Source organism: Aegilops tauschii, chromosome 4 (genome assembly GCF_002575655.3).
Source record: "Aegilops tauschii subsp. strangulata cultivar AL8/78 chromosome 4, Aet v6.0, whole genome shotgun sequence".
Taxonomy (NCBI): Eukaryota; Viridiplantae; Streptophyta; class Magnoliopsida; order Poales; family Poaceae; genus Aegilops; species Aegilops tauschii.
In genome coordinates this window covers 185,400,660-185,544,838 of record NC_053038.3, presented here as the reverse complement: position 1 = coordinate 185,544,838, position 144,179 = coordinate 185,400,660, and positions in this window count along the sequence as shown.

Genomic DNA, 144,179 nt, shown 5'->3' with positions numbered 1-144,179 from the left:
CTTTCGAAAGCCGTGCCCGCGGTTATGAGGCAGATGGGAATTTGTTAATGTCCGGTTGTGGATAACTTGTCACTTGACCCAATTAAAATACACCAAGTGCGTGTGTAGCCGTGATGGTCTCTTCTCGGCGGAGTCCAGGAAATGAACACGGTCTGTGTTATGTATGACGTAAGTAGGCGTTCAGGACCTCTTCTTGGTCATTGCTAGATGACGTCCGTTCCTTTGCTTCTCTTCTCGCTCTCATATGCGCAAGTTAGCCACCAAATATGTTTTTGCCGCTGCAGCTCCACCTCTTTGCACCATTCCCCCTTGTTGGAATAGGAGAAGGGAAGGGAGAAGGAGAAAGAAGGAAGGGGGCGCCCCCCTTCCCTAGTCCAATTCGGACTAGTCCATGGGGAGGGGTGCGGCCACCCTTTGGGGCCTTTCTCTCCTTTCCCGTATGTCCCATTAAGGTCCAATACGAATTCCCGTAACTCTTCGGTACTTCAAAAAATACCCGAATCACTCGGAACCTTTCCGAAGTCCGAATATAGTCGTCCAATATATCGATCTTTACGTCTCGGCCATTTCGAGACTCCTCATCATGTCCCCGATCTCATCCGGGACTCCGAACCCTTCGGTACATCAAAACACACAAACTCATAATATAACCGTCATTGTAACGTTAAGCATGCGGACCCTACGGGTTCGAGAACTATGTAGACATGACCGAGACACCTCTCCGGTCAATAACCAATAGCGGAACCTGGATGCTCATATTGGCTCCCACATATTCTACGAAGATCTTTATCGGCCAGACCGCATAACAACATACGTTGTTCCCTTTGTCATCGGTATGTTACTTGCCTGAGATTCGATCGTCGCTATCTCGATACCTAGTTCAATCTCGTTACCGGCAAGTCTCTTTACTCATTCCGTAATACATCATCCCGCAACTAACTCATTATTTACAATGCTTGCAAGGCTTATAGTGATGTGTATTACTAAGTGGGCCCAGAGATACCTCTCCGACAATCGGAGTGACAATTCCTAATCTTTAAATACGCTAACCCAACAAGTACCTTTGGAGACACCTGTAGAGCACCTTTATAATCACCCAGTTACGTTGTGACGTTTAGTAGCACACAAAGTGTTCCTCCGGTAAACGGGAGGTGCATAATCTCATAGTCATAGCAACATGTATATGTCATGAAGAAAGCAATAGCAACATACTAAACGATCGAGTGCTAAGCTAACGGAATGGGTCAAGTCAATCACATCATTCTCCTAATGATGTGATCCCGTTAATCAAATGACAACTCATGTCTATGGCTAGGAAACATAACCATCTTTGATCAACGAGCTAGTCAAGTAGAGGCATACTAGTAACACTCTGTTTGTCTATGTATTCACACATGTATCAAGTTTCCGGTTAATACAATTCTAGCATGAATAATAAACATTTATCATGATATAAGGAAATAAATAATAACTTTATTATTGCCTCTAGGACATTTCCTTCAGTCACCTCATCACCACTAGGCTGCCCGGCTACCCCTGCGCGTCGCCACTCGGTTGGTCACCTCATCACCACTCGGCCGCCCCGCACGTCGCCACTCGGTTGGTCACCTCATCACCGCTCGACGCACGTCGCCACTCAGTTGGTCACCTCATCACCACTGGGCCGCCCCGCGCGTCGCTACTTGGTTGGTTACCTCATCACCACTCGGCTACCCGTCTGCCCCCGCGCGTCGTCACTCGGTTGGTCACCTCATCACCTCTCGGCCGCCCCGCGCGTCGCCACTCGGTTGGTCACCTCATCACCACTCGGTGCGTGTCGCCACTCGGTTGGTCACCTCATCACCACTGGGCCGCCCCGTGCGTCGCTACAAGGTTGGTCACCTCATCACCACGTGGGTGCCCCCGCGCGTCGCCACTCGGTTGCTCACGTCATCACCACTAGGTCGCCCCGTGCGTCACCTCATCACCACTCGGCCGCCCTGCGCGTCGTCACTCGGTTCGTCACCTCATCACCACTTGACGCGTGTCACCACTTGGTTGGTCACCTCATCATCACTGGGCCACCCCGCGCGTCACTGCTCGGTTGGTCACCTCATCGCCACTCGGCTGCCCGATTACCCCCACGCATCGCCACTCGTTTGGTCACCTCATCACCACTCGGCCGCCCCGCGCGTCGCCACTCGGTTGGTCACCTCATCACCACTCAGTGCGCGTCGCCACTCGGTTGGTCACCTCATCACCACTGGGCTGCCCCGCGCGTCGCTACTCGGTTGGTCACCTCATCACCACTCGGCTGCCAGGCTGCCCCCCCGCGTCGACTCTCGGTTGGTCACCTCATCACCTCTCGGCCGCCCCGCGCGTCGCCACTCGGTTTGCCACCTCATCACCACTCGGCTGCCCCGCGCGTCGCTACTCAGTTGGTCACCTCATGAACACTCGGCTGCCCCGGTGCGTCGCTACTCGTTTGGCCACCTCATCACCACTCTGCTGCCCGGCTGCCCCCGCGCGTCGCCACTCGGTTGGTCACCTCATCACCTCTCGGGCGCCCGCGCGTCGCCACTCGGTTGGTCACCTCATCACCTCTCGGCCGCCCCGCGTGTCGAAATCGGTTGGTCACCTCATCACCACTCGGCTGCCCCTGTGCGTCGCTACTCGGTTGGTCACCTCATCACCACTCGGCGCGCGTCGCCACTCGGTTGGTCACCTCTTCAACACTCGGCCGCCCCGCGCGTCGCCACTCGGTTGCTCACCTCATCACCACTCAGTGCGCGTCGCCACTCGGTTGGTCACCTCATCACCACTGGGCCGCCCCGCGCGTCGCTACTCGGTTGGTCACCTCATCACCACTCGGCTGCCCGGCTGCCCCCGCGCGTCGACTCTCGGTTGGTCACCTCATCACCTCTCGGCCGCCCCGCGCGTCGCCACTCGGTTTGCCACCTCATCACCACTCGGCTGCCCCGCGCGTCGCTACTCGGTTGGCCACCTCATCACCACTCGGCTGCCCGTCTACCCCCGCGCGTCGCCACTCGGTTGGTCACCTCATCACCTCTCGGGCGCCCCGCGCGTCGCCACTTGGTTGGTCACCTCATCACCTCTCGGCCGCCCCGCGTGTCGCAAATCGGTTGGTCACCTCATCACCACTCGGCTGCCCCTGTGCGTCGCTACTCGGTTGGTCACCTCATCACCACTCGTCGCGCGTCGCCACTCGGTTGGTCACCTCATCACCACTCGGCCGCCCCACGCGTCGCTACTTGGTTGGTCACCTCATCACCACTCGGCTGCCCCCTCGCGTCGCTACTCGGTTGGTCACCTCATCACCACTCGGCTGCCCGTCTACCCCCGCGCGTCGCCACTCGGTTGGTCACCTCATCACCTCTCGGGCGCCCGCGCGTCGCCACTCGGTTGGTCACCTCATCACCTCTCGGCCGCCCCGCGTGTCGAAATCGGTTGGTCACCTCATCACCACTCGGCTGCCCCTGTGCGTCGCTACTCGGTTGGTCACCTCATCACCACTCGGCGCGCGTCGCCACTCGGTTGGTCACCTCTTCAACACGCGGCCGCCCCGCGCGTCGCCACTCGGTTGCTCACCTCATCACCACTCAGTGCGCGTCGCCACTCGGTTGGTCACCTCATCACCACTGGGCCGCCCCGCGCGTCGCTACTCGGTTGGTCACCTCATCACCACTCGGCTGCCCGGCTGCCCCCGTGCGTCGACTCTCGGTTGGTCACCTCATCACCTCTCGGCCGCCCCGCGCGTCGCCACTCGGTTTGCCACCTCATCACCACTCGGCTGCCCCGCGCGTCGCTACTCGGTTGGCCACCTCATCACCACTCGGCTGCCCGTCTACCCCCGCGCGTCGCCACTCGGTTGGTCACCTCATCACCTCTCGGGCGCCCCGCGCGTCGCCACTTGGTTGGTCACCTCATCACCTCTCGGCCGCCCCGCGTGTCGCAAATCGGTTGGTCACCTCATCACCATTCGGCTGCCCCTGTGCGTCGCTACTCGGTTGGTCACCTCATCACCACTCGTCGCGCGTCGCCACTCGGTTGGTCACCTCATCACCACTCGGCCGCCCCACGCGTCGCTACTTGGTTGGTCACCTCATCACCACTCGGCTGCCCCCTCGCGTCGCTACTCGGTTGGTCACCTCATCACCACTCGGCCGCCCCGCGCGTTGCTACTCGGTTGGTCACCTCATCACCACTTGGGTGCCCCCAGGCGTCGCATCTCGGTTGGTCACCTCATCACCAATCGGCCGCCCCCACGCGTCGCCACTCGGTTGGTCACCTCATCACCACTCGGCCTCCCCGCGCGTCGTTACTCGGTTGGTCACCTCATCACCAGTCGGCTGCCCCGGTGCGTCGCTACTCAGCTGGTCACCTCATCACCACTCGGCGCGCGTAACCACTCGGTTGGTCACCTCATCACCACTCGGCCGCCCCGCGCGTCGCTACTCGATTGGTCACCTCCACTCGGTTGGTCATCTCATAACCACTCGGTCACCCCGCGCATCACCACATCACCACTCGGCCGCCCCGCGCGTCGCCACTCGCTTGGTCAACTCATCACCACTCGGCCACCCCGCGCGTCGCCAGTCGGTTGGTCACCTCATCACCACTCGGCGCGCGTCGCCACTCGGTTGGTCACCTCATCAACACTAAGCCACCCCGCGCGTCGCCACTCGGTTGGTCACCTCATCGCCACTCGGCTTCCCGACTGCCCCCGCGTGTCTCCACTCGGTTGGTCACCTCATCACCACTGGGCCGCTCCGTGCGTCGCTACTCGGTTGGTCACCGCATCACCACTCGGCTTCCCGGCTGCCCCCGCGTGTCGCCAATCGTTTGGTCACCTCATCACCACTCGGCCGCCCCGCGCGTCGCCACTCGGTTGGTCACCTCATCACCACTCGGCCGCCCGGGGCGTCACCTCATCACCACTCGGCCGCCCCTCGCGTCGCCCTTTGGTTGGTCACCTCATCACCACTCGACACCCCGCGTGTCGCTACTCGGTTGGTCACCTCATCACCACTCGACCACCCCGGGCGCCGCCACTCGGTTGGTTACTTCATCACCACTTGGCCGCCCCTCGCGTCGCCATTCGGTTGGTCACCTCATCACCACTCGGCTGCCCCCGCGCGTCGCTACTCGGTTGGTCACCTCATCACGACTCGACGCGCGTCGCCACTCGGTTGGTCACCTCATCACCATTCCACCGCCCTGCGTGTCGCTGCTCGATTGGTCACCTCATCTCCACTCGGCAACCCCCGTTCGTCGCCACTCGGTTGGTCACCTCATCACCACTCGGTCGCCCTGCGCATCACCTCATCACCACTCGGCCGCCCCGCGCGTTGCCACTCGGTTGGTCACCTCATCACCACTCGGCCGCCCTGCACGTCACCTCATCACCACTCGGCCGCCCCGCACGTCGCCACTCTGTTGGTCACTTCATCACCACTCGGCTGCCCCGCGCGTAGCTACTCGGTGGGTCACCTCATCACCACTCGCGCGCGCGTCGCCACTCGGTTGGTCACCTCATCACCACTCGGCCGTTCCGCGCGTCGCTACTCGGTTGGTCACCTCATGTCCACTCGGCTGCCCGCGCACGTCGCCACTCAGTTGGTCACCTCATGACCACTCGGCTGCCCCCGCACGTCGCCACTCGGTTGGTCACCTCATCACCACTCGGCCGCCCCTCGCGTCGCCACTCGGTTGGTCACCTCATCACCACTCGGCCGTGTCACGACCGGATTTTTGGGATATAAATTCCCAGAAAAACGGCCTATGCGCTCATCAGCCCCAGGATTACTGTTAGCTAACGAGGTACCAACTTGATACAAGAACTCTAAGCAAGTACAAAAATATGTAGTACAAGACCATTTAGACTTAGGAGTACAACATTCGGTTTGCTAATGGTTGATGGCGGAAGCGGTCTGTGGTTCATCTGCGTCTATGGGACTCCATTTTCCACAAGAACAGCTGACCAGGATAACTCCTATCTTCGCGAGGTTGCAAAAGTCAATGCGCAGGTTCCGAGGTTGTCACCGCGATGCTTATCTCCAAGCAAGGAATCTGGCCAAGACAATAGCCAGGGACAAGCCAGTGAGTACGTTTGAATGTACTCGCAAACATTAAGAACACGGGTATAATATATCAAACAGGCTCCGGGTTAATTAGATGATCACACGTCTGTCACGAAATATACGAAAGACCAAGATGCACACATATGGTTGAAAATATACCAAAACAAAATACTGGGTGCCATACGAGTGTCTGAATGACTCCTCGAGCGGAAAATGCAGAATAGTAATACTGGTGCCAAACGAGTGTCTGAATGACTCCTCGAGCGGAAAAATGCAGAAAAAATAATGCTGGTGCCAAACGAGTGTCTGAATGACTCCTCGAGCAGAAAATGCGGAATAATAATACAGGTGCCAAACGAGTGTCTGAATGACTCCTCGAGCGGAAAATGCAGAAATATAATAATGCCGCAGTCGGGTGTCGGGGCGACACCACATAAAGGGCTTATAAAAGATAAATGAACAACAAGCATGCCGCAGTCGGGCGTCTGAGCGACGCCACAGAAAGGGCTTAAAAGAGAATAATTACAGTGAATATCCGGGAGGTAGAACCATCCCAAGGATACTCAATAAAATACATAATGGTTAGTCCAAAATAATAAGATCACAATCCATGCGTGCCATAATCATAAGCAATATTTAGTACAGTCGTTTCTCCATCCGAAAACCGATAATTTAGTCAAGCCGTATCTCCATCCGAATACCGTTACTACGACCTAGTTAAATCGTTCTCCATCCGAATACTGTTACTGAGTTCTAGTGAAATCGTTCTCCATCCGAATACCGTTACCGAGATTCAACTGAGACTGTGGTTTTTACTCAAGAACAAGACTATCCAACAGGATATATCCTCTACAGAGGGAGTACCATTTTCCACGAGTAACGGGATTACTCAGTCCCTTGGGACTAATTCCGTCTACGGTCTTTTGATTGAAACACGCCTGACCTGCACACACCAGCTTAACTCACCAGTGCCTGGAATCACCCACGACACCTGCCAAGCAAAACTCTAAGTGGGGAGGCTACAACCTCGACGTAGCATGGGATCACAAAATTTATACCGCGCGCAAACTGGGGAAGCTATCCCCTTCGGCTACAACCGAAACACCCATGCCCCCGGACCGGATGACTGGCTTTAATCCATGGCCATGGGACCCTCATCACGGCCTCTCTGTACGGTGTGTGCTTTGGAAAGGGGTTGACAACCTACTGAACCATACCCTGTCCCCTGCAGGGACAAGTGGTGGTACCAACAAAAAAGGAAGCTATTGATCAAGACTCGGTCTACAACCGACTCAGGTGGTCCAAGTATCCACCAACAATATTACCACTAGTGAAATAAATCACCACTCCTCGAGCCTCACCATGCTATGCCGGGCATACTCGTCTCGACGAGGCATTAGGGACAAGCTCGTGTCTACCCAAGACCACGAATTTCCCGGCTTCCTACCGGTGTGCAAGAGAAGCTCACGAGGATGACCCAAATCATTAGTGTATCCATTGCTGACCACAAAACAAGTCCAAAGTGCACTCATGCACGAGACCATACCGATACATAAAGCTATCGCATACTCCACGTCCAAAGGTGTTGTGATCGTATCAAAACACCACAACAAAAATATTATGCCAGAGTTCAGAAATGCTTGCCTTCAAGAGTATGCAAAGGATGCACTTATTGGAAGCTTTCCTTTACCTCCAAAAATCCTATTTTGCAAAATACACAAATAACAAATATTTCAAACACAGTACCAAAACCTGTCTCAAATATTTTTCAAATAAATCTTAAAATAAACTAGATGAAATTTGAGGGAGGTAGGAAAAAGAATCAACTCATTTGGAGTTTTATTTTAAAAGTTAGAGCCAGTCAAAGTTTGGTCAAATCTCTGTTTTTAAATAAAACCAGAAAAGAAAACGATTCAGAAGAAAATACGCTTTCGCAGTAGAGGAGACGCACTCGGGAGTTTGCGCCTTCACTTAAACAGAGGGAGCGGTCGCGCGGGTCACTGACAGTGGGTCCAGAGGGCCCACTGGTCAGGTTTGACCGTTTCTTCCCTCCTTCTCCTCTCTTCTGCCCGACGGGAGCGGGGCTCCGGCGATCGCCATCGACGAGCAGCAGCGCCTCACGGGCATCCAAGGGCGGGGATGGAACGGCTAGACCGAGGCGGTCCTTTGGGTGGTTGATGGGTCGTCGGAGGTGGAAGGAATCGCCGGCGGCGAGCTCCGCGGCGGAGAAAAGCTACGGTGGTGAAGTGCTTTTTGTGCTCCGATGGTCTCCGATCGAGCTTGGGTAGCTGGGCAGCTCCGCAAGAACTATGGGAAGCTACTGGTGGCGTTGGTTGGGCGAAAAGGTGGCCGGCTGCGACGAATCGCACCGGGGCTTGGCGGCGGCCGAGCTGGCCGGAGTTGAGGGAGGACGGTCCTCTCCGGTCAATCTACTGCTAGGGGAGCTCTACGGGGAGGGTCTGATGTCGCGTGAGTGCTCGGAGGGGCTCGGGGTTCCCTTTTATAACGTGACGAGGCTGGCTCCGCGGCGGCAGAAGATAAGATCGCCGGCGACCACTTTCCTGTAGTTGCAGGGTATCGTGGCGGCGACGAACGCGTTCCGACGAGCGGGAGGATAAGCACGGCCTGTGCTCCGGGGCAGCTGGCGTGCGGTGGCGGTTTGGGCGGCGCTGTCCGCGGCGGAATCTGCTGCCGACGCCGGCGTGCTGCCAAGGCGGCGCTGCAGAGTGCCAGGGGGAGCTTGGAGGGTACTGGAGAGAGGGCGAGTGCCTGGCGGGGTTCGGCAGGCGAGCAGGGGTCAGAGATGGGACGCGACGAGGGCGGCAGTGCGGTGTGTCGCCGTAGTGCGCGCGCGTGCAAAACGTGCGCTCTGGGCGCGCCCAGAGCACGCGCGGCACCTGCTTGACGAAATGCCAGCGCACTCTAGAGCTCGGGGGTGGAGCTGGCACTGCACAGGATGGAGGTAGGGGTAGCAAGGCACTCAGTGGACAAGGTGGATAGGTCAGGGGTTCAAGTCCACAATGCAAACCAGAGAGGTTGCCAAAAATGACTGTGCGCACCAGGTGTTCGACAGAATGTCAAGTGCACTTAGGCAACTCTGGGAGTGGCCAAAATCTCCAGATCAGTGTCTTATTAGGTGCAGGAGATGATGGTAAGATCACTTGGGCAAAACCAGAAACTTGTTAGTGCAAGTTTTGCAAAACTCCAGTTTTGGTTAGAAAGAAAAAAGGTTTAAAGCATGCACTTCAAGACCTCCAATGAGCCCAATCTCCTTGACTTAAGAGTTTGGTAGGGAGGGTTACAAGTAGGAAAAAGCTCAGGGTTACTAGAGCAAAGAAAAATAGGGTTGCAGTACAAATCATCAAATTGGACCAGAATGCAAAAGAGGCTGATCCACTCAAATTTTTTCAAAGAACATCACTGGGTTTTTGCTTGAAGATGAATTGTATGCATCCACTGACATCTCCAAACACTTGGAAGAATTTTTAAAGAAAAATTTAAATGGGTTGCAGTGCAAAAGTGCCTACTGGAACAGATTGGAAAAGTTGGTGTAGAGCTCAAAATCTCCAATGGCCAGAAGATATTTATGCATAAAAGTGATGTGGAAGCATCACATGACATCCCCAAATTTTGGTGGAAATTTTAAATGCATTTGTCAAAAGGTTGTAGTGCAAATAGGCTCCAAATGCAAAAGAAATCATTTTATAAGAACAAAGTTTTGAGAAAGCAAATCTTGCAACATTTGTATCCACTGATAAATAATTGTTTTATTATAGAGAGAAATCAAGTCCAACAATACCTTTGAAGGTTTTTCCCACAAGAGGTATAAATTAAAAATAATTGTTTTATTTCCTGGCAACATTTTAATAAATAAAACAAAGTCAAAATTTTGGGTGTTACAGGCCGCCCCGCGCGTCGCTACTCGGTTGTTCACCTCATCACCACTCGGCGCGGGTCGCCACTCGGTTGGTCACCTCATCACCACTCGGCCGCCCCGCGCGTCGCTACTCGGTTGCTCACCTCATCACCACTCGGCGGCCCACGCGCATCGCCAGTCGGTTCGTCACCTCATCACCACTCGGTCGCCCCGCGCGTCGCCACTCAGTTGGTCACATCATCACCACTCGGCCGCCCTGCGCGTCGTTACTCGGTTGGTCACCTCATCACCACTTGGGTGCCCCCACGCGTCGCCCCTCGGTTGGTCACGTGATCACCACTCGGCCGCCCCGCGCGTCGCCACACGGTTGGTCACCTCATCACCACTAGGCTGCCCGGCTACACCCGCGCGTCGCCACTCGGTTTGCCACCTCATCACCACTCGGCTGCCCCGCGCGTCGCTACTCGGTTGATCACCTCATCACCACTCGGCTGCCGCTGTGCGTCGCTACTGGGTTGGTTACCTCATCACCACTCGGCGCGCGTCGCCACTCGGTTGGTCTCCTCATCACCACTCGGCCGCCCCGCGCGTCGCTACTTGGTTGGTCACCTCATCACCACTCGGCCGCCCCGCGCGTCGCTACTCGGTTGGTCACCTCATCACCGCTTGGGTGCCCCCACGCGTCGCCACTCGGTTGGTCACCTCATCACCACTCGGCCGCCCTGTGCGTAACCTCATCCACTCGGCCGCCCCTCGCGTCGCCACTTGGTTGGTCACCTCATCACCACTCGGCCGCCCCGTGCGTCGCCACTTGGTTGGTCACCTCATCACCACTCGGCCGCCCCTCGCGCCGCCACTCGGTTGGTCACCTCATCACCACTTGGCCGCCCAGCGCGTCGCCACTCGGCTGGTCACCTCATCACCACTCGGTGCGCGTCGCCACTCGGTTGGTTACCTCATCACCACTGGGCCGCCCCGCGCGCCGCTACTCTGTTGGTCAAATCATCACCACTCGGCTGCCCGGCTGCACCCGCGCGTCGCCACTCGGTTGGTCACCTCATCACCAATCGGCCGCCCCGCACCCCGCTACTCGGTTGGTCACCTCATCACCACTTGGCTGCCCCGGTGCGTCGCTACTCGGCTGGTCACCTCATCACCACTCGGCGCGCGTCGCCACTCGGTTGGTCACGTCATCACCACTCGGCCGCTCGGCGCGTCGCTACTCGAATTGTCACCTCCACTCGGTTGGTCAACTCATCACCACTCGGTCACCCCGCGCATCACCACATCACCAGTCGGCCGCCCCGCGCGTCGCCACTCGGTTGGTCACCTCATCACCACTGGGCCGCCCCTCGCGTCGCCACTCGGTTGGTCACCTCATCACCACTCGGCTGCCCCGCGCATCGCCACTTGGTTGGTCACCTCATCACCACTCGGCCGCCCCGCGCGTCACCTCATCACCCCTCGGCCGCCCCGCGCATCGCCACTCGGTTGGTCACCTCATCACGACTCGGCGCGCATCGCCACTCGGTTGGTCACCTCATCACCACTCCGCCGTCCCCACGCGTCGTTACTCGATTGGTCACCTCATCTCCACTCGGCTGCCCCCGTGCATCGCCACTCGGTTGGTCACCTCCACTCGGTTGGTCACCTCATCACCACTCGGCCGCCCCTCGCGTCGCCATTCGGTTGGTCACCTCATCACCACTCGGCTGCCCCCGCGCGTCGCTACTCGGTTGGCCACCTCGTCACGACTCGGCGCGCGTCGCCACTCGGTTGGTCACCTCATCACCACTCGGCCGCCCCGCGCGTCGCTACTCGATTGGTCACCTCATCTCTACTCGGTCGCCCCGCGCGTCGCCACTCGGTTGGTCACATCATCACCACTCGGCCGCCCTGCGCGTCGTTACTCGGTTGGTCACCTCATCACCACTTGGGTGCCCCCACGCGTCGCCCCTCGGTTGGTCACGTGATCACCACTCGGCCGCCCCGCGCGTCGCCACACGGTTGGTCACCTCATCACCACTAGGCTGCCCGGCTACCCCCGCGCGTCGCCACTCGGTTTGCCACCTCATCACCACTCGGCTGCCCCGCGCGTCGCTACTCGGTTGATCACCTCATCACCACTTGGCTGCCGCTGTGCGTCGCTACTGGGTTGGTTACCTCATCACCACTCGGCGCGCGTCGCCACTCGGTTGGTCTCCTCATCACCACTCGGCCGCCCCGCGCGTCGCTACTTGGTTGGTCACCTCATCACCACTCGGCCGCCCCGCGCGTCGCTACTCGGTTGGTCACCTCATCACCACTTGGGTGCCCCCACGCGTCGCCACTCGGTTGGTCACCTCATCACCACTCGGCCGCCCCGTGCGTAACCTCATCACCACTCGGCCGCCCCTCGCGTCGCCACTTGGTTGGTCACCTCATCACCACTCGGCCGCCCCGTGCGTCGCCACTTGGTTGGTCACCTCATCACCACTCGGCCGCCCCTCGCGCCGCCACTCGGTTGGTCACCTCATCACCACTTGGCCGCCCAGCGCGTCGCCACTCGGTTGGTCACCTCATCACCACTCGGTGCGCGTCGCCACTCGGTTGGTTACCTCATCACCACTGGGCCGCCCCGCGCGCCGCTACTCTGTTGGTCAAATCATCACCACTCGGCTGCCCGGCTGCACCCGCGCGTCGCCACTCGGTTGGTCACCTCATCACCAATCGGCCGCCCCGCACCCCGCTACTCGGTTCGTCACCTCATCACCACTTGGCTGCCCCGGTGCGTCGCTACTCGGCTGGTCACCTCATCACCACTCGGCGCGCGTCGCCACTCGGTTGGTCACGTCATCACCACTCGGCCGCTCGGCGCGTCGCTACTCGAATTGTCACCTCCACTCGGTTGGTCAACTCATCACCACTCGGTCACCCCGCGCATCACCACATCACCAGTCGGCCGCCCCGCGCGTCGCCACTCGGTTGGTCACCTCATCACCACTGGGCCGCCCCTCGCGTCGCCACTCGGTTGGTCACCTCATCACCACTCGGCTGCCCCGCGCATCGCTACTCGGTTGGCCACCTCGTCACGACTCGGCGCGCGTCGCCACTCGGTTGGTCACCTCATCACCACTCGGCCGCCCCGCGCGTCGCTACTCGATTGGTCACCTCATCTCTACTCGGTCGCCCCGCGCGTCGCCACTCGGTTGGTCACATCATCACCACTCGGCCGCCCTGCGCGTCGTTACTCGGTTGGTCACCTCATCACCACTTGGGTGCCCCCACGCGTCGCCCCTCGGTTGGTCACGTGATCACCACTCGGCCGCCCCGCGCGTCGCCACACGGTTGGTCACCTCATCACCACTAGGCTGCCCGGCTACCCCCGCGCGTCGCCACTCGGTTTGCCACCTCATCACCACTCGGCTGCCCCGCGCGTCGCTACTCGGTTGATCACCTCATCACCACTTGGCTGCCGCTGTGCGTCGCTACTGGGTTGGTTACCTCATCACCACTCGGCGCGCGTCGCCACTCGGTTGGTCTCCTCATCACCACTCGGCCGCCCCGCGCGTCGCTACTTGGTTGGTCACCTCATCACCACTCGGCCGCCCCGCGCGTCGCTACTCGGTTGGTCACCTCATCACCACTTGGGTGCCCCCACGCGTCGCCACTCGGTTGGTCACCTCATCACCACTCGGCCGCCCCGTGCGTAACCTCATCACCACTCGGCCGCCCCTCGCGTCGCCACTTGGTTGGTCACCTCATCACCACTCGGCCGCCCCGTGCGTCGCCACTTGGTTGGTCACCTCATCACCACTCGGCCGCCCCTCGCGCCGCCACTCGGTTGGTCACCTCATCACCACTTGGCCGCCCAGCGCGTCGCCACTCGGTTGGTCACCTCATCACCACTCGGTGCGCGTCGCCACTCGGTTGGTTACCTCATCACCACTGGGCCGCCCCGCGCGCCGCTACTCTGTTGGTCAAATCATCACCACTCGGCTGCCCGGCTGCACCCGCGCGTCGCCACTCGGTTGGTCACCTCATCACCAATCGGCCGCCCCGCACCCCGCTACTCGGTTCGTCACCTCATCACCACTTGGCTGCCCCGGTGCGTCGCTACTCGGCTGGTCACCTCATCACCACTCGGCGCGCGTCGCCACTCGGTTGGTCACGTCATCACCACTCGGCCGCTCGGCGCGTCGCTACTCGAATTGTCACCTCCACTCGGTTGGTCAACTCATCACCACTCGGTCACCCCGCGCATCACCACATCACCAGTCGGCCGCCCCGCGCGTCGCCACTCGGTTGGTCACCTCATCACCACTGGGCCGCCCCTCGCGTCGCCACTCGGTTGGTCACCTCATCACCACTCGGCTGCCCCGCGCATCGCCACTTGGTTGGTCACCTCATCACCACTCGGCCGCCCCGCGCGTCACCTCATCACCCCTCGGCCGCCCCGCGCATCGCCACTCGGTTGGTCACCTCATCACGACTCGGCGCGCGTCGCCACTCGGTTGGTCACCTCATCACCACTCCGCCGTCCCCGCGCGTCGTTACTCGATTGGTCACCTCATCTCCACTCGGCTGCCCCCGTGCATCGCCACTCGGTTGGTCACCTCCACTCGGTTGGTCACCTCATCACCACTCGGCCGCCCCTCGCGTCGCCATTCGGTTGGTCACCTCATCACCACTCGGCTGCCCCCGCGCGTCGCTACTCGGTTGGCCACCTCGTCACGACTCGGCGCGCGTCGCCACTCGGTTGGTCACCACTCGGCCGCCCCGCGCGTCGCTACTCGATTGGTCACCTCATCTCCACTCGGTTGCCCCCGTGCGTCGCCACTCGGTTGGTCACCTCCACTCGGCCGCGTGTCACCTCATGACCACTCGGCCGCCCCGCACGTCGCCACTCTCTTGGTCACCTCATCACCACTCGGCTGCCCCGCGCTTTGCTACACGGTTGGTCACCTCATCACCACTCGCACGCGCGTCGCCACTTGGTTGGTCACCTCATCACCACTCGGCCGTCCCGCGCGTCGCTACTCGGTTGGTCACCTCATCACCACTCGGCTGCCCCCGCACGTCGCCACTCGATTGGTCACCTCATCACCACTCGGCTGCCCCGCACGTCACCTCATCACCACTCGGCCGCCCTCACGTCGCCACTCGGTTGGCCACCTCATCACCACTCGGCCGCCACGCGCGTCGCTACTCGGTTGGTCACCTCATCACCACTCGGCGCACGTCGCCACTCGGTTGGTCACCTCATCACCACTCGGCCGCCCCGCGCGTGGCTACTCGGTTGCTCACCTCATCACCACTCGACGGCCCCCGCGCATCGCCGCTCGGTTCGTCACCTCATCACCACTCGGTCGCCCCGCGCGCCGCCACTCGCGCGTCGCCACTCGGTTGGTCACATCATCACCACTCAGCCGCCCCGCGCGTCGTTACTCGGTTGGTCACCTCATCACCACTTGGGTGCCCCCGCGCGTCGCCCCTCGGTTGGTCACCTCATCACCACTCGGCCGCTCCGCGCGTCGCCACATGGTTGGTCACCTCATCACCACTCGGCGCGTGCCGCCATTCGGTTGGTCACCTCATCACCACTAGGCCGCCCCGCGCGTCGCTGCTCGGTTTGTCACCTCATCACCACTCGGCTGCCCGGCTACCCCCAAGCGTCGCCACTCGGTTTGCCAGCTCATCACCACTCGGCTGCCCCGCGCATCGCTACTCGGTTGATCACCTCATCACCACTCGGCTGCCCCTGTGCGTCGCTACTCGGTTGGTTACCTCATCACCACTCAGCACGCGTCGCGAGTTGGTTGGTCACCTCATCACCACTTGGCCGCCCCGCACGTCGCTACTTGGTTGGTCACCTCATCACCACTCGGTTGCCTCCACGCGTCGCTACTCGGTTGGTCACCTCATCACCACTCGGGCGCCCCGCGCGTCGCTACTCGGTTGGTCACCTCATCACCACTTGGGTGCCCCCACGCATCGCCACTCGGTTGGTCACCTCATCACCACTCGGCCGCCCCGCGCATCACCTCATCACCACTCGGCCGCACCGCGCGTCGCCACTGGGTTGGTCACCTCATCACCACTCGGCGCGCGTCGCCACTCGGTTGGTCACCTCATCACCACTGGGCCGCCCCGCGTGTCGCCACTCGGTTGGTCACCCCATCACCACTCGGCTTCCCGGCTGCCCCCGCGTGTCGCCACTCGGTTGGTCACCTCGTCACCACTGGGCCACCCCGCACGTCTCCACTCGGTTGGTCAACTCATCACCACTCGACTTCCCGGCTGCCCCCGCGTGTTGCCACACGGTTAGTCACCTCATCACCACTCGGCCGCCCCGCGCGTCACTACTCGGTTGGTCACTTCATCACCAGTTGGGTGCCCTCGCGCATCACCACTCGGTTGGTCACCTCATCACCCCTCGGCCGCCCCGCGGGTCACCTCATCAATACTCGGCTGCCCCGCGCTTCGCCACTCGGTTGGTCACGTCATCACCACTGGGCCGCCCCGCGCGTCGCTGCTCGGTTGGTCACCTCATCACCACTCGGCTGCCCGGCTACCCCTGCGCGCCGCCACTCGGTCGGTCACCTCCACACCACTCGGGCGCCCCGCGCGTCGCCACTCGGTTGGTCACCTCATAGACACTCGGCGTGTGTCGCCACTCAGTTGGTCACCTCATCACCACTGGGCCGCCTGGCGCGTCGCTACTTGGTTGCTCACCTCATCACCACTCGGCTGCCCGGCAGCCCCCGCGCGTCGCCACTCGGTTGGTCACCTCATCACCTCTCGACCGCCCCGGGCGTCGCCATTCGGTTGGTCACCTCATCACCACTCGGTACGTGTCGCCACTCGGTTGGTCACCTCATCACCACTGGTCCGCCCCGCGCGTCGCTACTCGGTTGGTCACCTCATCACCACTCGGCCGTCCCGCGCGTCACTACTCGGTTGGTCAGCTCATCACCACTCGGTTGCCCCCGCACGTCGCCACTCGGTTGGTCACCTCATCACCACTCGGCCGCCCCGCGCGTCACCTCATCACCACTTGGGTGCCCCCGCGTGTCGCCACTCGGTTGGTCACCTCATCACCACTCGGCCGCCCCGCGTGTCGTCACTCGGTTGGTCACCTCATTACCACTCGGCACGTGTCACCACTCGGTTGGTCACCTCATCACCACTGGGCCGCCCCGCACGTCGCTGCTCGGTTGGTCACCTCATTGCCACTCGGCTGCCCGGCTACCCCCGCCCGTCGCCACTCGGTTGGTCACCTCATCACCACTCAGCGCGCGTAGCCACTCGCTTGGTCAACTCAACACCACTGGGCCGCCCCGCGCGTCGCTACTTGGTTGGTCACCTCATCACCACTCAGCTGCCCCCGCGCGTCGCCACTCGGTCGGTCACCTCATCACCTCTCGGCCGCCCCGCGCATCACCACTCGGTTTGCCAACTCATCACCACTCGGCTGCCCCGCGCGTCGCTACTCGGTTGGTCACCTCATGACCACTCGGCTGCCCCTGTGCATCGCTACTCGGTTGGTCACCTCATCACCACTCGGCTGCCCGGCTGCCCCCGCGCGTGGCTACTCGGTTTGCCACCTCATCACCACTCGGCTACCCCGCGCGTCGCTAATCGGTTGATCACCTCATCACCACTCGGCTGCCGCTGTGCGTCGCTACTGGGTTGGTTACCTCATCACCACTCGGCGCGCGTCGCCAGTCGGTTGGTCACCTCATCACCACTCGGCCGCCCCGCGCGTCGCTACTTGGTGGGTCACCTCATCACCACTCGGCCGCCCTGCGCTTCGCTACTCGGTTGGTCACCTCATCACCACTTGGGTGCCCACACGCGTCGCCACTCGGTTGGTCACCTCATCACCACTCGGCCGCCCCGCGCGTAACCTCATCACCACTCGGCCGCCCCTCGCGTCGCCACTTGGTTGTTCACCTCATCACCACTCGGCCGCCCCGCGCGTCGCCACTTGGTTGGTCACCTCATCACCACTCGGGCGCCCCTCGCGCCGCCACTCGGTTGGTCACCTCATCACCACTTGGCCGCCCAGCGCCTCGCCACTCGGTTGGTCACCTCATCACCACTCGGTGCGCGTCGCCACTCGGTTGGTTACCTCATCACCACTGGGCCGCCCCGCGCGTCGCTACTCTGTTGGTCAAATCATCACCACTCGGCTGCCCGGCCGCCCCCGCGCGTCGCCCCTCGGTTGGTCACCTCATCACCAATCGGCCGCCCCGCACCCCGCTACTCGGTTGGTCACCTCATCACCACTCGGCTGCCCCGGTGCGTCGCTACTCGGCTGGTCACCTCATCGCCACTCGGCGCGCGTCGCCACTCTGTTGGTCACCTCATCACCACTCGGCCGCTCGGCGCGTCGCTACTCGAATTGTCACCTCCACTCGGTTGGTCAACTCATCACCACTCGGTCACCCCGCGCATCACCACATCACCACTCGGCCGCCCCGCGCGTCGCCACTCGGTTGGTCACCTCATCACCACTGGGCCACCCCTCGCGTCGCCACTTGGTTGGTCTCCTCATCACCACTCGGCTTCACGGCTGCCCCGCGTGTCGCCACTCGGTTGGTCACCTCATCACGACTCGGCTGCCCCGCGTGTCGCCACTTGGTTGGTCACCTCATCAGCACTCGGCCGCCCCGCGCATCGCCACTCGGTTGGTCACCTCATCACGACTCGGCGCGCGTCGCCACTCGGTTGGTCACCTCATCACCACTCCGCCTCCCCCGCGCGTCGCTACTCGATTTGTCACCTCATCTCCACTCGGCTGCCCCCGTGCGTCGCCACTCGGTTGGTCACCTCCACTCGGTTGGTCACCTCCACTCGGTTGGTCACCTCATCACCACTCGGCCGCCCCTCGCGTCGCCATTCGGTTGGTCACCTCATCACCTCTCGGCTGCCCCCGCGCGTCGCTACTCGGTTGGTCACCTCATCACGACTCGGCGCGCGTCGCCACTCGGTTGGTCACCTCATCACCACTCGGCCGCCCCACGCGTCGCTACTCGATTGGTCACCTCATCTCCACTCGGTTGCCCCCGTGCGCCGCCACTCGGTTGGTCACCTCATCACCACTCGCACGCGCGTCGCCACTTGGTTGGTCACCTCATCACCACTCGGCCGCCCCGCACGTCGCCACTCTCTTGGTCACCTCATCACCACTCGGCTGCCCCGCGCGTTGCTACACGGTTGGTCACCTCATCACCACTCGCACGCGCGTCGCCACTTGGTTGGTCACCTCATCACCACTCGGCCGTCCCGCGCGTCACTACTCGGTTGGTCACCTCATCACCACTCGGCTGCCCCCGCACGTCGCCACTCGATTGGTCACCTCATCACCACTCGGCTGCCCCGCGCGTCACCTCATCACCACTCGGCCGCCCTCACGTCGCCACTCGGTTGGTCACCTCATCACCACTCGGCCACCCCGCGCGTCGCTACTCGGTTGGTCACCTCGTCACCACTCGGCGCACGTCGCCACTCGGTTGGTCACCTCATCACCACTCGGCCGCCCCGCACGTCGCTACTCGGTTGCTCACCTCATCACCACTCGGCGGCCCCCGCGCATCGCCGCTCGGTTCGTCACCTCATCACCACACGGTCGCCCCGCGCGCCGCCACTCGCGCGTCGCCACTCGGTTGGTCACATCATCACCACTCGGCCGCCCCGCGCGTCGTTACTCGGTTGGTCACCTCATCACCACTTGGGTGCCCCCGCGCGTCGCCCCTCGGTTGGTCACCTCATCACCACTCGGCCGCCCCGCGCGTCGCCACATGGTTGGTCACCTCATCACCACTCGGTGCGTGCCGCCATTCGGTTGGTCACCTCATCACCACTCGGCGCGTGCCGCCATTCGGTTGGTCACCTCATCACCACTGGGCCGCCCCGCGCGTCGCTGCTCGGTTGGTCACCTCATCACCACTCGGCTGCCCGGCTACCCCCAAGCGTCGCCACTCGCTTTGCCACCTCATCACCACTCGGCTGCCCCGCGCGTCGCTACTCGGTTGATCACCTCATCACCACTCGGCTGCCCCTGTGCGTCGCTACTCGGTTGGTTACCTCATCACCACTCGGCACGCGTCGCCACTCGGTTGGTCACCTCATCACCACTCGGCTGCCCCGCACGTCGCTACTTGGTTGGTCACCTCATCACCACTCGGCTGCCTCCACGCGTCGCTACTCGGTTGGTCAGCTCATCACCACTCGGGCGCCCCGCGCGTCGCTACTCGGTTGGTCACCTCATCACCACTTGGGTGCCCCCACGCATCGCCACTCGGTTGGTCACCTCATCACCACTCGGCCGCCCCGCGCATCAACTCATCACCACTCGGCCGCCCCGCGCGTCGCCACTCGGTTGGTCACCTCATCACCACTCGGCGCGCGTCGCCACTCGGTTGGTCACCTCATCACCACTGGGCCGCCCCGCGTGTCGCCACTCGGTTGGTCACCCCATCACCACTCGGCTTCCCGGCTGCCCCCGCGTGTCGCCACTCGGTTGGTCACCTCGTCACCACTGGGCCACCCCGCACGTCTTCACTCGGTTGGTCAACTCATCACCACTCGGCTTCCCGGCTGCCCCCGCGTGTTGCCACACGGTTGGTCACCTCATCACCACTCGGCCGCCCCGCGCGTCACTGCTCGGTTGGTCACTTCATCACCAGTTGGGTGCCCTCGCGCATCACCACTCGGTTGGTCACCTCATCACCACTCGGCCGCCCCGCGCGTCACCTCATCAATACTCGGCTGCCCCGAGCGTCGCCACTCGGTTGGTCACGTAATCACCACTGGGCCGCCCCGCGCGTCGCTGCTCGGTTGGTCACCTCATCACCACTCGGCTGCCCGGCTACCACCGCGCGCCGCCACTCGGTTGGTCACCTCATCACCACTCGGCCGCAACTCGCGTCGCCACTCGGTTGGTCACCTCATAGACACTCGGCGTGTGTCGCCACTCAGTTGGTCACCTCATCACCACTGGGCCGCCCGGCGCGTCGCCACTCGGTTGGTCACCTCATCACCTCTCGGCCGCCCCGCGCGTCGCCACTGGGTTAGTCACCTCATCACCACTCGGTGCGTGTCGCCACTCGGTTGGTCACCTCATCACCACTGGTCCGCCCCGCGCGTCGCTACTCGGTTGGTCACCTCGTCACCACTCGGCGCACGTCGCCACTCGGTTGGTCACCTCATCACCACCCGGCCGCCCCGCGCGTCGCTACTCGGTTGCTCACCTCATCACCACTCGGCGGCCCCCGCGCATCGCCGCTCGGTTCGTCACCTCATCAGCACTCGGTCGCCCCGCGCGCCGCCACTCGCGCGTCGCCACTCGGTTGGTCACATCATCACCAGTCGGCCGCCCCGCGCGTCGTTACTCGGTTGGTCACCTCATCACCACTTGGGTGCCCCGCACGTCGCCCCTCGGTTGGTCACCTCATCACCACTCCGCCGCCCCGCGCGTCGCCACATGGTTGGTCACCTCATCACCACTCGGCGCGTGCCGCCATTCGGTTGGTCACCTCATCACCACTGGGCCGCCCCGCGCGTCGCTGCTCGGTTGGTCACCTCATCACCACTCGGCTGCCCGGCTACCCCTAAGCGTCGCCACTCGGTTTGCCACCTCATCACCACTCGGCTGCCCCGCGCGTCGCTACTCGGTTGATCACCTCATCACCACTCGGCTGCCCCTGTGCGTCGCTACTCGGTTGGTTACCTCATCACCACTCGGCACGCGTCGCCACTCGGTTGGTCACCTCATCACCACTTGGCCGCCCCGCACGTCGCTACTTGGTTGGTCACCTCATCACCACTCGGCTGCCTCCACGCGTCGCTACTCGGTTGGTCACCTCATCACCACTCGGGCGCCCCGCGCGTCGCTACTCGGTTGGTCACCTCATCACCACTTGGGTGCCCCCACGCATCGCCACTCGGTTGGTCACCTCATCACCACTCGGCTGCCCCGCGCATCACCTCATCACCACTCGGCCGCCCTGCGCGTCGCCACTCGGTTGGTCACCTCATCACCACTTGGCGCGCGTCGCCACTCGGTTGGTCACCTCATCACCACTGGGCCGCCCCGCGTGTCGCCACTCGGTTGGTCACCCCATCACCACTCGGCTTCCCGGCTGCCCCCGCGTGTCGCCACTCGGTTGGTCACCTCGTCACCACTGGGCCACCCCGCACGTCTCCACTCGGTTGGTCAACTCATCACCACTCGGCTTTCCGGCTGCCCCCGCGTGTTGCCACACGGTTGGTCACCTCATCACCACTCGGCCGCCCCGCGCGTCACTGCTCGGTTGGTCACTTCATCACCAGTTGGGTGCCCTCGCGCATCACCACTCGGTTGGAAACCTCATCACCACTCGGCCGCACCGCGCGTCACCTCATCAATACTCGGCTGCCCCGAGCGTCGCTACTCGGTTGGTCACCTCATCACCACTCGGCCGCCCCGCGCGTCGTTACTCGGTTGGTCACCTCATCACCACTTGGGTGCCCCCGCGCGTCGCCCCTCGGTTGGTCACCTCATCACCACTCGGCCGCCCCGCGCGTCGCCACATGGTTGGTCACCTCATCACCACTCGGCGCGTGCCGCCATTCGGTTGGTCACCTCATCACCACTGGGCCGCCCCGCGCGTCGCTGCTCGGTTGGTCACCTCATCACCACTCGGCTGCCCGGCTACCCCCAAGCGTCGCCACTCGCTTTGCCACCTCATCACCACTCAGCTGCCCCGCGCGACGCTACTCGGTTGATCACCTCATCACCACTCGGCTGCCCCTGTGCGTCGCTACTCGGTTGGTTACCTCATCACCACTCGGCACGCGTCGCCACTCGGTTGGTCACCTCATCACCACTCGGCTGCCCCGCACGTCGCTACTTGGTTGGTCACCTCATCACCACTCGGCTGCCTCCACGCGTCGCTACTCGGTTGGTCACCTCATCACCACTGGGCCGCCCGGCGCGTCGCCACTCGGTTGGTCACCTCATCACCTCTCGGCCGCCCCGCGCGTCGCCACTGGGTTAGTCACCTCATCACCACTCGGTGCGTGTCGCCACTCGGTTGGTCACCTCATCACCACTGGTCCGCCCCGCGCGTCGCTACTCGGTTGGTCACCTCGTCACCACTCGGCGCACGTCGCCACTCGGTTGGTCACCTCATCACCACCCGGCCGCCCCGCGCGTCGCTACTCGGTTGCTCACCTCATCACCACTCGGCGGCCCCCGCGCATCGCCGCTCGGTTCGTCACCTCATCAGCACTCGGTCGCCCCGCGCGCCGCCACTCGCGCGTCGCCACTCGGTTGGTCACATCATCACCAGTCGGCCGCCCCGCGCGTCGTTACTCGGTTGGTCACCTCATCACCACTTGGGTGCCCCGCACGTCGCCCCTCGGTTGGTCACCTCATCACCACTCCGCCGCCCCGCGCGTCGCCACATGGTTGGTCACCTCATCACCACTCGGCGCGTGCCGCCATTCGGTTGGTCACCTCATCACCACTGGGCCGCCCCGCGCGTCGCTGCTCGGTTGGTCACCTCATCACCACTCGGCTGCCCGGCTACCCCTAAGCGTCGCCACTCGGTTTGCCACCTCATCACCACTCGGCTGCCCCGCGCGTCGCTACTCGGTTGATCACCTCATCACCACTCGGCTGCCCCTGTGCGTCGCTACTCGGTTGGTTACCTCATCACCACTCGGCACGCGTCGCCACTCGGTTGGTCACCTCATCACCACTTGGCCGCCCCGCACGTCGCTACTTGGTTGGTCACCTCATCACCACTCGGCTGCCTCCACGCGTCGCTACTCGGTTGGTCACCTCATCACCACTCGGGCGCCCCGCGCGTCGCTACTCGGTTGGTCACCTCATCACCACTTGGGTGCCCCCACGCATCGCCACTCGGTTGGTCACCTCATCACCACTCGGCTGCCCCGCGCATCACCTCATCACCACTCGGCCGCCCTGCGCGTCGCCACTCGGTTGGTCACCTCATCACCACTTGGCGCGCGTCGCCACTCGGTTGGTCACCTCATCACCACTGGGCCGCCCCGCGTGTCGCCACTCGGTTGGTCACCCCATCACCACTCGGCTTCCCGGCTGCCCCCGCGTGTCGCCACTCGGTTGGTCACCTCGTCACCACTGGGCCACCCCGCACGTCTCCACTCGGTTGGTCAACTCATCACCACTCGGCTTTCCGGCTGCCCCCGCGTGTTGCCACACGGTTGGTCACCTCATCACCACTCGGCCGCCCCGCGCGTCACTGCTCGGTTGGTCACTTCATCACCAGTTGGGTGCCCTCGCGCATCACCACTCGGTTGGAAACCTCATCACCACTCGGCCGCACCACGCGTCACCTCATCAATACTCGGCTGCCCCGAGCGTCGCTACTCGGTTGGTCACCTCATCACCACTCGGCCGCCCCGCGCGTCGTTACTCGGTTGGTCACCTCATCACCACTTGGGTGCCCCCGCGCGTCGCCCCTCGGTTGGTCACCTCATCACCACTCGGCCGCCCCGCGCGTCGCCACATGGTTGGTCACCTCATCACCACTCGGCGCGTGCCGCCATTCGGTTGGTCACCTCATCACCACTGGGCCGCCCCGCGCGTCGCTGCTCGGTTGGTCACCTCATCACCACTCGGCTGCCCGGCTACCCCCAAGCGTCGCCACTCGCTTTGCCACCTCATCACCACTCAGCTGCCCCGCGCGACGCTACTCGGTTGATCACCTCATCACCACTCGGCTGCCCCTGTGCGTCGCTACTCGGTTGGTTACCTCATCACCACTCGGCACGCGTCGCCACTCGGTTGGTCACCTCATCACCACTCGGCTGCCCCGCACGTCGCTACTTGGTTGGTCACCTCATCACCACTCGGCTGCCTCCACGCGTCGCTACTCGGTTGGTCACCTCATCACCACTCGGGCGCCCCGCGCGTCGCTACTCGGTTGGTCACCTCATCACCACTTGGGTGCCCCCACGCATCGCCACTCGGTTGGTCACCTCATCACCACTCGGCCGCCCCGCGCATCAACTCATCACCACTCGGCCGCCCCGCGCGTCGCCACTCGGTTGGTCACCTCATGACCACTCGGCGCGCGTCGCCACTCGGTTGGTCACCTCATCACCACTGGGCCGCCCCGCGTGTCGCCACTCGGTTGGTCACCCCATCACCACTCGGCTTCCCGGCTGCCCCCGCGTGTCGCCACTCGGTTGGTCACCTCGTCACCACTGGGCCACCCCGCACGTCTCCACTCGGTTGGTCAACTCATCACCACTCGGCTTCCCGGCTGCCCCCGCGTGTTGCCACACGGTTGGTCACCTCATCACCACTCGGCCGCCCCGCGCGTCACTGCTCGGTTGGTCACTTCATCACCAGTTGGGTGCCCTCGCGCATCACCACTCGGTTGGTCACCTCATCACCACTCGGCCGCCCCGCGCGTCACCTCATCAATACTCGGCTGCCCCGAGCGTCGCCACTCGGTTGATCACGTCATCACCACTGGGCCGCCCCGCGCGTCGCTGCTCGGTTGGTCACCTCATCACCACTCGGCTGCCCGGCTACCACCGCGCGCCGCCACTCGGTTGGTCACCTCATCACCACTCGGCCGCAACTCGCGTCGCCACTCGGTTGGTCACCTCATAGACACTCGGCGTGTGTCGCCACTCAGTTGGTCACCTCATCACCACTGGGCCGCCCGGCGCGTCGCCACTCGGTTGGTCACCTCATCACCTCTCGGCCGCCCCGCGCGTCGCCACTCGGTTAGTCACCTCATCACCACTCGGTGCGTGTCGCCACTCGGTTGGTCACCTCATCACCACTGGTCCGCCCCGCGCGTCGCTACTCGGTTGGTCACCTCGTCACCACTCGGCGCACGTTGCCACTCGGTTGGTCACCTCATCACCACTCGGCCGCCCCGCCCGTCGCTACTCGGTTGCTCACCTCATCACCACTCGGCGGCCCCCGCGCATCGCCGCTCGGTTCGTCACCTCATCAGCACTCGGTCGCCCCGCTCGCCGCCACTCGCGCGTCGCCACTCGGTTGGTCACATCATCACCAGTCGGCCGCCCCGCGCGTCGTTACTCGGTTGGTCACCTCATCACCACTTGGGTGCCCCCGCGCGTCGCCCCTCGGTTGGTCACCTCATCACCACTCGGCCGCCCCGCGCGTCGCCACATGGTTGGTCACCTCATCACCACTCGGCGCGTGCCGCCATTCGGTTGGTCACCTCATCACCACTGGGCCGCCCCGCGCGTCGCTGCTCGGTTGGTCACCTCATCACCACTCGGCTGCCCGGCTACCCCTAAGCGTCGCCACTCGGTTTGCCACCTCATCACCACTCGGCTGCCCCGCGCGTCGCTACTCGGTTGATCACCTCATCACCACTCGGCTGCCCCTGTGCGTCGCTACTCGGTTGGTTACCTCATCACCACTCGGCGCGCGTCGCCACTCGGTTGGTCACCTCATCACCACTTGGCCGCCCCGCACGTCGCTACTTGGTTGGTCACCTCATCACCACTCGGCTGCCTCCACGCGTCGCTACTCGGTTGGTCACCTCATCACCACTCGGGCGCCCCGCGCGTCGCTACTCGGTTGGTCACCTCATCACCACTTGGGTGCCCCCACGCATCGCCACTCGGTTGGTCACCTCATCACCACTCGGCTGCCCCGCGCATCACCTCATCACCACTCGGCCGCCCCGCGCGTCGCCACTCGGTTGGTCACCTCATCACCACTCGGCGCGCGTCGCCACTCGGTTGGTCACCTCATCACCACTAGGCCGCCCCGCGTGTCGCCACTCGGTTGGTCACCCCATCACCACTTGGCTTCCCGGCTGCCCCCGCGTGTCGCCACTCGGTTGGTCACCTCGTCACCACTGGGCCACCCCGCACGTCTCCACTCGGTTGGTCAACTCATCACCACTCGGCTTCCCGGCTGCCCCCGCGTGTTGCCACACGGTTGGTCACCTCATCACCACTCGGCCGCCCCGCGCGTCACTGCTCGGTTGGTCACTTCATCACCAGTTGGGTGCCCTCGCGCATCACCACTCGGTTGGTCACCTCATCACCACTCGGACGCCCCGCGCGTCACCTCATCAATACTCGGCTGCCCCGAGCGTCGCCACTCGGTTGGTCACGTCATCACCACTGTGCCGCCCCGCGCGTCGCTCCTCGGTTGGTCACCTCATCACCACTCGGCTGCCCGGCTACCCCCGCGCGCCGCCACTCGGTTGGTCACCTCATCACCACTCGGCCGCCCCGCGCGTCGCCACTCGGTTGGTCACCTCATAGACACTCGGCGTGTGTCGCCACTCAGTTGGTCACCTCATCACCACTGGGCCGCCCGGCGCGTCGCCACTCGGTTGGTTACCTCATCACCTCTCGGCCGCCCCGCGCGTCGCCACTCGGTTAGTCACCTCATCACCACTCGGTGCGTGTTGCCACTCGGTTGGTCACCTCATCACCACTGGTCCGCCCCGCGCGTCGCTACTCGGTTGGTCACCTCGTCACCACTCGGCGCACGTCGCCACTCGGTTGGTCACCTCATCACCACTCGGCCGCCCCGCGCGTCGCTACTCGGTTACTCACCTCATCACCACTCGGCGGCCCCCGCGCATCGCCGCTCGATTCGTCACCTCATCAGCACTCGGTCGCCCCGCGCGCCGCCACTCGCGCGTCGCCACTCGGTTGGTCACATCATCACCACTCGGCCGCCCCGCGCGTCGTTACTCGGTTGGTCACCTCATCACCACTTGGGTGCCCCCGCGCGTCGCCCCTCGGTTGATCACCTCATCACCACTCAGCCGCCCCGCGCGTCGCCACATGGTTGGTCACCTCATCACCACTCGGCGCGTGCCGCCATTCGGTTGGTCAGCTCATCACCACTGGGCCGCCCCGCGCGTCGCTGCTCGGTTGGTCACCTCATCACCACTCGGCTGCCCGGCTACCCCTAAGCGTCGCCACATGGTTGGTCACCTCATCACCACTTGGCGCGTGCCGCCATTCGGTTGGTCACCTCATCACCACTGGGCCGCCCCGCGCATCGCTGCTCGGTTGGTCACCTCATTGCCACTCGGCTGCCCGGCTACCCCCGCCCGTCGCCAGTCGGTTGGTCACCTCATCACCACTCAGCGCGCGTAGCCACTCGGTTGGTCAACTCAACACCACTGGGCCGCCCCGCGCGTCGCTACTTGGTTGGTCACCTCATCACCACTCAGCTGCCCCCGCGCGTCGCCACTCGGTCGGTCACCTCATCACCTCTCGGCCGCCCCGCGCATCACCACTCGGTTTGCCACCTCATCACCACTCGGCTGCCCCGCGCGTCGCTACTCGGTTGGTCACCTCATGACCACTCGGCTGCCCCTGTGCATCGCTACTCGGTTGGTCACCTCATCACCACTCGGCTGCCCGGCTGCCCCCGCGCGTGGCTACTCGGTTTGCCACCTCATCACCACTCGGCTGCCCCGCGCGTCGCTACTCGGTTGATCACCTCATCACCACTCGGCTGCCGCTATGCGTCGCTACTGGGTTGGTTACCTCATCACCACTCGGCGCGCGTCGCCACTCGGTTGGTCACCTCATCACCACTCGACCGCCCCGCGCGTCGCTACTTGGTGGGTCACCTCATCACCACTCGGCCGCCCCGCGCTTCGCTACTCGGTTGGTCACCTCATCACCACTTGGGTGCCCCCACGCGTTGCCACTCGGTTGGTCACCTCATCACCACTGGGCCGCCCCGCGTGTCGCCACTCGGTTGGTCACCCCATCACCACTCGGCTTCCCGGCTGCCCCCGCGTGTCGCCACTCGGTTGGTCACCTCGTCACCACTGGGCCACCCCGCACGTCTCCACTCGGTTGGTCAACTCATCACCACTCGGCTTCCCGGCTGCCCCCGCGTGTTGCCACACGGCTGGTCACCTCATCACCACTGGGCCGCCCCGCGCGTCGCTGCTCGGTTGGTCACCTCATCACCACTCGGCTGCCCGGCTACCCCTAAGCGTCGCCACTCGGTTTGCCACCTCATCACCACTCGGCTGCCCCGCGCGTCGCTACTCGGTTGATCACCTCATCACCACTCGGCTGCCCCTGTGCGTCGCTACTCGGTTGGTTACCTCATCACCACTCGGCGCGCGTCGCCACTCGGTTGGTCACCTCATCACCACTTGGCCGCCCCGCACGTCGCTACTTGGTTGGTCACCTCATCACCACTCGGCTGCCTCCACGCGTCGCTACTCGGTTGGTCACCTCATCACCACTCGGGCGCCCCGCGCGTCGCTACTCGGTTGGTCACCTCATCACCACTTGGGTGCCCCCACGCATCGCCACTCGGTTGGTCACCTCATCACCACTCGGCTGCCCCGCGCATCACCTCATCACCACTCGGCCGCCCCGCGCGTCGCCACTCGGTTGGTCACCTCATCCCCACTCGGCGCGCGTCGCCACTCGGTTGGTCACCTCATCACCACTGGGCCGCCCCGCGTGTCGCCACTCGGTTGGTCACCCCATCACCACTCGGCTTCCCGGCTGCCCCCGCGTGTCGCCACTCGGTTGGTCACCTCGTCACCACTGGGCCACCCCGCACGTCTCCACTCGGTTGGTCAACTCATCACCACTCGGCTTCCCGGCTGCCCCCGCGTGTTGCCACACGGTTGGTCACCTCATCACCACTCGGCCGCCCCGCGCGTCACTGCTCGGTTGGTCACTTCATCACCAGTTGGGTGCCCTCGCGCATCACCACTCGGTTGGTCACCTCATCACCACTCGGACGCCCCGCGCGTCACCTCATCAATACTCGGCTGCCCCGAGCGTCGCCACTCGGTTGGTCACGTCATCACCACTGGGCCGCCCCGCGCGTCGCTCCTCGGTTGGTCACCTCATCACCACTCGGCTGCCCGGCTACCCCCGCGCGCCGCCACTCAGTTGGTCACCTCATCACCACTCGGCCGCCCCGCGCGTCGCCAATCGGTTGGTCACCTCATAGACACTCGGTGTGTGTCGCCACTCAGTTGGTCACCTCATCACCACTGGGCCGCCCGGCGCGTCGCCACTCGGTTGGTCACCTCATCACCTCTCGGCCGCCCCGCGCGTCGCCACTCGGTTAGTCACCTCATCACCACTCGGTGCGTGTCGCCACTCGGTTGGTCACCTCATCACCACTGGTCCGCCCCGCGCGTCGCTACTCGGTTGGTCACCTCGTCACCACTCGGCGCACGTCGCCACTCGGTTGGTCACCTCATCACCACTCGGCCGCCCCGCGCGTCGCTACTCGGTTACTCACCTCATCACCACTCGGCGGACCCCGCGCATCGCCGCTCGATTCGTCACCTCATCAGCACTCGGTCGCCCCGCGCGCCGCCACTCGCGCATCGCCACTCGGTTGGTCACATCATCACCACTCGGCCGCCCCGCGCGTCGTTACTCGGTTGGTCACCTCATCACCACTTGGGTGCCCCCGCGCGTCGCCCCTCGGTTGGTCACCTCATCACCACTCAGCCGCCCCGCGCGTCGCCACATGGTTGGTCACCTCATCACCACTCGGCGCGTGCCGCCATTCGGTTGGTCAGCTCATCACCACTGGGCCGCCCCGCGCGTCGCTGCTCGGTTGGTTACCTCATCACCACTCGGCTGCCCGGCTACCCCTAAGCGTCGCCACATGGTTGGTCACCTCATCACCACTTGGCGCGTGCCGCCATTCGGTTGGTCACCTCATCACCACTGGGCCGCCCCGCGCGTCGCTGCTCGGTTGGTCACCTCATTGCCACTCGGCTGCCCGGCTACCCCCGCCCGTCGCCAGTCGGTTGGTCACCTCATCACCACTCAGCGCGCGTAGCCACTCGGTTGGTCAACTCAACACCACTGGGCCGCCCCGCGCGTCGCTACTTGGTTGGTCACCTCATCACCACTCAGCTGCCCCCGCGCGTCGCCACTCGGTCGGTCACCTCATCACCTCTCGGCCGCCCCGCGCATCACCACTCGGTTTGCCACCTCATCACCACTCGGCTGCCCCGCGCGTCGCTACTCGGTTGGTCACCTCATGACCACTCGGCTGCCCCTGTGCATCGCTACTCGGTTGGTCACCTCATCACCACTCGGCTGCCCGGCTGCCCCCGCGCGTGGCTACTCGGTTTGCCACCTCATCACCACTCGGCTGCCCCGCGCGTCGCTACTCGGTTGATCACCTCATCACCACTCGGCTGCCGCTATGCGTCGCTACTGGGTTGGTTACCTCATCACCACTCGGCGCGCGTCGCCACTCGGTTGGTCACCTCATCACCACTCGACCGCCCCGCGCGTCGCTACTTGGTGGGTCACCTCATCCCCACTCGGCCGCCCCGCGCTTCGCTACTCGGTTGGTCACCTCATCACCACTTGGGTGCCCCCACGCGTTGCCACTCGGTTGGTCACCTCATCACCACTGGGCCGCCCCGCGTGTCGCCACTCGGTTGGTCACCCCATCACCACTCGGCTTCCCGGCTGCCCCCGCGTGTCGCCACTCGGTTGGTCACCTCGTCACCACTGGGCCACCCCGCACGTCTCCACTCGGTTGGTCAACTCATCACCACTCGGCTTCCCGGCTGCCCCCGCGTGTTGCCACACGGCTGGTCACCTCATCACCACTGGGCCGCCCCGCGCGTCGCTGCTCGGTTGGTCACCTCATCACCACTCGGCTGCCCGGCTACCCCTAAGCGTCGCCACTCGGTTTGCCACCTCATCACCACTCGGCTGCCCCGCGCGTCGCTACTCGGTTGATCACCTCATCACCACTCGGCTGCCCCTGTGCGTCGCTACTCGGTTGGTTACCTCATCACCACTCGGCGCGCGTCGCCACTCGGTTGGTCACCTCATCACCACTTGGCCGCCCCGCACGTCGCTACTTGGTTGGTCACCTCATCACCACTCGGCTGCCTCCACGCGTCGCTACTCGGTTGGTCACCTCATCACCACTCGGGCGCCCCGCGCGTCGCTACTCGGTTGGTCACCTCATCACCACTTGGGTGCCCCCACGCATCGCCACTCGGTTGGTCACCTCATCACCACTCGGCTGCCCCGCGCATCACCTCATCACCACTCGGCCGCCCCGCGCGTCGCCACTCGGTTGGTCACCTCATCCCCACTCGGCGCGCGTCGCCACTCGGTTGGTCACCTCATCACCACTGGGCCGCCCCGCGTGTCGCCACTCGGTTGGTCACCCCATCACCACTCGGCTTCCCGGCTGCCCCCGCGTGTCGCCACTCGGTTGGTCACCTCGTCACCACTGGGCCACCCCGCACGTCTCCACTCGGTTGGTCAACTCATCACCACTCGGCTTCCCGGCTGCCCCCGCGTGTTGCCACACGGTTGGTCACCTCATCACCACTCGGCCGCCCCGCGCGTCACTGCTCGGTTGGTCACTTCATCACCAGTTGGGTGCCCTCGCGCATCACCACTCGGTTGGTCACCTCATCACCACTCGGACGCCCCGCGCGTCACCTCATCAATACTCGGCTGCCCCGAGCGTCGCCACTCGGTTGGTCACGTCATCACCACTGGGCCGCCCCGCGCGTCGCTCCTCGGTTGGTCACCTCATCACCACTCGGCTGCCCGGCTACCCCCGCGCGCCGCCACTCAGTTGGTCACCTCATCACCACTCGGCCGCCCCGCGCGTCGCCAATCGGTTGGTCACCTCATAGACACTCGGTGTGTGTCGCCACTCAGTTGGTCACCTCATCACCACTGGGCCGCCCGGCGCGTCGCCACTCGGTTGGTCACCTCATCACCTCTCGGCCGCCCCGCGCGTCGCCACTCGGTTAGTCACCTCATCACCACTCGGTGCGTGTCGCCACTCGGTTGGTCACCTCATCACCACTGGTCCGCCCCGCGCGTCGCTACTCGGTTGGTCACCTCGTCACCACTCGGCGCACGTCGCCACTCGGTTGGTCACCTCATCACCACTCGGCCGCCCCGCGCGTCGCTACTCGGTTACTCACCTCATCACCACTCGGCGGCCCCCGCGCATAGCCGCTCGATTCGTCACCTCATCAGCACTCGGTCGCCCCGCGCGCCGCCACTCGCGCATCGCCACTCGGTTGGTCACATCATCACCACTCGGCCGCCCCGCGCGTCGTTACTCGGTTGGTCACCTCATCACCACTTGGGTGCCCCCGCGCGTCGCCCCTCGGTTGGTCACCTCATCACCACTCAGCCGCCCCGCGCGTCGCCACATGGTTGGTCACCTCATCACCACTCGGCGCGTGCCGCCATTCGGTTGGTCAGCTCATCACCACTGGGCCGCCCCGCGCGTCGCTGCTCGGTTGGTTACCTCATCACCACTCGGCTGCCCGGCTACCCCTAAGCGTCGCCACATGGTTGGTCACCTCATCACCACTTGGCGCGTGCCGCCATTCGGTTGGTCACCTCATCACCACTGGGCCGCCCCGCGCGTCGCTGCTCGGTTGGTCACCTCATTGCCACTCGGCTGCCCGGCTACCCCCGCCCGTCGCCAGTCGGTTGGTCACCTCATCACCACTCAGCGCGCGTAGCCACTCGGTTGGTCAACTCAACACCACTGGGCCGCCCCGCGCGTCGCTACTTGGTTGGTCACCTCATCACCACTCAGCTGCCCCCGCGCGTCGCCACTCGGTCGGTCACCTCATCACCTCTCGGCCGCCCCGCGCATCACCACTCGGTTTGCCACCTCATCACCACTCGGCTGCCCCGCGCGTCGCTACTCGGTTGGTCACCTCATGACCACTCGGCTGCCCCTGTGCATCGCTACTCGGTTGGTCACCTCATCACCACTCGGCTGCCCGGCTGCCCCCGCGCGTGGCTACTCGGTTTGCCACCTCATCACCACTCGGCTGCCCCGCGCGTCGCTACTCGGTTGATCACCTCATCACCACTCGGCTGCTGCTGTGCGTCGCTACTGGGTTGGTTACCTCATCACCACTCGGCGCGCGTCGCCACTCGGTTGGTCACCTCATCACCACTCGACCGCCCCGCGCGTCGCTACTTGGTGGGTCACCTCATCACCACTCGGCCGCCCCGCGCTTCGCTACTCGGTTGGTCACCTCATCACCACTTGGGTGCCCCCACGCGTTGCCACTCGGTTGGTCACCTCATCACCACTAGGCCGCCCCGCGCGTAACCTCATCACCACTCGGCCGCCCCTCGCGTCGCCACTTGGTTGGTCACCTCATCACCACTCGGCCGCCCCGCGCGTCGCCACTTGGTTGGTCACCTCATCACCACTCGGTCGCCCCTCGCGCCGCCACTCGGTTGGTCACCTCATCACCTCTTGGCCGCCCAGCGCCTCGCCACTCGGTTGGTCACCTCATCACCACTCGGCCGACCCGCGCGTCGCCACTCGGTTGGTCACCTCATCACCACTCGGCCGCCCCGCGCGTCGCCACTCGGTTGGTCACCTCATAGACACTCGGCGTGTGTCGCCACTCAGTTGGTCACCTCATCACCACTGGGCCGCCCGGCGCGTCGCCACTCGGTTGGTCACCTCATCACCTCTCGGCCGCCCCGCGCGTCGCCACTCGGTTAGTCACCTCATCACCACTCGGTGCGCGTCGCCACTCGGTTGGTCACCTCATCACCTCTCGGCCGCCCCGCGCGTCGCCACTCGGTTAGTCACCTCATCACCACTCGGTGCGTGTCGCCACTCGGTTGGTCACCTCATCACCACTCGGCCGCCCCGCGCGTCGCTACTCGGTTGCTCACCTCATCACCACTCGGCGGCCCCCGCGCATCGCCGCTCGATTCATCACCTCATCAGCACTCGGTCGCCCCGCGCCGCCACTCGCGCGTCGCCACTCGGTTGGTCACATCATCACCACTCGGCCGCCCCGCGCGTCGTTACTCGGTTGGTCACCTCATCACCACTCGGGTGCCCCCGCGCGTCGCCCCTCGGTTGGTCACCTCATCACCACTCGGCCGCCCCGCGCGTCGCCACATGGTTGGTCACCTCATCACCACTCGGCGCGTGCCGCCATTCGGTTGGTCACCTCATCATCACTGGGCCGCCCCGCGCGTCGCTGCTCGGTTGGTCACCTCATCACCACTCGGCTGCCCGGCTACCCCTAAGCGTCGCCACATGGTTGGTCTCCTCATCACCACTCGGCGCGTGTCGCCATTCGGTTGGTCACCTCATCACCACTAGGCCGCCCCGCGCGTCGCTGCTCGGTTGGTCACCTCATTGCCACTCGGCTGCCCGGCTACCCCCGCCCGTCGCCACTCGGTTGGTCACCTCATCACCACTCAGCGCGCGTAGCCACTCGGTTGGTCAACTCAACACCACTGGGCCGCCCCGCGCGTCGCTACTTGGTTGGTCACCTCATCACCACTCAGCTGCCCCCGCGCGTCGCCACTCGGTCGGTCACCTCATCACCTCTCGGCCGCCCCGCGCATCACCACTCGGTTTGCCACCTCATCACCACTCGGCTGCCCCGCGCGTCGCTACTCGGTTGGTCACCTCATGACCACTCGGCTGCCCCTGTGCATCGCTACTTGGTTGGTCACCTCATCACCACTCGGCTGCCCGGCTGCCCCCGCGCGTGGCTACTCGGTTTGCCACCTCATCACCACTCGGCTGCCCCGCGCGTCGCTACTCGGTTGATCACCTCATCACCACTCGGCTGCCGTTGTGCGTCGCTACTGGGTTGGTTACCTCATCACCACTCGGCGCGCGTCGCCACTCGGTTGGTCACCTCATCACCACTCGGCCGCCCAGCGCGTCGCTACTTGGTGGGTCACCTCATCACCACTCGGCCGCCCCGCGCTTCGCTACTCGGTTGGTCACCTCATCACCACTTGGGTGCCCCCACGCGTTGCCACTCGGTTGGTCACCTCATCACCACTCGGCCGCCCCGCGTGTAACCTCATCACCACTCGGCCGCCCCTCGCGTCGCCACTTGGTTGGTCACCTCATCACCACTCGGCCGCCCCGCGCGTCGCCACTTGGTTGGTCACCTCATCACCACTCGGCCGCCCCTCGCGCCGCCACTCGGTTGGTCACCTCATCACCTCTTGGCCGCCCAGCGCCTCGCCACTCGGTTGGTCACCTCATCACCACTCGGCCGCCCCGCGCGTCGCCACTCGGTTAGTCACCTCATAGACACTCGGCGTGTGTCGCCACTCAGTTGGTCACCTCATCACCACTGGGCCGCCCGGCGCGTCGCCACTCGGTTGGTCACCTCATCACCTCTCGGCCGCCCCGCGCGTCGCCACTCGGTTAGTCACCTCATCACCACTCGGTGCGTGTCGCCACTCGGTTACTCACCTCATCACCACTGGTCCGCCCCGCGCGTCGCTACTCGCTTGGTCACCTCGTCACCACTCGGCGCACGTCGCCACTCGGTTGGTCACCTCATCACCACTCGGCCGCCCCGCGCGTCGCTACTCGGTTGCTCAGCTCATCACCACTCGGCGGCCCCCGCGCATCGCCGCTCGATTCGTCACCTCATCAGCACTCGGTCGCGCCGCGCGCCGCCACTCGCGCGTCGCCACTTGGTTGGTCACATCATCACCACTCGGCCGCCCCGCGCGTCGTTACTCGGTTGGTCACCTCATCACCACTTGGGTGCCCCCGCGCGTCGCCCCTCGGTTGGTCACCTCATCACCACTCGGCCGCCCCGCGCGTCGCCACATGGTTGGTCACCTCATCACCACTCGGCGCGTGCCGCCATTCGGTTGGTCACCTCATCACCACTGGGCCGCCCTGCGCGTCGCTGCTCGATTGGTCACCTCATCACCACTCGGCTGCCCGGCTACCCCTAAGCGTCGCCACATGGTTGGTCACCTCATCACCACTCGGCGCGTGCCGCCATTCGGTTGGTCACCTCATCACCACTGGGCCGCCCCGCGCGTCGCTGCTCGGTTGGTCACCTCATTGCCACTCGGCTGCCCGGCTACCCCCGCCCGTCGCCACTCGGTTGGTCACCTCATCACCACTCAGCGCGCGTAGCCACTCGGTTGGTCAACTCAACACCACTGGGCCGCCCCGCGCGTCGCTACTTGGTTGGTCACCTCATCACCACTCAGCTGCCCCCGCGCGTCGCCACTCGGTCGGTCACCTCATCACCTCTCGGCCGCCCTGCGCATCACCACTCGGTTTGCCACCTCATCACCACTCGGCTGCCCCGCGCGTCGCTACTCGGTTGGTCACCTCATGACCACTCGGCTGCCCCTGTGCATCGCTACTCGGTTGGTCACCTCATCACCACTCGGCTGCCCGGCTGCCCCCGCGCGTGGCTACTCGGTTTGCCACCTCATCACCACTCGGCTGCCCCGCGCGTCGCTACTCGGTTGATCACCTCATCACCACTCGGCTGCCGCTGTGCGTCGCTACTGGGTTGGTTACCTCATCACCACTCGGCGCGCGTCGCCACTCGGTTGGTCACCTCATCACCACTCGGCCGCCCCGCGCGTCGCTACTTGGTGGGTCACCTCATCACCACTCGGCCGCCCCGCGCTTCGCTACTCGGTTGGTCACCTCATCACCACTTGGGTGCCCCCACGCGTTGCCACTCGGTTGGTCACCTCATCACCACTCGGCCACCCCGCGCGTAACCTCATCACCACTCGGCCGCCCCTCGCGTCGCCACTTGGTTGGTCACCTCATCACCACTCGGCCGCCCCGCGCGTCGCCACTTGGTTGGTCACCTCATCACCACTCGGCCGCCCCTCGCGCCGCCACTCGGTTGGTCACCTCATCACCACTCGGCCGCCCCGCGCGTCGCCACTCGGTTAGTCACCTCATAGACACTCGGCGTGTGTCGCCACTCAGTTGGTCACCTCATCACCACTGGGCCGCCCGGCGCGTCGCCACTCGGTTGGTCACCTCATCACCTCTCGGCCGCCCCGCGCGTCGCCACTCGGTTAGTCACCTCATCACCACTCGGTGCGTGTCGCCACTCGGTTACTCACCTCATCACCACTGGTCCGCCCCGCGCGTCGCTACTCGCTTGGTCACCTCGTCACCACTCGGCGCACGTCGCCACTCGGTTGGTCACCTCATCACCACTCGGCCGCCCCGCGCGTCGCTACTCGGTTGCTCAGCTCATCACCACTCGGCGGCCCCCGCGCATCGCCGCTCGATTCGTCACCTCATCAGCACTCGGTCGCCCCGCGCGCCGCCACTCGCGCGTCGCCACTTGGTTGGTCACATCATCACCACTCGGCCGCCCCGCGCGTCGTTACTCGGTTGGTCACCTCATCACCACTTGGGTGCCCCCGCGCGTCGCCCCTCGGTTGGTCACCTCATCACCACTCGGCCGCCCCGCGCGTCGCCACATGGTTGGTCACCTCATCACCACTCGGCGCGTGCCGCCATTCGGTTGGTCACCTCATCACCACTGGGCCGCCCCGCGCGTCGCTGCTCGATTGGTCACCTCATCACCACTCGGCTGCCCGGCTACCCCTAAGCGTCGCCACATGGTTGGTCACCTCATCACCACTCGGCGCGTGCCGCCATTCGGTTGGTCACCTCATCACCACTGGGCCGCCCCGCGCGTCGCTGCTCGGTTGGTCACCTCATTGCCACTCGGCTGCCCGGCTACCCCCGCCCGTCGCCACTCGGTTGGTCACCTCATCACCACTCAGCGCGCGTAGCCACTCGGTTGGTCAACTCAACACCACTGGGCCGCCCCGCGCGTCGCTACTTGGTTGGTCACCTCATCACCACTCAGCTGCCCCCGCGCGTCGCCACTCGGTCGGTCACCTCATCACCTCTCGGCCGCCCTGCGCATCACCACTCGGTTTGCCACCTCATCACCACTCGGCTGCCCCGCGCGTCGCTACTCGGTTGGTCACCTCATGACCACTCGGCTGCCCCTGTGCATCGCTACTCGGTTGGTCACCTCATCACCACTCGGCTGCCCGGCTGCCCCCGCGCGTGGCTACTCGGTTTGCCACCTCATCACCACTCGGCTGCCCCGCGCGTCGCTACTCGGTTGATCACCTCATCACCACTCGGCTGCCGCTGTGCGTCGCTACTGGGTTGGTTACCTCATCACCACTCGGCGCGCGTCGCCACTCGGTTGGTCACCTCATCACCACTCGGCCGCCCCGCGCGTCGCTACTTGGTGGGTCACCTCATCACCACTCGGCCGCCCCGCGCTTCGCTACTCGGTTGGTCACCTCATCACCACTTGGGTGCCCCTACGCGTTGCCACTCGGTTGGTCACCTCATCACCACTCGGCCACCCCGCGCGTAACCTCATCACCACTCGGCCGCCCCTCGCGTCGCCACTTGGTTGGTCACCTCATCACCACTCGGCCGCCCCGCGCGTCGCCACTTGGTTGGTCACCTCATCACCACTCGGCCGCCCCTCGCGCCGCCACTCGGTTGGTCACCTCATCACCACTCGGCCGCCCCGCGCGTCGCCACTCGGTTAGTCACCTCATAGACACTCGGCGTGTGTCGCCACTCAGTTGGTCACCTCATCACCACTGGGCCGCCCGGCGCGTCGCCACTCGGTTGGTCACCTCATCACCTCTCGGCCGCCCCGCGCGTCGCCACTCGGTTAGTCACCTCATCACCACTCGGTGCGTGTCGCCACTCGGTTACTCACCTCATCACCACTGGTCCGCCCCGCGCGTCGCTACTCGCTTGGTCACCTCGTCACCACTCGGCGCACGTCGCCACTCGGTTGGTCACCTCATCACCACTCGGCCGCCCCGCGCGTCGTTACTCGGTTGGTCACCTCATCACCACTTGGGTGCCCCCGCGCGTCGCCCCTCGGTTGGTCACCTCATCACCACTCGGCCGCCCCGCGCGTCGCCACATGGTTGGTCACCTCATCACCACTCGGCGCGTGCCGCCATTCGGTTGGTCACCTCATCACCACTGGGCCGCCCCGCGCGTCGCTGCTCGATTGGTCACCTCATCACCACTCGGCTGCCCGGCTACCCCTAAGCGTCGCCACATGGTTGGTCACCTCATCACCACTCGGCGCGTGCCGCCATTCGGTTGGTCACCTCATCACCACTGGGCCGCCCCGCGCGTCGCTGCTCGGTTGATCACCTCATTGCCACTCGGCTGCCCGGCTACCCCCGCCCGTCGCCACTCGGTTGGTCACCTCATCACCACTCAGCGCGCGTAGCCACTCGGTTGGTCAACTCAACACCACTGGGCCGCCCCGCGCGTCGCTACTTGGTTGGTCACCTCATCACCACTCAGCTGCCCCCGCGCGTCGCCACTCGGTCGGTCACCTCATCACCTCTCGGCCGCCCTGCGCATCACCACTCGGTTTGCCACCTCATCACCACTCGGCTGCCCCGCGCGTCGCTACTCGGTTGGTCACCTCATGACCACTCGGCTGCCCCTGTGCATCGCTACTCGGTTGGTCACCTCATCACCACTCGGCTGCCCGGCTGCCCCCGCGCGTGGCTACTCGGTTTGCCACCTCATCACCACTCGGCTGCCCCGCGCGTCGCTACTCGGTTGATCACCTCATCACCACTCGGCTGCCGCTGTGCGTCGCTACTGGGTTGGTTACCTCATCACCACTCGGCGCGCGTCGCCACTCGGTTGGTCACCTCATCACCACTCGGCCGCCCCGCGCGTCGCTACTTGGTGGGTCACCTCATCACCACTCGGCCGCCCCGCGCTTCGCTACTCGGTTGGTCACCTCATCACCACTTGGGTGCCCCCATGCGTTGCCACTCGGTTGGTCACCTCATCACCACTCGGCCACCCCGCGCGTAACCTCATCACCACTCGGCCGCCCCTCGCGTCGCCACTTGGTTGGTCACCTCATCACCACTCGGCCGCCCCGCGCGTCGCCACTTGGTTGGTCACCTCATCACCACTCGGCCGCCCCTCGCGCCGCCACTCGGTTGGTCACCTCATCACCACTCGGCCGCCCCGCGCGTCGCCACTCGGTTAGTCACCTCATAGACACTCGGCGTGTGTCGCCACTCAGTTGGTCACCTCATCACCACTGGGCCGCCCGGCGCGTCGCCACTCGGTTGGTCACCTCATCACCTCTCGGCCGCCCCGCGCGTCGCCACTCGGTTAGTCACCTCATCACCACTCGGTGCGTGTCGCCACTCGGTTACTCACCTCATCACCACTGGTCCGCCCCGCGCGTCGCTACTCGCTTGGTCACCTCGTCACCACTCGGCGCACGTCGCCACTCGGTTGGTCACCTCATCACCACTCGGCCGCCCCGCGCGTCGCTACTCGGTTGCTCAGCTCATCACCACTCGGCGGCCCCCGCGCATCGCCGCTCGATTCGTCACCTCATCAGCACTCGGTCGCCCCGCGCGCCGCCACTCGCGCGTCGCCACTTGGTTGGTCACATCATCACCACTCGGCCGCCCCGCGCGTCGTTACTCGGTTGGTCACCTCATCACCACTTGGGTGCCCCCGCGCGTCGCCCCTCGGTTGGTCACCTCATCACCACTCGGCCGCCCCGCGCGTCGCCACATGGTTGGTCACCTCATCACCACTCGGCGCATGCCGCCATTCGGTTGGTCACCTCATCACCACTGGGCCGCCCCGCGCGTCGCTGCTCGATTGGTCACCTCATCACCACTCGGCTGCCCGGCTACCCCTAAGCGTCGCCACATGGTTGGTCACCTCATCACCACTCGGCGCGTGCCGCCATTCGGTTGGTCACCTCATCACCACTGGGCCGCCCCGCGCGTCGCTGCTCGGTTGGTCACCTCATTGCCACTCGGCTGCCCGGCTACCCCCGCCCGTCGCCACTCGGTTGGTCACCTCATCACCACTCAGCGCGCGTAGCCACTCGCTTGGTCAACTCAACACCACTGGGCCGCCCCGCGCGTCGCTACTTGGTTGGTCACCTCATCACCACTCAGCTGCCCCCGCGCGTCGCCACTCGGTCGGTCACCTCATCACCTCTCGGCCGCCCCGCGCATCACCACTCGGTTTGCCACCTCATCACCACTCGGCTGCCCCGCGCGTCGCTACTCGGTTGGTCACCTCATGACCACTCGGCTGCCCCTGTGCATCGCTACTCGGTTGGTCACCTCATCACCACTCGGCTGCCCGGCTGCCCCCGCGCGTGGCTACTCGGTTTGCCACCTCATCACCACTCGGCTGCCCCGCGCGTCGCTACTCGGTTGATCACCTCATCACCACTCGGCTGCCGCTGTGCGTCGCTACTGGGTTGGTTACCTCATCACCACTCGGCGCGCGTCGCCACTCGGTTGGTCACCTCATCACCACTCGGCCGCCCCGCGCGTCGCTACTTGGTGGGTCACCTCATCACCACTCGGCCGCCCTGCGCTTCGCTACTCGGTTGGTCACCTCATCACCACTTGGGTGCCCCCACGCGTTGCCACTCGGTTGGTCACCTCATCACCACTCGGCCACCCCGCGCGTAACCTCATCACCACTCGGCCGCCCCTCGCGTCGCCACTTGGTTGGTCACCTCATCACCACTCGGCCGCCCCGCGCGTCGCCACTTGGTTGGTCACCTCATCACCACTCGGCCGCCCCTCGCGCCGCCACTCGGTTGGTCACCTCATCACCTCTTGGCCGCCCAGCGCCTCGCCACTCGGTTGGTCACCTCATCACCACTCGGCTTCACGGCTGCCCCCGCGTGTCGCCACTCGGTTGGTCACCTCATCACGACTCAGTTGCCCCGCGTGTCGCCACTTGGTTGGTCACCTCATCAGCACTCGGCCGCCCCGCGCATCGCCACTCGGTTGGTCACCTCATCACGACTCGGCGCGCGTCGCCACTCGGTTGGTCACCTCATCACCACTCCGCCGCCCCCGCGCGTCGCTACTCGATTGGTCACCTCATCTCCACTCGGCTGCCCCCGTGCGTCGCCACTCGGTTGGTCACCTCCACTCGGTTGGTCACCTCATCACCACTCGGCCGCCCCTCGCGTCGCCATTCGGTTGGTCACCTCATCACCACTCGGCTGCCCCCGCGCGTCGCTACTCGGTTGGTCACCTCATCACGACTCGGCGCGCGTCGCCACTCGGTTGGTCACCTCATCACCACTCGGCACGTGCCGCCATTCGGTTGGTCACCTCATCACCACTGGGCCGCCCCGCGCGTCGCTGCTCGGTTGGTCACCTCATTGCCACTCGGCTGCCCGGCTACCCCCGCCCGTCGCCACTCGGTTGGTCACCTCATCACCACTCAGTGCGCGTAGCCACTCGGTTGGTCAACTCAACACCACTGGGCCGCCCCGCGCGTCGCTACTTGGTTGGTCACCTCATCACCACTCAGCTGCCCCCGCGCGTCGCCACTCGGTCGGTCACCTCATCACCTCTCGGCCGCCCCGCGCATCACCACTCGGTTTGCCACCTCATCACCACTCGGCTGCCCCGCGCGTCGCTACTCGGTTGGTCACCTCATGACCACTCGGCTGCCCCTGTGCATCGCTACTCGGTTGGTCACCTCATCACCACTCGGCTGCCCGGCTGCCCCCGCGCGTGGCTACTCGGTTTGCCACCTCATCACCACTCGGCTGCCCCGCGCGTCGCTACTCGGTTGATCACCTCATCACCACTCGGCTGCCGCTGTGCGTCGCTACTGGGTTGGTTACCTCATCACCACTCGGCGCGCGTCGCCACTCGGTTGGTCACCTCATCACCACTCGGCCGCCCCGCGCGTCGCTACTTGGTGGGTCACCTCATCACCACTCGGCCGCCCCGCGCTTCGCTACTCGGTTGGTCACCTCATCACCACTTGGGTGCCCCCACGCGTTGCCACTCGGTTGGTCACCTCATCACCACTCGGCCACCCCGCGCGTAACCTCATCACCACTCGGCCGCCCCTCGCGTCGCCACTTGGTTGGTCACCTCATCACCACTCGGCCGCCCCGCGCGTCGCCACTTGGTTGGTCACCTCATCACCACTCGGCCGCCCCTCGCGCCGCCACTCGGTTGGTCACCTCATCACCACTCGGCCGCCCCGCGCGTCGCCACTCGGTTAGTCACCTCATAGACACTCGGCGTGTGTCGCCACTCAGTTGGTCACCTCATCACCACTGGGCCGCCCGGCGCGTCGCCACTCGGTTGGTCACCTCATCACCTCTCGGCCGCCCCGCGCGTCGCCACTCGGTTAGTCACCTCATCACCACTCGGTGCGTGTCGCCACTCAGTTACTCACCTCATCACCACTGGTCCGCCCCGCGCGTCGCTACTCGCTTGGTCACCTCGTCACCACTCGGCGCACGTCGCCACTCGGTTGGTCACCTCATCACCACTCGGCCGCCCCGCGCGTCGCTACTCGGTTGCTCAGCTCATCACCACTCGGCGGCCCCCGCGCATCGCCGCTCGATTCGTCACCTCATCAGCACTCGGTCGCCCCGCGCGCCGCCACTCGCGCGTCGCCACTTGGTTGGTCACATCATCACCACTCGGCCGCCCCGCGCGTCGTTACTCGGTTGGTCACCTCATCACCACTCCGCCGCCCCCTCGCGTCGCCCCTCGGTTGGTCACCTCATCACCACTCGGCCGCCCCGCGCGTCGCCACATGGTTGGTCACCTCATCACCACTCGGCGCGTGCCGCCATTCGGTTGGTCACCTCATCACCACTGGGCCGCCCCGCGCGTCGCTGCTCGATTGGTCACCTCATCACCACTCGGCTGCCCGGCTACCCCTAAGCGTCGCCACATGGTTGGTCACCTCATCACCACTCGGCGCGTGCCGCCATTCGGTTGGTCACCTCATCACCACTGGGCCGCCCCGCGCGTCGCTGCTCGGTTGGTCACCTCATTGCCACTCGGCTGCCCGGCTACCCCCGCCCGTCGCCACTCGGTTGGTCACCTCATCACCACTCAGCGCGCGTAGCCACTCGGTTGGTCAACTCAACACCACTGGGCCGCCCCGCGCGTCGCTACTTGGTTGGTCACCTCATCACCACTCAGCTGCCCCCGCGCGTCGCCACTCGGTCGGTCACCTCATCACCTCTCGGCCGCCCCGCGCATCACCACTCGGTTTGCCACCTCATCACCACTCGGCTGCCCCGCGCGTCGCTACTCGGTTGGTCACCTCATGACCACTCGGCTGCCCCTGTGCATCGCTACTCGGTTGGTCACCTCATCACCACTCGGCTGCCCGGCTGCCCCCGCGCGTGGCTACTCGGTTTGCCACCTCATCACCACTCGGCTGCCCCGCGCGTCGCTACTCGGTTGATCACCTCATCACCACTCGGCTGCCGCTGTGCGTCGCTACTGGGTTGGTTACCTCATCACCACTCGGCGCGCGTCGCCACTCGGTTGGTCACCTCATCACCACTCGGCCGCCCCGCGCGTCGCTACTTGGTGGGTCACCTCATCACCACTCGGCCGCCCTGCGCTTCGCTACTCGGTTGGTCACCTCATCACCACTTGGGTGCCCCCACGCGTTGCCACTCGGTTGGTCACCTCATCACCACTCGGCCACCCCGCGCGTAACCTCATCACCACTCGGCCGCCCCTCGCGTCGCCACTTGGTTGGTCACCTCATCACCACTCGGCCGCCCCGCGCGTCGCCACTTGGTTGGTCACCTCATCACCACTCGGCCGCCCCTCGCGCCGCCACTCGGTTGGTCACCTCATCACCTCTTGGCCGCCCAGCGCCTCGCCACTCGGTTGGTCACCTCATCACCACTCGGTGCGCGTCGCCACTCGGTTGGTTACCTTATCACCACTGGGCCGCCCCGCGCGTCGCTACTCTGTTGGTCAAATCATCACCACTCGGCTGCCCGGCTGCCCCCGCGCGTCGCCCCTCGGTTGGTCACCTCATCACCAATCGGCCGCCCCGCACCCCGCTACTCGGTTGGTCACCTCATCACCACTCGGCTGCCCCGGTGCGTCGCTACTCGGCTGGTCACCTCATTGCCACTCGGCGCGCGTCGCCACTCTGTTGGTCACCTCATCACCACTCGGCCGCTCGGCGCGTCGCTACTCGAATTGTCACCTCCAGTCGGTTGGTCAACTCATCACCACTCGGTCACCCCGCGCATCACCACATCACCACTCGGCCGCCCCGCGCGTCGCCACTCGGTTGGTCACCTCATCACCACTGGGCCGCCCCTCGCGTCGCCACTCGGTTGGTCACCTCATCACCACTCGGCTTCACGGCTGCCCCCGCGTGTCGCCACTCGGTTGGTCACCTCATCACGACTCAGTTGCCCCGCGTGTCGCCACTTGGTTGGTCACCTCATCAGCACTCGGCCGCCCCGCGCATCGCCACTCGGTTGGTCACCTCATCACGACTCGGCGCGCGTCGCCACTCGGTTGGTCACCTCATCACCACTCCGCCGCCCCCGCGCGTCGCTACTCGATTGGTCACCTCATCTCCACTCGGCTGCCCCCGTGCGTCGCCACTCGGTTGGTCACCTCCACTCGGTTGGTCACCTCATCACCACTCGGCCGCCCCTCGCGTCGCCATTCGGTTGGTCACCTCATCACCACTCGGCTGCCCCCGCGCGTCGCTACTCGGTTGGTCACCTCATCACGACTCGGCGCGCGTCGCCACTCGGTTGGTCACCTCATCACCACTCGGCACGTGCCGCCATTCGGTTGGTCACCTCATCACCACTGGGCCGCCCCGCGCGTCGCTGCTCGGTTGGTCACCTCATTGCCACTCGGCTGCCCGGCTACCCCCGCCCGTCGCCACTCGGTTGGTCACCTCATCACCACTCAGTGCGCGTAGCCACTCGGTTGGTCAACTCAACACCACTGGGCCGCCCCGCGCGTCGCTACTTGGTTGGTCACCTCATCACCACTCAGCTGCCCCCGCGCGTCGCCACTCGGTCGGTCACCTCATCACCTCTCGGCCGCCCCGCGCATCACCACTCGGTTTGCCACCTCATCACCACTCGGCTGCCCCGCGCGTCGCTACTCGGTTGGTCACCTCATGACCACTCGGCTGCCCCTGTGCATCGCTACTCGGTTGGTCACCTCATCACCACTCGGCTGCCCGGCTGCCCCCGCGCGTGGCTACTCGGTTTGCCACCTCATCACCACTCGGCTGCCCCGCGCGTCGCTACTCGGTTGATCACCTAATCACCACTCGGCTGCCGCGGTGCGTCGCTACTGGGTTGGTTACCTCATCACCACTCGGCGCGCGTCGCCACTCGGTTGGTCACCTCATCACCACTCGGCCGCCCCGCGCGTCGCTACTTGGTGGGTCACCTCATCACCACTCGGCCGCCCCGCGCTTCGCTACTCGGTTGGTCACCTCATCACCACTCGGGTGCCCCCACGCGTTGCCACTCGGTTGGTCACCTCATCACCACTCGGCCACCCCGCGCGTAACCTCATCACCACTCGGCCGCCCCTCGCGTCGCCACTTGGTTGGTCACCTCATCACCACTCGGCCGCCCCGCGCGTCGCCACTTGGTTGGTCACCTCATCACCACTCGGCCGCCCCTCGCGCCGCCACTCGGTTGGTCACCTCGTCACCTCTTGGCCGCCCAGCGCCTCGCCACTCGGTTGGTCACCTCATCACCACTCGGTGCGCGTCGCCACTCGGTTGGTTACCTCATCACCACTGGGCCGCCCCGCGCGTCGCTACTCTGTTGGTCAAATCATCACCACTCGGCTGCACGGCTGCCCCCGCGCGTCGCCCCTCGGTTGGTCACCTCATCACCAATCGGCCGCCCCGCACCCCGCTACTCGGTTGGTCACCTCATCACCACTCGGCTGCCCCGGTGCGTCGCTACTCGGCTGGTCACCTCATTGCCACTCGGCGCGCGTCGCCACTCTGTTGGTCACCTCATCACCACTCGGCCGCTCGGCGCGTCGCTACTCGAATTGTCACCTCCAGTCGGTTGGTCAACTCATCACCACTCGGTCACCCCGCGCATCACCACATCACCACTCGGCCGCCCCGCGCGTCGCCACTCGGTTGGTCACCTCATCACCACTGGGCCGCCCCTCGCGTCGCCACTCGGTTGGTCACCTCATCACCACTCGGCTTCACGGCTGCCCCCGCGTGTCGCCACTCGGTTGGTCACCTCATCACGACTCGGTTGCCCCGCGTGTCGCCACTTGGTTGGTCACCTCATCAGCACTCGGCCGCCCCGCGCATCGCCACTCGGTTGGTCACCTCATCACGACTCGGCGCGCGTCGCCACTCGGTTGGTCACCTCATCACCACTCCGCCGCCCCCGCGCGTCGCTACTCGATTGGTCACCTCATCTCCACTCGGCTGCCCCCGTGCGTCGCCACTCGGTTGGTCACCTCCACTCGGTTGGTCACCTCATCACCACTCGGCCGCCCCTCGCGTCGCCATTCGGTTGGTCACCTCATCACCACTCGGCTGCCCCCGCGCGTCGCTACTCGGTTGGTCACCTCATCACGACTCGGCGCGCGTCGCCACTCGGTTGGTCACCTCATCACCACTCGGCCGCCCCACGCGTCGCTACTCGATTGGTCACCTCATCTCCACTCGGTTGCCCCCGTGCGCCGCCACTCGGTTGGTCACCTCCACTCGGTTGGTCACCTCATCACCACTCGGTCGCCTTGCGCATCACCTCATCACCACTCGGCCGCCCCGCGTGTCACCTCATGACCACTCGGCCGCCCCGCACGTCGCCACTCTCTTGGTCACCTCATCACCACTCGGCTGCCCCGCGCGTTGCTACACGGTTGGTCACCTCATCACCACTCGCACGCGCGTCGCCACTTGGTTGGTCACCTCATCACCACTCGGCCGTCCCGCGCGTCGCTACTCGGTTGGTCACCTCATCACCACTCGGCTGCCCCCGCACGTCGCCACTCGATTGGTCACCTCATCACCACTCGGCTGCCCCGCGCGTCACCTCATCACCACTCGGCCGCCCTCACGTCCCCACTCGGTTGGTCACCTCATCACCAATCGGCCGCCCCGCGCGTCGCTACTCGGTTGGTCACCTCGTCACCACTCGGCGCACGTCGCCACTCGGTTGGTCACCTCATCACCACTCGGCCGCCCCGCGCGTCGCTACTCGGTTGCTCACCTCATCACCACTCGGCGGCCCCCGCGCATCGCCGCTCGGTTCGTCACCTCATCACCACTCGGTAGCCCCGCGCGCCGCCACTCGCGCGTCGCCATTCGGTTGGTCACATCATCACCACTCGGCCGCCCCGCGCGTCGTTACTCGGTTGGTCACCTCATCACCACTTGGGTGCCCCCGCGCGTCGCCCCTCGGTTGGTCACCTCATCACCACTCGGCCGCCCCGCGCGTCGCCACATGGTTGGTCACCTCATCACCACTCGGCGCGTGCCGCCATTCGGTTGGTCACCTCATCACCACTGGGCCGCCCCGCGCTTCGCGGCTCGGTTGGTCACCTCATCACCACTCGGCTGCCCGGCTACCCCCAAGCGTCGCCACTCGGTGTGCCACCTCATCACCACTCGGCTGCCCCGTGCGTCGCTACTAGGTTGATCACCTCATCACCACTCGGCTGCCCCTGTGCGTCGCTACTCGGTTGGTTACCTCATCACCACTCGGCACGCGTCGCCACTCGGTTGGTCACCTCATCACCACTTGGCCGCCCCGCACGTCGCTACTTGGTTGGTCACCTCATCACCACTCGGCTGCCTCCACGCGTCGCTACTCGGTTGGTCACCTCATCACCACTCGGGCGCCCCGCGCGTCGCTACTCGGTTGGTCACCTCATCACCACTTGGGTGCCCCCACGCATCGCCACTCGGTTGGTCACCTCATCACAACTCGGCCGCCCCGCGCATCAACTCATCACCACTCGTCCGCCCCGCGCGTCGCCACTCGGTTGGTCACCTCATCACCACTCGGCGCGCGTCGCCACTCGGTTGGTCACCTCATCACCACTGGGCCGCCCCGCGTGTCGCCACTCGGTTGGTCACCCCATCACCACTCGGCTTCCCGGCTGCCCCCGTGTGTCGCCACTCGGTTGGTCACCTCGTCACCACTGGGCCACCCCGCACGTCTCCACTCGGTTGGTCAACTCATCACCACTCGGCTTCCCGGCTGCCCCGCGTGTTGCCACACGGTTGGTCACCTCATCACCACTCGGCCGCCCCGCGCGTCACTGCTCGGTTGGTCACTTCATCACCAGTTGGGTGCCCTCGCGCATCACCACTCGGTTGGTCACCTCATCACCACTCGGCCGCCCCGCGCGTCACCTCATCAATACTCCGCTGCCCCGAGCGTCGCCACTCGGTTGGTCACGTCATCACCACTGGGCCGCCCCGCGCGTCGCTGCTCGGTTGGTCACCTCATCACCACTCGGCTGCCCGGCTACCCCCGCGCGCCGCCACTCGGTTGGTCACCTCATCACCACTCGGCCGCCCCGCGCGTGGCCACTCGGTTGGTCACCTCATAGACACTCGGCGTGTGTCGCCACTCAGTTGGTCACCTCATCACCACTGGGCCGCCCGGCGCGTCGCCACTCGGTTGGTCACCTCATCACCTCTCGGCCGCCCCGCGCGTCGCCACTCGGTTAGTCACCTCATCACCACTCGGTGCGTGTCGCCACTCGGTTGGTCACCTCATCACCACTGGTCCGCCCCGCGCGTCGCGACTCGGTTGGTCACCTCGTCACCACTCGGCGCACATCGCCACTCGGTTGGTCACCTCATCACCACTCGGCCGCCCCGCGCGTCGCTACTCGGTTGCTCACCTCATCACCACTCGGCTGCCCCCGCGCATCGCCGCTCGGTTCGTCACCTCATCAGCACTCGGTCGCCCCGCGCGCCGCCACTCGCGCGTCGCCACTCGGTTGGTCACATCGTCACCAGTCGGCCGCCCCGCGCGTCGTTACTCGGTTGGTCACCTCATCACCATTTGGGTGCCCCCGCGCGTCGCCCCTCGGTTGGTCACCTCATCACCACTCAGCCGCCCCGCGCGTCGCCACATGGTTGGTCACCTCATCACCACTCGGCGCGTGCCGCCATTCGGTTGGTCACCTCATCACCACTGGGCCGCCCCGCGCGTCGCTGCTCGGTTGGTCACCTCATCACCACTCGGCTGCCCGGCTACCCCTAAGCGTCGCCACTCGGTTTGCCACCTCATCACCACTCGGCTGCCCCGCGCGTCGCTACTCGGTTGATCACCTCATCACCACTCGGCTGCCCCTGTGCGTCGCTACTCGGTTGGTTACCTCATCACCACTCGGCACGCGTCGCCACTCGGTTGGTCACCTCATCACCACTTGGCCGCCCCGCACGTCGCAACTTCGTTGGTCACCTCATCACCACTCGGCTGCCTCCACGCGTCGCTACTCGGTTGGTCACCTCATCACCACTCGGGCGCCCCGCGCGTCGCTACTCGGTTGGTCACCTCATCACCACTTGGGTGCCCCCACGCATCGCCACTCGGTTGGTCACCTCATCACCACTCGGCCGCCCCGCGCATCACCTCATCACCACTCGGCCGCCCCGCGCGTCGCCACTCGGTTGGTCACCTCATCACCACTCGGCGCGCGTCGCCACTCGGTTGGTCACCTCATCACCACTGGGCCGCCCCGCGTGTCGCCACTCGGTTGGTCACCCCATCACCACTCGGCTTCCCGGCTGCCCCCGCGTGTCGCCACTCGGTTTGTCACCTCGTCACCACTGGGCCACCCCGCACGTCTCCACTCGGTTGGTCAACTCATCACCACTCGGCTTCCCGGCTGCCCCCGCGTGTTGCCACACGGTTGGTCACCTCATCACCACTCGGCCGCACCGCGCGTCACTGCTCTGTTGGTCACTTCATCACCAGTTGGGTGCCCTCGCGCATCACCACTCGGTTGGTCACCTCATCACCACTCGGCCGCCCCGCGCGTCACCTCATCAATACTCGGCTGCGCCGAGCGTCGCCACTCGGTTGGTCACGCCATCACCACTCGGCTGCCCGGCTACCCCCGCGCGCCGCCACTCGGTTGGTCACCTCATCACCACTCGCCCGCCCCGCGCGTCGCCACTCGGTTGGTCACCTCATAGACACTCGGCGTGTGTCGCCACTCAGTTGGTCACCTCATCACCAGTGGGCCGCCCGGCGCGTCGCCACTCGGTTGGTCACCTCATCACCTCTCGGCCGCCCCGCGCGTCGCCACTCAGTTAGTCACCTCATCACCACCCGGTGCGTGTCGCCACTCGGTTGGTCACCTCATCACCACTGGTGCGCCCCGCGCGTCGCTACTCGGTTGGTCACCTCGTCACCACTCGGCGCACGTCGCCACTCGGTTGGTCACCTCATCACCACTCGGCCGCCCCGCGCGTCGCTACTCGGTTGCTCACCTCATCACCACTGGGGTGCCCCCACGCATCGCCACTCGGTTGGTCACCTCATCACCACTCGGCCGCCCCGCGCATCACCTCATCACCACTCGGCCGCCCCGCGCGTCGCCACTCGGTTGGTCACCTCATCACCACTCGGCGCGCGTCGCCACTCGGTTGGTCACCTCATCACCACTGGGCCGCCCCGCGTGTCGCCACTCGGTTGGTCACCCCATCACCACTCGGCTTCCCGGCTGCCCCCGTGTGTCGCCACTCGGTTGGTCACCTCGTCACCACTGGGCCACCCCGCACGTCTCCACTCGGTTGGTCAACTCATCACCACTCGGCTTCCCGGCTGCCCCGCGTGTTGCCACACGGTTGGTCACCTCATCACCACTCGGCCGCCCCGCGCGTCACTGCTCGGTTGGTCACTTCATCACCAGTTGGGTGCCCTCGCGCATCACCACTCGGTTGGTCACCTCATCACCACTCGGCCGCCCCGCGCGTCACCTCATCAATACTCCGCTGCCCCGAGCGTCGCCACTCGGTTGGTCACGTCATCACCACTGGGCCGCCCCGCGCGTCGCTGCTCGGTTGGTCACCTCATCACCACTCGGCTGCCCGGCTACCCCCGCGCGCCGCCACTCGGTTGGTCACCTCATCACCACTCGGCCGCCCCGCGCGTGGCCACTCGGTTGGTCACCTCATAGACACTCGGCGTGTGTCGCCACTCAGTTGGTCACCTCATCACCACTGGGCCGCCCGGCGCGTCGCCACTTGGTTGGTCACCTCATCACCTCTCGGCCGCCCCGCGCGTCGCCACTCGGTTAGTCACCTCATCACCACTCGGTGCGTGTCGCCACTCGGTTGGTCACCTCATCACCACTGGTCCGCCCCGCGCGTCGCGACTCGGTTGGTCACCTCGTCACCACTCGGCGCACATCGCCACTCGGTTGGTCACCTCATCACCACTCGGCCGCCCCGCGCGTCGCTACTCGGTTGCTCACCTCATCACCACTCGGCTGCCCCCGCGCATCGCCGCTCGGTTCGTCACCTCATCAGCACTCGGTCGCCCCGCGCGCCGCCACTCGCGCGTCGCCACTCGGTTGGTCACATCGTCACCAGTCGGCCGCCCCGCGCGTCGTTACTCGGTTGGTCACCTCATCACCATTTGGGTGCCCCCGCGCGTCGCCCCTCGGTTGGTCACCTCATCACCACTCAGCCGCCCCGCGCGTCGCCACATGGTTGGTCACCTCATCACCACTCGGCGCGTGCCGCCATTCGGTTGGTCACCTCATCACCACTGGGCCGCCCCGCGCGTCGCTGCTCGGTTGGTCACCTCATCACCACTCGGCTGCCCGGCTACCCCTAAGCGTCGCCACTCGGTTTGCCACCTCATCACCACTCGGCTGCCCCGCGCGTCGCTACTCGGTTGATCACCTCATCACCACTCGGCTGCCCCTGTGCGTCGCTACTCGGTTGGTTACCTCATCACCACTCGGCACGCGTCGCCACTCGGTTGGTCACCTCATCACCACTTGGCCGCCCCGCACGTCGCAACTTCGTTGGTCACCTCATCACCACTCGGGCGCCCCGCGCGTCGCTACTCGGTTGGTCACCTCATCACCACTTGGGTGCCCCCACGCATCGCCACTCGGTTGGTCACATCATCACCACTCGGCCGCCCCGCGCATCACCTCATCACCACTCGGCCGCCCCGCGCGTCGCCACTCGGTTGGTCACCTCATCACCACTCGGCGCGCGTCGCCACTCGGTTGGTCACCTCATCACCACTGGGCCGCCCCGCGTGTCGCCACTCGGTTGGTCACCCCATCACCACTCGGCTTCCCGGCTGCCCCCGCGTGTCGCCACTCGGTTGGTCACCTCGTCACCACTGGGCCACCCCGCACGTCTCCACTCGGTTGGTCAACTCATCACCACTCGGCTTCCCGGCTGCCCCCGCGTGTTGCCACACGGTTGGTCACCTCATCACCACTCGGCCGCACCGCGCGTCACTGCTCGGTTGGTCACTTCATCACCAGTTGGGTGCCCTCGCGCATCACCACTCGGTTGGTCACCTCATCACCACTCGGCCGCCCCGCGCGTCACCTCATCAATACTCGGCTGCGCCGAGCGTCGCCACTCGGTTGGTCACGTCATCACCACTCGGCTGCCCGGCTACCCCCGCGCGCCGCCACTCGGTTGGTCACCTCATCACCACTCGCCCGCCCCGCGCGTCGCCACTCGGTTGGTCACCTCATAGACACTCGGCGTGTGTCGCCACTCAGTTGGTCACCTCATCACCAGTGGGCCGCCCGGCGCGTCGCCACTCGGTTGGTCACCTCATCACCTCTCGGCCGCCCCGCGCGTCGCCACTCGGTTAGTCACCTCATCACCACCCGGTGCGTGTCGCCACTCGGTTGGTCACCTCATCACCACTGGTGCGCCCCGCGCGTCGCTACTCGGTTGGTCACCTCGTCACCACTCGGCGCACGTCGCCACTCGGTTGGTCACCTCATCACCACTCGGCCGCCCCGCGCGTCGCTACTCGGTTGCTCACCTCATCACCACTCGGCGGCCCCCGCGCATCGCCCCTCGGTTCGTCACCTCATCAGCACTCGGTCGCCCCGCGCGCCACCACTCGCGCGTCGCCACTCGGTTGGTCACATCATCACCAGTCGGCCGCCCCGCGCGTCGTTACTCGGTTGGTCACCTCATCACCACTTGGGTGCCCCCGCGCGTCGCCCCTCGGTTGGTCACCTCATCACCACTCGGCCGCCCCGCGCGTCGCCACATGGTTGGTCACCTCATCACCACTCGGCGCGTGCCGCCATTCGGTTGGTCACCTCATCACCACTGGGCCGCCCCGCGCGTCGCTGCTCGGTTGGTCACCTCATCACCACTCGGCTGCCCGGCTACCCCTAAGTGTCGCCACTCGGTTTGCCACCTCATCACCACTCGTCTGCCCCGCGCGTCGCTACTCGGTTGATCACCTCATCACCACTCGGCTGCCCCTGTGCGTCGCTACTCGGTTGTTTACCTCATCACCACTCGGCACGCGTCGCCACTCGGTTGGTCACCTCATCACCACTTGGCCGCCCCGCACATCGCTACTTGGTTGGTCACCTCATCACCACTCGCCCGCCCCGCGCGTCGCCACTCGGTTGGTCACCTCATAGACACTCGGCGTGTGTCGCCACTCAGTTGGTCACCTCATCACCAGTGGGCCGCCCGGCGCGTCGCCACTCGGTTGGTCACCTCATCACCTCTCGGCCGCCCCGCGCGTCGCCACTCGGTTAGTCACCTCATCACCACCCGGTGCGTGTCGCCACTCGGTTGGTCACCTCATCACCACTGGTGCGCCCCGCGCGTCGCTACTCGGTTGGTCACCTCGTCACCACTCGGCGCACGTCGCCACTCGGTTGGTCACCTCATCACCACTCGGCCGCCCCGCGCGTCGCTACTCGGTTGCTCACCTCATCACCACTGGGGTGCCCCCACGCATCGCCACTCGGTTGGTCACCTCATCACCACTCGGCCACCCCGCGCATCACCTCATCACCACTCGGCCGCCCCGCGCGTCGCCACTCGGTTGGTCACCTCATCACCACTCGGCGCGCGTCGCCACTCGGTTGGTCACCTCATCACCACTGGGCCGCCCCGCGTGTCGCCACTCGGTTGGTCACCCCATCACCACTCGGCTTCCCGGCTGCCCCCGTGTGTCGCCACTCGGTTGGTCACCTCGTCACCACTGGGCCACCCCGCACGTCTCCACTCGGTTGGTCAACTCATCACCACTCGGCTTCCCGGCTGCCCCGCGTGTTGCCACACGGTTGGTCACCTCATCACCACTCGGCCGCCCCGCGCGTCACTGCTCGGTTGGTCACTTCATCACCAGTTGGGTGCCCTCGCGCATCACCACTCGGTTGGTCACCTCATCACCACTCGGCCGCCCCGCGCGTCACCTCATCAATACTCCGCTGCCCCGAGCGTCGCCACTCGGTTGGTCACGTCATCACCACTGGGCCGCCCCGCGCGTCGCTGCTCGGTTGGTCACCTCATCACCACTCGGCTGCCCGGCTACCCCCGCGCGCCGCCACTCGCGCGTCGCCACTCGGTTGGTCACATCGTCACCAGTCGGCCGCCCCGCGCGTCGTTACTCGGTTGGTCACCTCATCACCATTTGGGTGCCCCCGCGCGTCGCCCCTCGGTTGGTCACCTCATCACCACTCAGCCGCCCCGCGCGTCGCCACATGGTTGGTCACCTCATCACCACTCGGCGCGTGCCGCCATTCGGTTGGTCACCTCATCACCACTGGGCCGCCCCGCGCGTCGCTGCTCGGTTGGTCACCTCATCACCACTCGGCTGCCCGGCTACCCCTAAGCGTCGCCACTCGGTTTGCCACCTCATCACCACTCGGCTGCCCCGCGCGTCGCTACTCGGTTGATCACCTCATCACCACTCGGCTGCCCCTGTGCGTCGCTACTCGGTTGGTTACCTCATCACCACTCGGCACGCGTCGCCACTCGGTTGGTCACCTCATCACCACTTGGCCGCCCCGCACGTCGCAACTTCGTTGGTCACCTCATCACCACTCGGCTGCCTCCACGCGTCGCTACTCGGTTGGTCACCTCATCACCACTCGGGCGCCCCGCGCGTCGCTACTCGGTTGGTCACCTCATCACCACTTGGGTGCCCCCACGCATCGCCACTCGGTTGGTCACCTCATCACCACTCGGCCGCCCCGCGCATCACCTCATCACCACTCGGCCGCCCCGCGCGTCGCCACTCGGTTGGTCACCTCATCACCACTCGGCGCGCGTCGCCACTCGGTTGGTCACCTCATCACCACTGGGCCGCCCCGCGTGTCGCCACTCGGTTGGTCACCCCATCACCACTCGGCTTCCCGGCTGCCCCCGCGTGTCGCCACTCGGTTTGTCACCTCGTCACCACTGGGCCACCCCGCACGTCTCCACTCGGTTGGTCAACTCATCACCACTCGGCTTCCCGGCTGCCCCCGCGTGTTGCCACACGGTTGGTCACCTCATCACCACTCGGCCGCACCGCGCGTCACTGCTCTGTTGGTCACTTCATCACCAGTTGGGTGCCCTCGCGCATCACCACTCGGTTGGTCACCTCATCACCACTCGGCCGCCCCGCGCGTCACCTCATCAATACTCGGCTGCGCCGAGCGTCGCCACTCGGTTGGTCACGTCATCACCACTCGGCTGCCCGGCTACCCCCGCGCGCCGCCACTCGGTTGGTCACCTCATCACCACTCGCCCGCCCCGCGCGTCGCCACTCGGTTGGTCACCTCATAGACACTCGGCGTGTGTCGCCACTCAGTTGGTCACCTCATCACCAGTGGGCCGCCCGGCGCGTCGCCACTCGGTTGGTCACCTCATCACCTCTCGGCCGCCCCGCGCGTCGCCACTCAGTTAGTCACCTCATCACCACCCGGTGCGTGTCGCCACTCGGTTGGTCACCTCATCACCACTGGTGCGCCCCGCGCGTCGCTACTCGGTTGGTCACCTCGTCACCACTCGGCGCACGTCGCCACTCGGTTGGTCACCTCATCACCACTCGGCCGCCCCGCGCGTCGCTACTCGGTTGCTCACCTCATCACCACTGGGGTGCCCCCACGCATCGCCACTCGGTTGGTCACCTCATCACCACTCGGCCGCCCCGCGCATCACCTCATCACCACTCGGCCGCCCCGCGCGTCGCCACTCGGTTGGTCACCTCATCACCACTCGGCGCGCGTCGCCACTCGGTTGGTCACCTCATCACCACTGGGCCGCCCCGCGTGTCGCCACTCGGTTGGTCACCCCATCACCACTCGGCTTCCCGGCTGCCCCCGTGTGTCGCCACTCGGTTGGTCACCTCGTCACCACTGGGCCACCCCGCACGTCTCCACTCGGTTGGTCAACTCATCACCACTCGGCTTCCCGGCTGCCCCGCGTGTTGCCACACGGTTGGTCACCTCATCACCACTCGGCCGCCCCGCGCGTCACTGCTCGGTTGGTCACTTCATCACCAGTTGGGTGCCCTCGCGCATCACCACTCGGTTGGTCACCTCATCACCACTCGGCCGCCCCGCGCGTCACCTCATCAATACTCCGCTGCCCCGAGCGTCGCCACTCGGTTGGTCACGTCATCACCACTGGGCCGCCCCGCGCGTCGCTGCTCGGTTGGTCACCTCATCACCACTCGGCTGCCCGGCTACCCCCGCGCGCCGCCACTCGGTTGGTCACCTCATCACCACTCGGCCGCCCCGCGCGTGGCCACTCGGTTGGTCACCTCATAGACACTCGGCGTGTGTCGCCACTCAGTTGGTCACCTCATCACCACTGGGCCGCCCGGCGCGTCGCCACTTGGTTGGTCACCTCATCACCTCTCGGCCGCCCCGCGCGTCGCCACTCGGTTAGTCACCTCATCACCAATCGGTGCGTGTCGCCACTCGGTTGGTCACCTCATCACCACTGGTCCGCCCCGCGCGTCGCGACTCGGTTGGTCACCTCGTCACCACTCGGCGCACATCGCCACTCGGTTGGTCACCTCATCACCACTCGGCCGCCCCGCGCGTCGCTACTCGGTTGCTCACCTCATCACCACTCGGCTGCCCCCGCGCATCGCCGCTCGGTTCGTCACCTCATCAGCACTCGGTCGCCCCGCGCGCCGCCACTCGCGCGTCGCCACTCGGTTGGTCACATCGTCACCAGTCGGCCGCCCCGCGCGTCGTTACTCGGTTGGTCACCTCATCACCATTTGGGTGCCCCCGCGCGTCGCCCCTCGGTTGGTCACCTCATCACCACTCAGCCGCCCCGCGCGTCGCCACATGGTTGGTCACCTCATCACCACTCGGCGCGTGCCGCCATTCGGTTGGTCACCTCATCACCACTGGGCCGCCCCGCGCGTCGCTGCTCGGTTGGTCACCTCATCACCACTCGGCTGCCCGGCTACCCCTAAGCGTCGCCACTCGGTTTGCCACCTCATCACCACTCGGCTGCCCCGCGCGTCGCTACTCGGTTGATCACCTCATCACCACTCGGCTGCCCCTGTGCGTCGCTACTCGGTTGGTTACCTCATCACCACTCGGCACGCGTCGCCACTCGGTTGGTCACCTCATCACCACTTGGCCGCCCCGCACGTCGCAACTTCGTTGGTCACCTCATCACCACTCGGCTGCCTCCACGCGTCGCTACTCGGTTGGTCACCTCATCACCACTCGGGCGCCCCGCGCGTCGCTACTCGGTTGGTCACCTCATCACCACTTGGGTGCCCCCACGCATCGCCACTCGGTTGGTCACATCATCACCACTCGGCCGCCCCGCGCATCACCTCATCACCACTCGGCCGCCCCGCGCGTCGCCACTCGGTTGGTCACCTCATCACCACTCGGCGCGCGTCGCCACTCGGTTGGTCACCTCATCACCACTGGGCCGCCCCGCGTGTCGCCACTCGGTTGGTCACCCCATCACCACTCGGCTTCCCGGCTGCCCCCGCGTGTCGCCACTCGGTTGGTCACCTCGTCACCACTGGGCCACCCCGCACGTCTCCACTCGGTTGGTCAACTCATCACCACTCGGCTTCCCGGCTGCCCCCGCGTGTTGCCACACGGTTGGTCACCTCATCACCACTCGGCCGCACCGCGCGTCACTGCTCGGTTGGTCACTTCATCACCAGTTGGGTGCCCTCGCGCATCACCACTCGGTTGGTCACCTCATCACCACTCGGCCGCCCCGCGCGTCACCTCATCAATACTCGGCTGCGCCGAGCGTCGCCACTCGGTTGGTCACGTCATCACCACTCGGCTGCCCGGCTACCCCCGCGCGCCGCCACTCGGTTGGTCACCTCATCACCACTCGCCCGCCCCGCGCGTCGCCACTCGGTTGGTCACCTCATAGACACTCGGCGTGTGTCGCCACTCAGTTGGTCACCTCATCACCAGTGGGCCGCCCGGCGCGTCGCCACTCGGTTGGTCACCTCATCACCTCTCGGCCGCCCCGCGCGTCGCCACTCGGTTAGTCACCTCATCACCACCCGGTGCGTGTCGCCACTCGGTTGGTCACCTCATCACCACTGGTGCGCCCCGCGCGTCGCTACTCGGTTGGTCACCTCGTCACCACTCGGCGCACGTCGCCACTCGGTTGGTCACCTCATCACCACTCGGCCGCCCCGCGCGTCGCTACTCGGTTGCTCACCTCATCACCACTCGGCGGCCCCCGCGCATCGCCCCTCGGTTCGTCACCTCATCAGCACTCGGTCGCCCCGCGCGCCACCACTCGCGCGTCGCCACTCGGTTGGTCACATCATCACCAGTCGGCCGCCCCGCGCGTCGTTACTCGGTTGGTCACCTCATCACCACTTGGGTGCCCCCGCGCGTCGCCCCTCGGTTGGTCACCTCATCACCACTCGGCCGCCCCGCGCGTCGCCACATGGTTGGTCACCTCATCACCACTCGGCGCGTGCCGCCATTCGGTTGGTCACCTCATCACCACTGGGCCGCCCCGCGCGTCGCTGCTCGGTTGGTCACCTCATCACCACTCGGCTGCCCGGCTACCCCTAAGTGTCGCCACTCGGTTTGCCACCTCATCACCACTCGTCTGCCCCGCGCGTCGCTACTCGGTTGATCACCTCATCACCACTCGGCTGCCCCTGTGCGTCGCTACTCGGTTGTTTACCTCATCACCACTCGGCACGCGTCGCCACTCGGTTGGTCACCTCATCACCACTTGGCCGCCCCGCACATCGCTACTTGGTTGGTCACCTCATCACCACTCGCCCGCCCCGCGCGTCGCCACTCGGTTGGTCACCTCATAGACACTCGGCGTGTGTCGCCACTCAGTTGGTCACCTCATCACCAGTGGGCCGCCCGGCGCGTCGCCACTCGGTTGGTCACCTCATCACCTCTCGGCCGCCCCGCGCGTCGCCACTCGGTTAGTCACCTCATCACCACCCGGTGCGTGTCGCCACTCGGTTGGTCACCTCATCACCACTGGTGCGCCCCGCGCGTCGCTACTCGGTTGGTCACCTCGTCACCACTCGGCGCACGTCGCCACTCGGTTGGTCACCTCATCACCACTCGGCCGCCCCGCGCGTCGCTACTCGGTTGCTCACCTCATCACCACTGGGGTGCCCCCACGCATCGCCACTCGGTTGGTCACCTCATCACCACTCGGCCGCCCCGCGCATCACCTCATCACCACTCGGCCGCCCCGCGCGTCGCCACTCGGTTGGTCACCTCATCACCACTCGGCGCGCGTCGCCACTCGGTTGGTCACCTCATCACCACTGGGCCGCCCCGCGTGTCGCCACTCGGTTGGTCACCCCATCACCACTCGGCTTCCCGGCTGCCCCCGTGTGTCGCCACTCGGTTGGTCACCTCGTCACCACTGGGCCACCCCGCACGTCTCCACTCGGTTGGTCAACTCATCACCACTCGGCTTCCCGGCTGCCCCGCGTGTTGCCACACGGTTGGTCACCTCATCACCACTCGGCCGCCCCGCGCGTCACTGCTCGGTTGGTCACTTCATCACCAGTTGGGTGCCCTCGCGCATCACCACTCGGTTGGTCACCTCATCACCACTCGGCCGCCCCGCGCGTCACCTCATCAATACTCCGCTGCCCCGAGCGTCGCCACTCGGTTGGTCACGTCATCACCACTGGGCCGCCCCGCGCGTCGCTGCTCGGTTGGTCACCTCATCACCACTCGGCTGCCCGGCTACCCCCGCGCGCCGCCACTCGGTTGGTCACCTCATCACCACTCGGCCGCCCCGCGCGTGGCCACTCGGTTGGTCACCTCATAGACACTCGGCGTGTGTCGCCACTCAGTTGGTCACCTCATCACCACTGGGCCGCCCGGCGCGTCGCCACTTGGTTGGTCACCTCATCACCTCTCGGCCGCCCCGCGCGTCGCCACTCGGTTAGTCACCTCATCACCACTCGGTGCGTGTCGCCACTCGGTTGGTCACCTCATCACCACTGGTCCGTCCCGCGCGTCGCGACTCGGTTGGTCACCTCGTCACCACTCGGCGCACATCGCCACTCGGTTGGTCACCTCATCACCACTCGGCCGCCCCGCGCGTCGCTACTCGGTTGCTCACCTCATCACCACTCGGCTGCCCCCGCGCATCGCCGCTCGGTTCGTCACCTCATCAGCACTCGGTCGCCCCGCGCGCCGCCACTCGCGCGTCGCCACTCGGTTGGTCACATCGTCACCAGTCGGCCGCCCCGCGCGTCGTTACTCGGTTGGTCACCTCATCACCATTTGGGTGCCCCCGCGCGTCGCCCCTCGGTTGGTCACCTCATCACCACTCAGCCGCCCCGCGCGTCGCCACATGGTTGGTCACCTCATCACCACTCGGCGCGTGCCGCCATTCGGTTGGTCACCTCATCACCACTGGGCCGCCCCGCGCGTCGCTGCTCGGTTGGTCACCTCATCACCACTCGGCTGCCCGGCTACCCCTAAGCGTCGCCACTCGGTTTGCCACCTCATCACCACTCGGCTGCCCCGCGCGTCGCTACTCGGTTGATCACCTCATCACCACTCGGCTGCCCCTGTGCGTCGCTACTCGGTTGGTTACCTCATCACCACTCGGCACGCGTCGCCACTCGGTTGGTCACCTCATCACCACTTGGCCGCCCCGCACGTCGCAACTTCGTTGGTCACCTCATCACCACTCGGCTGCCTCCACGCGTCGCTACTCGGTTGGTCACCTCATCACCACTCGGGCGCCCCGCGCGTCGCTACTCGGTTGGTCACCTCATCACCACTTGGGTGCCCCCACGCATCGCCACTCGGTTGGTCACATCATCACCACTCGGCCGCCCGGCGCATCACCTCATCACCACTCGGCCGCCCCGCGCGTCGCCACTCGGTTGGTCACCTCATCACCACTCGGCGCGCGTCGCCACTCGGTTGGTCACCTCATCACCACTGGGCCGCCCCGCGTGTCGCCACTCGGTTGGTCACCCCATCACCACTCGGCTTCCCGGCTGCCCCCGCGTGTCGCCACTCGGTTGGTCACCTCGTCACCACTGGGCCACCCCGCACGTCTCCACTCGGTTGGTCAACTCATCACCACTCGGCTTCCCGGCTGCCCCCGCGTGTTGCCACACGGTTGGTCACCTCATCACCACTCGGCCGCACCGCGCGTCACTGCTCGGTTGGTCACTTCATCACCAGTTGGGTGCCCTCGCGCATCACCACTCGGTTGGTCACCTCATCACCACTCGGCCGCCCCGCGCGTCACCTCATCAATACTCGGCTGCGCCGAGCGTCGCCACTCGGTTGGTCACGTCATCACCACTCGGCTGCCCGGCTACCCCCGCGCGCCGCCACTCGGTTGGTCACCTCATCACCACTCGCCCGCCCCGCGCGTCGCCACTCGGTTGGTCACCTCATAGACACTCGGCGTGTGTCGCCACTCAGTTGGTCACCTCATCACCAGTGGGCCGCCCGGCGCGTCGCCACTCGGTTGGTCACCTCATCACCTCTCGGCCGCCCCGCGCGTCGCCACTCGGTTAGTCACCTCATCACCACCCGGTGCGTGTCGCCACTCGGTTGGTCACCTCATCACCACTGGTGCGCCCCGCGCGTCGCTACTCGGTTGGTCACCTCGTCACCACTCGGCGCACGTCGCCACTCGGTTGGTCACCTCATCACCACTCGGCCGCCCCGCGCGTCGCTACTCGGTTGCTCACCTCATCACCACTCGGCGGCCCCCGCGCATCGCCCCTCGGTTCGTCACCTCATCAGCACTCGGTCGCCCCGCGCGCCACCACTCGCGCGTCGCCACTCGGTTGGTCACATCATCACCAGTCGGCCGCCCCGCGCGTCGTTACTCGGTTGGTCACCTCATCACCACTTGGGTGCCCCCGCGCGTCGCCCCTCGGTTGGTCACCTCATCACCACTCGGCCGCCCCGCGCGTCGCCACATGGTTGGTCACCTCATCACCACTCGGCGCGTGCCGCCATTCGGTTGGTCACCTCATCACCACTGGGGCGCCCCGCGCGTCGCTGCTCGGTTGGTCACCTCATCACCACTCGGCTGCCCGGCTACCCCTAAGTGTCGCCACTCGGTTTGCCACCTCATCACCACTCGTCTGCCCCGCGCGTCGCTACTCGGTTGATCACCTCATCACCACTCGGCTGCCCCTGTGCGTCGCTACTCGGTTGTTTACCTCATCACCACTCGGCACGCGTCGCCACTCGGTTGGTCACCTCATCACCACTTGGCCGCCCCGCACATCGCTACTTGGTTGGTCACCTCATCACCACTCGGCTGCCTCCACGCGTCGCTACTCGGTTGGTCACCTCATCACCACTCGGGCACCCCGCGCGTCGCTACTCGGTTGGTCACCTCATCACCACTTGGGTGCCCCCACGCATCGCCACTCGGTTGGTCACCTCATCACCACTCGGCCGCCCCGCGCATCACCTCATCACCACTCGGCCGCCCCGCGCGTCGCCACTCGGTTGGTCACCTCATCACCACTCGGCGCGCGTCGCCACTCGGTTGGTCACCTCATCACCACTGGGCCGCCCCGCGTGTCGCCACTCGGTTGGTCACCCCATCACCACTCGGCTTCCCGGCTGCCCCCGCGTGTCGCCACTCGATTGGTCACCTCGTCACTATTGGGCCACCCCACACGTCTCCACTCGGTTGGTCAACTCATCACCACTCGGCTTCCCGGCTGCCCCCGCGTGTTCCCACACGGTTGGTCACCTCATCACCACTCGGCAGCACCGCGCATCACTGCTCGGTTGGTCACTTCATCACCAGTTGGGTGCCCTCGCGCATCACCACTCGGTTGGTCACCTCATCACCACTCGGCCGCCCCGCGCGTCACCTCATCAATACTCGGCTGCCCCGAGCGTCGCCACTCGGTTGGTCACGTCATCACCACTGGGCCGCCCCGCGCGTCGCTGCTCGGTTGGTCACCTCATCACCACTCGGCTGCCCGGCTACCCCCGTGCGCCGCCACTCGGTTGGTCACCTCATCACCACTCGGCCGCCCCGCGCGTCGCCACTCGGTTGGTCACCTCATAGACACTCGGCGTGTGTCGCCACTCAGTTGGTCACCTCATCACCACTGGGCCGCCCGGCGTGTCGCCACTCGGTTGGTCACCTCATCACCTCTCGGCCGCCCCGCGCGTCGCCACTCGGTTAGTCACCTCATCACCACTCGGTGCGTGTCGCCACTCGGTTGGTCACCTCATCACCACTGGTCCGCCCCGCGCGTCGCTACTCGCTTGGTCACCTCGTCACCACTCGGCGCACGTCGCCACTCGGTTGGTCACCTCATCACCACTCGGCCGCCCCGCGCGTCGTTACTCGGTTGGTCACCTCATCACCACTTGGGTGCCCCCGCGCGTCGCCCCTCGGTTGGTCACCTCATCACCACTCGGCCGCCCCGCGCGTCGCCACATGGTTGGTCACCTCATCACCACTCGGCGCGTGCCGCCATTCGGTTGGTCACCTCATCACCACTGGGCCGCCCCGCGCGTCGCTGCTCGGTTGGTCACCTCATCACCACTCGGCTGCCCGGCTACCCCTAAGCGTCGCCACTCGGTTTGCCACCTCATCACCACTCGGCTGCCCCGCGCGTCGCTACTCGGTTGATCACCTCATCACCACTCGGCTGCCCCTGTGCCTCGCTACTCGGTTGGTTACCTCATCACCACTCGGCACGCGTCGCCACTCGGTTGGTCACCTCATCACCACTTGGCCGCCCCGCACGTCGCTACTTGGTTGGTCACCTCATCACCACTCGGCTGCCTCCACGCGTCGCTACTCGGTTGGTCACCTCATCACCACTCGGGCGCCCGGCGCGTCGCTACTCGGTTGGTCACCTCATCACCACTTGGGTGCCCCCACGCATCGCCACTCGGTTGGTCACCTCATCACCACTCGGCCGCCCCGCGCATCACCTCATCACCACTCGGCCGCCCCGCGCGTCGCCACTCGGTTGGTCACCTCATCACCACTCGGCGCGCGTCGCCACTCGGTTGGTCACCTCATCACCACTGGGCCGCCCCGCGTGTCGCCACTCGGTTGGTCACCCCATCACCACTCGGCTTCCCGGCTGCCCCCGCGTGTCGCCACTCGGTTGGTCACCTCGTCACCACTGGGCCACCCCGCACGTCTCCACTCGGTTGGTCAACTCATCACCACTCGGCTTCCCGGCTGCCCCCGCGTGTTGCCACACGGTTGGTCACCTCATCACCACTCGGCCGCACAGCGCGTCACTGCTCGGTTGGTCACTTCATCACCAGTTGGGTGCCCTCGCGCATCACCACTCGGTTGGTCACCTCATCACCACTCGGCCGCCCCGCGCGTCACCTCATCAATACTCGGCTGCGCCGAGCGTCGCCACTCGGTTGGTCACGTCATCACCACTCGGCTGCCCGGCTACCCCCGCGCGCGGCCACTCGGTTGGTCACCTCATCACCACTCGGCCGCCCCGCGCGTCGCCACTCGGTTGGTCACCTCATAGACACTCGGCGTGTGTCGCCACTCAGTTGGTCACCTCATCACCAGTGGGCCGCCCGGCGCGTCGCCACTCGGTTGGTCAACTCATCACCTCTCGGCCGCCCCGCGCGTCGCCACTCGGTTAGTCACCTCATCACCACCCGGTGCGTGTCGCCACTCGGTTGGTCACCTCATCACCACTGGTGCGCCCCGCGCGTCGCTACTCGGTTGGTCACCTCGTCACCATTCGGCGCACGTCGCCACTCGGTTGGTCACCTCATCACCACTCGGCCGCCCCGCGCGTCGCTACTCGGTTGCTCACCTCATCACCACTCGGCGGCCCCCGCGCATCGCCCCTCGGTTCGTCACCTCATCAGCACTCGGTCGCCCCGCGCGCCGCCACTCGCGCGTCGCCACTCGGTTGGTCACATCATCACCAGTCAGCCGCCCCGCGCGTCGTTACTCGGTTGGTCACCTCATCACCACTTGGGTGCCCCCGCGCGTCGCCCCTCGGTTGGTCACCTCATCACCACTCGGCCGCCCCGCGCGTCGCCACATGGTTGGTCACCTCATCACCACTCGGCGCGTGCCGCCATTCGGTTGGTCACCTCATCACCACTGGGCCGCCCCGCGCGTCGCTGCTCGGTTGGTCACCTCATCACCACTCGGCCGCCCCGCGCGTCGCCACTCGGTTGGTCACCTCATCACCACTCGGCGCGCGTCGCCACTCGGTTGGTCACCTCATCACCACTGGGCCGCCCCGCGTGTCGCCACTCGGTTGGTCACCCCATCACCACTCGGCTTCCCGGCTGCCCCCGCGTGTCGCCACTCGATTGGTCACCTCGTCACCATTGGGCCACCCCGCACGTCTCCACTCGGTTGGTCAACTCATCACCACTCGGCTTCCCGGCTGCCCCCGCGTGTTCCCACACGGTTGGTCACCTCATCACCACTCGGCAGCACCGCGCATCACTGCTCGGTTGGTCACTTCATCACCAGTTGGGTGCCCTCGCGCATCACCACTCGGTTGGTCACCTCATCACCACTCGGCCGCCCCGCGCGTCACCTCATCAATACTCGGCTGCCCCGAGCGTCGCCACTCGGTTGGTCACGTCATCACCACTGGGCCGCCCCGCGCGTCGCTGCTCGGTTGGTCACCTCATCACCACTCGGCTGCCCGGCTACCCCCGTGCGCCGCCACTCGGTTGGTCACCTCATCACCACTCGGCCGCCCCGCGCGTCGCCACTCGGTTGGTCACCTCATAGACACTCGGCGTGTGTCGCCACTCAGTTGGTCACCTCATCACCACTGGGCCGCCCGGCGTGTCGCCACTCGGTTGGTCACCTCATCACCTCTCGGCCGCCCCGCGCGTCGCCACTCGGTTAGTCACCTCATCACCACTCGGTGCGTGTCGCCACTCGGTTGGTCACCTCATCACCACTGGTCCGCCCCGCGCGTCGCTACTCGCTTGGTCACCTCGTCACCACTCGGCGCACGTCGCCACTCGGTTGGTCACCTCATCACCACTCGGCCGCCCCGCGCGTCGTTACTCGGTTGGTCACCTCATCACCACTTGGGTGCCCCCGCGCGTCGCCCCTCGGTTGGTCACCTCATCACCACTCGGCCGCCCCGCGCGTCGCCACATGGTTGGTCACCTCATCACCACTCGGCGCGTGCCGCCATTCGGTTGGTCACCTCATCACCACTGGGCCGCCCCGCGTGTCGCTGCTCGGTTGGTCACCTCATCACCACTCGGCTGCCCGGCTACCCCTAAGCGTCGCCACTCGGTTTGCCACCTCATCACCACTCGGCTGCCCCGCGCGTCGCTACTCGGTTGATCACCTCATCACCACTCGGCTGCCCCTGTGCCTCGCTACTCGGTTGGTTACCTCATCACCACTCGGCACGCGTCGCCACTCGGTTGGTCACCTCATCACCACTTGGCCGCCCCGCACGTCGCTACTTGGTTGGTCACCTCATCACCACTCGGCTGCCTCCACGCGTCGCTACTCGGTTGGTCACCTCATCACCACTCGGGCGCCCGGCGCGTCGCTACTCGGTTGGTCACCTCATCACCACTTGGGTGCCCCCACTCATCGCCACTCGGTTGGTCACCTCATCACCACTCGGCCGCCCCGCGCATCACCTCATCACCACTCGGCCGCCCCGCGCGTCGCCACTCGGTTGGTCACCTCATCACCACTCGGCGCGCGTCGCCACTCGGTTGGTCACCTCATCACCACTGGGCCGCCCCGCGTGTCGCCACTCGGTTGGTCACCCCATCACCACTCGGCTTCCCGGCTGCCCCCGCGTGTCGCCACTCGGTTGGTCACCTCGTCACCACTGGGCCACCCCGCACGTCTCCACTCGGTTGGTCAACTCATCACCACTCGGCTTCCCGGCTGCCCCCGCGTGTTGCCACACGGTTGGTCACCTCATCACCACTCGGCCGCACAGCGCGTCACTGCTCGGTTGGTCACTTCATCACCAGTTGGGTGCCCTCGCGCATCACCACTCGGTTGGTCACCTCATCACCACTCGGCCGCCCCGCGCGTCACCTCATCAATACTCGGCTGCGCCGAGCGTCGCCACTCGGTTGGTCACGTCATCACCACTCGGCTGCCCGGCTACCCCCGCGCGCGGCCACTCGGTTGGTCACCTCATCACCACTCGGCCGCCCCGCGCGTCGCCACTCGGTTGGTCACCTCATAGACACTCGGCGTGTGTCGCCACTCAGTTGGTCACCTCATCACCAGTGGGCCGCCCGGCGCGTCGCCACTCGGTTGGTCAACTCATCACCTCTCGGCCGCCCCGCGCGTCGCCACTCGGTTAGTCACCTCATCACCACCCGGTGCGTGTCGCCACTCGGTTGGTCACCTCATCACCACTGGTGCGCCCCGCGCGTCGCTACTCGGTTGGTCACCTCGTCACCATTCGGCGCACGTCGCCACTCGGTTGGTCACCTCATCACCACTCGGCCGCCCCGCGCGTTGCTACTCGGTTGCTCACCTCATCACCACTCGGCGGCCCCCGCGCATCGCCCCTCGGTTCGTCACCTCATCAGCACTCGGTCGCCCCGCGCGCCGCCACTCGCGCGTCGCCACTCGGTTGGTCACATCATCACCAGTCAGCCGCCCCGCGCGTCGTTACTCGGTTGGTCACCTCATCACCACTTGGGTGCCCCCGCGCGTCGCCCCTCGGTTGGTCACCTCATCACCACTCGGCCGCCCCGCGCGTCGCCACATGGTTGGTCACCTCATCACCACTCGGCGCGTGCCGCCATTCGGTTGGTCACCTCATCACCACTGGGCCGCCCCGCGCGTCGCTGCTCGGTTGGTCACCTCATCACCACTCGGCTGCCCGGCTACCCCTAAGCGTCGCCACTCGGTTTGCCACCTCATCACCACTCGGCTGCCCCGCGCGTCGCTACTCGGTTGATCACCTCATCACCACTCGGCTGCCCCTGTGCGTCGCTACTCGGTTGGTTACCTCATCACCACTCGGCACGCGTCGCCACTCGGTTGGTCACCTCATCACCACTTGGCCGCCCCGCACGTCGCTACTTGGTTGGTCACCTCATCACCACTCGGCTGCCTCCACGCGTCGCTACTCGGTTGGTCACCTCATCACCACTCGGGCGCCCCGCGCGTCGCTACTCGGTTGGTCACCTCATCACCACTTGGGTGCCCCCACGCATCGCCACTCGGTTGGTCACCTCATCACCACTCGGCCGCCCCGCGCATCACCTCATCACCACTCGGCCGCCCCGCGCGTCGCCACTCGGTTGGTCACCTCATCACCACTCGGCGCGCGTCGCCACTCGGTTGGTCACCTCATCACCACTGGGCCGCCCCGCGTGTCGCCACTCGGTTGGTCACCCCATCACCACTCGGCTTCCCGGCTGCCCCCGCGTGTCGCCACTCGGTTGGTCACCTCGTCACCATTGGGCCACCCCGCACGTCTCCACTCGGTTGGTCAACTCATCACCACTCGGCTTCCCGGCTGCCCCCGCGTGTTCCCACACGGTTGGTCACCTCATCACCACTCGGCAGCACCGCGCGTCACTGCTCGGTTGGTCACTTCATCACCAGTTGGGTGCCCTCGCGCATCACCACTCGGTTGGTCACCTGATCACCACTCGGCCGCCCCGCGCGTCACCTCATCAATACTCGGCTGCCCCGAGCGTCGCCACTCGGTTGGTCACGTCATCACCACTGGGCCGCCCCGCGCGTCGCTGCTCGGTTGGTCACCTCATCACCACTCGGCTGCCCGGCTACCCCCGTGCGCCGCCACTCGGTTGGTCACCTCATCACCACTCGGCCGCCCCGCGCGTCGCCACTCGGTTGGTCACCTCATAGACACTCGGCGTGTGTCGCCACTCAGTTGGTCACCTCATCACCACTGGGCCGCCCGGCGTGTCGCCACTCGGTTGGTCACCTCATCACCTCTCGGCCGCTCCGCGCGTCGCCACTCGGTTAGTCACCTCATCACCACTCGGTGTGTGTCGCCACTCGGTTGGTCACCTCATCACCACTGGTCCGCCCCGCGCGTCGCTACTCGCTTGGTCACCTCGTCAGCACTCGGCGCACGTCGCCACTCGGTTGGTCACCTCATCCCCACTCGGCCGCCCCGCGCGTCGTTACTCGGTTGGTCACCTCATCACCACTTGGGTGCCCCCGCGCGTCGCCCCTCGGTTGGTCACCTCATCACCACTCGGCCGCCCCGCGCGTCGCCACATGGTTGGTCACCTCATCACCACTCGGCGCGTGCCGCCATTCGGTTGGTCACCTCATCACCACTGGGCCGCCCCGCGCGTCGCTGCTCGGTTGGTCACCTCATCACCACTCGGCTGCCCGGCTACCCCTAAGCGTCGCCACTCGGTTTGCCACCTCATCACCACTCGGCTGCCCCGCGCGTCGCTACTCGGTTGATCACCTCATCACCACTCGGCTGCCCCTGTGCCTCGCTACTCGGTTGGTTACCTCATCACCACTCGGCACGCGTCGCCACTCGGTTGGTCACCTCATCACCACTTGGCCGCCCCGCACGTCGCTACTTGGTTGGTCACCTCATCACCACTCGGCTGCCTCCACGCGTCGCTACTCGGTTGGTCACCTCATCACCACTCGGGCGCCCGGCGCGTCGCTACTCGGTTGGTCACCTCATCACCACTTGGGTGCCCCCACGCATCGCCACTCGGTTGGTCACCTCATCACCACTCGGCCGCCCCGCGCATCACCTCATCACCACTCGGCCGCCCCGCGCGTCGCCATTCGGTTGGTCACCTCATCACCACTCGGCGCGCGTCGCCACTCGGTTGGTCACCTCATCACCACTGGGCCGCCCCGCGTGTCGCCACTCGGTTGGTCACCCCATCACCACTCGGCTTCCCGGCTGCCCCCGCGTGTCGCCACTCGGTTGGTCACCTCGTCACCATTGGGCCACCCCGCACGTCTCCACTCGGTTGGTCAACTCATCACCACTCGGCTTCCCGGCTGCCCCCGCGTGTTGCCACACGGTTGGTCACCTCATCACCACTCGGCCGCACCGCGCGTCACTGCTCGGTTGGTCACTTCATCACCAGTTGGGTGCCCTCGCGCATCACCACTCGGTTGGTCACCTCATCACCACTCGGCCGCCCCGCGCGTCACCTCATCAATACTCGGCTGCCCCGAGCGTCGCCACTCGGTTGGTCACGTCATCACCACTGGGCCGCCCCGCGCGTCGCTGCTCGGTTGGTCACCTCATCACCACTCGGCTGCCCGGCTACCCCCGCGTGCCGCCACTCGGATGGTCACCTCATCACCACTCGGCCGCCCCGCGCGTCGCCACTCGGTTGGTCACCTCATAGACACTCGGCGTGTGTCGCCACTCTGTTGGTCACCTCATCACCTCTCGGCCGCCCCGCGCGTCGCCACTCGGTTAGTCACCTCATCACCACTCGGTGCGTCTCGCCACTCGGTTGGTCACCTCATCACCACTGGTCCGCCCCGCGCGTCGCTACTCGCTTGGTCACCTCGTCACCACTCGGCGCCCGTCGCCACTCGGTTGGTCACCTCATCACCACTCGGCCGCCCCGCGCGTCGCTACTCGGTTGCTCACCTCATCACCACTCGGCGGCCCCCGCGCATCGCCGCTCGGTTCGTCACCTCATCAGCACTCGGTCGCCCCGCGCGCCGCCACTCGCGCGTCGCCACTCGGTTGGTCACATCATCACCACTCGGCCGCCCCGCGCGTCGTTACTCGGTTGGTCACCTCATCACCACTTGGGTGCCCCCGCGCGTCGCCCCTCGGTTGGTCACCTCATCACCTCTCGACCGCCCCGCGCGTCGCCACTCGGTTAGTCACCTCATCACCACTCGGTGCGTGTCGCCACTCGGTTGGTCACCTCATCACCACTGGTCCGCCCCGCGCGTCGCTACTCGCTTGGTCACCTCGTCACCACTCGGCGCCCGTCGCCACTCGGTTGGTCACCTCATCACCACTCGGCCGCCCCGCGCGTCGCTACTCGGTTGCTCACCTCATCACCACTCGGCGGCCCCCGCGCATCGCCGCTCGGTTCGTCACCTCATCAGCACTCGGTCGCCCCGCGCGCCGCCACTCGCGCGTCGCCACTCGGTTGGTCACATCATCACCACTCGGCCGCCCCGCGCGTCGTTACTCGGTTGGTCACCTCATCACCACTTGGGTGCCCCCGCGCGTCGCCCCTCGGTTGGTCACCTCATCACCACTCGGCCGCCCCGCGCGTCGCCACATGGTTGGTCACCTCATCACCACTCGGCGCGTGCCGCCATTCGGTTGGTCACCTCATCACCACTGGGCCGCCCCGCGCGTCGCTGCTCGGTTGGTCACCTCATCACCACTCGGCTGCCCGGCTACCCCTAAGCGTCGCCACTCGGTTTGCCACCTCATCACCACTCGGCTGCCCCGCGCGTCGCTCCTCGGTTGATCACCTCATCACCACTCGGCTGCCACTGTGCGTCGCTACTCGGTTGGTTACCTCATCACCACTCGGCACGCGTCGCCACTCGGTTGGTCACCTCATCACCACTTGGCCGCCCCGCACGTCGCTACTCGGTTGGTCACCTCATCACCACTCGGCTGCCTCCACGCGTCGCTACTCGGTTGGTCACCTCATCACCACTCAGGCACCCCGCGCGTCGCTACTCGGTTGGTCACCTCATCACCACTTGGGTGCCCCCACGCATCGCCACTCGGTTGGTCACCTCATCACCACTCGGCCGCCCCGCGCATCACTTCATCACCACTCGGCCGCCCCGCACGTCGCCACTCGGTTGGTCACCTCATCACCACTCGGCGCGCGTCGGCACTCGGTTGGTCACCTCATCACCACTGGGCCGCCCCGCGTGTCGCCACTCGGTTTGTCACCCCATCACCACTCGGCTTCCCGGCTGCCCCCGCGTGTCGCCACTCGGTTGGTCACCTCGTCACCACTGGGCCACCCCGCACGTCTCCACTCGGTTGGTCAACTCATCACCACTCGGCTTCCCGGCTGCCCCCGCGTGTTGCCACACGGTTGGTCACCTCATCACCACTCGGCCGCCCCGCGCGTCACTGCTCGGTTGGTCACTTCATCACCAGTTGGGTGCCCTCGCGCATCACCACTCGGTTGGTCACCTCATCACCACTCGGCCGCCCCGCGCGTCACCTCATCAATACTCGGCTGCCCCGCGCGTCGCCACTCGGTTGGTCACGTCATCACCACTGGGCCGCCCCGCGCGTCGCTGCTCGGTTGGTCACCTCATCACCACTCGGCTGCCCGGCTACCCCCGCGCGCCGCCACTCGGTTGGTCACCTCATCACCACTCGGCCGCCCCGCGCGTCGCCACTCGGTTGGTCACCTCATAGACACTCGGCATGTGTCGCCACTCAGTTGGTCACCTCATCACCACTGGGCCGCCCGGCGCGTCGCCACTCGGTTGGTCACCTCATCACCTCTCGGCCGCCCCGCGCGTCGCCACTCGGTTAGTCACCTCATCACCACTCGGTGCGTGTCGCCACTCGGTTGGTCACCTCATCACCACTGGTCCGCCCCGCGCGTCGCTACTCGGTTGGTCACCTCATCACCACTCGGCCGTCCCGCGCGTCACTACTCGGTTGGTCACCTCATCAACACTCGGTTGCCCCCACACGTCGCCACTCGGTTGGTCACCTCATCACCACTCGGCCGCCCCGCGCGTCACCTCATCACCACTTGGGTACCCCCGCGCGTCGCCACTCAGTTGGTCACCTCATCACCACTTGGCCGCCCCGCGCGTCACCTCATCACCACTCGGCCGCCCCGCGTGTCGTCACTCGGTTGGTCACCTCATTACCACTCGGCACGTGTCACCACTCGGTTGGTCACCTCATCACCACTGGGCCGCCCCGCGCGTCGCTGCTCGGTTGGTTACCTCATTGCCACTCGGCTGCCCGGCTACCCCCGCCCGTCGCCACTCGGTTGGTCACCTCATCACCACTCAGCGCGCGTAGCCACTCGGTTGGTCAACTCATCACCACTGGGCCGCCTAGCGCGTCGCTACTTGGTTGGTCACCTCATCACCACTCGGCTGCCCCCGCGCGTCGCCACTCGGTTGGTCACCTCATAACCTCTCGGCCGCCCCGCGCATCACCACTCGGTTTGCCACCTCATCACCACTCGGCTGCCCCGCGCGTCGCTACTCGGTTGGTCACCTCATGACCACTCGGCTGCCCCTGTGCATCGCTACTCGGTTGGTCACCTCATCACCACTCGGCTGCCCGGCTGCCCCCGCGCGTGGCTACTCGGTTGGTCACCTCGTCACCTCTCGGCCGCCCCGTGCGTCGCCACTCGGTTTGCCACCTCATCACCACTCGGCTGCCTCGCGCGTCGCTACTTGGTTGATCACCTCATCACCACTCGGCCGCCCCGCGCATCACTACTCGGTTGGTCACCTCATCCCCACTCGGCGCGTCTTGCCACTCGGTTGGTCATCTCATCACCACTCGGCGGCCCCCGCGCGTCGCTACTAGGTTGGTCACCTCATCACCACTCGGCCGTCCCGCGCGTCACTACTCGGTTGGTCACCTCATCACCACTTGGCTGCCCCCGCACGTCGCCACTCGGTTGGTCACCTCATCACCACTCGGCCGCCCCGCGCGTCACCTCATCACCACTCGGCCGCCCCTCGCGTCGCCACTCGGTTGGTCACCTCATCACTACTCGGCCGCCCCGCGCGTCGCTACTGGGTTGGTCACCACATCACCACTCGGCGCACGTCGCCACTCGGTTGGTCACCTCATCACCACTTGGGTGCCCCCACGCATCGCCACTCGGTTGGTCACCTCATCACCACTCGACTCGCGTCGCCACTTGTAACACCCCGCATGTAACTTGCCATATTTGTAACTCCGACTCTTGCCATTTCCGGCTATGTGTTTTGTTTTTTCCTCCGTTGTCGGGTTTTTGTCTTTCGTTTTGTATTTTGTCATGTCATGCATTTTCATATCATGTCATCATGTGCATTGCATTCGCATACGTGTTCGTCTCATGCATCCGAGCATTTTCCCCGTTGTCCGTTTTCCAATCCGGCGCTCCTATCTCCTCCGGTGCACCCCTCTTGTTTTCTTTCGTGTGCGTGTGTCAAACTTTCTCGGAATGGACCGAGGCTTGTCAAGTGGTCTTAATATACCACCCGGAGTCTACTGGTCAAGTTTCGTTCCATTCGGAGGTCGTTTGGTACTCCAACGGTTAACCGGGCCTCCGCAATGTCCATTTGAGTATCCAGCAAAACCCCCTCCAAAACCAGCCCAAAGCCCACCAAACTCTCTTCCATGTTCTAGGTCGTTCGATCACGATCGTGTGGGCGAAAACCGCACCTCATTTGGAGTCTCCTAGCCCCCTCTACCAATAAATGAGTGGGCATCCCGAAAAACGAAATCTCAGACGAAACCCTAACCCTCTCCCTCCGCGCCGCCGGACGCGTCCGTACCCGCCGGACACGTCCGCCGCCGCGCCCCGTCCAGTCCGGAGCCGCCATGTGTCATCGCCGGCTTTCCACCGCCGCCGGCCCGCGGGCCCGCGCGCGCGCCGCCGCGCCGGCCTTCCTCGCCGCCGCCGCTCGCCTCGGGTGCGCCGCCGCCTCGGGTGCTCCCCTCGCCGGCCGTGCTCCCCGCGCCGCCCGGCGCCGGTCGGCCCCGCCGCCGCGCGCTCCCTCCGGCGCCGCCCCGCCGGCGACCGGCGCCTGCCCTCCTCCGGCTCGCCGCCTCCTCCCTCCGCCAAAGGCCCCGCCGGCCTCTCTCCTCCTCCCGCCGGTGAGCCTCCCGCCAGAGTCCCGAGCCCGTCGAGGAGCTCCCCGATCTGGATCTCGCTCGGCGCGTTGACTTCTCCCGAAACCCTAGTTTTTTTCCGCTAAGTCCTCATTTATTCTCAGCAAGTGCCTATGTTCCCGATGCCGTAACTTCTTGCATGTAGCTCCGATTCACGCGTATAATATGTCTAATTGTTCGCCTCATGATGCTCTTCATTTTGTTCAATTTCATCATGTTCATTAGAGGTCATCCTGATGCCCAAATCTTCGTTGGAAGAAGGCTAGTTGCTGTTAATCTCTGGTTCTTATCAGAACTTGGAGATTTGTCATTTTTGTATCATTTAATCTGTGCATCGTTTGAGCATGAGCTCTACATGTGTTTTTAAGTATGCCATGCCATCTTTCCAGTGATATAGTCCATGTATTTTTGTGGTCTTTGTGGTGACTAGCACAAGCATGCAAAGTAGGCCCCGTAATATTTCTGATTTCAGGGACTTAGTGATTTCTCTAAGTCCTTGTCTGCTGTAATTTTGTTGCCATGTTAACTTGATGCTAGAGAGAGATCCATGCATATTTTGGAGATGTTCAGTAAGGATGTTTTGTAGCTATAGTTGTAATTGATCCATGCCTGCAATTGTTTGCAATTTTAGAGTACCATAGCATGACTCAATCTTGCTCTACTTTTGCTATAAAATATTTCCGGCAGATTCTTAACATGACATACATTTTTGCCAAGCTTATTGTAGTTGATCCATACATGCTATGCAATTGTTCTTGCCATGGATAGCTTCATAAACATGCCATCTTGCTGTAGGTATGCTTGATTTTTCATGAATTGCTCTGTAGTGAGTGCATCAAGCTCATAAAGAAACTTGCTATGTTTACATGCTTGCCATCATTTCTTCTGTTCCTTTTTGGCTTATGGTCAGTAAGGGACTTTTGTCATGTGCATTTAGTAGAACACTACCATGCCTTGTTTTGCTATGTTAAGTTCCTGTAGCATGTTGATTTCATGCTCTGAACATTGCTACCTGATGCTGATTTCTGCCATGTCCAGTTTTTCACTAAGTCTGTGAACCTGTAATCTTTTGCACTTTTGCCATGCTTGTTTGAGCTTGATATGTTATGAACTAGCAGTATCTCAGTGTTCATCTTTTGTCAAGCATCTCCTGTAGCTTACTGCAATGTGCTTTGTTGCTATGTTGGGGTGCTGTAGCATTGTTGCTTGTTGCATTTTAAGTGCTATCTTGCTATTTATCGCAGATTATTGCCATTCTTGTTTTGCTTGCCATTTGCAAACCGTGCATCCGATTCCGGTGATCTTTATATCGATTTCGACCGAAATCATCTCATCTTTCCAGTGGCATGCTTGGTTTGTCAAGTTACTGCCATGTTCATCATTTTCCTTCCGGAGCACGCATATGCATCGCATATCATAACTTGCATATCATACATGTCTTGCATCATGTTGCTTGCGCATTTCTCGTTGTTGATTGTGGTTCCGTTTATTTGTGTTCTTGTCTTGGGTAGAGCCGGGAGACGAGTTCGTGAACGAGGAACCTGTCGAGTACACTTACGAGGATCAAGCTTTCGACAACTCTGAGAATCTTGCAGGCAAGATGACCACCCCTCGAAATCACTTCTATCTTTGCTATGCTAGTTGTTCGCTCTATTGCCATGCTCCGCTACCTATCACTTTCTATATCATGTCTCCTATTTTAGCCATGTCAGCCCCTAACCATCCTTTCCTAGCAAACCGTTGTTTGGCTATGTTACCGCTTTTGCTCAGCCCCTCTTATAGCGTTGCTAGTTGCAGGTGAAGTTGATGTTTGTTCCATGTCGGAACATGGATATGTTGGGATATCACAATATCTCTTATTTAATTAATGCATCTATATATTTTTGGTAAAGGGTGGAAGGCTCGGCCTTATGCCTGGTGTTTTGTTCCACTCTTGCCGCCCTAGTTACTGTTATACCGGGATTATGTTCCTTGAGTTTGCGTTCCTTACACGGTCGGGTGATTTATGGGACCCCCTTGACAGTTCGCCTTGAATAAAACTCCTCCAGCATGGCCCAACTTTGGTTTTACTATTTGCCGCCTAAGCCTTTTCCCCCGGGTTTTCGGGAGCCCGAGGGTCATCTTATTTTAACCCCCCCCCCCCGGGCCAGTGCTCCTTCGAGTATTGGTCCGAACCGAGCAGCCTGCGGGGCCACCTCGGAGAAACTCGAGGTCTGGTTTTACTCGTAGCTTGACTTATCCGGTGTGCCCTGAGAACGAGATATGTGCAGCTCCGATCGGGATTTGTCGGCACATACGGGCGGCTTTGCTGGTCTTGTTTTACCATTGTCGAGATGTCTTGTAAACCGGGATTCCGAGACTGATCGGGTCTTTCCGGGAGAAGGTTAATCCTTCGTTGACCGTGAGAGCTTATGATGGGCTAAGTTGGGACACCCCTGCAGGGTAATATCTTTCGAAAGCCGTGCCCGCGGTTATGAGGCAGATGGGAATTTGTTAATGTCCGGTTTTAGATAACTTGTCACTTGACCCAATTAAAATACACCAAGTGCGTGTGTAGCCTTGATGGTCTCTTCTCGGCGGAATCCGGGAAGTGAACACGGTCTGTGTTATGTTTGACGTAAGTAAGTGTTCAGGACCTCTTCTTGGTCATTGCTAGATGACGTTCGTTCCTTTGCTTCTCTTCTCGCTCTCATTTGCGCAAGTTAGCCACCATATATGTTTTGCCGCTGTAGCTCCACCTCTTTGCACCTCTTGTCCTACAAGCTTAAATAGTCTTGATCTCGCGGATGTGAGATTGCTGAGTCCCCGTGACTCACAGATACTTCCAACACCAGTTGCAGGTGCCGACGATGCCAGTGCAGACGATGGCGTCGATCTCAAGTGGGAGTTCGACGAGGAACGTGGTCGTTACTATGTGTCTTTTCCTGATGATCAGTAGTGGAGCCCAGTTGGGACGATCGGGGATCTAGCATTTGGGGTTGTCTTATTTTCATCTGGATTTTGACCGTAGTCGGTCTATATGTTTGTATTTTGGATGATGTATGATGATATTTATGTATTGTGTGAAGTGGCGATTGTAAGCCAACTCTTTATCCCATTCTTGTTCATTACATGGGATTGTGTGAAGATGACCCTTCTTGCGACAAAACCACTATGCGGTTATGCCTCTAAGTCGTGCCTCGACACGTGGGAGATATAGCCGCATCGTGGGCGTTACAAGTTGGTAATCAGAGCCATCCCCGACTTAGGAGCCCCCCTGCTTGATCGAATCGCTGGCGTTGTTGAGTCTAGAACAAAAATGTTTTGAGTCTTAGGATTATATATATCGGAGAGTAGGATTCTTTTTACTCCTCAGTCCCTTCGTCGCTCTGGTGAGGTCTCCTGACGTAGAAGTTTTGACTACTCTCTCCTCAAATTTCACTAAAAAAAATTTTAGGATCACGCGGGTATCTTGGAATCGTTCCGATCGATTCGTGACGAGAACATTGTTCTTGGTGCCTCCTGTCATTTAGGGGTTGTGGCAGTGTCCCGGGGAGTTGAGCTCCGAGGTGTTGTCGTCACAATTTTATCGTTGCAGTTCTGGAATACCTGAGTTTCGCCGACATCGAGATCTCTTTTATGCAGTTGTTGGTGAGATCACCTCGACGCCACCCAGTACTGGGGCGGGAGTTCGGGAGTATTGCCATAACTTGTATAACGGATGTTTTTCGAAGGTTGAGGTAAACGATTTCCGAAAGTTTATAAGTGGGAATTCAAGTAGCCTTAGGATTTCTTTCCGACAGACGCATGATATGAGATTGGGGTTCGACGTCTAGTGGTCCGCCTGTATACGGTTGATTTTACAGTGGTCTCGTTGTGTCTTAAAGAGTCCATGGCTTTGCCGACTCGGGGACGCTTCGTATGTCATGTGCACAGCCTTGTACATGATGGTGCTGTACGATTGAGCCCGTGTGGGCCCCACCACGAAAACTTCGGACGAAATTTCTATCATATGTTTGTTCCGGCTTATTCTGCAAGCCAATACTTGGTTTTATTTTGTATTGTGGTATTCGAGTTTCTTCGAATTCATATGTTCATTCCATATCTTTTTAAAGTGGCTTCTCAACTTATGGAAGTGTGATGATTTACTACGGAATTCATTCGTTCATCTTCGTTCGAATGTTTATTGTGAAGACTATATGTTGCATTTCTGTCCATTGATTCTACTTATCTTTTGTCTATCGAGATGCTAACGGATGTCACCCTCTTCAGGATGGCTCCGCCAACGCGTCAGAATCCGGATCGAAATGAAGGGAGTCAAGCGATCCCTCCGCCACCACCTCCACCTCCGGAGGCATGGCAATCAATCATGGCAGCCACCAACGCCAATGCTCAGATGATTCTGCAACTCTTGCAAGAACGTACTCAAGGGCAAGGCAATCAAGGCAATCAAGGTCAAGGCAACAATCAGTTTCACTTTGCCACTCTCAACCAGTTTCTCGCAAATCAGCCCAAGTCTTTCAGCTACTGTGCCGAGGCCACGGATGCCGATGATTGGCTCGTGGACATCAACAAGCATTTTGAATGTAGCAATGTCAGGCCTGAGGACTTTGTCAAGTTCGCTTCTTTCCAGCTCAAGGACCAAGCTGCTGATTGGTTTCAGCAATACAAAGATTCCAGAGGAGGTCGTGTGATCACTTGGACTGACTTCTGTCGGGACTTCAAAGCGCACCACATTCCACAAAGTGTTGTTGAGAGCAAGCGTGAGGAGTTCCGCAATCTCAAGCAAGGAAACATGTCTGTGTATCAATACAACATTCAGTTTCAGAAACTTGCTCGCTTCGCTAAACAAGACGTTCCTGATGAGAAGAGCATGATCTATCACTTCCGAGGTGGCCTTAAAGAGGATCTGCAGTTAGCTCTCGTTCTTGTCGAGCCTACTCAGTTTGATCAATTCTACAATATGGCACTGAAGCAAGAGGCTGCTCAGTTCAAGTGTGAGGCTTCTAAGAAGAGAGTCAGAGACGCAGTTCAGTCTTCTTCTTCCTCACTTGTGTCAGCTAAGCAACAGAAGTTCTGGTTGCCTCCTCCTCCGTTTTGTCAGCCTTACCAGCAGAAGAACAAAGGTGGCCATAGTTCTTCCAACTCTTCCAACTCTGGCTATCAGAACAAGTCTCAGAATCAAGCTCCCAAGTCCAATGCTCCTTATCACCGTCCTCTCTCAGAGGTGACTTGCAACAAATGTCAGCAGAAAGGTCACTATGCTAACAAGTGCTTCAACCAGAGGCGTCTTCCTCCTCCTCCTCCTGTCAGATCTTCCAGCAATGCAGTGGTCAAGCATAATCCAAAGTCTGCTAAGGTGAACATGATGAATGCAGCTCAAGCGGAGGAATCTACTGATGTGATAATGGGTAATCTCTCTGTTAATGATATTCCTGCAAAAGTTCTTTTTGATACTGGTGCATCGCTTTGTTTCATGTCAAGACCATTCTTCGCCAAGCATGAATTCACTTGTTCTCATCTGAGTAAACCCATGGATGTCGTTTCTCCGGGTAAACGTTTGAGTTCTAGCATGATGGCTCCCGATGTTTCCATCAAGATGGGCGACTATAGATTTCAGTCTTCTCTAATTGTCCTTGGTGACTCGGATATTGATCTTATTCTCGGGATGGACTGGCTTTCTAAGCACAAGGCTCAACTTGATTGTGCTGCCAGAGAAATTCAATTGACACACTCGTCTGAGGATGTGATTATTTTTGCCGCTCGTGATGAAACCATTCGGTTTTTCTCTCTCAATGAGAAGGGCGAATTGGATGCCATCTCTCAAATTCCAGTCGTTTGCGAGTATCAAGATGTCTTTCCAGAAGAGCTTCCGGGTATGCCCCCGCACCGGCCAGTTGAGTTCGTTATCGAACTAGAGCCTGGTACTGTACCCGTTTGCAAGCGTCCATACAAGCTTGGACCTAACGAGCTGAAGGAATTGAAGAAGCAGCTCGATGAACAAGAACGTCTGGGTTTGATCAGACCGAGTTCTTCTCCATGGGGTTGTGGTGTTCTTTTTGTCAAGAAGAAGGATGGCACGGACCGACTTTGTGTCGACTACCGTCCATTGAACAAGAGGACAATCAAGAACAAGTATCCACTTCCCAACATCAATGAGCTATTCGAGCAACTCAAGGGCGCTAAAGTATTCTCGAAGCTTGACCTTCGTATGGGTTATCATCAGATTCGCATTCGTGAAGAAGATATTCCCAAGACAGCATTCAGAACAAGCTTTGGTTCTTATGAATATACTGTCGTGTCTTTCGGCCTTGTCAATGCTCCACCGGTGTTCTCTCGGATGATGAATTTCATCTTCAACCCCTATACCAATGAATTCGTTCTGGTGTATCTCGACGATATCTTGGTCTTCTCCAAGAATAAGCAGGATCATGCCAAACATTTGCGATTGGTGCTCGACAAGCTCAGAGAGTATCAATTCTATGCGAAGTTCTCCAAATGTGAGTTTTGGCTCGATGAAGTTCTTTTCCTTGGTCACATCATCTCCGCCAAAGGCATCGCTGTTAACCCCGAGAAGGTGTCCGCAGTTCTGGATTGGGAACCTCCTCAAAATGTCAAGCAGCTCCGCAGTTTCCTGGGTCTTGCAAGTTATTGCCGAAGATTCGTTGAGAATTTTTCCAAGATTGCAAAGCCTCTTTCCAACCTCCTACAGAAGCATGTGAAATATGTCTGGTCTCCTGAGTGTGAAGTTGCTTTCAACACTCTCAAACAGAAACTAGTCACAGCTCCTGTCTTGATTCCTCCTGATGAATCCAAGCCGTATGAAGTTTTCTGTGATGCTTCTCTCCAAGGTCTCGGTGCTGTGTTAATGCAAGAGAAGAAAGTTGTGGCCTATACCTCTCGGCAGTTGAAGCCCAACGAAAAGAACTACCCCACTCACGATCTTGAGTTGGCGGCAGTTGTCCATGCATTGGTGACATGGAGACATCTCTTGTTGGGAAGACAAGTGGACATTTTCACTGATCACAAGAGTCTCAAGTATATCTTCACTCAGCCCAACCTCAATCTCAGGCAGACTCGATGGGTCGAAATGATTCAAGAGTACAATCCGAGTATTGAATATACTCCAGGCAAGGCAAATGTCATTGCAGATGCTTTAAGCAGGAAAGCGTATTGCAACAGCTTAATTCTCAAGCCGTTCCAACCGGAGCTTTGTGAAGCTTTCCGCAAGCTGAATGTCCAAGTTGTTCCTCAAGGCGTTCTTGCCAACCTCATAGTATCTCGTACTTTGGAAGAACAAATTCGTGAGGCACAACTCCTTGATGCCATGGTGAAGAAGGTGAAACATGGTATCGACAAGGGTCTTTCCAAATACAAGTGCTATCGCATTGATGACAGAGACACTTTGCTCTTCGAGGACCGGATTGTGGTTCCGAAAGGTGATCTAAGGAAAGTCATAATGAACGAGGCGCACAATTCTCTCCTTTCCATTCATCCTGGAAGTACGAAGATGTACCATGACCTCAAGCAGTCGTATTGGTGGACTCGAATGAAGCGAGAAATTGCTCAATTCGTGAATGAATGTGATGTCTGCCGAAGAGTGAAAGCAGAACACCAACGACCAGCTGGTCTCCTCCAACCTCTTGCTATTCCGGAATGGAAGTTTGATCATATCGAAATGGACTTCGTGACTGGATTTCCCAAGTCCAAGCGCGGAAATGACGCTATCTTCGTTGTCATCGACAAGCTCTCTAAAGTGGCTCATTTCCTTCCAATCAAAGAATCCATAACAGCAGCTCAGCTGGCAGAGCTCTACACCTCCAGAATTGTCTCCTTGCACGGCATTCCACAATTGATTTCTTCTGATCGTGGAAGTATCTTCACCTCTAAGTTCTGGGACTCCTTCCAGAAGGCCATGGGCACTAACATTCGCTTCAGCACAGCTTTCCATCCTCAAACTAGTGGCCAAGTCGCGCGAGTCAATCAAATTCTTGAAGATATGCTCAGGGCTTGTGTCATTTCCTTTGGCATGAAATGGGAAGATTGTCTTCCTTATGCTGAATTCTCCTACAACAACAGCTTCCAAGCGAGTTCGGGCAAGGCCCCATTCGAGATTCTATATGGCAGAAAGTGCCGTACTCCTCTCAATTGGTCAGAGACTGGTGAACGCCAACTTCTCGGCAATGACTTAATCACTGAAGCTGAAGAAATGTGTAAAGTCATCCGTGATAATCTCAAAGCCGCGCAATCGCGTCAGAAGAGTTACTATGATAGTAAGCATCGTGATTTGGCTTTCGAGATCGGAGACCATGTCTACCTCCGCGTCTCTCCAATGAAAGGCACTCGTTGTTTCAGTATCAAAGGGAAGCTTGCCCCTAGATACGTGGGTCCTTTCAAGATCATTGGCAAAAGAGGCGACCTCGCCTATCAACTTGAACTTCCTTCCAACTTTGCGAACGTGCACGATGTGTTCCACGTGTCACAGCTCCGCAAGTGCTTCAAGACGCCTGAGCGCACTATCAACTTCGAAGAGATTGACCTTCAAGAAGATTTGTCTTATCATGAGCACCCCGTTGCTATTCTTGAAGAAACTGAGCGCAAGACTCGCAACAAGTCTATCAAATTCCTGAAAGTGAAGTGGTCGCACCATTCCGACCGGGAAGCCACCTGGGAACGCGAGGACCATCTCCGTTCCGAATATCCGGAGTTCTTTCAGTCCTAGATCTCGGGACGAGATCCTCTCGTAGTGGTGGAGTGTTGTAACACCCCGCATGTAACTTGCCATATTTGTAACTCCGACTCTTGCCATTTCCGGCTATGTGTTTTGTTTTTTCCTCCGTTGTCGGGTTTTTGTCTTTCGTTTTGTATTTTGTCATGTCATGCATTTTCATATCATGTCATCATGTGCATTGCATTCGCATACGTGTTCGTCTCATGCATCCGAGCATTTTCCCCGTTGTCCGTTTTCCAATCCGGCGCTCCTATCTCCTCCGGTGCACCCCTCTTGTTTTCTTTCATGTGCGTGTGTCAAACTTTCTCGGAATGGACCGAGGCTTGTCAAGTGGTCTTAATATACCACCCGGAGTCTACCGGTCAAGTTTCGTTCCATTCGGAGGTCGTTTGGTACTCCAACGGTTAACCGGGCCTCCGCAATGTCCATTTGAGTATCCAGCAAAACCCCCTCCAAAACCAGCCCAAAGCCCACCAAACTCTCTTCCATGCTCTAGGTCGTTCGATCACGATCGTGTGGGCGAAAACCGCACCTCATTTGGAGTCTCCTAGCCCCCTCTACCTATAAATGAGTGGGCATCCCGAAAAACGAAATCTCAGACGAAACCCTAACCCTCTCCCTCCGCGGCGCCGGACGCGTCCGTACCCGCCGGACACGTCCGCCGCCGCGCCCCGTCCAGTCCGGAGCCGCCACGTGTCATCGCCGGCTTTCCACCGCCGCGGCCCGCCAGGCCCGCCGCCGGCCCGCGAGCCCGCGCGCGCGCCTCCGCGCCGGCCTTCCTCGCCGCCGCCGCTCGCCTCGGGTGCGCCGCCGCCTCGGGTGCTCCCCTCGCCGGCCGTGCTCCCCGCGCCGCCCGGCGCCGGTCGGCCCCGCCGCAGCGCTCCCTCCGGCGCCGCCCCGCCGGCGACCGGCGCCTGCCATCCTTCGGCTCGCCGCCTCCTCCCTCCGCCAAAGGCCCCGCCGGCCTCTCTCCTCCTCCCGCCGGTGAGCCTCCCGCCGGAGTCCCGAGCCCGTCGAGGAGCTCCCCGATCTGGATCTCGCTCGGCGCGTTGACTTCTCCCGAAACCCTAGTTTTTTTCCGCCAAGTCCTCATTTATTCTCAGCAAGTGCCTATGTTCCCGATGCCGTAACTTCTTGCATGTAGCTCCGATTCACGCGTATAATATGTCTAATTGTTCGCCTCATGATGCTCTTCATTTTGTTCAATTGCATCATGTTCATTAGAGGTCATCCTGATGCCCAAATCTTCGTTGGAAGAAGGCTAGTTGCTGTTAATCTCTGGTTCTTATCAGAACTTGGAGATTTGTCATTTTTGTATCATTTAATCTGTGCATGTTTTGAGCATGAGCTCTACATGTGTTTTGAAGTATGCCATTCCATCTTTCCAGTGATATAGTCCATGTATTTTTTTGGTCTTTGTGGTGACTAGCACAAGCATGCAAAGTAGGCCCCGTAATATTTCTGATTTCAGGGACAGTGATTTCTCTAAGTCCTTGTCTGCTGTAATTTTGTTGCCATGTTAACTTGATGCTAGAGAGAGATCCATGCATATTTTGGAGATGTTCAGTAAGGATGTTTTGTAGATATAGTTGTAATTGATCCATTCCTGCAATTGTTTGCAATTTTAGAGTACCGTAGCATGACTCAATCTTACTCTACTTTTGCTATAAAATATTTCCGGAAGATTCTTAACATGACATGCATTTTTGCCAAGCTTATTGTAGTTGATCCATACATGCTATGCAATTGTTCTTGCCATGGATAGCTTCATAAACATGCCATCTTGCTGTAGGTATGCTTGGTTTGTCATGAATTGCTCTGTAGTGAGTGCATCAAGCTCATAAAGAGGCCTACATATTAATATTTATGCCATGCTCTGTTTTTCTGCCAAGTCTGAAACCTGATAACGAAACTTGCTATGTTTACATGCTTGCCATCATTTCTTCTGGTCCTTTTTGGCTTATAGTCAGTAAGGGACTTTTGTCATGTGCATTTAGTAGAACACTACCATGCCTTGTTTTGCTATGTTAAGTTCCTGTAGCATGTTGATTTCGTGCTCTGAACATTGCTACCTGATGCTGATTTCTGCCATGTCCAGTTTTTCACTAAGTCTGTGAACCTGTAATCTTTTGCACTTTTGCCATGCTTGTTTGAGCTTGATATGTTATGAACTAGCAGTAGCTCAGTGTTCATCTTTTGTCAAGCATCTCCTGTAGATTACTGCAATGTGCTTTGTTGCTATGTTGGGGTGCTGTAGCATTGTTGCTTGTTGCATTTTAAGTGCTATCTTGCTGTTTATCGCAGATTATTGCCATTCTTGTTTTGCTTGCCATTTGCAAACCGTGCATCCGATTCCGGTGATCTTTATATCGATTTCGACCGAAATCATCTCATCTTTCCAGTGGCATGCTTGGTTTGTCAAGTTACTGCCATGTTCATCATTTTCCTTCCGGAGCACGCATATGCATCGCATATCATAACTTGCATATCATACATGTCTTGCATCATGTTGCTTGCGCATTTCTCGTTGTTGATTGTGGTTCCGTTTATTTGTGTTCTTGTCTTGGGTAGAGCCGGGAGACGAGTTCGTGAACGAGGAACCTGTCGAGTACACTTACGAGGATCAAGCTTTCGACAACTCTGAGAATCTTGCAGGCAAGATGACCACCCCTCGAAATCACTTCTATCTTTGCTATGCTAGTTGTTCGCTCTATTGCCATGCTCCGCTACCTATCACTTTCTATATCATGTCTCCTATTTTAGCCATGTCAGCCCCTAACCATCCTTTCCTAGCAAACCGTTGTTTGGCTATGTTACCGCTTTTGCTCAGCCCCTCTTATAGCGTTGCTAGTTGCAGGTGAAGTTGATGTTTGTTCCATGTCGGAACATGGATATGTTGGGATATCACAATATCTCTTATTTAATTAATGCATCTATATATTTTTGGTAAAGGGTGGAAGGCTCGGCCTTATGCCTGGTGTTTTGTTCCACTCTTGCCGCCCTAGTTACTGTTATACCGGGATTATGTTCCTTGAGTTTGCGTTCCTTACACGGTCGGGTGATTTATGGGACCCCCTTGACAGTTCGCCTTGAATAAAACTCCTCCAGCATGGCCCAACATTGGTTTTACTATTTGCCGCCTAAGCCTTTTTCCCCGGGTTTTCGCGAGCCCGAGGGTCATCTTATTTTAACCCCCCCCCCCCGGCCAGTGCTCCTTCGAGTATTGGTCCGAACCGAGCAGCCTGCGGGGCCACCTCGGGGAAACTCGAGGTCTGGTTTTACTCGTAGCTTGACTTATCCGGTGTGCCCTGAGAACGAGATATGTGCAGCTCCGATCGGGATTTGTCGGCACATACGGGCGGCTTTGCTGGTCTTGTTTTACCATTGTCGAGATGTCTTGTAAACCGGGATTCCGAGACTAATCGGGTCTTTCCGGGAGAAGGTTAATCCTTCGTTGACCGTGAGAGCTTATGATGGGCTAAGTTGGGACACCCCTGCAGGGTAATATCTTTCGAAAGCCGTGCCCGCGGTTATGAGGCAGATGGGAATTTGTTAATGTCCGGTTTTAGATAACTTGTCACTTGACCCAATTAAAATACACCAAGTGCGTGTGTAGCCGTGATGGTCTCTTCTCGGCGGAATCCGGGAAGTGAACACGGTCTGTGTTATGTTTGACGTAAGTAAGTGTTCAGGACCTCTTCTTGGTCATTGCTAGATGACGTCCGTTCCTTTGCTTCTCTTCTCGCTCTCATTTGCGCAAGTTAGCCACCATATATGTTTTGCCGCTGTAGCTCCACCTCTTTGCACCTCTTGTCCTACAAGCTTAAATAGTCTTGATCTCGCGGGTGTGAGATTGCTGAGTCCCCGTGACTCACAGATACTTCCAACACCAGTTGCAGGTGCCGACGATGCCAGTGCAGACGATGGCGTCGATCTCAAGTGGGAGTTCGACGAGGAACGTGGTCGTTACTATGTGTCTTTTCCTGATGATCAGTAGTGGAGCCCAGTTGGGACGATCGGGGATCTAGCATTTGGGGTTGTCTTATTTTCATCTGGATTTTGACCGTAGTCGGTCTATATGTTTGTATTTTGGATGATGTATGATGATATTTATGTATTGTGTGAAGTGGCGATTGTAAGCCAACTCTTTATCCCATTCTTGTTCATTACATGGGATTGTGTGAAGATGACCCTTCTTGCGACAAAACCACTATGCGGTTATGCCTCTAAGTCGTGCCTCGACACGTGGGAGATATAGCCGCATCGTGGGCGTTACACCACTGTCACGACCGGTTTTTCAATAAAATAATTATTGAGAAACCAATCCCTGTTACGGACCAGCGAGGAAGAATTCCTTCTCACTGATAGACAATACATTGGTCACAGAAGAAAAAAATACCAGGAGTACTAAATATAATACAAAGTTGAGCAGAGACTGCCCAACAATTTATTACATGCACGCCGATAAAACAATACGGCGGATAGAGTGGCAGACTACTAACTCACGATAATGACGATGGTGGAGATATCACCGCGAGGCGAGTGATATGTCTCCAGAAGACTACAGCTCTTCGAGCGTCGGAGTGAGACTCGGGAAGACTTATTGCGGGTGGCGGAAGCGTATGCAATACAAGTGACCAAAATCCGGGATCGCGCAGGACTGACTGGGACTCCTCTAGGCATCGGACGTGCTATCAAACTCTTCATCCAAGAGATCGCCTTCGTCAACATCTGGCCAAATCAACAAGCCAGGTGAGTACTATGAAAGTACTCGCAAGACAGTTCGGACATAAGGTATAACAAATGCAAACATGAAACACATGAATAAGTTAACCAGTGCGATCAGACATAGAGATGATAAATACTAGGTGCCAAGCGAGGGTCTGAATGACGCCTCGAGCGGAAACTGCCGAATAGTAATACGGGTGCCAAACGAGTGTCTGAAAGACTCCTCAAGAGGAAAATGCGGAATAATAATACAGGTGCCAAACGAGTGTCTGAATGACTCCTCGAGCGGAAAATGCGGAATAATAATGCAGGTGCCAAACGAGTGTCTGAAAGACTCCTCGAGCGGAAAATGCGGAATAATAATACAGGTGCCAAACGAGTGTCTGAAAGACTCCTCGAGCGGAAAATGCGGAATGATAATGCCACAGTCGGGCGTCGGGGCGACACCACATAAAGGGCTTATAACAAAAAGTAAAGGCAGTGCATGCCGTAGTCGGACGTCTGAGCGACATCACATAAAGGGCTTATATCGAAAGTGAGAAACGAGTACACGCCACAGTCGGACGTCTGCGCGACGTCACCTAAAGGGCTTATATCACATTTCATTATTACAACAGCTCGGAGACATAAATTATCACAAGCATGAGACACAAAATAAAGCTTGTCCATCCACTGGAATAACAATAAAACCTGAGATTTTACCACTTGAGCTTGTTCACCGGGGACAAGTTTTTCACATGGATAGATATGGATATAATGTATACACTACTGATCATGGATACGATGATTTGGAAAGAATTGACTCTGCGGAGTTTGTACTTAACCACAGCCAACGGATTTCAGTAGTCACGGGGACTAGTTCCGTCTACGGTGTTCTGGAAGGAACACGTCTAACCAGTACACACCCAATTCAACCATCCGAAGCCAGGGATCACCCTCGGCAACATTCAAGAAAAACCTTGAGTCGGGGAGGCTACAACCTCACGTAGCATGGGATCAAATTTCTATACGCGCGCTATAAGGGGGTGCCCCCCTCTCGGTCCCAACAGGAAACACCCATGCCCCCTGACCGAATGACTGGCTTTAATCCTGGGCCAAGGTACCATCATCCCGGCCTCTCTGTTTGGTGTGTACACGGAAAGAGGTTACCAACTTACTAAACCGTATCCTGGAAATGAGACATGTGGTAGCACGGAAAGGGGAAGGGACGATAACACGCTCCAACCATGTTAACGTCGGAAAAGTCGGATGACACAAGGCTGGCATGCTACAACAGTACCACCTTGCTGCCCTTCATGTCACCACATGATTAGGCCACCTCTCATGAGAGGTCATCGCAACTTTGGAACATGCGGGAAAAGTTCGATAACGTGGCTCCAACCATGTTAACGTCGAAGAAAGTCGGATGATGCAAGGCTGGCATGCTACAACAGTACCACCTTGCTGCCCTTCATGTCACTACATGATTAGGCCACCTCTCATCAGAGGTCATCGCAACTTTGGAACAACCGGGTCGTTGCCTTACGAGCAACGAGATATTTACCGACACTCATATGCCACACACAAACTTTCACATGAACATGCAAAACTTCTGCCATATCAAATGTCCAAACATGCTTGCCTGGTTCGGAGAAGTCGGAATCTAGCTCGGCGAAGTTCGTGGCTCCGTCACCTCTCCCGGAACCTACGGCAATCACGAAACGGGTACTAACGTGAAAACCAACACATGCACAGAAACTTTGCCAAATATTTCCCAAATAAATCCCATAAAAAACTAGACAAAATTTTAAGAATGTCAGAAAAAGAATCACCCAAAAATACCTTTTTATTAAAAAGTTATAAAGGTTTCTGTCCAGGGACCTTTCTGTAATGAAACAGAAAAGTTCCAGGGTTTTAACTGAGAAAACAGAAAACGGTTCGTTTGGAAATGCGCAAGCGCAAGAGAGAAGACGTATTTTGCCCGAAGGCGTCAACAGAAAACGGTTTGGGGAAATAGAAGAGAGGCTGACACGCGGGGCCCGCATCTCAGGTTTGAAAAGGCTCGCCGGTGCCCGAAGACGGGGGTGGACGCCGGCGTCGAACCACGGCGAGTTAGGAGAAACGAAGGGTACCAATAGCTTTGGTGTCTTCTTCCGCGTCGGTGGGTGGTGGACTCGTCCAACGGGGAGCACCACGTCGACGGCGACACTATCTCCGGCGGACGGCGGCTCGGGTGAGGATGGGGAACTCCGGTGGAGGGCTGCAAGCTTCAAATTGAAGTGCGGGTCAGAACGAGAGATGCATGGTGAAGTTACTGGCAAGAGAATGGAGGCTGCGGAGCACACACGGGGGCGAATCGGGCTGGATCCCGTGGCGGGTCGCGGCGGCCGGAGTCGAGGAAGGAGACCTCCTCGGGGCTCTTCAAGTGGCTAGGCGTGCTCTAGAGGAAGTGCAGGGCTGGTGGGTGCTCGAGTTGAAGCTCGGGACCTCTATTTATAGGCAGATCGACGGGGTGGCCGTGAACGGAGAATCTCCGGCGAGCGATTACGGGGGAGTAGTGAGTTGGCAGAGGGTTTGAGCGGTCGGGCAGCATCGGTGGATGTTACTGGACTCGTTTTGCAGCTAAACGGAGCTGGCCCTAGCGTAATGGCGTCTGCCCACGGTGAGGTGACCGCACGGGCTCAACGGCGGCAGAGAGCGCGCTCCGCGCCCTGCGGTTCACGACGAGAGCGGCAGCGCATTCGGGGGAGTGGACGGCCACGCGGCGGGCTCCGGTGGTTTGGGCGGCGCTGGGTGGAGTCATCGGCGCCGTGTCTCCCGCTGGCGTCCGCAAAGCCGCCGCCGGCGTCGGTCACGGGGCGGCGCACCTCCTGCTGCCCATCGCCGACGCCCGCAAGGTGCCAGGCGCTCGTGCGGTGCAGGAACAAGTGGGCGAGGACGAGGAGCAAGGCGACGCGGCGGTACTGGCGAGATCGATGCCCGTTTTTGAAGAAAACGACAGCAAGCACTGAACTGAAACTCTGAAGTTACTGAAACTTGACAGTGACCATGCATTGCAGGTGTTCGACAGTAGGTTTTGGTAAAGAGGTAAATTTTGCTGGAGCTGTAACTTGGTGAGATGACCACTCAAAGCACCCAGGGGCTGCATGAATTTATTTGGAATTTTTGGAGAAGGTTTTGAATGAATTTCACCAAATTTGCCAAATCTGGTCCAAACTTGCAGCTGATGTAGTTTGAAAATTTTGAACTGGAGACCAGTGGATCTTCATGGTTCTAGGTTGAGGGTTCAAAGGACTAGGAGGGGAAAGAAGTTTGGTGGTAAGAGTCCAAACAGAAAATGGAGTTCCTTTGTAAATCTCCAAGAGGTAGAATAGAAGGCAGAAAATATTTGAATAGAATTTGAATGGAAAATAAATACATGGGGAGGTTCAACTTGCTGGATTTGATGTAAATCATGATCCAGAGGTGAGGCAGTGTTTAGGAGAGAGGATTTGCACTTATGCCATGGCAAGAAGGAATAGTTGAAAGTGGCAAAGTACCTTCCAAAAGCCATAGTGCAAATTCAGAAAAAGGTTTTCAAAAGTTCTTTTCCCAAATGAAAAAAAAACATTTTGTCTTGAGTCCAAACGAAGAGCAAGAACTCCCAAGGTCAAAGGCAGATCTTGGGTGAATCCAAATAAAATTTTTGCCATAAAGAAAATATATGAGAGGGAGAGTTCTCTTGAAGAAAAATTTTTAAATCACTCCCCTCAAGTCAAATAAAATCTTTTCAGAAAAATCCAAATAAAAACTTGGGTGCCACAGCCACTCAGTTGGTCAACTCATCAGCACTGGGCCGCCCCGCGCGTTGCTACTTGGTTGGTCAATTCATCACCACTCGGCTGCCCGGCTGCACCCGCGCATCGCCACTCGGTTGGTCACCTCATCACCTCTCGGCCGCCCCGCGCGTCGCTACTCGGTTGGTCACCTCATCACCACTCGGCTGCCCCTGTGCATCGCTACTCGGTTGGTCACCTCATCACCATTCGGCGCGCGTCACCACTTGGTTGGTCACCTCATCACCACTCGGCCGCCCCGCTCGTCGCTACTTAGTTGGTCACCTCATAACCACTCGGCTTCCCCCGCGCGTCGCTACTCGGTTGGTCACCTCATCACCACTCGGCCTTCCCGTGCGTCACTACTCGGTTGGTCACCTCATCACCACTTTGGTGCCCCACGCGTCGGCACTCGGTTGGTCACCTCATCACCAATCAGCCGCCCCGCGCGTCGCTACTCGGTTGGTCACCTCATCACCACTCGGCCGCCCCGCGCGTCGCTACTCAGTTGGTCACCTCCTGACCACTCGGCTGCCCCGGTGCGTCGCTACTCGGCTGGTCACCTCACCACCACTCGGGGCGCGTCGCTAATTGGTTGGTCACCTCATCACCACTCGGCCACACCGCGCGTCGCTACTCGGTTGGTCACCTCATGACCACTCGGCTGCGCCTGTGCATCGCTACTCGGTTCGTCACCTCATCACCACTCGGCTGCCCGGCTGCCCCCGCGCGTGGCTACTCGGTTGGTCACCTCATCACCGCTCGGCCGCCCAGTGCGTCGCCACTCGGTTTGCCACCTCATCACCACTCGGATGCCCCGCGCGTCGCTACTTGGTTGATCACCTCATAACCACTCGGCCGCCCCGCGCGTCGCTACTCGGTTGGTCACCTCATCCCCACTCGGCGCGTGTTGCCACTTGGTTGGTCATCTCATCACCACTCGGCGGCCCCCGGGTGTCGCTACTCGGTTGGTCACCTCATCACCACTCGGCCGTCTCACGCGTCGCTACCCGGTTGGTCACCTCATCACCACTCGGCTGCCGCCGCACGTCGCCACTCGGTTGGTCACCTCATCACCACTCGGCCGCCCCGCGCGTCACCTCATCACCACTCGGCCGCCCCTCGCGTCGCCACTCGGTTGGCCACCTCATCACCACTCGGCTGCCCCGCGCGTCGCTACTCGGTTGATCACCTCATCACCACTCGGCTGCCGCTGTGCGTCGCTACTGGGTTGGTTACCTCATCACCACTCAGCGCGCGTCGCCACTCGGTTGGTCACCTCATCACCACTCGGCCGCCCCGCGCGTCGCTACTTGGTTGGTCAGCTCATCACCACTCGGCCGCCCCGCGCGTCGCTACTCGGTTGGTCACCTCATCACCACTTGGGTGCCCCCACGCGTCGCCACTCGGTTGGTCACCTCATCACCACTCGGCCGCCCCGCGCGTAACCTCATCACCACTCGGCCGCCCCTCACGTCGCCACTTGGTTGGTCACCTCATCACCACTCGGCCGCCCCGTGCGTCGCCACTTGGTTGGTCACCTCATCACCACTCGGCGGCCCCTCGCGCCGCCACTCGGTTGGTCACCTAATCACCACTTGGCCGCCCAGCGCATCGCCACTCGGTTGGTCACCTCATCACCACTCGGTGCGCGTCGCCACTCGGTTGGTTACCTCATCACCACTGGGCCGCCCCGCGCGTCGCTACTCTGTTGGTCAAATCATCACCACTCGGCTGCCCGGCTGCCCCCGCGCGTCGCCCCTCGGTTGGTCACCTCATCACCAATCGGCCGCCCCGCACCCCGCTACTCGGTTGGTCACCTCATCACCACTCGGCTGCCCCGGTGCGTTGCTACTCGGCTGGTCACCTCATCGCCACTCGGCGCGCGTCGCCACTCTGTTGGTCACCTCATCACCACTCGGCCGCTCGGCGCGTCGCTACTCGAATTGTCACGTCCACTCGGTTGGTCAACTCATCACCACTCGGTCACCCCGCATATCACCACATCACCACTCGGCCGCCCCGCGCGTCGCCACTCGGTTGGTCACCTCATCACCACTGGGCCGCCCCTCGCGTCGCCACTCGGTTGGTCACCTCATCACCACTCGGCTTCACGGCTGCCCCCGCGTGTCGCCACTCGGTTGGTCACCTCATCACGACTCGGCTGCCCCGCGCGTCGCCACTTGGTTGGTCACCTCATCAGCACTCGGCCGCCCCGCGCGTCACCTCATGACCCCTCGGCCGCCCCGCGCATCGCCACTCGGTTGGTCACCTCATCACGACTCGGCGCGCGTCGCCACTCGGTTGGTCACCTCATCACCACTCCGCCGCCCGCGCGCGTCGCTACTCGATTGGTCACCTCATCTCCACTCGGCTGCCCCCGTGCGTCGCCACTCAGTTGGTCACCTCCACTCGGTTGGTCACCTCCACTCGCTTGGTCACCTCATCACCACTCGGCCGCCCCTCGCGTCGCCATTCGGTTGGTCACCTCATCACCACTCGGCTGCCCCCGCGCGTCGCTACTCGGTTGGTCACCTCATCACGACTCGGCGCGCGTCGCCTCTCGGTTGGTCACCTCATCACCACTCGGCTGCCCCTGTGCATCGCTACTCGGTTGGTCACCTCATCACCATTCGGCGCGCGTCACCACTTGGTTGGTCACCTCATCACCACTCGGCCGCCCCGCTCGTCGCTACTTAGTTGGTCACCTCATAACCACTCGGCTTCCCCCGCGCGTCGCTACTCGGTTGGTCACCTCATCACCACTCGGCCTTCCCGTGCGTCACTACTCGGTTGGTCACCTCATCACCACTTTGGTGCCCCACGCGTCGGCACTCGGTTGGTCACCTCATCACCAATCAGCCGCCCCGCGCGTCGCTACTCGGTTGGTCACCTCATCACCACTCGGCCGCCCCGCGCGTCGCTACTCAGTTGGTCACCTCCTGACCACTCGGCTGCCCCGGTGCGTCGCTACTCGGCTGGTCACCTCACCACCACTCGGGGCGCGTCGCTAGTTGGTTGGTCACCTCATCACCACTCGGCCGCACCGCGCGTCGCTACTCGGTTGGTCACCTCATGACCACTCGGCTGCGCCTGTGCATCGCTACTCGGTTCGTCACCTCATCACCACTCGGCTGCCCGGCTGCCCCCGCGCGTGGCTACTCGGTTGGTCACCTCATCACCGCTCGGCCGCCCAGTGCGTCGCCACTCGGTTTGCCACCTCATCACCACTCGGATGCCCCGCGCGTCGCTACTTGGTTGATCACCTCATAACCACTCGGCCGCCCCGCGCGTCGCTACTCGGTTGGTCACCTCATCCCCACTCGGCGCGTGTTGCCACTTGGTTGGTCATCTCATCACCACTCGGCGGCCCCCGGGTGTCGCTACTCGGTTGGTCACCTCATCACCACTCGGCCGTCTCACGCGTCGCTACCCGGTTGGTCACCTCATCACCACTCGGCTGCCGCCGCACGTCGCCACTCGGTTGGTCACCTCATCACCACTCGGCCGCCCCGCGCGTCACCTCATCACCACTCGGCCGCCCCTCGCGTCGCCACTCGGTTGGCCACCTCATCACCACTCGGCTGCCCCGCGCGTCGCTACTCGGTTGATCACCTCATCACCACTCGGCTACCGCTGTGCGTCGCTACTGGGTTGGTTACCTCATCACCACTCAGCGCGCGTCGCCACTCGGTTGGTCACCTCATCACCACTCGGCCGCCCCGCGCGTCGCTACTTGGTTGGTCAGCTCATCACCACTCGGCCGCCCCGCGCGTCGCTACTCGGTTGGTCTCCTCATCACCACTTGGGTGCCCCCACGCGTCGCCACTCGGTTGGACACCTCATCACCACTCGGCCGCCCCGCGCGTAACCTCATCACCACTCGGCCGCCCCTCACGTCGCCACTTGGTTGGTCACCTCATCACCACTCGGCCGCCCCGTGCATCGCCACTTGGTTGGTCACCTCATCACCACTCGGCGGCCCCTCGCGCCGCCACTCGGTTGGTCACCTAATCACCACTTGGCCGCCCAGCGCATCACCACTCGGTTGGTCACCTCATCACCACTCGGTGCGCGTCGCCACTCGGTTGGTTACCTCATCACCACTGGGACGCCCCGCGCGTCGCTACTCTGTTGGTCAAATCATCACCACTCGGCTGCCCGGCTGCCCCCGCGCGTCGCCCCACGGTTGGTCACCTCATCACCAATCGGCCGCCCCGCACCCCGCTACTCGGTTGGTCACCTCATCACCACTCGGCTGCCCCGGTGCGTTGCTACTCGGCTGGTCACCTCATCGCCACTCGGCGCGCGTCGCCACTCTGTTGGTCACCTCATCACCACTCGGCCGCTCGGCGCGTCGCTACTCGAATTGTCACGTCCACTCGGTTGGTCAACTCATCACCACTCGGTCACCCTGCACATCACCACATCACCACTCGGCCGCCCCGCGCGTCGCCACTCGGTTGGTCACCTCATCACCACTGGGCCGCCCCTCGCGTCGCCACTCGGTTGGTCATCTCATCACCACTCGGCTTCACGGCTGCCCCCGCGTGTCGCCACTCGGTTGGTCACCTCATCACGACTCGGCTGCCCCGCGCGTCGCCACTTGGTTGGTCACCTCATCAGCACTCGGCCGCCCCGCGCGTCACCTCATCACCCCTCGGCCGCCCCGCGCATCGCCACTCGGTTGGTCACCTCATCACGACTCGGCGCGCGTCGCCACTCGGTTGGTCACCTCATCACCACTCCGCCGCCCGCGCGCGTCGCTGCTCGATTGGTCACCTCATCTCCACTCGGCTGCCCCCGTGCGTCGCCACTCAGTTGGTCACCTCCACTCGGTTGGTCACCTCCACTCGGTTGGTCACCTCATCACCACTCGGCCGCCCCTCGCGTCGCCATTCGGTTGGTCACCTCATCACCACTCGGCTGCCCCCGCGCGTCGCTACTCGGTTGGTCACCTCATCACGACTCGGCGCGCGTCGCCACTCGGTTGGTCACCTCATCACCACTCGGCTGCCCCTGTGCATCGCTACTCGGTTGGTCACCTCATCACCATTCGGCGCGCGTCACCACTTGGTTGGTCACCTCATCACCACTCGGCCGCCCCGCTCGTCGCTACTTAGTTGGTCACCTCATAACCACTCGGCTTCCCCCGCGCGTCGCTACTCGGTTGGTCACCTCATCACCACTCGGCCTTCCCGTGCGTCACTACTCGGTTGGTCACCTCATCACCACTTTGGTGCCCCACGCGTCGGCACTCGGTTGGTCACCTCATCACCAATCAGCCGCCCCGCGCGTCGCTACTATGTTGGTCACCTCATCACCACTCGGCCGCCCCGCGCGTCGCTACTCAGTTGGTCACCTCCTGACCACTCGGCTGCCCCGGTGCGTCGCTACTCGGCTGGTCACCTCACCACCACTCGGGGCGCGTCGCTAGTTGGTTGGTCACCTCATCACCACTCGGCCGCACCGCGCGTCGCTACTCGGTTGGTCACCTCATGACCACTCGGCTGCGCCTGTGCATCGCTACTCGGTTCGTCACCTCATCACCACTCGGCTGCCCGGCTGCCCCCGCGCGTGGCTACTCGGTTGGTCACCTCATCACCGCTCGGCCACCCCGTGCGTCGCCACTCGGTTTGCCACCTCATCACCACTCGGATGCCCCGCGCGTCGCTACTTGGTTGATCACCTCATAACCACTCGGCCGCCCCGCGCGTCGCTACTCGGTTGGTCACCTCATCCCCACTCGGCGCGTGTTGCCACTTGGTTGGTCATCTCATCACCACTCGGCGGCCCCCGGGTGTCGCTACTCGGTTGGTCACCTCATCACCACTCGGCCGTCTCACGCGTCGCTACCCGGTTGGTCACCTCATCACCACTCGGCTGCCGCCGCACGTCGCCACTCGGTTGGTCACCTCATCACCACTCGGCCGCCCCGCGCGTCACCTCATCACCACTCGGCCGCCCCTCGCGTCGCCACTCGGTTGGCCACCTCATCACCACTCGGCTGCCCCGCGCGTCGCTACTCGGTTGATCACCTCATCACCACTCGGCTGCCGCTGTGCGTCGCTACTGGGTTGGTTACCTCATCACCACTCAGCGCGCGTCGCCACTCGGTTGGTCACCTCATCACCACTCGGCCGCCCCGCGCGTCGCTACTTGGTTGGTCAGCTCATCACCACTCGGCCGCCCCGCGCGTCGCTACTCGGTTGGTCACCTCATCACCACTTGGGTGCCCCCACGCGTCGCCACTCGGTTGGTCAACTCATCACCACTCGGTCACCCCGCATATCACCACATCACCACTCGGCCGCCCCGCGCGTCGCCACTCGGTTGGTCACCTCATCACCACTGGGCCGCCCCTCGCGTCGCCACTCGGTTGGTCACCTCATCACCACTCGGCTTCACGGCTGCCCCCGCGTGTCGCCACTCGGTTGGTCACCTCATCACGACTCGGCTACCCCGCGCGTCGCCACTTGGTTGGTCACCTCATCAGCACTCGGCCGCCCCGCGCGTCACCTCATGACCCCTCGGCCGCCCCGCGCATCGCCACTCGGTTGGTCACCTCATCACGACTCGGCGCGCGTCGCCACTCGGTTGGTCACCTCATCACCACTCCGCCGCCCGCGCGCGTCGCTACTCGATTGGTCACCTCATCTCCACTCGGCTGCCCCCGTGCGTCGCCACTCAGTTGGTCACCTCCACTCGCTTGGTCACCTCATCACCACTCGGCCGCCCCTCGCGTCGCCATTCGGTTGGTCACCTCATCACCACTCGGCTGCCCCCGCGCGTCGCTACTTGGTTGGTCACCTCATCACGACTCGGCGCGCGTCGCCTCTCGGTTGGTCACCTCATCACCACTCGGCTGCCCCTGTGCATCGCTACTCGGTTGGTCACCTCATCACCATTCGGCGCGCGTCACCACTTGGTTGGTCACCTCATCACCACTCGGCCGCCCCGCTCGTCGCTACTTAGTTGGTCACCTCATAACCACTCGGCTTCCCCCGCGCGTCGCTACTCGGTTGGTCACCTCATCACCACTCGGCCTTCCCGTGCGTCACTACTCGGTTGGTCACCTCATCACCACTTTGGTGCCCCACGCGTCGGCACTCGGTTGGTCACCTCATCACCAATCAGCCGCCCCGCGCGTCGCTACTCGGTTGGTCACCTCATCACCACTCGGCCGCCCCGCGCGTCGCTACTCAGTTGGTCACCTCCTGACCACTCGGCTGCCCCGGTGCGTCGCTACTCGGCTGGTCACCTCACCACCACTCGGGGCGCGTCGCTAGTTGGTTGGTCACCTCATCACCACTCGGCCGCACCGCGCGTCGCTACTCGGTTGGTCACCTCATGACCACTCGGCTGCGCCTGTGCATCGCTACTCGGTTCGTCACCTCATCACCACTCGGCTGCCCCCGCGCGTGGCTACTCGGTTGGTCACCTCATCACCGCTCGGCCGCCCAGTGCGTCGCCACTCGGTTTGCCACCTCATCACCACTCGGATGCCCCGCGCGTCGCTACTTGGTTGATCACCTCATAACCACTCGGCCGCCCCGCGCGTCGCTACTCGGTTGGTCACCTCATCCCCACTCGGCGCGTGTTGCCACTTGGTTGGTCATCTCATCACCACTCGGCGGCCCCCGGGTGTCGCTACTCGGTTGGTCACCTCATCACCACTCGGCCGTCTCACGCGTCGCTACCCGGTTGGTCACCTCATCACCACTCGGCTGCCGCCGCACGTCGCCACTCGGTTGGTCACCTCATCACCACTCGGCCGCCCCGCGCGTCACCTCATCACGACTCGGCCGCCCCTCGCGTCGCCACTCGGTTGGCCACCTCATCACCACTCGGCTGCCCCGCGCGTCGCTACTCGGTTGATCACCTCATCACCACTCGGCTGCCGCTGTGCGTCGCTACTGGGTTGGTTACCTCATCACCACTCAGCGCGCGTCGCCACTCGGTTGGTCACCTCATCACCACTCGGCCGCCCCGCGCGTCGCTACTTGGTTGGTCAGCTCATCACCACTCGGCCGCCCCGCGCGTCGCTACTCGGTTGGTCTCCTCATCACCACTTGGGTGCCCCCACGCGTCGCCACTCGGTTGGTCACCTCATCACCACTCGGCCGCCCCGCGCGTAACCTCATCACCACTCGGCCGCCCCTCACGTCGCCACTTGGTTGGTCACCTCATCACCACTCGGCCGCCCCGTGCGTCGCCACTTGGTTGGTCACCTCATCACCACTCGGCGGCCCCTCGCGCCGCCACTCGGTTGGTCACCTAATCACCACTTGGCCGCCCAGCGCATCGCCACTCGGTTGGTCACCTCATCACCACTCGGTGCGCGTCGCCACTCGGTTGGTTACCTCATCACCACTGGGACGCCCCGCGCGTCGCTACTCTGTTGGTCAAATCATCACCACTCGGCTGCCCGGCTGCCCCCGCGCGTCGCCCCACGGTTGGTCACCTCATCACCAATCGGCCGCCCCGCACCCCGCTACTCGGTTGGTCACCTCATCACCACTCGGCTGCCCCGGTGCGTTGCTACTCGGCTGGTCACCTCATCGCCACTCGGCGCGCGTCGCCACTCTGTTGGTCACCTCATCACCACTCGGCCGCTCGGCGCGTCGCTACTCGAATTGTCACGTCCACTCGGTTGGTCTACTCATCACTACTCGGTCACCCTGCACATCACCACATCACCACTCGGCCGCCCCGCGCGTCGCCACTCGGTTGGTCACCTCATCACCACTGGGCCGCCCCTCGCGTCGCCACTCGGTTGGTCACCTCATCACCACTCGGCTTCACGGCTGCCCCCGCGTGTCGCCACTCGGTTGGTCACCTCATCACCACTCGGCTTCACGGCTGCCCCCGCGTGTCGCCACTCGGTTGGTCACCTCATCACGACTCGGCTGCCCCGCGCGTCGCCACTTGGTTGGTCACCTCATCAGCACTCGGCCGCCCCGCGCGTCACCTCATCACCCCTCGGCCGCCCCGCGCATCGCCACTCGGTTGGTCACCTCATCACGACTCGGCGCGCGTCGCCACTCGGTTGGTCACCTCATCACCACTCCGCCGCCTGCGCGCGTCGCTACTCGATTGGTCACCTCATCTCCACTCGGCTGCCCCCGTGCGTCGCCACTCAGTTGGTCACCTCCACTCGGTTGGTCACCTCCACTCGGTTGGTCACCTCATCACCACTCGGCCGCCCCTCGCGTCGCCATTCGGTTGGTCACCTCATCACCACTCGGCTGCCCCCGCGCGTCGCTACTCGGTTGGTCACCTCATCACGACTCGGCGCGCGTCGCCACTCGGTTGGTCACCTCATCACCACTCGGCTGCCCCTGTGCATCGCTACTCGGTTGGTCACCTCATCACCATTCGGCGCGCGTCACCACTTGGTTGGTCACCTCATCACCACTCGGCCGCCCCGCTCGTCGCTACTTAGTTGGTCACCTCATAACCACTCGGCTTCCCCCGCGCGTCGCTACTCGGTTGGTCACCTCATCACCACTCGGCCTTCCCGTGCGTCACTACTCGGTTGGTCACCTCATCACCACTTTGGTGCCCCACGCGTCGGCACTCGGTTGGTCACCTCATCACCAATCAGCCGCCCCGCGCGTCGCTACTATGTTGGTCACCTCATCACCACTCGGCCGCCCCGCGCGTCGCTACTCAGTTGGTCACCTCCTGACCACTCGGCTGCCCCGGTGCGTCGCTACTCGGCTGGTCACCTCACCACCACTCGGGGCGCGTCGCTAGTTGGTTGGTCACCTCATCACCACTCGGCCGCACCGCGCGTCGCTACTCGGTTGGTCACCTCATGACCACTCGGCTGCGCCTGTGCATCGCTACTCGGTTCGTCACCTCATCACCACTCGGCTGCCCGGCTGCCCCCGCGCGTGGCTACTCGGTTGGTCACCTCATCACCGCTCGGCCACCCCGTGCGTCGCCACTCGGTTTGCCACCTCATCACCACTCGGATGCCCCGCGCGTCGCTACTTGGTTGATCACCTCATAACCACTCGGCCGCCCCGCGCGTCGCTACTCGGTTGGTCACCTCATCCCCACTCAGCGCGTGTTGCCACTTGGTTGGTCATCTCATCACCACTCGGCGGCCCCCGGGTGTCGCTACTCGGTTGGTCACCTCATCACCACTCGGCCGTCTCACGCGTCGCTACCCGGTTGGTCACCTCATCACCACTCGGCTGCCGCCGCACGTCGCCACTCGGTTGGTCACCTCGTCACCACTCGGCCGCCCCGCGCGTCACCTCATCACCACTCGGCCGCCCCTCGCGTCGCCACTCGGTTGGCCACCTCATCACCACTCGGCTGCCCCGCGCGTCGCTACTCGGTTGATCACCTCATCACCACTCGGCTGCCGCTGTGCGTCGCTACTGGGTTGGTTACCTCATCACCACTCAGCGCGCATCGCCACTCGGTTGGTCACCTCATCACCACTCGGCCGCCCCGCGCGTCGCTACTTGGTTGGTCAGCTCATCACCACTCGGCCGCCCCGCGCGTCGCTACTCGGTTGGTCACCTCATCACCACTTGGGTGCCCCCACGCGTCGCCACTCGGTTGGTCACCTCATCACCACTCGGCCGCCCCGCGCGTAACCTCATCACCACTCGGCCGCCCCTCACGTCGCCACTTGGTTGGTCACCTCATCACCACTCGGCCGCCCCGTGCGTCGCCACTTGGTTGGTCACCTCATCACCACTCGGCGGCCCCTCGCGCCGCCACTCGGTTGGTCACCTAATCACCACTTGGCCGCCCAGCGCATCGCCACTCGGTTGGTCACCTCATCACCACTCGGTGCGCGTCGCCACTCGGTTGGTTACCTCATCACCACTGGGCCGCCCCGCGCGTCGCTACTCTGTTGGTCAAATCATCACCACTCGGCTGCCCGGCTGCCCCCGCGCGTCGCCCCTCGGTTGGTCACCTCATCACCAATCGGCCGCCCCGCACCCCGCTACTCGGTTGGTCACCTCATCACCACTCGGCTGCCCCGGTGCGTTGCTACTCGGCTGGTCACCTCATCGCCACTCGGCGCGCGTCGCCACTCTGTTGGTCACCTCATCACCACTCGGCCGCTCGGCGCGTCGCTACTCGAATTGTCACGTCCACTCGGTTGGTCAACTCATCACCACTCGGTCACCCCGCACATCACCACATCACCACTCGGCCGCCCCGCGCGTCGCCACTCGGTTGGTCACCTCATCACCACTGGGCCGCCCCTCGCGTCGCCACTCGGTTGGTCACCTCATCACCACTCGGCTTCACGGCTGCCCCCGCGTGTCGCAACTCGGTTGGTCACCTCATCACGACTCGGCTGCCCCGCGCGTCGCCACTTGGTTGGTCACCTCATCAGCACTCGGCCGCCCCGCGCGTCACCTCATCACCCCTCGGCCGCCCCGCGCATCGCCACTCGATTGGTCACCTCATCACGACTCGGCGCGCGTCGCCACTCGGTTGGTCACCTCATCACCACTTGGGTGCCCCCACGCATCGCCACTCGGTTGGTCACCTCATCACCACTCGACTCGCGTCGCCACTCAGTTGGTCAACTCATCAGCACTGGGCCGCCCCGCGCGTTGCTACTTTGTTGGTCAATTCATCACCACTCGGCTGCCTGGCTGCACCCGCACATCGCCACTCGGTTGGTCACCTCATCACCTCTCGGCCGCCCCGCGCGTCGCTACTCGGTTGGTCACCTCATCACCACTCGGCTGCCCCTGTGCATCGCTACTCGGTTGGTCACCTCATCACCATTCGGCGCGCGTCACCACTTGGTTGGTCACCTCATCACCACTCGGCCGCCCCGCTCTTCGCTACTTAGTTGGTCACCTCATAACCACTCGGCTTCCCCCGCGCGTCGCTACTCGGTTGGTCACCTCATCACCACTCGGCCTTCCCGTGCGTCGCTACTCGGTTGGTCACCTCATCACCACTTCGGTGCCCCACGCGTCGGCACTCGGTTGGTCACCTCATCACCAATCAGCCGCCCCGCGCGTCGCTACTCGGTTGGTCACCTCATCACCACTCGGCCGCCCCGCGCGTCGCTACTTGGTTGGTCAATTCATCACCACTCGGCTGCCCGGATGCACCCGCGCATCGCCACTCGGTTGGTCACCTCATCACCTCTCGGCCGCCCCGCGCGTCGCTACTCGGTTGGTCACCTCATCACCACTCGGCTGCCCCTGTGCATCGCTACTCGGTTGGTCACCTCATCACCACTCGGCGCGCGTCGCCACTCGGTTGGTCACCTCATCACCACTCGGCTGCCCCTGTGCATCGCTACTCGGTTGGTCACCTCATCACCACTCGGCGCGCGTCGCCACTCGGTTGGTCACCTCATCACCACTCGGCTGCCCCGCTCGTCGCTACTTAGTTGGTCACCTCATCACCACTCGGCTGCCCCCGCGCGTCGCTACTCGGTTGGTCACCTCATCACCACTCGGCCTTCCCGTGCGTCGCTACTCGGTTGGTCACCTCATCACCACTTGGGTGCCCCACGCGTCGGCACTCGGTTGGTCACCTCATCACCAATCAGCCGCCCGCGCATCGCCACTCGGTTGGTCACCTCATCACCACTCGGCCGCCCCGCGCGTCGCTACTCAGTTGATTACCTCCTGACCACTCGGCTGCCCCGGTGCGTCGCTACTCGGCTGGTCACCTCATCACCACACGGCGAGCGTCGCCAGTCGGTTGGTCACCTCATCACCACTCGGCCGCCCCGCGCGTCGCTACTCGATTGGTCACCTCCACTTGGTTAGTCACCTCATCACCACTCGGCCGCCCCTCGCGTCGCCACTCGGTTGTTCACCTCATCACCACTCGGCTGCCCCCGCGCGTCGCGACTCAAATGGTCACCTCATCACGACTCGACGTGCGTCGCCACTCGGTTGGTCACCTCATCACCACTCCGCCACCCCGCGCGTCGCTACTCGATTGGTCACCTCATCTCCACTCGGCTGCCCCCGTGCGTCGCCACTCGGTTGTCACCTCCACTCGGTTGGTCACCTCATCACCACTGGGCCGCCCCGCGCGTCGCTACTCGGTTTGTCACCTCATCACCACTCGCCTGCCCGGCTGCCCCCGCGAGTCGCCACTCAGTTGGTCACCTCATCACCTCTCGGCCGCCCCGCGTGTCGCCACTCGGTTGGTCACCCCATCACCGCTCGGCTTCCCGGCTGCCCCCGCATGTCGCCACTCAGTTGGTCACCTCGTCACCACTGGGCCACCCCGCACGTCTCCACTCGGTTGGTCAACTCTTCACCACTCGGCTTCTCGGCTGCCCCCGCGTGTTGCCACACGGTTGGTCACCTCACCACCACTCGGCCGCCCCGCGCGTCACTGCTCGGTTGGTCACTTCATCACCAGTTGGGTGCCCTCGCGCATCACCACTCGGTTGGTCACCTCATCACCACTCGGCCGCCCCGCGCGTCAACTCATCAATACTCGGCTGTCCCGCGCGTCGCCACTCGGTTGGTCACGTCATCACCACTGGGCCGCCCCGCGCGTCGCTGCTCGGTTGGTCACCTCATCACCACTCGGCTGCCCGGCTACCCCCACGCGCCGCCACTCGGTTGGTCACCTCATCACCACTCGGCCGCCCCGCGCGTCGCCACTCGGTTGGTCACCTCATAGACACTCGGCGTGTGTCGCCACTCAGTTGGTCACCTCATCACCACTGGGCCGCCCGGCGCGTCGCTACTTGGTTGCTCACCTCATCACCGCTCGGCTGCCCGGCAGCCCCCGCGCGTCGCCACTCGGTTGGTCACCTCATCACCTCTCGGCCGCCCCGCGCGTCGCCACTCGGTTAGTCACCTCATCACCACTCGGTGCGTGTCGCCACTCGGTTGGTCACCTCATCACCACTGGTCCGCCCCGCGCGTCGCTACTCGGTTGGTCACCTCATCACCACTCGGCCGACCCGCGCGTCACTACTCGGTTGGTCACCTCATCACCACTCGGTTGCCCCCACACGTCGCCACTCGGTTGGTCACCTCATCACCACTCGGCCGCCCTGCGCGTCACCTCATCACCACTTGGGTGCCCCCGCGCGTCGCCACTCGGTTGGTCACCTCATCACCACTTGGCCGCCCCGCGCGTCACCTCATCACCACTCGGCAGCCCCGCGTGTCGTCACTCAGTTGGTCACCTCATTACCACTCGGCACGTGTCACCACTCGGTTGGTCACCTCATCACCACTGGGCCGCCCCCCGCGTCGCTGCTCGGTTGGTCACCTCATTGCCACTCGGCTGCCCGGCTACCCCCGCCCGTCGCCACTCGGTTGGTCACCTCATCACCACTCAGCGCGCGTAGCCACTCGGTTGGTCAACTCATCACCACTGGGCCGCCCCGCGCGTCGCTACTTGGTTGGTCACCTCATCACCACTCGGCTGCCCCCGCGCGTCGCCACTCGGTTGGTCACCTCATCACCTCTCGGCCGCCCCGCGCATCACCACTCGGTTTGCCACCTCATCACCGCTCGGCTGCCCCGCGCGTCGCTACTCGGTTGGTCACCTCATGACCACTCGGCTGCCCCTGTGCATCGCTACTCGGTTGGTCACCTCATCACCACTCGGCTGCCCGGCTGCCCCCGCGCGTGGCTACTCGGTTGGTCACCTCGTCACCTCTCGGCCGCCCCGTGCGTCGCCACTCGGTTTGCCACCTCATAACCACTCGGCTGCCTCGCGCGTCGCTACTTGGTTGATCACCTAATCACCACTCAGCCGCCCCGCGCATCGCTACTCGGTTGGTCACCTCATCCCCACTCGGCGCGTGTGGCCACTCGGTTGGTCATCTCATCACCACTCGGCGGCCCCCGCGCGTCGCTACTCGGTTGGTCACCTCATCACCACTCGGCCGTCCCGCGCGTCACTACTCGGTTGGTCACCTCATCACCACTTGGCGGCCCCCGCACGTCGCCACTTGGTTGGTCACCTCATCACCACTCGGCCGCCCCGCGCGTCACCTCATCACCACTCGGCCGCCCCTCGCGTCGCCACTCGGTTGGTCACCTCATCACCACTCGGCCGCCCCGCGCGTCGCTACTGGGTTGGTCACCACATCACCACTCGGTGCACGTCGCCACTCGGTTGGTCACCTCATCACCACTTGGGTGCCCCCACGCATCGCCACTCGGTTGGTCACCTCATCACCACTCGACTCGCGTCGCCACTCAGTTGGTCAACTCATCAGCATTGGGCCGCCCCGCGCGTTGCTACTTGGTTGGTCAATTCATCACCACTCGGCTGGCTGGCTGCACCCGCAAATCGCCACTCGGTTGGTCACCTCATCACCTCTCGGCCGCCCCGCGCGTCGCTACTCGGTTGGTCACCTCATCACCACTCGGCTGCCCCTGTGCATCGCTACTCGGTTGGTCACCTCATCACCATTCGGCGCGCGTCACCACTTGGTTGGTCACCTCATCACCACTCGGCCGCCCCGCTCGTCGCTACTTAGTTGGTCACCTCATAACCACTCGGCTTCCCCCGCGCGTCGCTACTCGGTTGGTCACCTCATCACCACTCGGCCTTCCCGTGCGTCGCTACTCGGTTGGTCACCTCATCACCACTTCGGTGCCCCACGCGTCGGCACTCGGTTGGTCACCTCATCACCAATCAGCCGCCCCGCGCGTCGCTACTCGGTTGGTCACCTCATCACCACTCGGCCGCCCCGCGCGTCGCTACTTGGTTGGTCAATTCATCACCACTCGGCTGCCCGGCTGCACCCGCGCATCGCCACTCGGTTGGTCACCTCATCACCTCTCGGCCGCCCTGCGCGTCGCTACTCGGTTGGTCACCTCATCACCACTCGGCTGCCCCTGTGCATCGCTACTCGGTTGGTCACCTCATCACCACTCGGCGCGCGTCGCCACTCGGTTGGTCACCTCATCACCACTCGGCTGCCCCGCTCGTCGCTACTTAGTTGGTCACCTCATCACCACTCGGCTGCCCCCGCGCGTCGCTACTCGGTTGGTCACCTCATCACCACTCGGCCTTCCCGTGCGTCGCTACTCGGTTGGTCACCTCATCACCACTTGGGTGCCCCACGCGTCGGCACTCGGTTGGTCACCTCATCCCCACTCGGCGCGTGTGGCCACTCGGTTGGTCATCTCATCACCACTCGGCGGCCCCCGCGCGTCGCTACTCGGTTGGTCACCTCATCACCACTCGGCCGTCCCGCGCGTCACTACTCGGTTGGTCACCTCATCACCACTTGGCGGCCCCCGCACGTCGCCACTTGGTTGGTCACCTCATCACCACTCGGCCGCCCCGCGCGTCACCTCATCACCACTCGGCCGCCCCTCGCGTCGCCACTCGGTTGGTCACCTCATCACCACTCGGCCGCCCCGCGCGTCGCTACTTGGTTGGTCACCACATCACCACTCGGTGCACGTCGCCACTCGGTTGGTCACCTCATCACCACTTGGGTGCCCCCACGCATCGCCACTCGGTTGGTCACCTCATCACCACTCGACTCGCGTCGCCACTCAGTTGGTCAACTCATCAGCATTGGGCCGCCCCGCGCGTTGCTACTTGGTTGGTCAATTCATCACCACTCGGCTGGCTGGCTGCACCCGCAAATCGCCACTCGGTTGGTCACCTCATCACCTCTCGGCCGCCCCGCGCGTCGCTACTCGGTTGGTCACCTCATCACCACTCGGCTGCCCCTGTGCATCGCTACTCGGTTGGTCACCTCATCACCATTCGGCGTGCGTCACCACTTGGTTGGTCACCTCATCACCACTCGGCCGCCCCGCTCGTCGCTACTTAGTTGGTCACCTCATAACCACTCGGCTTCCCCCGCGCGTCGCTACTCGGTTGGTCACCTCATCACCACTCGGCCTTCCCGTGCGTCGCTACTCGGTTGGTCACCTCATCACCACTTCGGTGCCCCACGCGTCGGCACTCGGTTGGTCACCTCATCACCAATCAGCCGCCCCGCGCGTCGCTACTCGGTTGGTCACCTCATCACCACTCGGCCGCCCCGCGCGTCGCTACTTGGTTGGTCAATTCATCACCACTCGGCTGCCCGGCTGCACCCGCGCATCGCCACTCGGTTGGTCACCTCATCACCTCTCGGCCGCCCCGCGCGTCGCTACTCGGTTGGTCACCTCATCACCACTCGGCTGCCCCTGTGCATCGCTACTCGGTTGGTCACCTCATCACCACTCGGCGCGCGTCGCCACTCGGTTGGTCACCTCATCACCACTCGGCTGCCCCGCTCGTCGCTACTTAGTTGGTCACCTCATCACCACTCGGCTGCCCCCGCGCGTCGCTACTCGGTTGGTCACCTCATCACCACTCGGCCATCCCGTGCGTCGCTACTCGGTTGGTCACCTCATCACCACATGGGTGCCCCACGCGTCGGCACTCGGTTGGTCACCTCATCACCAATCAGCCGCCCGCGCGTCGCCACTCGGTTGGTCACCTCATCACCACTCGGCCGCCCCGCGCGTCGCTACTCAGTTGATTACCTCCTGACCACTCGGCTGCCCCGGTGCGTCGCTACTCGGCTGGTCACCTCATCACCACTCGGCGAGCGTCGCCAGTCGGTTGGTCACCTCATCACCACTCGGCCGCCCCGCGCGTCGCTACTCGATTGGTCACCTCCACTTGGTTAGTCACCTCATCACCACTCGGCCGCCCCTCGCGTCGCCACTCGGTTGTTCCCTCATCACCACTCGGCTGCCCCCGCGCGTCGCGACTCAAATGGTCACCTCATCACGACTCGACGCGCGTCGCGACTCGGTTGGTCACCTCATCACCACTCCGCCACCCCGCGCGTCGCTACTCGATTGGTCACCTCATCTCCACTCGGCTGCCCCCGTGCGTCGCCACTCGGTTGTCACCTCCACTCGGTTGGTCACCTCATCACCACTGGGCCGCCCCGCGCGTCGCTACTCGGTTTGTCACCTCATCACCACTCGCCTGCCCGGCTGCCCCCGCGAGTCGCCACTCAGTTGGTCACCTCATCACCTCTCGGCCGCCCCGCGTGTCGCCACTCGGTTGGTCACCCCATCACCACTCGGCTTCCTGGCTGCCCCCGCATGTCGCCACTCAGTTGGTCACCTCGTCACCACTGGGCCACCCCGCACGTCTCCACTCGGTTGGTCAACTCATCACCACTAGGCTTCCCGGCTGCCCCCGCGTGTTGCCACACGGTTGGTCACCTCATCACCACTCGGCCGCCCCGCGCGTCACTGCTCGGTTGGTCACTTCATCACCAGTTGGGTGCCCTCGCGCATCACCACTCGGTTGGTCACCTCATCACCACTCGGCCGCCCCGCGCGTCAACTCATCAATGCTCGGCTGTCCCGCGCGTCGCCACTCGGTTGGTCACGTCATCACCACTGGGCCGCCCCGCGCGTCGCTGCTCGGTTGGTCACCTCATCACCACTCGGCTGCCCGGCTACCCCCGCGCGCCGCCACTCGGTTGGTCACCTCATCACCACTCGGCCGCCCCGCGCGTCGCCACTCGGTTGGTCACCTCATAGACACTCGGCGTGTGTCGCCACTCAGTTGGTCACCTCATCACCACTGGGCCGCCCGGCGCGTCGCTACTTGGTTGCTCACCTCATCACCACTCGGCTGCCCGGCAGCCCCCGCGCGTCGCCACTCGGTTGGTCACCTCATCACCTCTCGGCCGCCCCGCGCGTCGCCACTCGGTTAGTCACCTCATCACCACTCGGTGCGTGTCGCCACTCGGTTGGTCACCTCATCACCATTGGTCCGCCCCGCGCGTCGCTACTCGGTTGGTCACCTCATCACCACTCGGCCGACCCGCGCGTCACTACTCGGTTGGTCACCTCATCACCACTCGGTTGCCCCCGCACGTCGCCACTCGGTTGGTCACCTCATCACCACTCGGCCGCCCTGCGCGTCACCTCATCACCACTTGGGTGCCCCCGCGCGTCGCCACTCGGTTGGTCACCTCATCACCACTTGGCCGCCCCGCGCGTCACCTCATCACCACTCGGCAGCCCCGCGTGTCGTCACTCGGTTGGTCACCTCATTACCACTCGGCACGTGTCACCACTCGGTTGGTCACCTCATCACCACTGGGCCGCCCCGCGCGTCGCTGCTCGGTTGGTCACCTCATTGCCACTCGGCTGCCCGGCTACCCCCGCCCGTCGCCACTCGGTTGGTCACCTCATCACCACTCGGCCTTCCCGTGCGTCGCTACTTGGTTGGTCACCTCATCACCACTTCGGTGCCCCACGCGTCGGCACTCGGTTGGTCACCTCATCACCAATCAGCCGCCCCGCGCGTCGCTACTCGGTTGGTCACCTCATCACCACTCGGCCGCCCCGCGCGTCGCTACTTGGTTGGTCAATTCATCACCACTCGGCTGCCCGACTGCACCCGCGCATCGCCACTCGGTTGGTCACCTCATCACCTCTCGGCCGCCCCGCGCGTCGCTACTCGGTTGGTCACCTCATCACCACTCGGCTGCCCCTGTGCATCGCTACTCGGTTGGTCACCTCATCACCACTCGGCGCGCGTCGCCACTCGGTTGGTCACCTCATCACCACTCGGCTGCCCCGCTCGTCGCTACTTAGTTGGTCACCTCATCACCACTCGGCTGCCCCCGCGCGTCGCTACTCGGTTGGTCACCTCATCACCACTCGGCCTTCCCGTGCGTCGCTACTCGGTTGGTCACCTCATCACCACTTGGGTGCCCCACGCGTCGGCACTCGGTTGGTCACCTCATCACCAATCAGCCGCCCGCGCGTCGCCACTCTGTTGGTCACCTCATCACCACTCGGCCGCCCCGCGCGTCGCTACTCAGTTGATTACCTCCTGACCACTCGGCTGCCCCGGTGCGTCGCTACTCGGCTGGTCACCTCATCACCACTCGGCGAGCGTCGCCAGTCGGTTGGTCACCTCATCACCACTCGGCCGCCCCGCGCGTCGCTACTCGATTGGTCACCTCCACTTGGTTAGTCACCTCATCACCACTCGGCCGCCCCTCGCGTCGCCACTCGGTTGTTCACCTCATCACCACTCGGCTGCCCCCGCGTGTCGCGACTCAAGTGGTCACCTCATCCCGACTCGACGCGCGTCGCCACTCGGTTGGTCACCTCATCACCACTCCGCCACCCCGCGCGTCGCTACTCGATTGGTCACCTCATCTCCACTCGGCTGCCCCCATGCGTCGCCACTCGGTTGTCACCTCCACTCGGTTGGTCACCTCATCTCCACTGGGCCGCCCCGCGCGTCGCTACTCGGTTTGTCACCTCATCACCACTCGCCTGCCTGGCTGCCCCCGCGAGTCGCCACTTAGTTGGTCACCTCATCACCTCTCGGCCGCCCCGCGTGTCGCCACTCGGTTGGTCACCCCATCACCACTCGGCTTCCCGGCTGCCCCCGCATGTCGCCACTCAGTTGGTCACCTCGTCACCACTGGGCCACCCCGCACGTCTCCACTCGGTTGGTCAACTCATCACCACTCGGCTTCCCGGCTGCCCCCGCGTGTTGCCACACGGTTGTTCACCTCATCACCACTCGGCCGCCCCGCGCGTCACTGCTCAGTTGGTCACTTCATCACCAGTTGGGTGCCCTCGCGCATCACCACTCGGTTGGTCACCTCATCACCACTCGGCCGCCCCGCGCGTCAACTCATCAATGCTCGGCTGTCCCGCGCATCGCCACTCGGTTGGTCACGTCATCACCACTGGGCCGCCCCGCGCGTCGCTGCTCGGTTGGTCACCTCATCACCACTCAGCCGCCCCGCGCGTCGCCACTCGGTTGGTCACCTCATAGACACTCGGCGTGTGTCGCCACTCAGTTGGTCACCTCATCACCACTGGGCCGCCCGGCGCGTCGCTACTTGGTTGCTCACCTCATCACCACTCGGCTGCCCGGCAGCCCCCGCGCGTCGCCACTCGGTTGGTCACCTCATCACCTCTCGGCCGCCCCGCGCGTCGCCACTCGGTTAGTCACCTCATCACCACTCGGTGCGTGTCGCCACTCGGTTGGTCACCTCATCACCACTGGTCCGCCCCGCGCGTCGCTACTCGGTTGGTCACCTCATCACCACTCGGCCGACCCGCGCGTCACTACTCGGTTGGTCACCTCATCACCACTCGGTTGCCCCCGCACGTCGCCACTCGGTTGGTCACCTCATCACCACTCGGCCGCCCTGCGCGTCACCTCATCACCACTTGGGTGCCCCCGCGCGTCGCCACTCAGTTGGTCACCTCATCACAACTTGGCCGCCCCGCACGTCACCTCATCACCACTCGGCAGCCCCGCGTGTCGTCACTCGGTTGGTCACCTCATTACCACTCGGCACGTGTCACCACTCGGTTGGTCACCTCATCACCACTGGGCCGCCCCGCGCGTCGCTGCTCGGTTGGTCACCTCATTGCCACTCGGCTGCCCGGCTACCCCCGCCCGTCGCCACTCGGTTAGTCACCTCATCACCACTCAGCGCGCGTAGCCACTCGGTTGGTCAACTCATCACCACTGGGCCGCCCCGCGCGTCGCTACTTGGTTGGTCACCTCATCACCACTCGGCTGCCCCCGCGCGTCGCCACACGGTTGGTCACCTCATCACCTCTCGGCCGCCCCGCGCATCACCACTCGGTTTGCCACCTCATCACCACTCGGCTGCCCCGCGCGTCGCTACTCGGTTGGTCACCTCATGACCACTCGGCTGCCCCTGTGCATCGCTACTCGGTTGGTCACCTCATCACCACTCGGCTGCCCGGCTGCCCCCGCGCGTGGCTACTCGGTTGGTCACCTCGTCACCTCTCGGGCGCCCCGTGCGTCGCCACTCGGTTTGCCACCTCATCACCACTCGGCTGCCTCGCGCGTCGCTACTTGGTTGATCACCTCATCACCACTCGGCCGCCCCGCGCATCGCTACTCGGTTGGTCTCCTCATCCCCACTCGGCGCGTGTGGCCACTCGGTTGGTCATCTCATCACCACTCGGCGGCCCCCGCGCGTCGCTACTCGGTTGGTCACCTCATCACCACTCGGCTGTCCCGCGCGTCACTACTCGGTTGGTCACCTCATCACCACTTGGCGGCCCCCGCACGTCGCCACTTGGTTGGTCACCTCATCACCACTCGGCCGCCCCGCGCGTCACCTCATCACCACTCGGCCGCCCCTCGCGTCGCCACTCGGTTGGTCACCTCATCACCACTCGGCCGCCCCGCGCGTCGCTACTGGGTTGGTCACCACATCACCACTCGGCGCACGTCGCCACTCGGTTGGTCACCTCATCACCACTCGACTCGCGTCGCCACTCAGTTGGTCAACTCATCAGCACTGGGCCGCCCCGCGCGTTGCTACTTGGTTGGTCAATTCATCACCACTCGGCTGCCTGGCTGCACCCGCACATCGCCACTCGGTTGGTCACCTCATCACCTCTCGGCCGCCCCGCGCGTCGCTACTCGGTTGGTCACCTCATCACCACTCGGCTGCCCCTGTGCATCGCTACTCGGTTGGTCACCTCATCACCATTCGGCGCGCGTCACCACTTGGTTGGTCACCTCATCACCACTCGGCCGCCCCGCTCGTCGCTACTTAGTTGGTCACCTCATAACCACTCGGCTTCCCCCGCGCGTCGCTACTCGGTTGGTCACCTCATCACCACTCGGCCTTCCCGTGCGTCGCTACTCGGTTGGTCACCTCATCACCAATTCGGTGCCCCACGCGTCGGCACTCGGTTGGTCACCTCATCACCAATCAGCCGCCCCGCGCGTCGATACTCGGTTGGTCACCTCATCACCACTCGGCCGCCCCGCGCGTCGCTACTTGGTTGGTCAATTCATCACCACTCGGCTGCCCGGCTGCACCCGCGCATCGCCACTCGGTTGGTCACCTCATCACCTCTCGGCCGCCCCGCGCGTCGCTACTCGGTTGGTCACCTCATCACCACTCGGCTGCCCCTGTGCATCGCTACTCGGTTGGTCACCTCATCACCACTCGGCGCGCGTCGCCACTCGGTTGGTCACCTCATCACCACTCGGCTGCCCCGCTCGTCGCTACTTAGTTGGTCACCTCATCACCACTCGGCTGCCCCCGCGCGTCGCTACTCGGTTGGTCACCTCATCACCACTCGGCCTTCCCGTGCGTCGCTACTCGGTTGGTCACCTCATCACCACTTGGGTGCCCCACGCGTCGGCACTCGGTTGGTCACCTCATCACCAATCAGCCGCCCGCGCGTCGCCACTCGGTTGGTCACCTCAGCACCACTCGGCCGCCCCGCGCGTCGCTAGTCAGTTGATTACCTCCTGACCACTCGGCTGCCCCGGTGCGTCGCTACTCGGCTGGTCACCTCATAACCACTCGGCGAGCGTCGCCAGTCGGTTGGTCACCTCATCACCACTCGGCCGCCCCGCGCGTCGCTACTCGATTGGTCACCTCCACTTGGTTGGTCACCTCATCACCACTCGGCCGCCCCTCGCGTCGCCACTCGGTTGTTCACCTCATCACCACTCGGCTGCCCCCAAGCGTCGCGACTCAAATGGTCACCTCATCACGACTCGACGCGCGTCGCCACTCGGTTGTTCACCTCATCACCACTCCGCCGCCCCGCGCGTCGCTACTCGATTGGTCACCTCATCTCCACTCGGCTGCCCCCGTGCGTCGCCACTCGGTTGTCACCTCCACTCGGTTGGTCACCTCATCACCACTGGGCCGCCCCGCGCGTCGCTACTCGGTTGGTCACCTCATCACCACTCGCCTGCCCGGCTGCCCCCGCGAGTCGCCACTCCGTTGGTCACCTCATCACCTCTCGGCCGTCCCGCGTGTCGCCACTCGGTTAGTCACCCCATCACCACTCGGCTTCCCGGCTGCCCCCGCATGTCGCCACTCGGTTGGTCACCTCGTCACCACTGGGCCACCCCGCACGTCTCCACTCGGTTGGTCAACTCATCACCACTCGGCTTCCCGGCTGCCCCCGCGTGTTGCCACACGGTTGGTCCCTCATCACCACTCGGCCGCCCCGCGCGTCACTGCTCGGTTGGTCACTTCATCACCAGTTGGGTGCCCTCGCGCATCACCACTCGGTTGGTCACCTCATCACCACTCGGCCGCCCCGCACGTCACTTCATCAATACTCGGCTGCCCCGCGCGTCGCCACTCGGTTGGTCACGTCATCACCACTGGGCCGCCCCGCGCGTCGCTGCTCGGTTGGTCACCTCATCACCACTCGGCTGCCCGGCTACCCCCGCGCGCCGCCACTCGGTTGGTCACCTCATCACCACTCGGCCGCCCCGCTCGTCGCCACTCGGTTGGTCACCTCATAGGCACTCGGCGTGTGTCGCCACTCAGTTGGTCACCTCATCACGACTGGGCCGCCCGGCGCGTCGCTACTTGGTTGCTCACCTCATCACCACTCGGCTGGCCGGCAGCCCCCGCGCGTCGCCACTCGGTTGGTCACCTCATCACCTCTCGGCCGCCCCGCGCGTCGCCACTCGGTTAGTCACCTCATCACCACTCGGTGCGTGTCGCCACACGGTTGGTCACCTCATCACTACTGGTCCGCCCCGCGCGTCGCTACTCGGTTGGTCACCTCATCACCACTCGGCCGTCCCGCGCGTCACTACTCGGTTGGTCACCTCATCACCACTCGGTTGCCCCCGCATGTCGCCACTCGGTTGGTCACCTCATCACCACTCGGCCGCCCCGCGCGTCACCTCATAACCACTTGGGTGCCCCGCGCGTCGCCACTCGGTTGGTCACCTCATCACCACTCGACTCGCGTCGCCACTCAGTTGGTCAACTCATCAGCACTGGGCCGCCCCGCGCGTTGCTACTTGGTTGGTCAATTCATCACCACTCGGCTGCCCGGCTGCACCCGCACATCGCCACTCGGTTGGTCACCTCATCACCTCTTGGCCGCCCCGCGCGTCGCTACTCGGTTGGTCACCTCATCACCACTCGGCTACCCCTGTGCATCGCTACTCGGTTGGTCACCTCATCACCATTCGGCGCGCGTCACCACTTGGTTGGTCACCTCATCACCACTCGGCCGCCCCGCTCGTCGCTACTTACTTGGTCACCTCATAACCACTCGGCTTCCCCCGCGCGTCGCTACTCGGTTGGTCACCTCATCACCACTCGGCCTCCCCGTGCGTCGCTACTCGGTTGGTCACCTCATCACCAATCAGCCGCCCCGCGCGTCGCTACTCGGTTGGTCACCTCATCACCACTCGGCCGCCCCGCGCGTCGCTACTTGGTTGGTCAATTCATCACCACTCGGCTGCCCGGCTGCACCCGCGCATCGCCACTCGGTTGGTCACCTCATCACCTCTCGGCCGCCCCGCGCGTCGCTACTCGGTTGGTCACCTCATCACCACTCGGCTGCCCCTGTGCATCGCTACTCGGTTGGTCACCTCATCACCACTCGGCGCGCGTCGCCACTCGGTTGGTCACCTCATCACCACTCGGCTGCCCCGCTCGTCGCTACTTAGTTGGTCACCTCATCACCACTCGGCTGCCCCCGCGCGTCGCTACTCGGTTGGTCACCTCATCACCACTCGGCCTTCCCGTGCGTCGCTACTCGGTTGGTCACCTCATCACCACTTGGGTGCCCCACGCGTCGGCACTCGGTTGGTCACCTCATCACCAATCAGCCGCCCGCGCGTCGCCATTCGGTTGGTCACCTCATCACCACTCGGCCGCCCCGCGCGTCGCTACTCAGTTGATTACCTCCTGACTACTCGGCTGCCCCGGTGCGTCGCTACTCGGCTGGTCACCTCATAACCACTCGGCGAGCGTCGCAAGTCGATTGGTCACCTCATCACCACTCGGCCGCCCCGCGCGTCGCTACTCGATTGGTCACCTCCACTTGGGTTGTCACCTCATCACCACTCGGCCGCCCCTCGCGTCGCCACTCGGTTGTTCACCTCATCACCACTCGGCTGCCCCCGCGCGTCGCGACTCAAATGGTCACCTCATCAAGACTCGACGCGCGTCGCCACTCGGTTGGTCACATCATCACCACTCCGCCGCCCCGCGCGTCGCTACTCGATTGGTCACCTCATCTCCACTCGGCTGCCCCCGTGCGTCGCCACTCGGTTGTCACCTCCACTCGGTTGGTCACCTCATCACCACTGGGCCGCCCCGCGCGTCGCTACTCGGTTGGTCACCTCATCACCACTCGCCTGCCCGGCTGCCCCCGCGAGTCGCCACTCAGTTGGTCACCTCATCACCTCTCGGCCGCCCCGCGTGTCGCCACTCGGTTGGTCACCCCATCACCACTCGGCTTCCCGGCTGCCCCCGCATGTCACCACTCGGTTGGTCACCTCGTCACCACTGGGCCACCCCGCACGTCTCCACTCGGTTGGTCAACTCATCACCACTCGGCTTCCCGGCTGCCCCCGCGTGTTGCCACACGGTTGGTCCCTCATCACCACTCGGCCGATCCGCGCGTCACTGCTCGGTTGGTCACTTCATCACCAGTTGGGTGCCCTCGCGCATCACCACTCGGTTGGTCACCTCATCACCACTCGGCCGCCCCGCACGTCACTTCATCAATACTCGGCTGCCCCGCGCGTCGCCACTCGGTTGGTCACGTCATCACCACTGGGCCGCCCCGCGCGTTGCTGCTCGGTTGGTCACCTCATCACCACTCGGCTGCCCGGCTACCCCCGCGCGCCGCCACTCGGTTGGTCACCTCATCACCACTCGGCCGCCCCGCTCGTCGCCACTCGGTTGGTCACCTCATAGACACTCGGCGTGTGTCGCCACTCAGTTGGTCACCTCATCACCACTGGGCCGCCCGGCGCGTCGCTACTTGGTTGCTCACCTCATCACCACTCGGCTGGCCGGCAGCCCCCGCGCGTCGCCACTCGGTTGGTCACCTCATCACCTCTCGGCCGCCCCGCGCGTCGCCACTCGGTTAGTCACCTCATCACCACTCGGTGCGTGTCGCCACACGGTTGGTCACCTCATCACCACTGGTCCGCCCCGCGCGTCGCTACTCGGTTGGTCACCTCATCACCACTCGGCCGTCCCGCGCGTCACTACTCGGTTGGTCACCTCATCACCACTCGGTTGCCCCCGCATGTCGCCACTCGGTTAGTCACCTCATCACCACTCGGTGCGTGTCGCCACTCGGTTGGTCACCTCATCACCACTGGTCCGCCCCGCGCGTCGCTACTCGGTTGGTCACCTCATCACCACTCGGCCGTCCCGCGCGTCACTACTCGGTTGGTCACCTCATCACCACTCGGTTGCCCCCGCATGTCGCCACTCGGTTGGTCACCTCATCACCACTCGGCCGCCCCGCGCGTCACCTCATAACCACTTGGGTGCCCCGCGCGTCGCCACTCGGTTGGTCACCTCATCACCACTCGACTCGCGTCGCCACTCAGTTGGTCAACTCATCAGCACTGGGCCGCCCCGCGCGTTGCTACTTGGTTGGTCAATTCATCACCACTCGGCTGCCCGGCTGCACCCGCACATCGCCACTCGGTTGGTCACCTCATCACCTCTTGGCCGCCCCGCGCGTCGCTACTCGGTTGGTCACCTCATCACCACTCGGCTACCCCTGTGCATCGCTACTCGGTTGGTCACCTCATCACCATTCGGCGCGCGTCACCACATGGTTGGTCACCTCATCACCACTCGGCCGCCCCGCGCGTCGCTACTCGGTTGGTCACCTCATCACCACTCGGCCGCCCCGCGCGTCACCTCATTACCACTCGGCCGCCCCTCGCGTCGCCACTCGGTTGGTCACCTGATCACCACTCGGCCGCCCCGCGCGTCGCTACTCGGTTGGTCACCACATCACCACTCGGCGCACGTCGCCACTCGGTTGGTCACCTCATCACCACTTGGGTGCCCCCACGCGTCGCCACTCGGTTGGTCACCTCATCACCACTCGCCTCGCGTCGCCACTCAGTTGGTCAACTCATCACCACTGGGCCGCCCCGCGCGTCGCTACTTGGTTGGTCAATTCATCACCACTCGGCTGCCCGGCTGCACCCGCGCATCGCCACAAGGTTGGTCACCTCATCACCTCTCGGCCGCCCCGCGCGTCACTACTCGGTTGGTCACCTCATCACCACTCGGCGCGCGTCGCCACTCGGTTGGTCACCTCATCACCACTCGGCCGCCCCGCGCGTCGCTACTCGGTTGGTCACCTCATCACCACTTGGGTGCCCCCAGGCGTCGCTTCTCGGTTGATCACCTCATCACCAATCGGCCGCCCCCGCGCGTCGCCACTCGGTTGGTCACCTCATCACCACTCGGCCTCCCCGCGCGTCGCTACTCGGCTGGTCACCTCATCACCACTCGGCGCGCGTAACCACTCGGTTGGTCACCTCATCACCACTCGGCCGCCCCGCGCGTCGCTACTCGATTGGTCACCTCCACTCGGGTGGTCATCTCATCTCCACTCGGTCACCCTGCGCATCACCTCATCACCACTCGGCCGCCCCGCGCATCGCCACTCGGTTGGTCACCTCATCACCACTCGGCGCGCGTCGCCACTCGGTTGGTCACCTCATCAACACTAAGCCGCCCCGCGCGTCGCCACTCGGTTGGTCACCTCATCGCCACTCGGCTTCCCGACTGCCCCCGCATGTCTCCACTCGGTTGGTCACCTCATCACCACTGGGCCGCTCCGTGCGTCGCCACTCGGTTGGTCACCGCATCACCACTCGGCTTCCCGGCTGCCCCCGCGTGTCGCCAATCGTTTGGTCACCTCATCACCACTGGGACGCCCCGTGCGTCGCTACTTGGTTGGTCAATTCATCACGACTCGGCTGCCCGGCTGCACCCGCGCATCGCCACTCGGTTGGTCACCTCATCACCTCTCGGCCGCCCCGCGCGTCGCCACTCGGTTGGTCACCTCATCACCACTGGGCTGCCCCTGTGCATCGCTACTCGGTTGGTCACCTCATCACCACTCGGCGCGCGTCGCCACTCGGTTGGTCACCTCATCACCACTCGGCCGCCCCGCTCGCCGCTACTTAGTTGGTCACCACATCACCACTCGGCTGCCCCCGCGCGTCAATACTCGGTTGGTCACCTCATCACCACTCGGCCTTCCCGTGCGTCGCTACTCGGTTGGTCACCTCATCGCCACTTGGGTGCCCCACGCGTCGGCACTCGGGTTGTCACCTCATCACCAATCAGCCGCCCGCGCGTCGCCACTCGGTTTGTCACCTCATCACCACTCGGCCGCCCCGCGCGTCGCTACAAAGTTGATTACCTCCTGACCACTCGGCTGCCCCGGTGCGTCGCTACTCAGCTGGTCACCTCATCACCACTCGGCGAGCGTCGCCAGTCGGTTGGTCACCTCATCACCACTCGGCCGCCCCGCGCGTCGCTACTCGATTGGTCACCTCCACTCGGTTGGTCACCTCATCATCACTCGGCCGCCCCTCGCGTCGCTACTCTGTTGTTCACCTCATCACCACTCGGTTACCCCCGCGCGTCGCTACTCAAATGGTCAGCTCATCACGACTTGACGCGCGTCGCCACTCGGTTGGTCACCTCATCACCACTCCGCCGCCCCGCGCGTCGCTACTCGATTGGTCACCTCATCTCCACTCGGCTGCCCCCGTGCGTCGCCACTCGGTTGGTCACCTCATCACCACTCCGCCGCCCCGCGCGTGGCTACTCGATTGGTCACCTCCACTCGGTTGGTCACCTCATCACCACTGGGCCGCCCCGCGCGTCGCTACTCGGTTGGTCACCTCATCACCACTCGGCTGCCCGGCTGCCCCCACGCGTCGCCACTCGGTTGGTCACCTCATCACCTCTCGGCCACCCCGCGCGTCACCACTCGGTTTGCCACCTCATCACCACTCAGCTGCCCCGCGCGTCCCTACTCGGTTGGTCACCTCATGACCACTCGGCCGCCCCTGTGCATCGCTACTCGGTTGGTCACCTCATCACCACTCGGCTGCCCGGCTGCCCCCGCGCGTGGCTATGCGGTTGGTCACCTCATCACCTCTCGGCCGTGTCGTGCGTCGCCACTCGGTTTGCCACCTCATCACCACTCGGCTGCCCCGCGCGTCGCTACTTGGTTGATCACCTCATCACCACTCGGTCGCCCCGCGCGTCGCTACTCAGTTGGTCACCTCATCCCCACTCGGCGCGTGTTGCCACTCGGTTGGTCATCTCATCACCACTCGGCGGGCCCCGCGCGTCGCTACTCAGTTGGTCACCTCATCACCACTCGGCCGTCCCGCGCATCGCTACTCGGTTGGTCACCTCATCACCACTCGGCTGCCCCCGCACGTCGCCACTCGGTTGGTCACCTCATCACCACTCGGCCGCCCCGCGCGTCACCTCATTACCACTCGGCCGCCCCTCGCGTCGCCACTCGGTTGGTCACCTGATCACCACTCGGCCGCCCCGCGCGTCGCTACTCGGTTGGTCACCACATCACCACTCGGCGCACGTCGCCACTCGGTTGGTCACCTCATCACCACTTGGGTGCCCCCACGCGTCGCCACTTGGTTGGTCACCTCATCACCACTCGCCTCGCGTCGCCACTCAGTTGGTCAACTCATCACCACTGGGCCGCCCCGCGCGTCGCTACTTGGTTGGTCAATTCATCACCACTCGGCTGCCCGGCTGCACCCGCGCATCGCCACTCGGTTGGTCACCTCATCACCTATCGGCCGCCCCGCGCGTCGCTACTCGGTTGGTCACCTCATCACCACTCGGCGCGCGTCGCCACTCGGTTGGTCACCTCATCACCACTCGGCCGCCCCGCGCGTCGCTACTCCGTTGGTCACCTCATCACCACTTGGGTGCCCCCAGGCGTCGCTTCTCGGTTGATCACCTCATCACCAATCGGCCGCCCCCGCGCGTCACCACTCGGTTGGTCACCTCATCACCACTCGGCCTCCCCGCGCGTCGCTACTCGGCTGGTCACCTCATCACCACTCGGCGCGCGTAACCACTCGGTTGGTCACCTCATCACCACTCGGCCGCCCCGCGCGTCGCTACTCGATTGGTCACCTCCACTCGGGTGGTCATCTCATCACCACTCGGTCACCCTGCGCATCACCTCATCACCACTCGGCCGCCCCGCGCATCGCCACTCGGTTAGTCACCTCATCACCACTCGGCGCGCGTCGCCACTCGGTTGGTCACCTCATCACCACTCCGCCGCCCCGCGCGTCGCTACTCGATTGGTCACCTCCACTCGGTTGGTCACCTCATCACCACTGGGCCGCCCCGCGCGTCGCTACTCGGTTGGTCACCTCATCACCACTCGGCTGCCCGGCTGCCCCCACGCGTCGCCACTCGGTTGGTCACCTCATCACCTCTCGGCCGCCCCGCGCGTCACCACTCGGTTTGCCACCTCATCACCATTCAGCTGCCCCGCGCGTCCCTACTCGGTTGGTCACCTCATGACCACTCGGCCGCCCCTGTGCATCGCTACTCGGTTGGTCACCTCATCACCACTCGGCTGCCCGGCTGCCCCCGCGCGTGGCTACTCGGTTGGTCACCTCATCACCTCTCGGCCGCGCCGTGCGTCGCCACTCGGTTTGCCACCTCATCACCACTCGGCTGCCCCGCGCGTCGCTACTTGGTTGATCACCTCATCACCACTCGGTCGCCCCGCGCGTCGCTACTCAGTTGGTCACCTCATCCCCACTCGGCGCGTGTTGCCACTCGGTTGGTCATCTCATCACCACTCGGCGGGCCCCGCGCGTCGCTACTCAGTTGGTCACCTCATCACCACTCGGCCGTCCCGCGCATCGCTACTCGGTTGGTCACCTCATCACCACTCGGCTGCCCCCGCACGTCGCCACTCGGTTGGTCACCTCATCACCACTCGGCCGCCCCGCGCGTCACCTCATTACCACTCGGCCGCCCCTCGCGTCGCCACTCGGTTGGTCACCTGATCACCACTCGGCCGCCCCGCGCGTCGCTACTCGGTTGGTCACCACATCACCACTCGGCGCACGTCGCCACTCGGTTGGTCACCTCATCACCACTTGGGTGCCCCCACGCGTCGCCACTCGGTTGGTCACCTCATCACCACTCGCCTCGCGTCGCCACTCAGTTGGTCAACTCATCACCACTGGGCCGCCCCGCGCGTCGCTCCTTGGTTGGTCAATTCATCACCACTCGGCTGCCCGGCTGCACCCGCGCATCGCCACTCGGTTGGTCACCTCATCACCTCTCGGCCGCCCCGCGCGTCGCTACTCGGTTGGTCACCTCATCACCACTCGGCGCGCGTCGCCACTCGGTTGGTCACCTCATCACCACTCGGCCGCCCCGCGCGTCGCTACTCGGTTGGTCACCTCATCACCACTTGGGTGCCCCAAGGCGTCGCTTCTCGGTTGATCACCTCATCACCAATCGGCCGCCCCCGCGCGTCGCCACTCGGTTGGTCACCTCATCACCACTCGGCCTCCCCGCGCGTCGCTACTCGGCTGGTCACCTCATCACCACTCGGCGCGCGTAACCACTCGGTTGGTCACCTCATCACCACTCGGCCGCCCCGCGCGTCGCTACTCGATTGGTCACCTCCACTCGGGTGGTCATCTCATCACCACTCGGTCACCCTGCGCATCACCTCATCACCACTCGGCCGCCCCGCGCATCGCCACTCGGTTGGTCACCTCATCACCACTCGGCGCGCGTCGCCACTCGGTTGGTCACCTCATCAACACTAAGCCGCCCCGCGCGTCGCCACTCGGTTGGTCACATCATCGCCACTCGGCTTCCCGACCGCCCCCGCATGTCTCCACTCGGTTGGTCACCTCATCACCACTGGGCCGCTCCGTGCGTCGCCACTCGGTTGGTCACCGCATCACCACTCGGCTTCCCGGCTGCCCCCGCGTGTCGCCAACCGTTTGGTCACCTCATCACCACTGGGACGCCCCGTGCGTCGCTACTTGGTTGGTCAATTCATCACGACTCGGCTGCCCGGCTGCACCCGCGCATCGCCACTCGGTTGGTCACCTCATCACCTCTCGGCCGCCCCGCGCGTCGCTACTCGGTTGGTCACCTCATCACCACTCGGCTGCCCCTGTGCATCGCTACTCGGTTGGTCACCTCATCACCACTCGGCGCGCGTCGCCACTCGGTTGGTCACCTCATCACCACTCGGCCGCCCCGCTCGCCGCTACTTAGTTGGTCACCACATCACCACTCGGCTGCCCCCGCGCGTCAATACTCGGTTGGTCACCTCATCACCACTCGGCCTTCCCGTGCGTCGCTACTCGGTTGGTCACCTCATCGCCACTTGGGTGCCCCACGCGTCGGCACTCGGTTGGTCACCTCATCACCAATCAGCCGCCCGCGCGTCGCCACTCGGTTGGTCACCTCATCACCACTCGGCCGCCCCGCGCGTCGCTACAAAGTTGATTACCTCCTGACCACTCGGCTGCCCCGGTGCGTCGCTACTCGGCGTGTCACCTCATCACCACTCGGCGAGCGTCGCTAGTCGGTTGGTCACCTCATCACCACTCGGCCGCCCCGCGCGTCGCTACTCGATTGGTCACCTCCACTCGGTTGGTCACCTCATCACCACTCGGCCGCCCCTCGCGTCGCCACTCTGTTGTTCACCTCATCACCACTCGGCTACCCCCGCGCGTCGCTACTCAAATGGTCAGGTCATCACGACTGGACGCGCGTCGCCACTCGGTTGGTCACCTCATCACCACTCCGCCGCCCCACGCGTCGCTACTCGATTGGTCACCTCATCTCCACTCGGCTGCCCCCGTGCGTCGCCACTCGGTTGGTCACCTCATCACCACTCCGCCGCCCCGCGCGTCGCTACTCGATTGGTCACCTCCACTCGGTTGGTCACCTCATCACCACTGGGCCGCCCCGCGCGTCGCTACTCGGTTGGTCACCTCATCACCACTCGGCTGCCCGGCTGCCCCCACGCGTCGCCACTCGGTTGGTCACCTCATCACCTCTCGGCCGCCCCGCGCGTCACCACTCGGTTTGCCACCTCATCACCACTCAGCTGCCCCGCGCGTCCCTACTCGGTTGGTCACCTCATGACCACTCGGCCGCCCCTGTGCATCGCTACTCGGTTGGTCACCTCATCACCACTCGGCTGCCCGGCTGCCCCCGCGCGTGGCTACTCGGTTGGTCACCTCATCACCTCTTGGCCGCGCCGTGCGTCGCCACTCGGTTTGCCACCTCGTCACCACTCGGCTGCCCCGCGCGTCGCTACTTGGTTGATCACCTCATCACCACTCGGTCGCCCCGCGCGTCGCTACTCAGTTGGTCACCTCATCCCCACTCGGCGCGTGTTGCCACTCGGTTGGTCATCTCATCACCACTCGGCGGGCCCCGCGCGTCGCTACTCAGTTTGTCACCTCATCACCACTCGGCCGTCCCGCGCATCGCTACTCGGTTGGTCACCTCATCACCACTCGGCTGCCCCCGCCCGTCGCCACTCGGTTGGTCACCTCATCACCACTCGGCCGCCCCGCGCGTCACCTCATCACCACTCGCCTCGCGTCGCCACTCAGTTGGTCAACTCATCACCACTGGGCCGCCCCGCGCGTCGTTACTTGGTTGGTCAATTCATCACCACTCGGCTGCCCGGCTGCACCCGCGCATCGCCACTCGGTTGGTCACCTCATCACCTCTCGGCCGCCCCGCGCGTTGCTACTCGGTTGGTCACCTCATCACCACTCGGCGCGCGTCGCCACTCGGTTGGTCACCTCATCACCACTCGGCCGCCCCGCGCGTCGCTACTCGGTTGGTCACCTCATCAACACTTGGGTGCCCCCAGGCGTCGCTTCTCGGTTGATCACCTCATCACCAATCGGCCGGCCCCGCGCGTCGCCACTCGGTTGGTCACCTCATCACCACTCGGCCTCCCCGCGTGTCGCTACTCGGCTGGTCACCTCATCACCACTCGGCGCGCGTAACCACTCGGTTGGTCACCTCATCACCACTCGGCCGCCCCGCGCGTCGCTACTCGATTGGTCACCTCCACTCGGGTGGTCATCTCATCTCCACTCGGTCACCCTGCGCATCACCTCATCACCACTCGGCCGCCCCGCACATCGCCACTCGGTTGGTCACCTCATCACCACTCGGCGCGCGTCGCCACTCGGTTGGTCACCTCATCAACACTAAGCCGCCCCGCGCGTCGCCACTCGGTTGGTCACCTCATCGCCACTTGGGTGCCCCCACGCATCTCCACTCGGTTGGTCACCTCATCACCACTCGACTCGCGTCGCCACTCAGTTGGTCAACTCATCACCACTGGGCCGCCCCGCGCGTCGCTACTCGGTTGGTCACCTCATCACCACTCGGCTGCCCCTGTGCATCGCTACTCGGTTGGTCACCTCATCACCACTCGGCGCGCGTCGCCACTTGGTTGGTCACCTCATCACCACTCGGCCGCCCCGCTCGTCGCTACTTAGTTGGTCACCTCATAACCACTCGGCTGCCCCCGCGCGTCGCTACTCGGTTGGTCACCTCATCACCACTCGGCCTCCCCGCGCGTCGCTACTCGGCTGGTCACCTCATCACCACTCGGCGCGCGTAACCACTCGGTTGGTCACCTCATCACCACTTGGCCGCCCCACGCGTCGCTACTCGATTGGTCACCTCCACTCGGGTGGTCATCTCATCTCCACTCGGTCACCCTACGCATCACCTCATCACCACTCGGCGGCCCCGCGCATCGCCACTCGGTTGGTCACCTCATCACCACTCGGCGCGCGTCGCCACTCGGTTGGTCACCTCATCAACACTAAGCCGCCCCGCGCGTCGCCACTCGGTTGGTCACCTCATCGCCACTCGGCTTCCCGACTGCCCCCGCATGTCTCCACTCGGTTGGTCACCTCATCACCACTGGGCCGCTCCGTGCGTCGCCACTCGGTTGGTCACCGCATCACCACTCGGCTTCCCGGCTGCCCCCGCGTGTCGCCAATCGTTTGGTCACCTCATCACCACTGGGACGCCCCGTGCGTCGCTACTTGGTTGGTCAATTCATCACGACTCGCTGCCCGGCTGCAGCCGCGCATCGCCACTCGGTTGGTCACCTCATCACCTCTCGGCCGCCCCGCGCGTCGCCACCCGGTTGGTCACCTCATCACCACTGTGCTGCCCCTGTGCATCGCTACTCGGTTGGTCACCTCATCACCACTCGGCGCGCGTCGCCACTCGGTTGGTCACCTCATCACCACTCGGCCGCCCCGCTCGCCGCTACTTAGTTGGTCACCACATCACCACTCGGCTGCCCCCGCGCGTCAATACTCGGTTGGTCACCTCATCACCACTCGGCCTTCCCGTGCGTCGCTACTCGGTTGGTCACCTCATCGCCACTTGGGTGCCCCACGCGTCGGCACTCGGTTGGTCACCTAATCACCAATCAGCCGCCCGCGCGTCGCCACTCGGTTTGTCACCTCATCACCACTCGGCCGCCCCGCGCGTCGCTACAAAGTTGATTACCTCCTGACCACTCGGCTGCCCCGGTGCGTCGCTACTCGGCTGGTCACCTCATCACCACTCGGCGAGCGTCGCCAGTCGGTTGGTCACCTCATCACCACTCGGCCGCCCCGCGCGTCGCTACTCGATTGGTCACCTCCACTCGGTTGGTCACCTCATCACCACTCGGCCGCCCCTCGCGTCGCCACTCTGTTGTTCACCTCATCACCACTCGGCTACCCCCGCGCGTCGCTACTCAAATGGTCAGCTCATCACGACTTGACGCGCGTCGCCACTCGGTTGGTCACCTCATCACCACTCCGCCGCCCCGCGCGTCGCTACTCGATTGGTCACCTCATCTCCACTCGGCTGCCCCCGTGCGTCGCCACTCGGTTGGTCACCTCATCACCACTCCGCCGCCCCGCGCGTCGCTACTCGATTGGTCACCTCCACTCGGTTGGTCACCTCATCACCACTGGGCCGCCCCGCGCGTCGCTACTCGGTTGGTCACCTCATCACCACTCGGCCGCCCCGCGCGTCGCTACAAAGTTGATTACCTCCTGACCACTCGGCTGCCCCGGTGCGTCGCTACTCGGCTTGTCACCTCATCACCACTCGGCGAGCGTCGCTAGTCGGTTGGTCACCTCATCACCACTCGGCCGCCCCGCGCGTCGCTACTCGATTGGTCACCTCCACTCGGTTGGTCACCTCATCACCACTCGGCCGCCCCTCGCGTCGCCACTCTGTTGTTCACCTCATCACCACTCGGCTACCCCCGCGCGTCGCTACTCAAATGGTCAGGTCATCACGACTGGACGCGCGTCGCCACTCGGTTGGTCACCTCATCACCACTCCGCCGCCCCACGCGTCGCTACTCGATTGGTCACCTCATCTCCACTCGGCTGCCCCCGTGCGTCGCCACTCGGTTGGTCACCTCATCACCACTCCGCCGCCCCGCGCGTCGCTACTCGATTGGTCACCTCCACTCGGTTGGTCACCTCATCACCACTGGGCCGCCCCGCGCGTCGCTACTCGGTTGGTCACCTCATCACCACTCGGCTGCCCGGCTGCCCCCACGCGTCGCCACTCGGTTGGTCACCTCATCACCTCTCGGCCGCCCCGCGCGTCACCACTCGGTTTGCCACCTCATCACCACTCAGCTGCCCCGCGCGTCCCTACTCGGTTGGTCACCTCATGACCACTCGGCCGCCCCTGTGCATCGCTACTCGGTTGGTCACCTCATCACCACTCGGCTGCCCGGCTGCCCCCGCGCGTGGCTACTCGGTTGGTCACCTCATCACCTCTTGGCCGCGCCGTGCGTCGCCACTCGGTTTGCCACCTCGTCACCACTCGGCTGCCCCGCGCGTCGCTACTTGGTTGATCACCTCATCACCACTCGGTCGCCCCGCGCGTCGCTACTCAGTTGGTCACCTCATCCCCACTCGGCGCGTGTTGCCACTCGGTTGGTCATCTCATCACCACTCGGCGGGCCCCGCGCGTCGCTACTCAGTTTGTCACCTCATCACCACTCGGCCGTCCCGCGCATCGCTACTCGGTTGGTCACCTCATCACCACTCGGCTGCCCCCGCCCGTCGCCACTCGGTTGGTCACCTCATCACCACTCGGCCGCCCCGCGCGTCACCTCATCACCACTCGCCTCGCGTCGCCACTCAGTTGGTCAACTCATCACCACTGGGCCGCCCCGCGCGTCGTTACTTGGTTGGTCAATTCATCACCACTCGGCTGCCCGGCTGCACCCGCGCATCGCCACTCGGTTGGTCACCTCATCACCTCTCGGCCGCCCCGCGCGTTGCTACTCGGTTGGTCACCTCATCACCACTCGGCGCGCGTCGCCACTCGGTTGGTCACCTCATCACCACTCGGCCGCCCCGCGCGTCGCTACTCGGTTGGTCACCTCATCAACACTTGGGTGCCCCCAGGCGTCGCTTCTCGGTTGATCACCTCATCACCAATCGGCCGGCCCCGCGCGTCGCCACTCGGTTGGTCACCTCATCACCACTCGGCCTCCCCGCGTGTCGCTACTCGGCTGGTCACCTCATCACCACTCGGCGCGCGTAACCACTCGGTTGGTCACCTCATCACCACTCGGCCGCCCCGCGCGTCGCTACTCGATTGGTCACCTCCACTCGGGTGGTCATCTCATCTCCACTCGGTCACCCTGCGCATCACCTCATCACCACTCGGCCGCCCCGCACATCGCCACTCGGTTGGTCACCTCATCACCACTCGGCGCGCGTCGCCACTCGGTTGGTCACCTCATCAACACTAAGCCGCCCCGCGCGTCGCCACTCGGTTGGTCACCTCATCGCCACTTGGGTGCCCCCACGCATCTCCACTCGGTTGGTCACCTCATCACCACTCGACTCGCGTCGCCACTCAGTTGGTCAACTCATCACCACTGGGCCGCCCCGCGCGTCGCTACTCGGTTGGTCACCTCATCACCACTCGGCTGCCCCTGTGCATCGCTACTCGGTTGGTCACCTCATCACCACTCGGCGCGCGTCGCCACTTGGTTGGTCACCTCATCACCACTCGGCCGCCCCGCTCGTCGCTACTTAGTTGGTCACCTCATAACCACTCGGCTGCCCCCGCGCGTCGCTACTCGGTTGGTCACCTCATCACCACTCGGCCTCCCCGCGCGTCGCTACTCGGCTGGTCACCTCATCACCACTCGGCGCGCGTAACCACTCGGTTGGTCACCTCATCACCACTTGGCCGCCCCACGCGTCGCTACTCGATTGGTCACCTCCACTCGGGTGGTCATCTCATCTCCACTCGGTCACCCTGCGCATCACCTCATCACCACTCGGCGGCCCCGCGCATCGCCACTCGGTTGGTCACCTCATCACCACTCGGCGCGCGTCGCCACTCGGTTGGTCACCTCATCAACACTAAGCCGCCCCGCGCGTCGCCACTCGGTTGGTCACCTCATCGCCACTCGGCTTCCCGACTGCCCCCGCATGTCTCCACTCGGTTGGTCACCTCATCACCACTGGGCCGCTCCGTGCGTCGCCACTCGGTTGGTCACCGCATCACCACTCGGCTTCCCGGCTGCCCCCGCGTGTCGCCAATCGTTTGGTCACCTCATCACCACTGGGACGCCCCGTGCGTCGCTACTTGGTTGGTCAATTCATCACGACTCGCTGCCCGGCTGCAGCCGCGCATCGCCACTCGGTTGGTCACCTCATCACCTCTCGGCCGCCCCGCGCGTCGCCACCCGGTTGGTCACCTCATCACCACTGTGCTGCCCCTGTGCATCGCTACTCGGTTGGTCACCTCATCACCACTCGGCGCGCGTCGCCACTCGGTTGGTCACCTCATCACCACTCGGCCGCCCCGCTCGCCGCTACTTAGTTGGTCACCACATCACCACTCGGCTGCCCCCGCGCGTCAATACTCGGTTGGTCACCTCATCACCACTCGGCCTTCCCGTGCGTCGCTACTCGGTTGGTCACCTCATCGCCACTTGGGTGCCCCACGCGTCGGCACTCGGTTGGTCACCTAATCACCAATCAGCCGCCCGCGCGTCGCCACTCGGTTTGTCACCTCATCACCACTCGGCCGCCCCGCGCGTCGCTACAAAGTTGATTACCTCCTGACCACTCGGCTGCCCCGGTGCGTCGCTACTCGGCTGGTCACCTCATCACCACTCGGCGAGCGTCGCCAGTCGGTTGGTCACCTCATCACCACTCGGCCGCCCCGCGCGTCGCTACTCGATTGGTCACCTCCACTCGGTTGGTCACCTCATCACCACTCGGCCGCCCCTCGCGTCGCCACTCTGTTGTTCACCTCATCACCACTCGGCTACCCCCGCGCGTCGCTACTCAAATGGTCAGCTCATCACGACTTGACGCGCGTCGCCACTCGGTTGGTCACCTCATCACCACTCCGCCGCCCCGCGCGTCGCTACTCGATTGGTCACCTCATCTCCACTCGGCTGCCCCCGTGCGTCGCCACTCGGTTGGTCACCTCATCACCACTCCGCCGCCCCGCGCGTCGCTACTCGATTGGTCACCTCCACTCGGTTGGTCACCTCATCACCACTGGGCCGCCCCGCGCGTCGCTACTCGGTTGGTCACCTCATCACCACTCGGCTGCCCGGCTGCCCCCACGCGTCGCCACTCGGTTGGTCACCTCATCACCTCTCGGCCGCCCCGCGCGTCACCACTCGGTTTGCCACCTCATCACCACTCAGCTGCCCCGCGCGTCCCTACTCGGTTGGTCACCTCATGACCACTCGGCCGCCCCTGTGCATCGCTACTCGGTTGGTCACCTCATCACCACTCGGCTGCCCGGCTGCCCCCGCGCGTGGCTACTCGGTTGGTCACCTCATCACCACTCGGCTGCCCCCGCACGTCGCCACTCGGTTGGTCACCTCATCACCACTCGGCCGCCCCGCGCGTCACCTCATCACCACTCGGCCGCCCCTCGCGTCGCCACTCGGTTGGTCACCTCATCACCACTCGGCCGCCCCGCGCGTCGCTACTGGGTTGGTCACCACATCACCACTCGGCCGGCCCCGCGCGTCGCCACTCGGTTGGTCACCTCATCACCACTCGGCCTCCCCGCGTGTCGCTACTCGGCTGGTCACCTCATCACCACTCGGCGCGCGTAACCACTCGGTTGGTCACCTCATCACCACTCGGCCGCCCCGCGCGTCGCTACTCGATTGGTCACCTCCACTCGGGTGGTCATCTCATCTCCACTCGGTCACCCTGCGCATCACCTCATCACCACTCGGCCGCCCCTCCCATCGCCACTCGGTTGGTCACCTCATCACCACTCGGCGCGCGTCGCCACTCGGTTGGTCACCTCATCAACACTAAGCCGCCCCGCGCGTCGCCACTCGGTTGGTCACCTCATCGCCACTTGGGTGCCCCCACGCATCTCCACTCGGTTGGTCACCTCATCACCACTCGACTCGCGTCGCCACTCAGTTGGTCAACTCATCACCACTGGGCCGCCCCGCGCGTCGCTACTCGGTTGGTCACCTCATCACCACTCGGCTGCCCCTGTGCATCGCTACTCGGTTGGTCACCTCATCACCACTCGGCGCGCGTCGCCACTTGGTTGGTCACCTCATCACCACTCGGCCGCCCCGCTCGTCGCTACTTAGTTGGTCACCTCATAACCACTCGGCTGCCCCCGCGCGTCGCTACTCGGTTGGTCACCTCATCACCACTCGGCCTCCCCGCGCGTCGCTACTCGGCTGGTCACCTCATCACCACTCGGCGCGCGTAACCACTCGGTTGGTCACCTCATCACCACTTGGCCGCCCCACGCGTCGCTACTCGATTGGTCACCTCCACTCGGGTGGTCATCTCATCTCCACTCGGTCACCCTGCGCATCACCTCATCACCACTCGGCGGCCCCGCGCATCGCCACTCGGTTGGTCACCTCATCACCACTCGGCGCGCGTCGCCACTCGGTTGGTCACCTCATCAACACTAAGCCGCCCCGCGCGTCGCCACTCGGTTGGTCACCTCATCGCCACTCGGCTTCCCGACTGCCCCCGCATGTCTCCACTCGGTTGGTCACCTCATCACCACTGGGCCGCTCCGTGCGTCGCCACTCGGTTGGTCACCGCATCACCACTCGGCTTCCCGGCTGCCCCCGCGTGTCGCCAATCGTTTGGTCACCTCATCACCACTGGGACGCCCCGTGCGTCGCTACTTGGTTGGTCAATTCATCACGACTCGCTGCCCGGCTGCAGCCGCGCATCGCCACTCGGTTGGTCACCTCATCACCTCTCGGCCGCCCCGCGCGTCGCCACCCGGTTGGTCACCTCATCACCACTGTGCTGCCCCTGTGCATCGCTACTCGGTTGGTCACCTCATCACCACTCGGCGCGCGTCGCCACTCGGTTGGTCACCTCATCACCACTCGGCCGCCCCGCTCGCCGCTACTTAGTTGGTCACCACATCACCACTCGGCTGCCCCCGCGCGTCAATACTCGGTTGGTCACCTCATCACCACTCGGCCTTCCCGTGCGTCGCTACTCGGTTGGTCACCTCATCGCCACTTGGGTGCCCCACGCGTCGGCACTCGGTTGGTCACCTAATCACCAATCAGCCGCCCGCGCGTCGCCACTCGGTTTGTCACCTCATCACCACTCGGCCGCCCCGCGCGTCGCTACAAAGTTGATTACCTCCTGACCACTCGGCTGCCCCGGTGCGTCGCTACTCGGCTGGTCACCTCATCACCACTCGGCGAGCGTCGCCAGTCGGTTGGTCACCTCATCACCACTCGGCCGCCCCGCGCGTCGCTACTCGATTGGTCACCTCCACTCGGTTGGTCACCTCATCACCACTCGGCCGCCCCTCGCGTCGCCACTCTGTTGTTCACCTCATCACCACTCGGCTACCCCCGCGCGTCGCTACTCAAATGGTCAGCTCATCACGACTTGACGCGCGTCGCCACTCGGTTGGTCACCTCATCACCACTCCGCCGCCCCGCGCGTCGCTACTCGATTGGTCACCTCATCTCCACTCGGCTGCCCCCGTGCGTCGCCACTCGGTTGGTCACCTCATCACCACTCCGCCGCCCCGCGCGTCGCTACTCGATTGGTCACCTCCACTCGGTTGGTCACCTCATCACCACTGGGCCGCCCCGCGCGTCGCTACTCGGTTGGTCACCTCATCACCACTCGGCTGCCCGGCTGCCCCCACGCGTCGCCACTCGGTTGGTCACCTCATCACCTCTCGGCCGCCCCGCGCGTCACCACTCGGTTTGCCACCTCATCACCACTCAGCTGCCCCGCGCGTCCCTACTCGGTTGGTCACCTCATGACCACTCGGCCGCCCCTGTGCATCGCTACTCGGTTGGTCACCTCATCACCACTCGGCTGCCCGGCTGCCCCCGCGCGTGGCTACTCGGTTGGTCACCTCATCACCACTCGGCTGCCCCCGCACGTCGCCACTCGGTTGGTCACCTCATCACCACTCGGCCGCCCCGCGCGTCACCTCATCACCACTCGGCCGCCCCTCGCGTCGCCACTCGGTTGGTCACCTCATCACCACTCGGCCGCCCCGCGCGTCGCTACTGGGTTGGTCACCACATCACCACTCGGCCGGCCCCGCGCGTCGCCACTCGGTTGGTCACCTCATCACCACTCGGCCTCCCCGCGTGTCGCTACTCGGCTGGTCACCTCATCACCACTCGGCGCGCGTAACCACTCGGTTGGTCACCTCATCACCACTCGGCCGCCCCGCGCGTCGCTACTCGATTGGTCACCTCCACTCGGGTGGTCATCTCATCTCCACTCGGTCACCCTGCGCATCACCTCATCACCACTCGGCCGCCCCTCCCATCGCCACTCGGTTGGTCACCTCATCACCACTCGGCGCGCGTCGCCACTCGGTTGGTCACCTCATCAACACTAAGCCGCCCCGCGCGTCGCCACTCGGTTGGTCACCTCATCGCCACTTGGGTGCCCCCACGCATCTCCACTCGGTTGGTCACCTCATCACCACTCGACTCGCGTCGCCACTCAGTTGGTCAACTCATCACCACTGGGCCGCCCCGCGCGTCGCTACTCGGTTGGTCACCTCATCACCACTCGGCTGCCCCTGTGCATCGCTACTCGGTTGGTCACCTCATCACCACTCGGCGCGCGTCGCCACTTGGTTGGTCACCTCATCACCACTCGGCCGCCCCGCTCGTCGCTACTTAGTTGGTCACCTCATAACCACTCGGCTGCCCCCGCGCGTCGCTACTCGGTTGGTCACCTCATCACCACTCGGCCTCCCCGCGCGTCGCTACTCGGCTGGTCACCTCATCACCACTCGGCGCGCGTAACCACTCGGTTGGTCACCTCATCACCACTTGGCCGCCCCGCGCGTCGCTACTCGATTGGTCACCTCCACTCGGGTGGTCATCTCATCTCCACTCGGTCACCCTGCGCATCACCTCATCACCACTCGGCGGCCCCGCGCATCGCCACTCGGTTGGTCACCTCATCACCACTCGGCGCGCGTCGCCACTCGGTTGGTCACCTCATCAACACTAAGCCGCCCCGCGCGTCGCCACTCGGTTGGTCACCTCATCGCCACTCGGCTTCCCGACTGCCCCCGCATGTCTCCACTCGGTTGGTCACCTCATCACCACTGGGCCGCTCCGTGCGTCGCCACTCGGTTGGTCACCGCATCACCACTCGGCTTCCCGGCTGCCCCCGCGTGTCGCCAATCGTTTGGTCACCTCATCACCACTGGGACGCCCCGTGCGTCGCTACTTGGTTGGTCAATTCATCACGACTCAGCTGCCCGGCTGCAGCCGCGCATCGCCACTCGGTTGGTCACCTCATCACCTCTCGGCCGCCCCGCGCGTCGCCACCCGGTTGGTCACCTCATCACCACTGTGCTGCCCCTGTGCATCGCTACTCGGTTGGTCACCTCATCACCACTCGGCGCGCGTCGCCACTCGGTTGGTCACCTCATCACCACTCGGCCGCCCCGCTCGCCGCTACTTAGTTGGTCACCACATCACCACTCGGCTGCCCCCGCGCGTCAATACTCGGTTGGTCACCTCATCACCACTCGGCCTTCCCGTGCGTCGCTACTCGGTTGGTCACCTCATCGCCACTTGGGTGCCCCACGCGTCGGCACTCGGTTGGTCACCTAATCACCAATCAGCCGCCCGCGCGTCGCCACTCGGTTTGTCACCTCATCACCACTCGGCCGCCCCGCGCGTCGCTACAAAGTTGATTACCTCCTGACCACTCGGCTGCCCCGGTGCGTCGCTACTCGGCTGGTCACCTCATCACCACTCGGCGAGCGTCGCCAGTCGGTTGGTCACCTCATCACCACTCGGCCGCCCCGCGCGTCGCTACTCGATTGGTCACCTCCACTCGGTTGGTCACCTCATCACCACTCGGCCGCCCCTCGCGTCGCCACTCTGTTGTTCACCTCATCACCACTCGGCTACCCCCGCGCGTCGCTACTCAAATGGTCAGCTCATCACGACTTGACGCGCGTCGCCACTCGGTTGGTCACCTCATCACCACTCCGCCGCCCCGCGCGTCGCTACTCGATTGGTCACCTCATCTCCACTCGGCTGCCCCCGTGCGTCGCCACTCGGTTGGTCACCTCATCACCACTCCGCCGCCCCGCGCGTCGCTACTCGATTGGTCACCTCCACTCGGTTGGTCACCTCATCACCACTGGGCCGCCCCGCGCGTCGCTACTCGGTTGGTCACCTCATCACCACTCGGCTGCGCGGCTGCCCCCACGCGTCGCCACTCGGTTGGTCACCTCATCACCTCTCGGCCGCCCCGCGCGTCACCACTCGGTTTGCCACCTCATCACCACTCAGTTGCCCCGCGCGTCCCTACTCGGTTGGTCACCTCATGACCACTCGGCCGCCCCTGTGCATCGCTACTCGGTTGGTCACCTCATCACCACTCGGCTGCCCGGCTGCCCCCGCGCGTGGCTACTCGGTTGGTCACCTCATCACCACTCGGCTGCCCCCGCACGTCGCCACTCGGTTGGTCACCTCATCACCACTCGGCCGCCCCGCGCGTCACCTCATCACCACTCGGCCGCCCCTCGCGTCGCCACTCGGTTGGTCACCTCATCACCACTCGGCCGCCCCGCGCGTCGCTACTGGGTTGGTCACCACATCACCACTCGGCGCACGTCGCCACTCGGTTGGTCACCTCATCACCACTTGGGTGCCCCCACGCATCTCCACTCGGTTGGTCACCTCAGCACCACTCGACTCGCGTCGCCACTCAGTTGGTCAACTCATCACCACTGGGCCGCCCCGCGCGTCGCTACTCGGTTGGTCACCTCATCACCACTCGGCTGCCCCTGTGCATCGCTACTCGGTTGGTCACCTCATCACCACTCGGCGCGCGTCGCCACTTGGTTGGTCACCTCATCACCACTCGGCCGCCCCGCTCGTCGCTACTTAGTTGGTCACCTCATAACCACTCGGCTGCCCCCGCGCGTCGCTGCTCGGTTGGTCACCTCATCACCACTCGGCCTTCCCGTGCGTCGCTACTCGGTTGGTCACCTCATCACCACTTCGGTGCCCCACGCGTCGGCACTCGGTTGGTCACCTCATCACCAATCAGCCGCCCCGCGCGTCGCTACTCGCTTGGTCACCTCATCACCACTCGGCCGCCCCGCGCGTCGCTACTCAGTTGGTCACCTCCTGACCACTCGGCTGCCCCGGTGCGTCGCTACTCGGCTGGTCACCTCACCACCACTCGGGGCGCGTCGCTAGTTGGTTGGTCACCTCATCACCACTCGGCCGTCCCGCGCATCGCTACTCGGTTGGTCACCTCATCACCACTCGGCTGCCCCCGCACGTCGCCACTCGGTTGGTCACCTCATCACCACTCGGCCGCCCCGCGCGTCACCTCATTACCACTCGGCCGCCCCTCGCGTCGCCACTCGGTTGGTCACCTCATCACCACTCGGCCGCCCCGCCCGTCGCTACTCGGTTGGTCACCACATCACCACTCGGCGCACGTCGCCACTCGGTTGGTCACCTCATCACCACTTGGGTGCCCCCACGCGTCGCCACTCGGTTGGTCACCTCATCACCACTCGCCTCGCGTCGCCACTCAGTTGGTCAACTCATCACCACTGGGCCGCCCCGCGCGTCGCTGCTCGGTTGGTCACCTCATTGCCACTCGGCTGCCAAGCTACCCCCGCCCGTCGCCACTCGGTTGGTCACCTCATCACCCCTCGGCGCGCGTCGCCACTCGGTTGGTCACCTCATCACCACTCGGCCGCCCCGCTTGTCGCTACTTAGTTGGTCACCTCATCACCACTCGGCCGCCCCGTGCGTCGCTACTCGGTTGGTCACCTCATCACCAATCAGCCGCCCCGCGCGTCGCCACTCGGTTGGTCACCTCATCACCACTCGGCCGCCCCGCGCGTCGCTACTCAGTTGGTCACCTCCTAACCACTCGGCTGCCCCGGTGCGTCGCTACTCGGCTGGTCACCTCATCACCACTCGGTTGGTCACCTCATCACCACTGGGCCGCCCCGCGCGTCGCTGCTCGGTTGGTCACCTCATTGCCACTCGGCTGCCCAGCTACCCCCGCCCGTCGCCACTCGTTTGGTCACCTCATCACCACTCAACGCGCGTAGCCACTCGGTTGGTCAACTCATCACCACTGGGTCGCCCCGCGCGTCGATACTCAGTTTGCCACCTCATCACCACTCGGCTGCCCCGCGCGTCGCTACTCGGTTGGTCACCTCATGAGCACTCGGCTGCCCCTGTGCATCGCTACTCGGTTGGTCACCTCATCACCACTCGGCTGCCCGGCTGCCACCGCGCGTGGCTACTCGGTTGGTCACCTCGTCACCTCTCGGCCGCCACGTGCGTCGCCACTCGGTTTGCCACCTCATCACCACTCGGCTGCCTCGCGCGTCGCTACTTGGTTGATTACCTCATCACCACTCGGCCGCCCCGCGCATCGCTACTCGGTTGGTAACCTCATCCCCGCTCGGCGTGTGTTGCCACTCGGTTGGTCATCTCATCACCACTCGGCGGCCCCCGCGCGTCGCTACTCGGTTGGTCACCTCATCACCACTCGGCCGTCCCGTGCGTCACTACTCGGTTGGTCACCTCATCACCACTCGGCTGCCCCCGCACGTCGCCACTCGGTTGGTCACCTCATCACCACTCGGTCGCCCCGCGCGTCACCTCATCACCACTAGGCCGCCCCTCGCGTCGCCACTGGGTTGGTCACCTCATCACCACTCGGCCGCCCTGCGCGTCGCTACTGGGTTGGTCACCACTCGGCGCACGTCGCCACTCGGTTGGTCACCTCATCACCACTTGGGTGCCCCCACGCATCGCCACTCGGTTGGTCACCTCATCACCACTCGACTCGCGTCGCCACTAAGTTGGTCCACTCATCACCACTGGGCCGCCCCGCGCGTCGCTACTCGGTTGGTCACCTCATCACCACTCGGCTGCCCCTGTGCATCGCTACTCGGTTGGTCACCTCATCACCACTCGGCGCGCGTCGCCACTTGGTTGCTCACCTCACCACCACTCGGCCGCCCCGCTCGTCGCTACTTAGTTGGTCACCTCATAACCACTCGGCTGCCCCCGCGCGTCGCTACTCGGTTGGTCACCTCATCACCACTCGGCCTTCCCGTGCGTCGCAACTCGGTTGGTCACCTCATCACCACTTCGGTGCCCCACGCGTCGGCACTCGGTTGGTCACCTCATCACCAATCAGCCGCCCCGCGCGTCGCTACTCGCTTGGTCACCTCATCACCACTCGGCCGCCCCGCGCGTCGCTACTCAATTGGTCACCTCCTGACCACTCGGCTTCCCCGGTGCGTCGCTACTCGGCTGGTCACCTCACCACCACTCGGGGCGCGTCGCTAGTTGGTTGGTCACCTCATCACCACTCGGCCGCACCGCGCGTCGCTACTCGGTTGGTCACCTCATGACCACTCGGCTGCCCCTGTGTATCGCTACTCGGTTGGTCACCTCATCACCACTCGGCTGCCCGGCTGCCCCCGCGTGTGGCTACTCGGTTGGTCACCTCATCACCTCTCGGCCGCCCCGTGCGTCGCAAATCGGTTTGCCACCTCATCACCACTCGGATGCCCCGCGCGTCGCTACTTGGTTGATCACGTCATAACCACTCGGCCGCCCCGCGCGTCGCTACTCGGTTGGTCACCTCATCCCCACTCGGCGCGTGTTGCCACTTGGTTGGTCATCTCACCACCACTCGGTGGCCCCCGCACGTCGCTACTCGGTTGGTCACCTCATCACCACTCGGCCGTCCCACGCGTCGCTACTCGGTTGGTCACCTCATCACCACTCGCCTGCCCCCGCACGTCGCCACTCGGTTGGTCACCTCATCACCACTCGGCCGCCCCGCGCGTCACCTCATCACCACTCGGCCGCCCCTCGCGTCGCCACTCGGTTGGTCACCTCATCACCACTCGGCCGCCCCGCGCGTCGCTACTGGGTTGGTCACCACATCACCACTCGGCGCACGTCGCCACTCGGTTGGTCACCTCATCACCACTTGGGTGCCCCCACGCATCTCCACTCGGTTGGTCACCTCATCACCACTCGACTCGCGTCGCCACTCAGTTGGTCAACTCATCACCACTGGGCCGCCCCGCGCGTCGCTACTCGGTTGGTCACCTCATCACCACTCGGCTGCCCCTGTGCATCGCTACTCGGTTGGTCACCTCATCACCACTCGGCGCGCGTCGCCACTTGGTTGGTCACCTCATCACCACTCGGCCGCCCCGCTCGTCGCTACTTAGTTGGTCACCTCATAACCACTCGGCTGCCCCCGCGCGTCGCTACTCGGTTGGTCACCTCATCACCACTCGGCCTTCCCGTGCGTCGCTACTCGGTTGGTCACCTCATCAGCACTTCGGTGCCCCACGCGTCGGCACTCGGTTGGTCACCTCATCACCAATCAGCCGCCCCGTGCGTCGCTACTCGCTTGGTCACCTCATCACCACTCGGCCGCCCCGCGCGTCGCTACTCAGTTGGTCACCTCCTGACCACTCGGCTGCCCCGGTGCGTCGCTACTCGGCTGGTCACCTCACCACCACTCGGGGCGCGTCGCTAGTTGGTTGGTCACCTCATCACCACTCGGCCGTCCCGCGCATCGCTACTCGGTTGGTCACCTCATCACCACTCGGCTGCCCCCGCACGTCGCCACTCGGTTGGTCACCTCATCACCACTCGGCCGCCCCGCGCGTCACCTCAT